Source organism: Balaenoptera ricei, chromosome X, assembly GCF_028023285.1.
Source record: "Balaenoptera ricei isolate mBalRic1 chromosome X, mBalRic1.hap2, whole genome shotgun sequence".
In the NCBI taxonomy this organism is placed as follows: domain Eukaryota; kingdom Metazoa; phylum Chordata; class Mammalia; order Artiodactyla; family Balaenopteridae; genus Balaenoptera; species Balaenoptera ricei.
The window spans coordinates 13,846,668-13,990,846 of NC_082660.1; the positions used below are offsets into that span (position 1 = coordinate 13,846,668).

The window sequence follows — 144,179 nt, forward strand, 5'->3', positions numbered from 1 at the left end:
TGCACGCGCAGCACAGTGGATACTCTTCCCCCATTTCAGAACGCCGCATTACGCTCCAACCCTGATCCGGGTCTGCGAGCCGAGGCCGCGCGGCCTGCTGGGACTTGTAGTCCACTCCAGAGTACCTTTCCTCGTTCGCGCAGGCTCGCGCGGCCTCTGTTCGCCCTTCGGCCCTGCAGTAGCCCAGCCCCGGCTTCAATGCTCCCCACCCCCATTCCGCTCCGTCCCCTCGGTGGCCAACCTCCTCCGGTCACGTGGGGAGCCTTGCATGCGGCAATTGGCTGGGGGATTCAGGGGCGGGGCGCGAGGCCCTGCGAGGTTCCGTGCCCCTTGTCGGGCTGCTTGTTTGGCTGCTGCCGTCACCTCATGGCGACGCGGGTAGAGGAGGCTTCGCGGGGAAGAGGCGGAGGCGCCGAGGAGGCAGTTGAGGCCGGACGGGGTGGACGGCGACGCAGCCCGCGGCAGAAGGTCAGTCTGGGGGGTACCTGCGTTGTTGCTGGGCCTGAGGAATGCTGGGGCTAGCTGTTTCGGGGTGCACCTCTTCACTCTCCCGGGTTACCTATAGTCACGGGACGACCATCCGGCCCTCTTCGCTCCCAGGGTGACGACAGTGGGAGCAGGTGAGGGGAGTGGAACCGGGGTGGATGGGGTGGGAGGGGGTGATGGTTGGGGATTGAGGCGGGGGCGGGAGGGAGGGCAGGGGGCACAGCCTGGTGGGAGGGGGAAGGGGTGCTTGGCGGGGGCGCGCCAGGTGTCACAGCCACGTGCGGCCGGCGCCGCGGGGCCCCGGGCGCCAGGTGTTCCCTCTCTCAGCCCCCGCCCTCCGCGTGCTTCCCGTGCTGCTAGCGCTGGGCGCGCCGTCTGGGGGCTGCCAGGGGTCACGGGCTCGCCCTCCTTGCGCCGGGCAGGTGTGCGGGGCGCGCTGCTGGGTGCGCCCCGGCGGCGCGGGCGAGGCTGTTGCGCAGTAAGATAACCGCGCGGGAGCCGGGGCTGCGCTGCGCCCCCTTTCCCCCGCCCCCCTGCGCTCCCCGCCACTGCGCGGGCTGGCGAGCCGGGCCTCTCGGCCCCCGGGACCCAGGCCCTGGGGCTGCTCTGTGGGCGCCACGGGCTTGGCTGCACGTGGGGGGAAAATGCTGGAGGACCTGGGTCCCTCAGAGTTGGGAGCAGCATCGCGGATAACCGGTCTTCCCAATCCAGCCCTCCCTTCTTCCCCTTCTCGCTCTTTATTTCTGCCCCTTTTCTTTCTTTCTTCCCCCCCGCCCCTTGGTGAGCGGAAACTTGAGCGCCTCCCCTAGCTTGGCCTTTGGTCTCTCTTAATCTGGGAGTCGGGCTGGACTGTTCCCCTTGCCTTATTTGACTCACGTCAAGGAGTTTTCAGTGTCTCCCTTCCTTTCTGGAGGGAAATCCCGACCTTCAGAATGAGAGAATTCCACTTGTTCTGGAGTCAGTGGGTGGAGTTCGAAAAAGATTGCACAACAAACGGGATACAGGACTTTCAGGGCCCAGGAAGAGAGAAGTGCGGGGAAAAGGACTGGAAAGGTGGAAACCTGTCTCGTTCCTTGCGGTTGAACAGATTGAAACGTTCAAGTTGTTGGACGTCGTGCTTGATCACTCGGGGCAGTTTAATGTCACTTAATTATGCATTTGAATACTCTTAAAGATCACTCCTGTTGGAAATTACGAAATAATATTTTTCTAATGCGACTCGTGAACTTGAAAAAAAGAACAAAGGTTCGCTTTACCTCTGCACAGAGTGTCAAGAATTAGCTTCTGGGGGCCTGTTTCTAAGGTCAGGTGTTTTCACGTCTGTCTTCATGAGGGTGTTACTGCTTCTCAATTACCTGTCTTTCTCTCCCTCTCTTTGTACTCTAAAAGAAAGATCCAGTACTTGAAGGACTGAAAAAGAAGCTGTGGACCGAACGGAACTCTAGGGATTCAACACTGTCGCTTTGGACACCTCACTTATTCCCTGAGGGTGGGGAGCCAATCTCAGGGTTTGGTTTCATAGGTCCCCCAGGGGAGGACTCCGATAAAAAACCACTGCAGTTGAGGATATGAGTTCCTTTTTATGCCCCTAGCATAAGGATAAAAGGTCTGAACTAGGAACTGAGGTTTAATCAACTAGCATTTTAAACGACGAAGAGGTAATGACCCTTTGACGCAGTTCTCTGGTTAACAGCTGGATAAGAATAGTCAGGTGTGTCTGTACTGTCTCAGTTTTGTTTACTTACTCAGGCACCTTTCTTCTTTGCTCAGGCTTTTCTGGGCATCTTTTTTCCTTTTGATTTACAATTGACTATGACATGGAATTGAAATACATGGTTAAATATTAGTTTCTGAATTTTCGTTTTAAAAAATTGGGTGAATATCTTGTGTTTGCAGAAGTCACTTTTTAAGTTATTTCCTTCGGACCCCTTGTTTTTTATTTCCTCTGGGCCACTAGCTTGAAAACATATTCGTAATTCTAACTTGACCTCTGCCCTATTTTTCAGGAAGCAAAAATGGTGTTTAACTAATTGGGTTGTTTTGAAAATATTGAAGGAATTCAAGGAACAGTGACCGTTTTGTCACTTTTGGGTTACATTATGAGACTTAAAAGTGAGAAAAAATTGGAGATGGGCTTTGTTGCTTCCTGTTTGTCTTAGCCATCTAGTCACTCTTGACCTCAGGTAATTGTGGCATTGTTTCATAACTACTACCATTTGGATGGTCTCTTAAGGTGACTTTTCTTTTAATATTACAGTACATTTCTAAGAGTCTCTTGAATTGTCTAAAACTGCTGTCTGATGTGATAGCCACTAGGCGCCTGTGGCTATTTAAGTGTTAATTAAAATTAAGTAAAATTAAAAATTCCCTTCCTCAGTATACTAGCCACATTGCAAGTGTTCAATAGCCAACGTGACTAGTGGCTACTGTGTTAGAGCAGATCTAGAATATTTCCATCATTGCACATTGCATAAAGTTCTATTGGACAACACTGGTCCAAAAAGATGGGATATTACTTTGTCAAGTATTCCAGGCATTTTTTAGAACACCAAGCTCATTCATAGTACTTCCTAAATCCTTGTGTAGAATTTGTGGGGTTTTTTTGTTTGTTTGTTTGTATTTTTACTAGAATTTGTTTTATAAGGTTGAGTTTTCAAAAAATTAATAGACTATTTTTTGAGCAGTTTTAGGTTTACCAAAAAACTGAACATAAATTGCAGAGTTCCCATTTATCCCCTCACACCACACCCCTTTCCCCTATTATTTATATCTTGCAGTATTGTGGTACATTTGTTACAATTGGTGAGCCAATATTGGTACATTCTTATTAACTAAAGTCCATAGTTTACATTAGGGTTCATTCTTGGTGCTGTATATTCTAAGAGTTTTAACAAATGTATAGTGACATGTGTCCACCATTACGATATCATACAGAACAGTTTCACTGCCCTAAAAACCTCCATCCCTTCCTCTCTTCCCCCAAACCACTGGCCACCACTGATCTTTTTACTGTCTCTATAGTTTTTGCCTTTTCCAGAATGTCTAAGGTTGATTTTTTTCCCCCTAGATTTTTGCTTGGGAGTGTTAAAAATTATTTAACTACTCTTAAAAACTTACTTTTAGGTCAAATAGGAAGGATAAAGATATATGGAATCTATGCTCAAATTAATGAAATGTTACATTTACATGTTGCCCTATAGTTTTTATAGCATATTTTTGCACATATATTAAGTCTTTCAGCATCACTCAGGTGCTGTGGAGAAGGCTGGGCAACTGTCATTGTCCTCATTTATAGATGGCAAATTGCTCAGCAAGGTCAAGTGATTTGCCCAAGGGGAGAAGCCGAGTGTGGAAAGTACCCTTTCATCTACACTACAGTAATAAGTAGGGTGGTAGTGGGCAAATAGTATGGATTTGGAGTCAAGACTCATGGCTCTTGCCACTTATTAGCTGTGCAGCCTTGGGCAGGTTTCGCAATCTTTCTAAGCCTCAATTGCATCATCTGTAAAGTGGCGATGATGCTAATCCCTACCGCATAGGACTCTTGTGAAGTATGAGAGTTGAGGGCTTCCCTGGTGGCGCAGTGGTTGAGAATCTGCCTGCCAATGCAGGGGACACGGGTTCGAGCCCTGGTCTGGGAAGATCCCACATGCCCCAGAGCAACTAGGCCCGTGAGCCACAACTACTGAGCCCACGTGCCTAGAGCCTGTGCTCCGCAACAAGAGAAGCCACTGCAATGAGAAGCCTGCGCACCTCAACGAAGACCCAACACAGCCGAAGATACATAAGTAAAAATTAAAAAAAAAAAAAAGAAGTTGATGTGACACGTTCAGCACAGTGCTGGGCATGTAGAATTTTACTTGCTGGGGAGGGGAGCATATATGAAAGATCCGTTTCTCTTGCTTTTAGGGTGTTATTCTGTAAATCTATCTTCCAGCCTTTGTGTTCGTCACTCTTCCCAGAATGTCTCTGTGATAGACTTAATGAGGAGAAATCACGTCATGGTGGGGCGAGAGTATGGGGTAGGAAGAAACCATTTCGTTATCTTGTTTTTCTCCCCACTTGCGGACTTGATGATGAATTTCCACTCTTCTAGCACAGAGATTAGGTAATAAGAATCGAAGTGATCTTCTCTTTACGACATCGTCATCTAATTCTATCAGCAAACTTTGGTAAATTTTATTTTCATGGAGAACCAAACGGGCAAAGCAGTAATGAGAGCAGACCAGATACAGCACATCCCTTTAGCAATACCACGTTCATAGATCATAATATGCCACAGTTATTTACTACATTACTGGAAGGTGTTGTATATGTTATTTTGTGTCATTTATATTGGTCTTGACTAGAGAAGTTTTATTTAGGAGTGTATATGCCAAATCCAGATTCCATAAAACAGGGCACGTGTGATTTGCCTTTGTGTGGGATTCTTCACAGAAGGAGTCACTATAATAGTTTTCCTTTCAATAGATATGCTGTTCAGCTTTTACACTTTGCAGAGAGTTGTGTTTCAAAGGAAAGGAATTTGAGTTCTCACTGTTTCCTTCATTGTGCTAGGCACTTAAAATGTGCTTGCATTCTGATATCTTCCTTACCTCTGCAGGATAGGTGGTATCCCTAGGCATGTAGATAAGGCATCTGAAGCTCAGTCAAAACAGCAACAGCACACCTTGCTCAAATTAAATAACACAGCTCAGAGTTGGTGAACTTGGCCGAGAGCTGGTATATAATTGTGTAATTGATAACACAACTGATGTACCCTACTGCACGGACAGTTTCTGCTTTTTTAACCTGATATCCCAAAGAAATCCCTTTGCCTCTTCCCGCCCCCACCCCCTTTCTTCCCAATTACTTTTTGTTTGGTTCTAACACGATTATCAGTAACTTTTAGTTAATGTAATGGATGTGACAGTATTTAAAGTGTGTAAAGTGGTATAAAAGTTTAATATAGTATTCATCAACATTGAGAATTAGCTATGTTTAAAATTTTCCCAAGTGGGGCATTTCTAGAAGAGGATAAAATAGGTTAGGTGACCCTTTAAGGGTTTGAACCTTGAGTATGTTTTTATGATTCAATTTATTTCCTAGTTGAAATTCTCTTGGTACTTATAACTACTTAAATTTTATTACTTGAAGGAAAAGATATATAAAATGGCCATTGTTGTCCTGTTGTGCTGGCAACATAATTTTATTAACATTTATTGCTCAGGGTGCTGATTTGCATTCTGTGTTACATTTCCAAAATGTCCCCAGGACGACCCCCATTACCCCCACTTCCTACTCTGTAGTCTGCCACGAGTAATATTGCTAAACTACCACTTGTTCATTTTTCTTCTTTCCCTACTGAGGTCAAAGTAGAATGGTTTGTTGAGGAAGATGTGCCAGTAGCTTAGAAGCACGTTTCGTTAAGGATGTTTCATTTTTTTAAACTTATTTATTTATTTATGCTGCGCTGGGTCTTAGTTGTGGCATGTGGACTCTAAATTGCGGCATGCATTAAAAATAAATAAATAAATAAATAAAATAAATTGCGGCATGCATGCGGGATCTAGTTCCCCAACCAGGGATCGGACCCGGGCCCCCAGCATTGGGAGTGCGGAGTCTTACCCACTGGACCACCAGGGAAGTCCCAAGGATGTTTTAGATTGACATGTGGGTCATATTTAAAAGTGAGAATGGAGGCATTTTGCATAATTTGCAAATGCATCCTTATTCAGATGTTATTATAAACAGTTCTGCTGCATGGTAGCAATATATATTCATTATAGCTAATCTTACTACTCTAGAAGGAAGGTACTGTGCATCTCTAGTTTACAGATCAGGAAACTGAGAGGTTGACCTCCCTATGGCAACACAGGAGGTAGTAAGTGGTATATTCAAAGGCCGGGGTCTCTGGGCTCCAAAGCCATTAGCCATATTCCATGTGTCTTGTGCTCTCTAAACACATTTCTTGAGGATGGTAAATAAAAATGTGCTCTTCGTTGAATATGAGTAAAACTTGGTGATAGGTAAAATGAGTAATAGTTTTTGCTAAATGAAAACAAATTACGAAGGGTGGGGTTAGGTCATTGGGGGTATAGGAAAGCTGTTGTAATCCAGGAACCCAGGGAGTTTTGAGCCTTATAGCTTTTGTTTCATTGCCTTAGGCCCCAGGTTGACCTTAAGATATTTGATTTAGGGGGTGTGCTTTTGACTCCCTGCAAAGGCACCTCCAAGTGTAGTTTGGATGAATTAAAAGGTAGAGAGTTTAGAGAGAGACCCTTTTTTTAACCTCTCAAAGTCTACACAACAGTGTTAACAAAGAGCTGAAGTGGTTGGGTTAGGTAGGACAAGAAAAAGAGAAGATTTGATGTTTCAAAGGTGCATCATGATTGGTCCATGTGGAGCTGGTGAAGGATGACTTCATAAAACTGGAACAGGGGTGTTGCATTTACGTAACCTGTAAAAGTAGAGGACCATTTTACATCTCAGGAGTCTGTGGCTTGAAGATGCTAAATGTGTGGCCCGGCCCCTGCCCTTCTGCAAAATAGATCAGGCCCAAGCACATTTCAGTAGCTTTGGGAATTAACATCTTATTTTCTGATCCTTTTGCCACCTAGATAGGTGTTTAGGCTAATACAGGTATCTCTCAGATTGCTGCTCATCACTGAATTACAGTTTTAGAGCTAGAAGTGATTTTGCAAATTATGGAGTCCAGCACCCTTCCTTTTAATAAAAGAAATGGCCATAGAAGTTAAATGTGAAAGCGAGTGCCATCATCCTTGGATTAAAAGGCAAACGATGTGCACAGTCTAAGATAGATGTTAGCACCGACCGCTAGAGATAGTAGCACAAACTCCTGCTGAAGAGAGCGTGCAGGCAGAGAAGCTGCATTCTGACAGGGCCTTTTCCAGACCTGTGGGGTCCTTCTTTTTTTTTTTTAATTTTTAAATTTAATTTAATTTAATTTATTTTTTTATATAGCAGGTTCTTATCAGTCATCAGTTTTATACACATCGGTGTATCCATGTCAATCCCAATTGCCCAGTTCATCACACCACCATGCCCACCACCCCGCCGCTTTCCCCCCTTGGTGTCCATACGTTTGTTCTCTACATCTGTGTCTCAATTTCTGCCCTGCAAACCGGTTCATCTATACCATTTTTCTAGGTTCCACATATATGCGTTAATATACGATATTTGTTTTCTTTTTCTGACTTCACTCTGTATGACAGTCTCTAGATCCATCCACGTCTCAACAAATGACCCAATTTCGTTCCTTTTTATGGTTAATATTCCATTGTATATATGTACCACATCTTCTTTATCCATTCATCTGTCGATGAGCATTTGGGTTGCTTCCATGACCTGACTATCGTAAATAGTGCTGCAGTGAACATTGGGGTGCATGTGTCTTTTTGAATTATGGGTTTCTCTGGGTATATGCCCAGTAGTGGGATTGCTGGATCATATGGTAATTCTGTTTTTAGTTTTTTAAGGAACCTCCATACTGTTCTCCATAGTGGCTGTATCAATTTACATTCGCACCAACAGTGCAAGAGGGTTCCCTTTTCTCCACACCCTCTCCAGCATTTGTTGTTTGTAGATTTTCTGATGCTGCCCATTCTAACTGGTGTGAGGTGATACCTCATTGTAGTTTTGATTTGCATTTCTCTAATAATTAGTGATGTTGAGTAGCTTTTCATATGCTTCTTGGCCATCTGTATGTCTTCTTTGGAGAAATGTCTCTTTAGGTCTTCTGCCCATTTTTGGATTGGGTTGTTTGTTTTTTTAATATTGAGCTGCATGAGCTGTTTATATATTTTGGAGATTAATCCTTTGTCCGTTGAATCGTTTGCAAATATTTTCTCCCATTTTGAGGGTTGTCTTTTCATCTTGTTTATGGTTTCCTTTGCTGTGCAAAAGCTTTTAAGTTTCATTAGGTCCCACTTGTTTTTTTTGTTTTTATTTCCATTTCTCTAGGGGGTGGGTCAAAAAGGATCTTGCTGTGATTTATGTCATAGAGTGTTCTGCCTATATTTTCCTCTAAGAGTTTTATAGTGCCTGGCCTTACATTTAGGTCTTTAATCCATTTTGAGTTTATTTTTCTGTACAGTGTTAGGGAGTGTTCTAATATCATTCTTTTACATGTAGCTGTCCAGTTTTCCCAGCACCACTTATTGAAGAGACTGTCTTTTCTCCATTGTATATCCTTGCCTCCTTTGTCATAGATTAGTTGACCATAGGTGCATGGGTTTACCTCTGGGCTTTCTGTCTTGTTCCATTGATCTATGTTTCTCTTTTTGTGCCAGTACCATACTGTCTTGATTACTGTAGCTTTGTAGTATAGTCTGAAGTCAGGGAGTCTGAATCCTCCAGCTCCGTTTTTTTCCCTCAAGACTGCTTTGGCTGTTCGGGGTCTTTTGGGTCTCCATACAAATTTTAAGATTTTTTGTTCTAGTTCCGTAAAAAATGCCATTAGTAATTTGATAGGGATTGCATTGAATCTGTAGATTGCTTTGGGTAGTATAGTCATTTTCACAATATTGATTCTTCCAATCCAAGAACATGGTATATCTCTCCATCTGTTGGTATCATCATTAATTTCTTTCATCAGTGTGTTATAGTTTTCTGCGTACAGGTCTTTTGTCTCCCTAGGTAAGTTTATTCCTAGGTATTTTATTCTTTTTGTTGCAGTGGTAAATGGGAGTGTTTCCTTAATTTCTCTTTCAGATTTTTCATCATTAGTGTATAGGAATGCAAGAGATTTCTGTGCATTAATTTTGTATCCTGCAACTTTACCAAATTCATTGATTAGCTCTAGTAGTTTTCTGGTGGCATCTTTAGGGTTCTCTATGTATAGTATCATGTCATCTGCAAACAGTGACAGTTTTACTTCTTCTTTTCCAATTTGGATTCCTTTTATTTCTTTTTCTTCTCTGATTGCTGTGGCTAGGACTTCCTAAACTCTGTTGAATAATAGTGGTGAGAGTGGACATCCTTGTCTTGTTCCTGGTCTTAGAGGAAATGCTTTCAGTTTTTCACCATTGAGAATGATTTTTTTTTTTTTTAAGAGGTAATGGATATTTTACTGCCTTAATTGTGGTGATGGTTTCACAGGTGTATGCATATCTCCAAAATCAGCAAATTGTATACATTAAATATGTCCAGTTTTTTTTGTGTATCAATTATATCCCAATAAAGCTGTTTAAAAAATTTTAAAAATACAAAAAAAATGTTCTTTTTGTAAAGATGTTCAAGTCTTTTGCCTCTTTTTCTATGGGACTGTCTTTTTTATATTGATTCTAAGCAGTTTTTATTCTAAATATTACTCCTCTTTTTCTATTCTCTAAGTTTGTATAGTATTGTAGAGTTGTTTCTTGAAGATTTTGTAAAATTTCTGGTAAAGTTATCTGGACCTTAAATGCTCTTTGTAGGATGGCTTTTTATTTCTTCTTGAGTCAGTTTTTGGAAGTTATATTTTTCTAGAAATTCATTTATATTTTTAAATGCATTAGCTTAAAGTTTTCTGAAATATAAATTTAGGGCCAAAAATTCTCCTCTGTGTACAGTTTTGGTTGCACCCCATCAGTTTTTATACATAGTATCTTTTCTTAGGTGTGATTCTAAATATTTTCTAATTTCTATTATGATTTATTCTTTGACCCATGGGTTATTTAGAACCTTGTTTCTTAATTTTAATATATATTTATTTTTTTCTACTTATCTTTTCTTTAGTGATTTTTAACCTAATTGCATTTGTGGTCAGAAAACATGTTGTGTATGATTTTACTATTTCAAATTTGTTTAGACTTCCATTATGGCACAGGATACATCAATTTTTATAAATGATCCATCTGTTCTTAAAAAGAAATGTATTCTTCACTTCTTGGATGTAATATATGTGACCATTAGATCAAATTTGTTAATATGTTGCTCACAATTTTCTCTCTCCTTATTGATTCTGTTGTTAACTAGTCCTGTTAGTTACCTAGTTCTGTTGTTAACTACTTCTGTTACATCTCCCACTATGACTATAAAGTTATTTCTCTTCACAATTCTGTTGATTTTGCTTTATACATTTGAAACTGTATTATTTGAAGCATACAACTTTAATACTGCTACATCATTCAAAGGCACTGAGCATGTTATCTTTATCTCTAGTGATGCTCTTTTGCCTTAAAAGTCTATTTTTTAATAAATTAATACAGCTGTTTCTTGGGTGAGAATTTGCCTGATTTATCTTTTTACATCCTTTTAATTCCAATCTCTTTATCATCTTCATTGCTTTTTATTTTATTTATTTATTTTTAAACATCTTTATTGGAGTATAATTGCTTTATAATGGTGTGTTAGTTTCTGCTTTATAACAAAGTGAATCAGTTATACATATATATATGTTCCCATATCTCTTCCCTCTTGCATCTCCCTCCCTCCCACCCTCCCTATCCCACCCCTCTATGTGGTCACAAAGCACCGAGCTGATCTCCCTGTGCTATGTGGCTGCTTCCCACTAGCTATCTATTTTACATTTGGTAGTGTATATATGTCCATGACACTCTCTCACCCTGTCACATCTCACCCCTCCCCCTCCCCATATCCTCAAGTCCATTCTCTAGTAGGTCTGTGTCTTTATTCCTGTCTTGCCAGTAGGTTCTTCATGACCTTTTTTTTTTTTCCCCTTAGATTCCATATATATGTGTTAGCATACTGTATTTGTTTTTCTCTTTCTGACTTACTTCACTCTGTATGACAGACTCTAACTCCATCCACCTCATTACAAATACCTCCATTTCATTTCTTTTTATGGCTGAGTAATATTCCATTGTATATATGTGCCACATCTTCTTTATCCATTCATCCGATGATGGACACTTAGGTTGCTTCCATGTCCTGGCTGTTGTAAATAGAGCTGCAGTGAACATTTTGGTACATGACTCTTTTTGAATTATGGTTTTCTCAGGGTATATGCCCAGTATTGGGATTGCTGGGTCATATGGTAGTTCTATTTTTATTTTCTTAAGGAACCTCCATACTGTTCTCCATAGTGGCTGTATCAATTTACATTCCCACCAACAGTGCAAGAGGGTTCCCTTTTCTCCACACCCTCTCCAGCATTTATTGTTTCTAGATTTTTTGACGATGGCCATTCTGACCGGTGTGAGATGATATTGTAGTTTTGATTTGCATTTCTCTAATGATTAATGATGTTGAGCATTCTTTCATGTGTCTGTTGGCCATCTGTATATCTTCTTTGGAGAAATGTCTATTTAGGTCTTCTGCCCATTTTTGGATTGGGTTGTTTGTTTTTTTGTTATTGAGCTGCATGAGCTGCTTGTAGATCTTGGAGATTAATCCTTTGTCAGTTGCTTCATTTGCAAATATTTTCTCCCATTCTGATGGTTGTCTTTTGGTCTTGTTTATGGTTTCCTTTGCTGTGAAAAAGCTTTTAAGTTTCATTAGGTCCCATTTGTGTGTTTATTTCCATTTCTCTAGGGGCTGGGTCAAAAAGGATCTTGCTGTGATTTATGTCATAGAGTGTTCTGCCTATGTTTTCCTCTAAGAGTTTGATAGTGTCTGGCCTTACACTTAGGTCTTTAATCCGTTTTGAGTTTATTTTTGTGTATGGTGTCAGGGAGTGTTCTAATTTCATACTTTTACATGTACCTGTCCAATTTTCCCAGCACCACTTATTGAAGAGGCTGTCTTTTCTCCACTGTATATGCTTGCCTCCTTTATCGAAGATAAGGTGACCATATGTGCGTGGGTTTATCTCTGGGCTTTCTATCCTGTTCCATTGATCTATATTTCTGTTTTTGTGCCAGTACCAAACTGTCTTGATTACTGTAGCTTTGTAATATAGTCTGAAGTCAGGGAGCCTGATTCCTCCAGCTCCATTTTTCGTTCTCAAGATTGCTTTGGCTATTCGGGGTCTTTTGTGTCTCCATACAAATTGTGAAATTTTTTGTTCTAGTTCTGTGAAAAATGCCAGTGGTAGTTTGATAATGTCCTATAATTTTCTGCATACAGGTCTTTTGTCTCCTTAGGTAGGTTTATTCCTAGATATTTTATTCTTTTTGTTGCAATGGTAAACGGGAGTGTTTTCTTAATTTCACTTTCAGATTTTTCATCATTAGTACATTGGAATGCAAGAGATTTCTGTACATTAATTTTGTATCCTGCTACTTTACCAAATTCATTGATTAGCGCTAGTAGTTTTCTGGTAGCATCTTTAGGATTCTCTATGTATAATATCATGTCCTCTTCAAACAGTGACAGCTTTACTTCTTCTTTTCCGATTTGGATCCCTTTTATTTCTTTTTCTTCTCTGATTGCTGTGGCTAACACTTCCAAAACTTTGTTGAATAATAGTGGTGAGAGTAGACATCCTTGTCTTGTTCCTGGTCTTAGAGGAAATGCTTTCAGTTTTTCACCATTGAGAATGATGTTTGCTGTGGGTTTGTCATATATGGCCTTTATTATGTTGAGGTAGGTTCCCTCTCTGCCCACTTTCTGGAGAGTTTTTATCATAAATGGGTGTTGAATTTTGTCAAAAGCTTTTTCTGCGTTTATTGAGATGATCATATGGTTTTTATTCTTCAACTTGTTAATATGGTGTATCACATTGATTGGTTTACGTATACTGAAGAATCCTTGCATCCCTGGGATAAATCCCACTTGATCATGGTGTATGATCCTTTTAATTAGTTGTTGGATTCTGTTTGCTAGTATTTTGTTGAGGATTTTTGCATCTGTATTCATCAGTGATATTGGTCTGTAATTTTCTTTTTTTGTAGTATGTCTGGTTTTGGTATCAGGGTGATGGTGGCCTTATAGAATGAGTTGGGGAGTGTTCCTTCCTCTGCAGTTTTTTGGAAGAGTTTGAAAAGGATGGGTGTTAGCTCTTCTCTAAATGTTTGCTAGAATTCACCTGTGAAGCCATCTGGTCCTGGACTTTTGTTTGTTGGAAGATTTTTAATCACAGTTTCAATTTCATTACTTGTGATTGGTTTGTTCATATTTTCTATTTCTTTCTTGTTCAGTCTTGGGAGGTTATACCTTTCTAAGAATTTGTCCATTTCTTCCAGGTTGTCCATTTTATTGGCATAGAGTTGTTTGTAGTAGTTTCTTAGGATGCTTTGTATTTCTGTGGTGTCTGTTGTAACTTCTCGGTTTTCATTTCTAGTTTTATTGATTTGAGTCCTCTCCCTCTTTTTCTTGATGAGTCTGGCTAATGGTTTATCAATTTTGTTTATCTTGTCAAAGAACCAGCTTTTAGTTTTATTGATCTTTGCTATTTTCTTTGTTTCTATTTCATTTATTTCTGCTGTGATTTCTATGATTTCTTTCCTTCTGCTAACTTTGGGTTTTGTTTTTTCTTCTTTCTCTAGCTCCTTTAGGTGTAAGGTTTGATTGTTTATTTGAGATTTTTCTTGTTTCTTGAGGTAGGCTTGTATAGCTATAAACTTCCCTCTTAGAACTGCTTTTGCTGCATCCCATAGGTTTTGGATCATCGTGTTTTCATTGTCATTTGTCTCTAGGTATTTTTTGATTTCCTGTTTGATTTCTTCAGTGATCTCGGTTATTTAGCAATGTATTGTTTAGTCTCCATGTGTTTGTGGTTTTTACGTTTTTTTCCCTGTAATTCATTTCTAATCTCATAGCATTGTGGTCAGAAAAGATGCTTGATATGATTTCAATTTTCTTAGATTTACTGAGGCTTGATTTGTGACCCAAGGTGTGATCTGTCCTGGAGAATGTTCCGTGTGCACTTGAGAAGAAAGTGTAATCTGCTGTTTTTGGATGGAATGTCCTATAAATATCAATTAAATCTATCTGGCCTCTTGTGTCATTTAAAGTTTCTGTTTCCTTATTAATTTTCTGTCCGGATGATCTGTCCATTGGTGTAAGTGAGGTGTTAAAGTCCCCCACTATTATTGTGTTACTGTCGATTTTCTCCTTTAGAGCTGTTAGCAGTTGCTTTCTGTATTGAGGTGCTCCTATGTTTGGTGCATATATATTTATAATTGTTGTATCTTTTTCTTGGATTGATCCCTTGATCATTATGTAGTGTCCTTCCTTGTCTCTTGTAAGATTCTTTATTTTAAAGTCTATTTTATTTGATTTGAGTATTGTTACTCCAGCTTTTTTTTGATTTCCATTTGCATGGAATATCTTTTTCCATCCCCTCACTTTTAGTCTGTATGTGTCCCTAGGTCTGAAGTGTGTCTCTTGTAGACAGCATATATATGGGTCTTGTTTTTGTATCCATTCAGCAAGCCTGTGTCTTTTGGTTGGAGCATTTAATCCATTCACGTTTAAGGTATTATTGATATGTATGTTCCTGTGACCATTTTCTTATTTGTTTTGGGTTTGTTTTTGTAGGTCCTTTTCGTATCTTGTGTTTCCCACTTAGAGAAGTTCCTTTAGCATTTGTTGTAGGGCTGGTTTGGTGGTGCTGAATTCTCTTAGCTTTTTCTTGTCTTTAAAGCTTTTGATTTCTCCATCGAATCTGAATGAAATCCTTGCCGGGTAGAGTAATCTTGGTTGTAGGTTCTTTCCTTTCATCACTTTAAGTAAATCATTCCAGTCCCTTCTGGCTTGTAGAGTTTCTGCTGAGAAATCAGCTGTTAACCTTATGAGAGTTCTTTGTATGTTATTTGTCGTTTTTCCCTTGCTGCTTTCCATAATTTTTCTGTGTCTTTAATTTTTGCCAATTTGATTAGTATGTGTCTTGGCCTGTTTCTCCTTGGGTTTATCCTGTATGGGACTCTCTGCACTTCCTTGACTTGGGTGGCTATTTCCTTTACCATGTTAGGGAGGTTTTCGACTATAATCTGTTCAAATATTTTTTCTGGTCCTTTCACTCTCTCTTGTCCTTCTGGGACCCCTGTAATGCGAATGTTGTTGCGTTTAATGTTGTCCCAGAGGTCTCTTAGGCTGTCTTAATTTCTTTTCATTCTTTTTTCTTTATTCTTTTCTGCTGCAGTGAATTTCACCGTTCTGTCTTCCAGGTCACTTATCCGTTCTTCTGCCTCAGTTATTCTGCTATTGATTCCTTCTAGTGTAGTTTTCTTTTCAGTTATTGTATTGTTCATGTCTGTTTGTTCTTTAATTTTTTAGGTCTTTGTTAAACATTTCTTGCATCTTCTCGATATTTGCCTCCATTTTTTTTCTGAGGTCCTGGATCATCTTCACTATCATTATTCTGAATTCTTTTTTGGAAGGTTGTCTATCTCCGCTTCATTTAGTTGTTTTTCTGGGGTTTTATGTTGTTCCTTCATCTGGTACAGAGCCCTCTGCCTTTTCATCTTGTCTATCTTTCTGTGAATGGTTTTTGTTCCACAGCCTGCAGGATTGTAGTTCTTCTTGCTTCTCTTGGCTCCTTCTTGTCTTCTTCACCAGTGGGAGAAATCAGTTGCCTTTGCCCTAACTTCAGCACTGGTTTGCCCCTCTTTTCTTCTCATTTAACTAATTAATGTCTCTGTGTGCTCCCTTGTCCTCTACATGCTGTGACACATCACTCTGGAGCCTTTTGCTGCCTAAAGTTAGAAGCTGGGACACTCCTTGGGACTTCCCTGGTGGTCCAGTGGTTAGGACTCGGCACTCTCGCTGCCAGGGCCCTGTGTTCAATCCCTGGTTGGGGAACTAATATCCCACAAACTGCACAGTGAAAAACAAAACAAAAAGTTGGGACGACTCCTAAACTTACCTTGCCTCCAATTTGTGTCCCTCCTCAGAACTCCGTCATTGCTCGTGTTCATTCATTTTTTGTTTAACGGTTTTATTGAGGTATAATTCATATGCCATACAATTCATCCACTTAAAGTGTACAATTTGATGGTGTTTAGTATATTCAGAGTTTTGTGGCCATCACCACACTTGTTTATTTTTAACATTCTTTGGAAGAACATACTCTTTGGAATATTATAGAGAAAGAAGAGAATTCAGTCTCTGCTTTCCAAGTCCTAGGTCCATGACTGGACAAATTACTTAAGATTACCTGATCACTGAGGCTGTTGTTCATCATTCCTGCCTTTAAGACAATTCTGAGGATTCAGTGAGGAAGTATATCAAGTACTGTTGGAGAGGCTTTTGAATGAACCAGAGCAACAAAGAAAGGCCAAGGGAAAATGGCTTATACCAATTCTCCCTCACCACCCATGTGGATTATAGTGATTGGTACTGTAGTGACTTAACCAAAAGGGAAAGAGGCTGATTTGTTAGGTGTGGTTGAACAGGAAGGAAAGGACACTCTTCTCTCTGTCCTCCCACCCCATCCCAGGGTGTGTTCCCTAGAGATGGATCTGCTTGATTCGGGAGCCCTCTCAGACCATGCTTTCACTGAGCTGGCCTCTCGTCTTCCTCTGTTCCTCCTCTACCGCAGCCAGGCAGCAGTTCTCAAACTTTTTGGTTTCAGGGTCTTTTTGCATACCTAAAAATTATTGATTACCCCAAGGAGCTTTTGTTAATGTGGGTTATATCTAATAATGTTTCCCAAATTTTAGAAATTAAAACAATTTAAAAGTATTATTCATTTTAAAAATCAACTGACGTTGTGTAGTTACTTATTGCTGTATAACATATTGTTTCAAAACTTAGCACTTGAAACAGCATTTACGATCTCAGGTGTCTGGGAGTGGCTTAGCTGGTCCTCTGCTTCAGGGTCTCATGGGCTGCAGTCATCCGAAGGCTTGACTGGGAAGGATGCACTTCCAAGCTCACGCTCATGTGGTTGTTGGCAGGATCCAGTGCCTTGCAGGTTGTTGAACTGGGGCCTCAGTTCCTCATGAGCTGTTGGCTGGAGGTCTTCCTTGGTTCCTTGCCACTGGGGCCTTTCCATAGGCATCTCACAACATGGCTGCTGGCTTCATCAGAATGAGCAAGAGAGAGTGCCAGCACAAGAGAGAAGGAGGCTGCAGTCTTTGTCACGTAAAGAAGTGACGTCCTCTCACTTTTGCCAAATTCTCGTTTCATTAGAAGCCAGGTTCTAGGTCCAGCTCACACTCAAGGGGAGAAGATTATACAAGGTCGTGAATACTAGGAGGATCATTGGGGGCCGTGTCAGAAGCTGCATACTACACATTAATGTAAATAATGTTGTTTTTAAAATTAAAAATAGCTGATTTTCCAGAATAAAAGTTGAAAAGAGTGGCATTGTTTTACGTTTTTACAGATTTCTTTAATGATTGGCTTAGTAGAAGATAGCTGAATTCTTCTAACTGCTTCTGCATTCTATCTGTGGTAATATGCCATTTTAGTTGAAGTATGTGAAGACAATCTAGCCGCACACACATACGTAATTGGAACAGGGAGGAGTATTTTAATAGCCTTTTTAGATAATTGTGGAAATTCTTTGATACTACACCAAAACTCAGCAAGTAGTAGTTCTTGAAGGTTAGTTGCCAGTGTGGGATCTGAAACTCTTTGTAACTTTTCGTATTGTTTTAAAACTGTGGGTCTGTTTTTCACTTTGAATGGATGTTTTTGCTCATGCATCATTTTGTAACATCATCAATTAGTCATTTGGAAAATATTGGTTTACTGAATTGTGTTAATATTCCAAATGTTACCGTGTTTTTTTTACAGTATCAAAACCACATTAGTTAATATCACCACTGATCTCATCAGAAAAGTCTTTATGTATTGGGAAGCTCATAGTGGCAGATAGTTTTCAAAAATTCTAAATTTTGCTTGAAAACTCACATTTTATCTTTGGCAACAAATACTGTCAGTTGTTTGCCTTGAAGTGACAGGCTCACTTCATATATATTGGAGAAAATGTCTGCCAAATACCCAAATCTGAGTAAACAGCCATGGATTGTCTTTAAGAGAAAAGAAACAAGAACAAGAACAAGGTGATCCATGAAAAAGTTGATGGTTGGGCTTATGATTCCAGCAGCTGCGTTAGTGCTTTTCGTCAGAATCTCTACCACACTTTGTTGTGTAGCCGAAGTGCTTTCTGTGTAGTTTCTGTATCTTCACACAGAATAAAAAAGGATAATGTATTCAAGGGCTGAGATTTAATAAAAATTAATAATTTTTAATTGCTTTCTCAGGGGCATTGTTAAGTAAAAGAGCCCCCCTACTGCCTCGAGTACGTGATGTAGTGACAGAATCCATGACTCCTAGTATAGTTTGGTGCCGCTGCCTTGATTTATTCTAAGGAACCAGCAGTGTTACTCATTATTGCTTTTGTACCATCAGTGCAGATGTCAACACCAAAAAAGACGAATGCCATCTCAGTGTTTTTATTTTTTTTAATTAATTAATTAATTTATTTATTTTTGGCTGTGTTGGGCCTTCATTGCTTTGCGCAGGCTTTCTCTAGTTGTGGGGAGCAGGGGCTACTCTTCGTTGTAGTGCGCGGGCTTCTCATTGCGGTGGCTTCTCTTGTTGTGGAGCTCGGGCTCTAGGCGCACGGGCTTCAGTAGTTGTGGCTCGCAGGCTCTAGAGCGCAGGCTCAGTAGTTGTGGCGCACAGGCTTAGTTGCTCCAGGGCATGTGGCATCTTCCCATAGCAGGGCACAGACCTGTGTCCCTTGCGCTGGCAGGTGCATTCTGAAGCACTGCGCCCCCAGGGAAGTCCGTCAGGCTCTTACAATTTTTGACCAGCTGGTAGGTATGAAATCCATCGTTTAAAGCGTTGGCATTGAATTGCACTGTGTGGATGAGCCATCACTTGTTCAAATCAAGATTCTGGTGCAGGGCATGTAGATAGTCTCCAATTTTTCTATTTTATAATCAAAGCAGTGATTGTCCAATTACTTCCTTAGAATAAATTCCAGGAGTGGAAATGCTGGACTGAATGTTCCACACATTAAAATTTTTGATCCATATTACCCAGCTGCCATTCGGAAAGCTTGTACAACTTTATATTCCCAACTACAGTGCTTGCATGCCTTTTCTCCCACACCCATTTCAAAAGCAGCTTTAAAAAAAAAAAATCTAAGTGATGTATTTACCTAATTTTAAAGGTCAAATGACACAAGGCGTTCAGAAGAGCAAAACCCTGAACTGCTTTTCCCCATCCCAATTCCCACTTCCCAGAAACCACCCTTTTATATCCTGAGCAGTTTCGTCTGTTTGCTTCTGTATCTCAGAATACGCTTATACTGCTCTTTCTTCATTTTGTTTTAAACTGTGGCAGACCCTGCTAGTTGCCCACTTGATACCAGTTTTTTCCTCAGTCTTCAGAGGTAGCTCAGAATTCCTGAGCCTTTCCAGGGTTCTGAAGCATTAAAATGTCCTGGTCACCACCTGGCTGCTGTTAGCTGCTCTCCTGTTTTTGATTTTTTTTTTTTTGTAATAAGTTTTGTTTATCTATCTATTTATTTATTTATTTTTGGCTGCATTGGGTCTTCGTTGCTGTGCGCGGGCTTCTTCGTTGCGGTGAGCGGGGGCTACTCTTGGTTGCAGCCCACGGGCTTCTCATTGCAGTGGCTTCTCTTGTTGCATGCAGAGCACAGGCTCTAGGCGTGTGGGCTTCAGTAGTTGTGGCACACGGGCTCAGGAGTTGTAGCTTGCAGACTCTGTAGTTGTGGCTTGCGGACTCTGGAGTGCAGGCTCAGTAGTTGTGGCGCACGGGCTTAGTTGCTCTGTGGCATGTGGGATCTTCCCGGACCAGGGCTCGAACCCGTGTCCCCTGCATTGGCAGGTGGATTCTTAACCACTGTGCCACCAGGGAAGCCCTGCACTCTGGTTTTATCAGAAGTGGGGACTGCTCTTTCTTTTTTTTTTTTTTAATAATTTTAAAGGCTTTTGTCCCTTCCAAACACACACTTTTCTTTTTTTCTTTTTTTAACTTTTCGGTTTATTTATTTATTTATGGCTGTGTTGGGTCTTTGTTTCTGTGCGAGGGCTTTCTCTAGTTGCGGGAAGTGGGAGCCACTCCTCATCGCGGTGCATGGGCCTCTCACTGTCGCGGCCTCTCTTGTTGCGGAGCACAGGCTCCAGACGTGCAGGCTCAGTAGTTGTGGCTCACGGGCCTAGTTGCTCCGCGGCATGTGGGATCCTCCCAGACCAGGGCTCGAACCCATGTCCCCCGCTTTGGCAGGCAGACTCTCAACCACTGCGCCACCAGGGAAGCCCCGGGACTGCTCTTTCTTGTTTCATCTTTCCCAAGATTATTCTGTATTCTGTCAGAAGAGAATAGGCTTATTTTTCATAGGCCTTTTCTTAAGACTTGTTCTGAGGAACGTGGCATCCCAATTATTACTGACTCAACTGCTTTATCTTGCTAATGGAGCAATTCAGTAATCCTAGCAGCTGGAATATTTTTGCATTAATTCCTGATGACCAGTATAAAGTTAGATTTTATTTGCTAAAGTCTTGAATATTTTTTTTTAATTTATTTATTATTATTATTTTTGGGGGGTGCTGTGTTCGGTCTTTGTTTCTGTGCGAGGGCTTTCTCTAGTTTCGGCGAGTGGGGGCCACTCTTCATCGTGGTGCGCGGGCCTCTCACTGTCGCGGCCTCTCTTGTTGCGGAGCACAGACTCCAGATGCGCGGGCTCAGTAGTTGTCGCTCATGGGCCCAGTTGCTCCACCGCATGTGGGATCTTCCCAAACCAGGGCTCGAACCCGTGTCCCCTGCATTGGCAGGCAGATTCTCAACCACTGCGCCACCAGGGAAGCCCAAGAGTTGAATATTTGAAATCGTGATTCATCATGATTTTGTGTGGGGGGGGGGCGGGGGTAAAATATACATAACATACAATTTACCATTTTAACCATTTTTAGGCGTACAGTTCATTGGCATTAAGAGATTAACAGTGTTGTGCAAGCTACACCACCATGCATCTCCAGAACCTTTTCATCTTCCCAAACTGAACCTCTGTACTCCATTCCCCCTGCCCTGCCCGTGGCAAGCAACCACCATTCTGTTTTCTTTCTCTATGAATTTGGCTACTCCAGGTATTTCATATAAGTGGAATCATACTGTATTCTTTTGTGTCTGACTTTTTTCATTTAACATAATGTCTTCTTCAAGGTTCATCCATGTTGTAGCATGTGTCAGAATTTTCTTCCTTTTTAAGGTTGAATAATATCCTAATGTACGTATATACAGGTGCACCTTGGAGATATTGCAGGTTCAGTTCCAGACCACCACAGCAAAGCAAATAACATAATAAAGTGAGTCAGACAAATTTTTTGGTTTTTTAGTGCATATAAAGTTGTTTACACTATAGTGTAGTCTATTAAGTGTGCAGTAGTGTTATGTCTAAAAAAACAATGTACATACCTTAATTAAGTAATACGTTATTGCTAAAAAGTGCTAATCATCATCTGACCATGCAGAGTTGCCACAAACCTTCAGTTTGTAAAAAACGCAATATCTGTGAAGCACAATAAAACCAGGTGTGCCTTTACCATATTTTATTTATCAATTCATCCATCAGTGGGCATTTGGGTAGTCTTCACGTTTCTTAACTTTAGATGTGATTCTTTAGGACATTCCTCATAGAAACACTACCTTCATACCAGGCTCAGTACATGTAGATCTCAAATCATGGCTTTTTTTCCCTCACTCATTTCCTACTTTGTTCCCTAGTTTATCTGTATAATGAAGGAATATTCTCACTGTCTTAGAATTGTAAGGCTAAACTAAATAAAGTATTTTAAATGTCTACCACATAGCAATTAGTAAATGTTAGGTCTTTTTCCTTTCTCCCTTCAGTCAGAACTTAGCCTTATATACAGTATGTTAACCCTCTTTTGTGTATTCCATACATAGGCTTAGCTGTTGACTGTCTGATTCTACTTGGGAAGAGTTAACTATCCATGATTGAACCTATTTTTTCTTTTAAACTGGTAAAATGATTTGGTAGATGTCCTAGCCGTAGTTATAGATTGAGGCCAAGTTTAAATGAGATATTTCAATTTTCAGAATTGTTTTAAGAAGGAGATATATCAGAACGGCTACAAAAATTCATGCTTAGTAGGTCGTGTTACTACTGTAATCTAGTAGAAGGTGTAGTGTAAAGATTTGGGGGGACAGACCCAGAGGTCTGTTGAGCAGGGTGAAGGGAGAAGATGACATGAAATGACTCAAAAGAAACTCCTGCATCTCTTCAGACTCTGAGGCTGGGGTGTGGTGGAATAGTGAAAAAATATAATACTGCTTCTTATAATACTGGTCATGGTGAACAGTTTGGGGGATATCTTTATAGAAAAGTTTTCTCTATTTACTGGCTTCTGTATGAATACATTTTTGTTTATACTAACATGTTCATCCAGGGTCAAATGTTTCTTTTTCCTTACTTAATTATACCTTGGAGATCTGTTCACATTGACATGGCTCTACCTTACTCTTTTGAATAGCTGCCTCCTTTAACTTGTGTGGATGACCATTCTTTATTTAACCAGTTCTTTTTTAAATTTTATTTAAAATTTTTTTTTATTTTAATTTTTTGGCCACACTGCGCGGCATGTGGGATCTTAGTTCTCTGACCAGGGATTGAACCCGCACCCCCTGCAGAGGAAGCGCAGAGTCTTAACCACTGAACCACCAGGGAAGTCCCTTTAATCAGTTCACTATCAGTAGTTGTTCTGGTTCTGTGTGTAGTAACAAGCGGTGGTGTGCTGAATAGCCTTTGCCCTTGAGTGAGAATATCTGTGGAATAAACTATGGTGGACTCACTGGTGAAAGTGAATGTGCATTCAGATGTTGAGAGATACTGCTAAATACCTCTGCAAAACCAATATGCTACCAATGTAGGCTTCTCCGGACTGTACTGGGGGACCTGTTTGCCCACATGAAGGTTTGTTTTGTTTTTTTAAAAAATTGTTTTTAAAAATTTGGTCAGTATTGCTTTGATTTGCATTTTTATTTGTACTTCTTTAATTATGAATGAGGTCGAACTTTTTTTTTTTTTTGGCTGCATTGTGCAGCATGCGGGATCTTAGTTCCCCAACCAGGGATGGAACCTGTGCCCCCTGCATTGGGAGCGTGGAGTCTTAGCCACTGGACCATCAGGGAAGTCCAGTTTGAACATGTTTTTGTATGTTGGGCATTTTTAGTTCTTTAACTGTGATCTCCTTGTTCAGAAATCCTTGAAAGTTGGGTCTCTGACCCATTTGAAGCCCTTATGAACGTGGTCTTTTGGCTAGTCTGAAGTTTTCAATTAATATTTAGTAAATTGATTTTCCTTTTTTTAAAAAAATAGAATAGCTTCTGAGTTCTTTGATTTCCTTAGAAAGGCCAAAGTTTCACTTAGAACTTCTAGTTCTTTGTGGTTTTCATTTTTCACGTTTCAATCTTGATATATCTGGAGGGGTGAGATGGGTTATCACTTTTTCCCCCCATATGACTTGGGAGATATCTCAAATCGTTTATTTCCTTTACCAGTTTGAAATGACACCATTTTAAAAATTTTTAGGGACTTCCCTGGTGGCGCAGTGGTTGAGAATCCACCTGCCAGTGCAGGGGACACGGGTTCGATCCCTGGTCCGGGAAGATCCCACATGCCGCGGTGCAACTAATCCCGTGCGCCACAACTACTGAGCCTGCGCTCTAGAGCCTGCGCGCCGCAACTACTGAGCCCAGGCGCCACAACTACTGAAGCCCGTGTATCTAGAGCCCGTGCTCCGCAACAAAAGAGAAGCCACTGCAATGAGAAGCCCGCGCACTGCAACGAAGAGTAGCCCCCACTTGCCGCAACTAGAGAAAGCCCGCACGCAGCAACAAAGACCCAACGCAGCCAAAAAAAAAAGTGATTGTTATACAAATATATATTCTTCTTCAGATTCTTTTCCCGTGTAGGTTATTACAAAATACTGAGTGTAGGTCCCTGTGCTATATAGGGTAGGTCCTTTTTTCTATTTTATATATAGTGGGGTGTATATGTTACTCCCAAGTTCCTAATTTATCCCTCTCCCCCCTCTTTCCCCTTTGGTAACTATAAGTTTGTTTTCTATGTCAGTGAGTCTGTTTCTGTGTTGTAGATAGGTTCATTTGTATCATCTTTTTAGATTCCACATATAAGTGATATCATATGATATTTGTCTTTCTCTGACTTCACTTAATGTGATAATCTCTAGGTCCATCTGTGTTGCTGCCAATGGCATTATTTCATTCTTTTTTTATGGCTGAGTAGTATATCATTGTGTGTGTGTGTGTGTGTGTGTGTGTGTGTGTGTATCACATCTTTATCCATTCATCTGTCGATGGACATTTAGGTTGCTTCTGTGTCTTGGCTATTGTAAATAGTGCTGCAATGAACATTGGGGTGCATGTATCTTTTCAAATTATGGTTTTCTCAGGGTATATGCCCAGTAGTGGGATTGCTGGGTCATACGATAGTTCTATTTTTAGTTTTTTAAGCAACCTCCATACTGTTCTCCACAGTGGCTGTACCAACTTACATTCCCACCAAGGGTGCAAGAGGGTTCCCTTTTCTCCACACCCTCTCCAGCATTTATTGTTTGTAGACTTTTTGATGATGGCCATTCTGACTGGTGTGAGGTAATACCTCATTGTAGTTTTGATTTGCGTTTCTCTAATAATTAGCGATGTTGAGTATCTTTTCATGTGCCTTTTGGGTCTTTGGAGAAATGTCTGTTTAGATCTTCTGCCACTTTTCTAATTTAAAAAGCCCACGAACCTACCAACCCCAACCACCTATTTTAAAAAATAACAAATAAAAAAGCATATGAAAATGTAAGTTTTATGGGTAGGTTTGTTTGTAAAATTTGTATTTGGAAATGTAAAAGCCCCTCAAAATACTGGAAACGTTTACAAAAGAGGTTCATATTTTCAAAACCAAATAAGGCTGGTCGTGGCCATGCTGAGAGCGGGAAGCGCCTGGTGTCTGAGGCCAGGCAGGCGTGCGCTCTGTGTCTTCACGTTCTTGCTTCGTAGTTGATGACTCTTAGAGGAAATTAGAAACATAGGGTTGAAGGGATTTTTAGAGATAATTTAGTTTAATCCTAAGACACAAAAAGTTTTTTTTGAAAAAAAGCTTCAATGTCTTAAATATAATCACTTAAAGTTATTTAAAGATGTCTCTACTCCCAAGTTAGTGTTGTCTCGCCTCCCTAAATCCCAGAGTTAATTACTGCTAAAAACTCTCCAGCTCTTTCCCAATGTTTTCCTAAATTCATGCTGGTATATCTAGCATGGTATGTATTTTTAGACATTTAATGTCTCAGATTTCTTTGTTTGACTTTGAACTTCCATTTTCCAAGGCCGATGTGTGAAGGGAAAGGAGTGGTGTAATGGAGAGAACATAGGCTCTTGAATTTGACAGACCTGGTTTTGAGTTTTACTGGCCCATTTTGCTGACTTGAATATGATCTTGGGCAAGTTACTTCACGTCACTGAGTCTCATTTTCCTAAGACCCACCTCTCAGTGGCGTGGAGAAGGTTAAATGGGGTAATGGGGCTTGTAGGTTCTGAAGGTTTACCTTTACCTACTTGATAAGTTTCTCGAGACTCTTTGGGAACCATAGGCTAGCTCAGGACCTCTGCCGGGGATGGGGAAATGCATCTGTGTACACAGCCTTTTCCCCCTGCCCCTCCTGTGGCCGCCCAGCCCTCCACAGGGAGTGTCTGCGCTCAGCACGTGCCTGGCACTGGTCAAAGGCATTCAAGCTGGTTTAAGCAGATGGTAGTTGAAATAATTTGGAAGTGGATGTGGTTGTTGGCTTTTTTGTTTTTTTTCTTTAGACCAGTCTTAGTAAAAGAACAACCATCACTAAAAACATTTAGGCTTGTTTAAACAAAATAAGTCAAAGAATGATGGTTCTTTAGCTTCAACAATATTTGAAGGAGCATAAGTGAAAGTTTTTGAACTTTTTTTTTTTGGCCACGTGACTTGTAGGATCTTGGTTCCCCGACCATAGATTGAACCCAGGCAGTGAAAGCGCAGAGTCCTAACCATTGAGCCGCCAGGGAATTCCCAGATTCATCTGTTTCTAGATGTATTTCCTCCCAATACTTTCTGTGTGTCTGTGTATATATACATAATACATGGTGCATACTATTTTGTAATTTCTTTCTATATATAATACTTTGGGAGCATCTCTCCCCATTATCAAATAGACTTCTGTAAGACGGCCCGGTCAGGACAAGGGTGTTTGTACAGTAGACAAAGGTGAGCCATGAAGCAGTACATCGTTGTGGTTAAGAGAGTGGGCTCGGAAATTAGTTGGCCGGGGTTCAGATCTTTGCCCTGCAATTTACTGGCTGTGACCTTCAGCTAGGTACTTAACTTTACCACACCACCGTTTGCTCATAGGTAAAATAGAGATAATAATGGTAACTGTCTCTTGACATTATTGTGAGGATTAAATTAGTGAGTATAGGAAAGTGCTTACAGTAGTGCCTGGCTGTAGTATTCGCTGTATAAGTGTTAGCTGTTGCTGCTGTTTATCCAAGAGAGTGTACCCAAGCAAAGGCATCCAGAATGGGTGTCACAGAGGGGCAGAGTAGGAAGTTTTATTGGCCATATGATAGAGAATTCTCTACTTAAGGAGTTGAAGGCTGGGAAATCATTTACAATTTAAATAAAGTTGTTGGCCCTAAGAATTTGCTTCATATCAAATGGTCCAGTGCGGAACCTCAAGTGGGGAAAATTGGGGCCTACTATATCAAGAGTATTTGTAGACTAGGGTTGGAATCAAGCCCAGCTGTAACTGGGCTTATTCATAAACAAAAAGATTTTGTAGAGCCGGAGTAAGTCTTTCATTAGCAAATGTGAAGAATAAATCAAACTTAACTGTACAGGAGAGAAGGGAAATGTAATACTGTCCTGCTTCTAATGATATAATAATAGTGGTGTTTTTCCTCAATAGATACTTCCCATGGCTTGTTTTAAGCAGCCATTTTGGCCCCTCTTGTTTTCCACTCAGTTGGCACTTGAGCACCTTTTATGCATAAGCTGTCGCTATCTAGGAGGATGTACATACCAAATAAGTGATAATGTAATATATGTGGCAGGAATTTCGAGGAGAAAGGAGTGTCTGGAAAGACAAAAAAGAAGTAGTGTTAGCTGAAGATAGAGAATGATGAAATAAAATTAGAAGGATAACGTTAGATATGATGGTTGTGTACTATACAGATTAATTTAACATCCTTATTTATGCTCAGTGCCACCGGCTATTTTTTTTTTTTTTTTTTTTTTTAAAGATGTTTTCTGGCTTTATTTATTTATTTATTTTTGGCTGTGTTGGGTCTTCGTTTCTGTGCGAGGGCTTTCTCCAGTTGCGGCGAGCGGGGGCCACTCCTCATCGTGGTGCGCGGGCCTCTCACTATCGCGGCCTCTCGTTGTGGAGCGCAGGCTCTAGAGCGCAGGCTCAGTAGTTGTGGCTCACAGGCCTAGTTGCTCCGCAGCACGTGGGATCTTCCCAGACCAGGGCTCGAACCCGTGTCCCCTGCATTAGCAGGCAGATTCTCAACCACTGCGCCACCAGGGAAGCCCGCCACCGGCTATTTTTAAATTTATCTTATTTATTCATTTTTGGCTGCATTGGGTCTTCATTGCTGTGCGCGGGCTTTCTCTAGTTGCGGCGAGCAGGGGCTACTCTTCATTGCGGTGCGCGGGCTTCTCATTGTGGTGGCTTCTCTTGTTGCGGAGCCTGGGCTCTAGGCACGTGGGCTTCAGTAGTTGTGGTACACAGGTTCAGTAGTTGTGGCTCACAGGCTCTAGAGCGCAGGCTCAGTAGTTGTGGCGCATGGGCTTCGTCGCTCCACGGCATGTGGTATCTTCCCGGACTAGGGCTCGAACCCGAGTCCCCTGCATTGGCAGGCGGATTCTTAACCACTGTGCCACCAGGGAAGCCTGCCACCAGCTATTATTTTGAGTTAGGTGAACATTTTGGCCTTTCTAAGTTGTCTTTTTTCTGTCTCTGGTAGTTGTAATTGACCTATATGCCTTTAATCTGAAAGCCAGCATAACTTGCAGTTAAACTCCTATGGCATTTTGAAATAGGTGAATAAATATACTGTGAGTTTTCTCCAAAATTGGGAGAATGAAGGACAGTAATAGAAAATATTTGCAAATCATACCTCTGATAAAGGACTTGTATCTAGTGTCTGTAAAGAACTCTTAAAACTCAATAATAAAATAACAAATAACCCAAATTTAAAAATGGGCAAAGCATCTGGATAAACATTTCTCCAGAGGAGGTATACAAATGGTCAATAAGCACATGAAAAGGTTCTCAGCATCACTGGTCATTAGGTTTGATACTTTCACACCAACTATGATGGCTATAATGAAAAGGACAGACAATAACAAGTGTTGATGAAGATGTGGAGAAATTGGAACCCTCACCCACTGCTGGTGGGAATGTAAAATGGTGCAATCGCTTAGAAAAAGTGTGGCAGGTTCTCAAAGGGTTATACATAAAGTGACCATATGACCCAACAGTTCCACTCCTAGGTATATACCCTGGAGAAGTGTAAACAGATGTCCCCGCGAAGATTTGTACATTAATGTTCATAGCAAAATTATTTATAATAGCCAAAGTTGAAAATAATCTAAATGTCCATCTACTGATGAATGGATAAACAAAATATGGTCTATCCATACAGTGGAATATTATTTGGTAATAAAAAGAAATTAAGTACTGATACATGCTACCATGTGGAGGAACCTTGAAATCATTATGCTGTGTGAAAGAAGCCAGACACAAAAGGTCACATATTGTATGATTCCATTTATATGAAATGTTCAGAATAACCATATCTGTAGAGACAGAAAGCACATTAATTGCCTAGGGCTGGGAGTTTTGGGCGGATTAGGGGTTTATAGCTGAAAAGGGTACTGAGTTTCATTTTGAGGTGACCAAAGTATCCTAAAATAGATTGTGGTGATAGTTGCACAACTTTGCGAATACACTAAAAACCAGTGAATTGGATGGTATGTGAATTACATCTCAATAAAAGTGTTACGAAAAATCACTAATTGAACTGGGAAACTAGAAATAACCAATTCTAATCCTCAGGTAGGCTTCTCAATAAAATTGATCTTAGGAGAGGCCTTGGGTTTTCCTTGGTGAAAATTATTTATGCTCCCGCTTCTTGCAACAAATTGCTTGCTCGTTATATTTTTGATATTGCTTGACACCATGTTTTCTGGTATTATGTGAGTTTTATCATCATTATGCTTCTGAGAAATTCTGTGTTAGAGATAAGCAATCTTCCATTTTAATTATCTTTTAACAGACTTTCATCAATGTTTAAAGCCAGCATTGTGGTTTTGTAGCCTTATTCTTAATATTGGGCTAATGGTTTTCAGGGAATCAGTTTAAAAATTATTTTTTAAAAATTGGGGCGACTTCCCTGGTGGCGCAGTGGTTAAGAATCCACCTGCCAATGCAGGGGATGTGGGTTCGAGCCCTGGTCCGGGAAGATCCCACATGCCGCGGACCAACTAAGCCCGTGCGCCACAACTACTGAGCCTGCGCTCTAGAGCCCGGGAGCCACGACTACTGAAGCCCGCGCGCCTAGAGCCCGTGCTTCGCAACAAGAGAAGCCACCACAATGAGAAGCCCGTGCACCGCAACGAAGAGTAGCCCCCGCTCGCCGCAACTAGAGAAAGCCCATGCGCAGCAACGAAGACCCAACGCAGTCAAAAATAAAAATTAATTAATTCATTAGTTTTTAAAAAGTTGGGGAAGATGGTATTAATAGCACTGGGTTGTTTTTTTTTTTTTCTTCTTCTCAGTATTGCTTTTGCATAAAGAGTCTCTGTTAACATTATCCATCTGCCCAACTAGTATATGACAGTTTAATATTTGGTATAAAATAGAGGTGGAACTAGTAGTTCTGTGTATAATGTAGCATTAAAATGATCACTTGGCAGGAATTCCCTGGTGGTCCAGTGGTTAGGACTCTGCACTTTCACTGCCGAGGGCCCGGGTTCAATCCCTGGTCGGGGAACTAAGATTCTGTAAGCCGCATGGTGCAGCCAAAAAAAAAAAAAAAGATCACTTTGCATTTGGTTTGATATTAATACTTCTGTATGTTATTTGGGCCTATCAAGGACTTCAGGAAGTTTCTGCAGTAATGAAATTTAACAAAAGACATTTCCTAAATCCTTGGTAATTTTTTTGTAGACCTAATATCTCTGGATTACATTTGAGAAATACTGCTTTATGGACTGCATTACGTATGGAAGAGAATTTTTAAATTTTTTGGAAAGAATTTGAGTGTAGCATCAAACCATAACTCTAAATAACGCATTTCCCCTTAATGCATTAATTTTTTTAAGAAAAAGTATTACAGGCACATTTTTTAAAAAGTAGTATCAGAAAAGCAATGCATCTCTAATCTCTCTCCCCAGAGGAAAATATTTCTGTTTTGGTTCTTCATAATGCTTGAATAATATATAAATTGCAACTTCTAAAATAAACCTTATTGAAGTAAAACATACATTCAGAAAAGTATACAAATCATGAAGGTTTAGGCTTAATGAATTTTCACAAAATGAACATCTACGTTACCCCACCTAGATCAAGAAACAGACTATTACCGAGCACCCCAGAAGGCCCTACCCCCAGCGGTAAACACACTCTTGATTTCTAGCACCATTGATTAGTTTTGCCTGTTTCTGAACTTTATATGTAAATGGTTTCCTGTAGTATGTTTTCTTCTGGCACCTTCCTCACAAAATTCTATGAGACTCATCCCTGTTGCTGCATCTAGCAGTACTTCGTTCTCGCTGCTGGATCGTGTGAACGCACTACAATGCATCCATTCTTCTGTTGATAGAAATTTGGGTTGATTTCATTCGGGGGCAATTACAAATAGTGTGGTTTTAAACATTCTTGGCCTTTGGCTGCACATCTGTACATACTAGGGTAAAATCCTAGGGGTAGAATTAACTGGATTGGAAGGCAGCCATATTGTGAAAGAGATTTTAAAAGTGGCTGCACCAGTTTGTTCTTGCAAAAGCACAGTACTTGATTTATCAACGTTGGACTATAAAAGATGAGGATTTAGTTCCCTTAACCTCTCCATTCCCTGCTACTTTGATACTTTAAATTATATTCATTTCTTCAGCTGGATACTGTCGTAACTTGAAAAAATAAATCTCTTTTCCTATTAACTTTGTAGAGTAGCTTTTGTCCACTTGTGATAAGAGATAGGTATTAGCCACCTCCCCATCAGTTATGTTATTCAAAAAAGGAAGAGGCCCTCTTTCATGCAGAGAGGAAATATACAGAATTTAAATTTGTGCCCCATCATATGACCAAGTAGTGTCAACCAGGGGAAAAACACCCCCCCTCCATAAGTAAATGGGTTAACAGTATGATAGAAGAGAGGAGAAGTTTAAAGTACTGATGGAGAATAAAATACTAGAATGAAGCCATCTCTCCCATGCCTGCTGTCTGTATTTGTTAGGGCAGGGGTAGCTGTTTAAAACCTAATTCTCACAATGTCTGTGGCTTTATAAGAGAGAAAGGTATTCTCTTTCTCATCTGATAGTCCAGTGTGGGTGTTCTTAGTAAGACGGATGGCTTTCCTTGTATAGATATGTGAGCTTCAGGGGTGCAGGCTGCTTTCATCCTGTGGCTCTGCCATCTCTTGGGGTCTTGGAGACCTCTGTGTCCAGCCAGAGTGGGAAAGAGATGGGGGAGAAAGAACGTGTGCTTCTAAGAAAAGTTTTGTTGCAGAAGGAAAAGTCATCCCTTGGGCTCACATTTTATTGGTGGGAGCTTTGCATGGGAGTCCCGGCCAGATGAAAGGGGCTGGGAAGCGTCGGCAGGTCTGAGCGCTTGGCCACCAGTCCCGGCTCCACAGGATTGTGGAGGAGCCTGGGTTTCTGCTGGACAGCCAGTGAGCCATCTCTGCTGTACTGTGTCCTAGAGGCTAAGAGCAGAATAATTAACATTCGTTAACTTGGGATAATTTCATGTCTTTTAAGATGCTAATTATCTCAAGTGGTGAATTTTTATAAGGAAATAAGTTTATTTTTTATTGGCTAGGGCACTAACACAACTTGATACTTTTTTTTTTGAAATAAGTTTAGATGTACAAATAAATGGCATTTCTTGCTTCCTTTGGTACCACTGAGTTCTGTGATTTGTTTTAACTTTAATTTTCTTTTTTTAATTTTTATTTTTATTGGAGTATAGTTGATTTACAATGTTGTGTTAGTTTCAGGTGTACGGGAAAGTGAATCAGTTACACATATATGTATATCCACTGTTTTTTAGATTCTTTTCCCATATAGGCCATTACAGAGTATTGAGTAAAGTTCCCTGTGCTATACAGCAGGTCCTTATTAGTTATCTACTTTTATATATAGTAGTGTGTATCTGTCAATCCCAACCTCCCAGTTTATCCCTCCCCCACCTTCCCCCATGGTAACCGTAAGTTTTCTACATCTGTGAGTCTATTTCTGTTTTGTAAATAAGTTCATTTGTACCATTTTTTTTAGATTCTACATATAAATGATATCATATGATATTTGTCTTTCTCTTTCTGACTTACTTTACTCAGTATGATAATCTCTTGGTCCATCCATGTTGCTGCAAATGGCATTTCATTCTTTTTTATGGCCGAGTAGTATTCCATTGTATATATGTACCACATCTTCTTTTATCCATTCCTCCGTTGATGGACATTTAGGTTGCTTCCATGTCCTGGCTATTGTCAATAGTGCTGCAGTGCATGTATCTTTTTGAATTATGGTTTTCTCAGGGTATATGCCCAGTAGTGGGATTGCTGGGTCGTATGGTAGTTCTATTTTTAGTTTTTTAAGTGACCTCCATACTATTCTCCATAGTGGCTGTATCAATTTACATTCCCACCAACAGTGCAAGAGGGTTCCCTTTTCTCCACACCCTCTCCAGCATTTATTGTTTGTAGATTTTTTGATGATGGCCATTCTGACTGGTGTGAGGTAATACCTGATTGTAGTTTTGATTTGCATTTCTCTAATAATTAGTGATATTAAGCATCTTTTCATTTGTTTTTTGGCCATCTTAACTTTAATTTTCTTATTTACAGTGAGGTCACCTCTCAGTGAAACTTAGAAACTACCGTGTTTACATCGGTTTTACAAACGACTAAGAAAGAAAAAAGCTGTCAACCTGTGGTGTGTGATGGATTGTAAACATTGATTACATTTAATTTAACCCCCCTTCCCATCTTTTTTTCTCCTCTCCCCTTCCCTCTAGTTTGTGATTGGCACAATGGAAGAAGCTGGAATGTGCGGGCTAGGGGTGAAAACGGATATGTTGCATAACTCTCAGTCCAATGATATTCTTCAGCATCAAGGCTCACACTGTGGTGGCACAAGTAACAAGCATTCCTTGGAAGAGGATGCACACAGTGACTTTATTACGAAGGGCAGGAGTTTGGTGAGCCCAGCGTACTGCACACAAGAGTCAAGGGAGGAAATTCCTGGGCGAGAGGCTCGAACAGATCCCCCTGATGGTCAGCAAGATTCAGAGTGCGACAGGAACAAAGACAAAACCTTAGGTAACAACCTCAGCTTGGGGGTTGCATGTTTCACACGTTGCTCCTTTGACTTGTATTGTCCGCAGCACAGGTGGTGATGAACATGGCCAGCGTCGGGGGGCGATGTTGCTCAGCTGACCCATCTGTTGTCTTCAGTGGGGCAGGCGGCCTGTCTGCTGCAGTGACGTGCCGGGGGCCCGAGACAGCAGAGGAGGAGGTTACTTCTCTCTCAGTAGTCAAGAATGGGCTTTCGTGAAAAAAATCTGGGGCCAATTTGACAGGAGTAGTCCCCACCACCAGCTTCACCACGAGCCTTGCAGGATCTTAGTTCCCTGACCAGGGGTTGAACCCGCGCCCTTGGCGGTGAAAGCGCTGAGTCCTAACTACTGGACCACCAGGGAAGTCCCAGACAGAAGTAGTATTTGACTTGCCTTGTTTGCATCTTTAATATAGTCTGACCAAAATTTACTGTGAAAATTGTATATTTATGTGGTCATTTTATTTTAAACCTAGTCACAAAACTTTAGAGACGATATAACGTTAGGTGAAGCTCAAGAAGTGGGTTAAGACTGGTTTTCAAGGGTATGTTTTCTTTCTTCTGCTGTGTTTGAGATTCAGGACAAAGAATGTGGTACGGTAAATCTCATTAGGAAATCTGAATTCCCCTTTTATTTTAAGCTTACTGGTTGCCCCTAAGTTTTTTATACTTATTCTACCTGAGATTAACAGTGTTTAAATTTGTTTGGTTTTCTATATGCTGAGTTGGAGTGATCCTTCGTATTATACCCATTTTCTGTTAACTTGGCAAACTTACAACTATTTTTCATATTTCTATAAATTTTTAATTCCTTACGAACAAGACAAATTTCTTCAATATTAGAAGCCCCAGTTAAATGTGTAAAAGCAGAAGGAGTCTTAAAAAGTTACACATAATGTTACCATGCGACCGTGCAGTTCTACATCTAGTTATATTCCCAAGAGGGTTGAAAACGTGTCCACACAAAAACGTGTGAAGGAGTGCTCGAGGCGGCATTATTCATGATAGCTGAAAAGTCCAAACAACACAGTTACCCATCAGCTGATGAGTGGATAAACAAAATGTGGTCTGTCTGTACATGGAATATTATTCAGTGGTAGAAAGGAATGAAGTCTTGATACATTGTGGGTGAACCTTGAAACTGTTATGCTAAGTGAAAGAAACCAGACACAAAAGGCCACAAATTAAATGATTCCACTTAATATGAAATGTCTAGAATTGGCAAATCCGTGGAAACAGGAAGTAGAGTAGTGGCTGCCAGGGGCCTGGAGGAGGGAGCCTGGGGAGTGGCCACTCATGGACATGGGCTTTCTGAAATTAGACAGTGGTGATAGTTGTACGACTTAGTGATTATACTCAACTGTACACTTTAAAAGGGTGAATTTTATGGTATGTGAGTTGTATCTCAGAAAAAACCAGGTAGAGTGTGAGTTTAAAAATCTTCATAAAAATTGCAAGTTACCTTACTGTTACTTCTAATCATATTCAATAATCATATTTTGTCATCTCTTTTAAAATTCTTATTGGTCTTGGGCCAAACGAGAGAGGATTTGTTGCTAAAATTTTCTGTGGATGGAAAAGGATTCTGTTTTGAAGTTAGCCTGCTTGTTTTCCTCATAGCAATCTGTACACCGTATACCAAAGTCAAAGTCATTTTCACTTTTTTTTTTTTTTTCCGCCATGCTGCACAGCATGTGGGATCTTAGTTCCCTAATCAGGGATTGAACCCGTGCCCCCTGCAGTGGAAGCGTGGAGTCTTAACCACTGGACCACCAGGAAATTGCCATCACATATGTATTTTTAATGAAATACCCTTCGTGAAGAGTGAATGTTTAAAAAAATAAAAATGGTACCTACCACCCAGCTGAAGAAATAAAACTTATCACTTATTTTAAAACACCATTTGTTCCATCCTGTCTCAGTCACCTGCTTCTCCCTGCCAGAGTCCTTAAAATACTGTTCAGCTCTTTTTCCCAAAGGAAGTCCCATCTTGACATCCTTCTTCTTCTTTTTTTTTTTACACTAAATTTGGTTAACACACAGAATATGCTTACTAAGTCATCAGAAGTTATTTAAATTGCTCAAAGGAAAAGATCTGTGTCACCAGTGATAATGAGCGTCTTAGATAGGCAGAGAGTACCACCCGAAATTGCCTTTGAACTTCCTTCTATATTTGTACTTGGTTAGGAGGAAGCATATAAAAATATTCTGCCCTTTGTAACTTGCCCTTTTTCTTAACTTGGATATCAGTGGTTAAGCAAGGAAATTTTTAAGCCTTCAGCAAGAGTTCTTTTCACAAATAGCTCGCAGTGTTAGTGAGTGAAGAAATTTGGGGTGGAGATGGGGAGGAAGGGGTGCCTGCTGATCCAGATTTTAAAAATAGCTTTCTTAATTTAGCTAGTAAATCTCTTATTTCTAGTTATAGGCATAAATTATTTTACTCTGGATGTCAGAACATAGGAAGTGTTATTTAGAGTTTACAGGTTGATCTCATTCTTCTTCTGGGACTTATTTCTTATCTTGTTAATCATCAGGAAAAGAAGTCTTATTATTGATGCAAGCCCTAAACACCCTTTCAACTCCAGAAGAAAAGCTGGCAGCTCTCTGTAAGAAATATGCCGATCTTGTGAGTATTAAATCAAGGGAGTGAGGTCCATATAAAGTATAGCAAAATGTGTATGTGCTTGATAAGCTTTTAAAAATATGATGTAGCTTTAAATGTAAAATTATACTTTACTCCAGAATTGAAGAGGAGAATCTGATTTCTTGGGGCTTTTTGTTGCTTGTATGACTTCATTTTGTAAGGTGTTACATATATAGAGCATTATAATGCTAAAGATACAGCATAGATTTTCTAAAACTCAGTCTTGTGTTGTGGTGCTTTAAATGCCAGTCAGTTGGAGTGTAGTGGTTCCTGTAGTTAACTTTTCCCAAGGGAATTCTAGAGATAAAGGCTCTAACCATTGTGACTGAAATTGTGAGTTAGGTGAAATAGTCTGCTAAAACAATACTGTGTCTCAGGAAGTATTTATTTAGTATCTACTATGTGCCAGGCATTCCTTTTTCCATCTTCCAAAGAAATTAACCTCATTTGTTCTGTGCCTGAGTTATTTCAAGTAGCATTAATTCTCTTTGTCAAATTATGAAAGCAGTCTCAATATGGAAACACTGCTGTCCTCTTTAAGTTGAAGAATGGGGAAGCCATTGAACCCTTTGAAATAAGGGTTGTGGGAAGCTTTTAGAATGAATGATTCTAATATGCTAAATTAATGTCCTTTGTGAAATACTTAGGTGAATTATCATGGACAATGTTTATGCATTTTCATCTGTTGATAAAGCAGTTATTCCATGTCGTAAATGCTACTTTTTGTCAGTGACCAGCTTTGATAATGAATTATTACTCAATTACAGTTATATTTTCCTTCAGTTTACAAAGGGGTCCATGAATACCCCCGCTTAGCTGGCGTTCAGCAGTCTGGCACCTTCTGTTCAGAGCAGCAGGAAACCCCGGGCATCAATGAAAATGGCCTAGAACAGTCACAAATGCAAAGATGGCAGAAAACACAACAAGGTCAGATTGTTGGCTTCAGGAAAGGAACACTTCCATTGGCTGTGGAAGACAGTCCCTATTGGTTCCATCCACATGAAGAGAATCACGTGAGAAGTGGTAGAAAAAGAAGACAAAAACAAAAAAGGGAAAAGAAAAAAATTGGAGAAAAGAGTAAAAGAAAAAAAAGCAGTGTAGCAGGTTAGCTACTTGACCCAGTGTTGTTGGGACAACAGCAGACAGTCACACGTGGATTAGGAGAAGAAAGGGCAGATAGTGGCTTAGAGCAGTCCTTCTTAGACTCACGCAGATGCTGGGACTTTTGTTGTTCAAAGGCACATTGTGATTCACTGGGTCTGGGGCCTGAGAGTCTGCATTTTAACAAGTTCCCAGGTGAGGTTGATGATGATACTCTTAGCCCTTGGATCACACTTTTTAAGCAGCAAGGGTCTAGGGTGTTTTGTTTGTGGCATTTGTTTTGTGTGTCGGGGGGGGAGGGGAGGGTATGGTTAATTCTTTTAAAGCACCAGTAATCATCGCTACATTCATTTTAGGATGTGACACGTTGAAGACTTAAGGCTTAGTGAGCAACCTCTCTTTGATTTAGACTTGTGCTGAGCATATGAAGGACTAAACGTGTACTGTTTTCAGAAAATGTTATAAAGCTTTGTTTCTTGAAACAACACTCATTTCTTTTAAAAGGTAGAGCATGTAGGTTATGTAGCAGTGAGACTATCAAGGGAGTAGGCTTTTCCCGAGGATTATTCCAAAAACTTCCCTTTTGCCATCACTGTCCTCTGTCCTTTTGGTGACAGCATCGTCTGACATCACTGGTGCTTGTGGCTCAGACAGGAAAGTCCTGTAGAGCAGCTGGAGGGGTGCCTGCTCTGTGATGGGGATTGTCCTCTGGGGAGATCTTGTGGCTGCCACGTTCTCCAGATAACATGGGTTTATGAAATTGTCACATTTCACTTGCTAAGTGTGGATCCCATTAGGCCTGTAACATGGTCCTTAAGTACGTAGTGGTGCTGTTCTTTCCCATTCCTTAGTTTGTGTAAATTATTATAGTGTAATAATAAATCTTGATTGTCTGGTTGGGTAGGTGTATCTTCTCTTCATCAGAAGTACCTTGGCTGTTCTTGACTCTCTACTCGCTATAAAATTTTAGATTCAACTTATTAGTTCCATGGGAAGAAAACACCCCTTGGGGATTTTGAGGAGCATTTTATGGAATCTATAGTTGCATTTAGGGGAGAATTATACCATCCTTAAGAAATTAACGGAGCTTAAAAAGTGGATATCCTTATGGGGGAAAAAATGAATTTAGATCCTTGAACACCATATACAGTGATTAAGGACTTAAATGAAAATTTTAGATATCATTTAGGTTTATTTAAATATATTAATAGGTTAATATTTTTCCAAACTTGGATTAAGAGAAGGATTTCTTATGACACAAAAAGCACTACCAGAGAAAAGATTTCAGAAATTGGCTATATTGAAATTAAGACTTTCTGTTCATCAAACGACATTTTAAAAGAAAGTGAGAAGACACATTACAAACTGGGGAGAACATATTTCCAACAAATAATAACCAGTATAAGATTCAATGTGAGGAATATCTAAGGAACACCTACAAATGAATACGAAAAGGACAATTAACCCAATGGAAAACTGGGCAAGAGGATGTGTAAGAGGCATTTCATAGAAGTGGAGAAACATCAAGATTCAAAGATATCTTAACATAAAGGTACATAAACATACAAGGGATGTTCGATCTTATGAATAATCAGGGAAATGCAAATCAAGACCATAGCAACATGTTTTTTTATGTCCAGTGTAAGTGGCATAAATGAAGAATTGTGATCGTATGAAGTTTTGGAGAAGTGCATCTACATGATTTCTTATAAATTGCTGGTGGGAGAGTAAATGTGCCGGCCACTCTGGAAAACAGTGTGCCATTGTCATGTGCAACAGAACATTTAGAAATCACTTCCCCACAACCCCAGTTCTAGGTTTGCACTCAGGCTAAATTCTTGCATGGTGTATACCAGGAAGCCCATGTGTGAGAATATGCGAATTGTTGTGAGTACCTGGAAACAACTCAATTGCCTATTGACAAGAGACTGGGTCAACAAAGTGTGTTGTGTGCTGCATGTTTTTATTTTATTTTATAAAATATTTATTTATTTATTGGCTGCGTCAAGTCTTAGTTGTGGCCTGTGGGATCTTTCGTTGTGGCACGTGGGCGCTCTAGTTGCGGCACACGGGCTCATTTTAGCTGTGGCACGTAGGCTTAGTTGCCCCGCAGCATGTGGGATCTTATTTCCCCGACCAGGGATCGAACCCGCGTCGCCTGCATTGGAAGGCAGATTCTTAACCACTGGACCACCAGGGAAGTCCCTGCATAGTTTTAAAAAAGTGAAATAGCATACAACCTGAGGGCCAAAGCCAGCAAGGCCTGTTTTTGTACTGCCCGCAAGCTAAGAATGGTTTTACTTAAGTGTTGTTTAAAAGACAGTGACGACACAACCGACATGTTGTGGCCTGCAAAGCCTAAAATATTTCCTTTCTGGCCATTTACAGAGTAGGTTTGCTGGTCCCTGCTCTGTAGCTACATGCAAACAATCTGAATGAGTCCTAGCAGTGTAATCTTCAGCTGTGCTGTCCAGAATGGTAGCCACTAGTCACATGTGGCCATTTAATCTTGAATTCATTTATTTATTTATTTTATTTTTTAATTTTTAAAGACTTATTTATTATTTACTTATTTATTTTTGGCTGCATTGGGTCTTAGCAGCACGCGGGCTCTTCCGTTGGGGCGCGCGGGTTCTTCGTTGTAGTGTGCGGGACTTCTCTCTAGTTGTGGCGTGCGGGTTTTCTCTTCTTTAGTTGTGACGCGCAGGTTCCAGGGCGCGAGGGCTCTGTAGTTGTGGCACGTGGGCTTAGTTGCCCTGTGGCATGTGGGATCTTAGTTCCCTGACCAGGGATCGAACCCGTGTCCCCTGCACTGTAAAGCGGATTCCTTACCACTGGACCACCAGGGAAGTCCCTTGAGTTCATTTAAATTAAAGAAAATTTTAAATTTTGGTTTCTCAGTTGCAGTAGCCACAATAAAGTCAGAACAACTAAAATCAAAACGATTTCTTTTAGGACCACACACGGATGACATAAAATACGGAGGAGAGCAAAGGAATAGTGACCCCAGGATTCAGGGTTGTGGTTACCTTGAATCCGGGGAGGGCAGGGGCAGTTCCAGACCTCGGTGGAGTTACTGATAGTGTGTGCAGATCCTGCAGCCCACGGTCCTGAGTAAGGTTACTTTACGAGAGTATTTTACAAAAACAAAATTATTTTCTGGGGGGAATTTCCGTAAAGGTGTTTTTAATGGCTATAAGCATCTTGCCTGTAAGGATGCGTGGTATGTTTTGAGAGGCCACAAGGTGTCGCTCTTGCTCTTGAAATAGTGACTCAGCATCCTTTCCTTCTCCAGTTAACAGGTCAGTAAGGCTGCCATCTTATCTGTTAGTGTTGGTGTAACCTTGAAACAGACGCATTTGCTCCAAACCTCCAGTTGCAGTGCTCCCCCTCTCGCTTGCAAAGAACTGAGTGCTGCTTATTGAGTTCTAATTTGGAGGATTGTTTCAATAAAGTAGCTTGAGCGTGTTTTTCAAGAAAGTAAAACTTTATGGTGTTGATTCCTAAAAAGTTGTCCAAAACATCATTTTTTGTTGTTTTTAATAAATAAATAAAGAGATTAAGATTGTTTTTTTCCTACCCTAAATCATTTGCTTACTTTCCTATCACAATGGGAAAAGAGAAGGTTGGCAGGGTAGCATGGCATGAAACAGTTTAAATAAAATATTGCACTACAATACTGTGGGTTTTTGGAAATGTATTCCTTAGCTCTTATTGTAATTCTTCCAGCCATAACTCAAAGGTTTTCGCTGTATTTCCTAAATGTAAAGTGCTTATTACTTTTAGCTGGAGGAGAGCAGGAACGTTCAGAAGCAAATGAAGATTCTGCAGAAGAAGCAAGCCCAGATCGTGAAAGAGAAAGTTCATTTGCAGAGTGAACACAGCAAGGCTATCTTGGCAAGAAGCAAACTTGAGTCTCTTTGCAGGGAACTTCAGCGTCACAATAAGACGTTAAAGGTGAGTTGGTTCCTTTTTTTTTCTTTCTTTTTTTTTTTTTTTTAATTTTTTAAAATTTATTTTTGGCTGTGTTGGGTCTTTGTTGCTGTGCGCGGGCTTTCTCTAGTTGCGGCGAGCAGGGGCTACTCTTTGTTGCAGTGCACGGGCTTCTCTTGTTGCGGAGCACGGGCTCTAGGCGTGCGGGCTTCAGTAGTTGTGGCTCATGGCCTCAGTGGTTGTGGCTCAAGGGCCCTAGAGCTCAGGCTCAGTAGTTGTGGCACACGGGCTTAATTGCTCTGCGGCATGTGGAATCTTCCTGGACCAGGGATCGAACCCTCTTCCCTGCACTGGCAGGTGGATTCTTAACCACTGCAGCACCAGGGAAGTCTGGTTCCTTTTTCTGTTTTTCAGGAGGGACTGACTTAGCTTGACTTATAGTCACTGTGTACCTATTTGAACTAAATCCTTGTCTCTCCTTGGAGACAGGGATGCCACCGTTCTATTTTGCTTGGCCTTGTGCTTCTTAACGTACCTCGTACTTGCTCATACTTGCTCGTGGGGAATCTAGATGAGATTGATGTTTAGACCACAGCTTTCCCACTAGGAGCCATGGCTTAGGAAGCTCAAATTTGCAGTTTCCTGCTGAGCACTGAGGTCGTTCATTAGCATGTGTGAAAAGTGGACGTGAAATGAGAAGCCGAGTAGGAGCAGACTTGAGGGACGGGAAAGGCCCCACTGAGCTCCTCAAGGGCTGTTCGTTGGTTACATCACCGGCCACCCTTGTCCATCCCAGTTCCCCATTGCCAAGTACTTTTATAAATTTATTTATTTATTTTTGGCTGTGTTGGGTCTTCATTTCTGTGCGAGGGCTTTCTCTAGTTGTGGCAAGCGGGGGCCACTCTTCATCGCGGTGCGTGGGCCTCTCACTATCGTGGCCTCTCTTGTTGCGGAGCACAGGCTCCAGACGCGCAGGCTCAGCAGTTGTGGCTCACGGGCTTAGTTGCTCCGCGGCATGTGGGATCTTCCCGGACCAGGGCTCGAACCCGTGCCCCCTGCATTGGCAGGCAGATTCTCAACCACTGCGCCACCAGGGAAGCCCCCCAAGTACTTTTAGAAGAGCGCTTATTCCTCGGCTGATTAAAAGACAAAGCAGCGGGTACCCAAAAGTTAGTTGGTACCAACAGAGGAAGAAGGGAAGAAGGCAGAGACACAGGGGTGGGCCTGTCCTCATGTGCAGTTGTGGTATGATTTTGACTGAGCCGGATTGCTCATGAGACTCCCCCACCATGGCAGGCACCCAAGGCCCTAGAACATAGGAGCCCTCAGGAAATGGACCTTTACCTGATGTGGGAGCCGTCAGGTTTTCTTTGCTTTTGAATCCTTGGATTTCGGTGTTCATGAAACTGAGTTGTATTTTTTCCCCATAGCAAGTCCACACTTTGATTGAACTGGTAACGCTTTAGACACTAGACACGTAAAGGTCTCTTAGCACTTGGATCTGAGCAAGAGTTGGGACTAAGCTTTTGAGATGCAGATTCCTTTTGTCCCTTGCCATCTAGGGGAGTAGAAGCTGTGACCCAGAAAGTAAGGGGCAGGAAGGGACCTCCCTCTTCAGGCTGATTTCAGATGCTGCCCTGCAGGACTAGCAAGGGGGAGGGTATTTGGGAAGCCCGCGTGGAGGGAGCTGGCTGCGTGGTGAGACTCCTTCCTGTCTCTCAGCGTGGCGAGCTTTAGTTGGCCACAGAGCACTTACTGTAGAGCACGGCAGTCGGCGCCTCTCTGATTATCTACCTAGGAGAAGCTGCTTGCTTTCCAACGAGAGAGCCTTCCGGTCCTAAATAAAGGGAAGGAATTCTAGTTCAGAAGCACCACTTCAGTGCAGCAAGCAGTGAACCCACATGGCAGCAGTGTCTTTTGTGGGCGTCTGTGCCATTTGTAGGTCTGTACGATTAACAGAAATTGTTTTGGATAATAAGGAAGAAAATATGCAACAGGCACGAGAGGAGGAAGAAAGACGGAAAGAGGCCACTGCGCACTTCCAAATCACTTTGAATGAAATCCAGGCACAGCTGGAGCAACACGACATACACAACGCCAAGCTCCGCCAGGAGAACGTCGAGCTGGGCGAAAAGCTGAAGAAGCTCATCGAGCAGTACGCACTGAGGGAGGAGGTAGGGCAACTGGTGTGTCCCCTCACTACGAACCAAAAGCATTCCCTAAAACTCTTCCTTCAGGGTGTTTTAGAACCTTCTTCCTCCAGGGTGTTTTAGAACCTTTGTGTATGCATGGTGGAAGTCTGGCCTTCCCTCACAGGATTCTTGGGGACCATACTCAATGGCCCAGAAGTCAGTGGATTTGGGTGCGTGAGGCAATTTCTTGGAGACAGTGTTAAGCACTACTCGTCTTCCGTGTGATTCTGGAAGATTGTAATTTTAGCATAGATTTTCCGCTTATCTAGACTAAAAGTGAGTAAGTACCTGGCCCCAAAATATGCTGTATTTTAGACGTCTATGATAATCTGTATGGTCTACACTATCATTCCGTTATGCCTGTGTTTCAGATATTTTTTTTTAGTGGCAGTTTTATAGTATTTGGGAGAAAAAACGAACCTATTTCTAAACCCTTATACACCCAATTGAAGGAAAAAGTTTACTGGAAGGATCTGTGGCACCTCATCTTGGTCACTGGCCTCCAACTAAGAGTTCTACAAGCTAGTTGGGAAGTCTGGGCGGGGTGTCTAGATTAAACGCAAATAGGCGATCATGTGCTTTTTTTAAAGTTCCTCCCTTTTAGAGGTCAAATGGGCAGGAACAAAGGGTTAGGTTCTTTAAATGACACATCCCTTGCCTTTTTTTTTTAAAATTAATTAATTAATTATTTATGGCTGTGTTGGGTCTTCGTTTTTTGTTTTTTTTGTTTTTTTAATTTTACTTTATTTTATTTATTTATTTATGGCTGTGCTGGGTCTTCATTTCTGTGCGAGGGTTTTCTCTAGTTGCGGCAAGTGGGGGACCACTCTTCATCGCGGTGCACGGGCCTCTCACTATTGCGGCCTCTCTTGTTGCGGAGCACAGGCTCCAGACGCGCAGGCTCAGTAATTGTGGCTCACGGGCCTAGTTGCTCCGCGGCATGTGGGATCTTCCCAGAACAGGGCTCGAACCCGTGTCCCCTGCATTGGCAGGCAGATTCTCAACCACTGCGCCACCAGGGAAGCCCGGGTCTTCGTTTCTGTGCGAGGGCTTTCTCTAGTTGTGGCAAGCGGGGGCCGCTCTTCATCGCGGTGCGCGGGCCTCTCACTATCGCGGCCTCTCTTGTTGTGGAGCACAGGCTCCAGACGCGCAAGCTTAGTAATTGTGGCTCACGGGGCCCAGCTGCTCCACGGCATGTGGGATCCCCCCAGACCAGGGCCCGAACCCTTGTCCCCCGCATTGGCAGGCAGACTCTCAACCACTGCGCCACCAGGGAAGCCCATTCCCTTGCCTTTTAAGTTAGTAAAATGTTCTCTTATGTGTGTTGTATCCCTTATAGAGATAGATTAAAATAGCTGATTTTAAAAAAAAAAGATTGTGGCATCTCTGTGGGTTATTTTATCCAGTTCAAGGCAAACTTTAGATTATATTAATTTAGAGTTTTCCATATAGCCCTTCAAAAACTGTTAGTTTTTTAAAAGATTTTCTTTTTATCACTCTCAATGCTTTTTGCTTACCTTTTTTTTTTCCTTATTATTATGGAAAATTATAAACGAAGAAAAGTAGAGACTGTATCACCTGGCTTTAGCAGATGAAACCATAGTTTCAACTATATTCCCATCACTTTCCCCTGGGTTATTTTGAAGCAAATCCAAGGTATCAGTCCATTCATATATATTTGAGGGTGTACCTCAAAAAGACTAAGGAGTCGTTTTTAGGTGTGACCACAATACCATTTAAACACACCTAAAATATTAGCAGTAATTATTTAATATTAAAATCTAGTCATCATTTAAATTTTTCCGATTGTCTCCCCGTTTTTTGTTTTAAAAAGAAAAAACCTATTTGAATCATCCAAATAAAGCCCATCTGTTTCACTGGTTGATATGTGTCAAGTCTCTAACATAAAGATTTCCTTTTCTCTCTTTTTTTATTCTTACAGTGTGTTTATTGAAGAAACTTTTTTTGTCCTAGAGAATAAATTTTCTATTAGATTATAAAGCCCTCACTTTTCTTAAAATTATTGTTTTAGTTTTGTTGTTTAATATGATAGTCTGCCACATTATAGATGTAGAAAATTTGAAAGCTATGTATGTTGAAATCACATTACCTCTGAGCCTTATTCAGTTTGAGTATTATTGAATGTTCTTTCCTTGGTCGGGGAGGGATGTTCTGATGACTTTATTGTACATAAATAACCACTTAATAATTTCACTTGGAAATCATAATGACCTTTTACCAAATTTATCTGATAAGTGCCAGGCACCAAGCACCTTACATAGTATAGCCGTTGCGTTGGCCTTTACAGTTCTGCAGTGTGGGTGTGGCTACCCCCCATAGGTGAGGGGACTGAGATTCAGCAAGGGGGAGAATTCGACTGGGGCCATTCCTCCCATCACAGCATGCTGCCTCCAACTGAGAGATTTGGGAAAATTTAATGGGGAGAAAAAAATATCCAGGAATTATGTGTATGATGTATTATGGGTTTAACAGTTTGATCTCCTTAGCCGTCTTTTTCTTGATACAATTTGAGCTTCATTTTCACCTTAGGGCAGAAATAGGAGGTACGAGGCCGGCTGCTGAGGTGCTGATGGGCCATCTCCGGAGGGAGGGATGCCGACACAGGCTTCTGCCAGCACAGCACGCGGACAGGCACCCGCTGGTATTAGCCCTGGTGGTATTAGCAGGAAAAACAGCCTCATGAGTGAGGTCTTGTAACTTGTGTCGTGTTTCCTCGTCATTCTGTCCCTTTTTTCATTAAGTGACAAGAAATTTTACTTTCCCCGTAGCACATTGATAAAGTATTCAAACATAAGGAACTGCAGCAACAGCTTGTGGATGCCAAACTGCAACAGACAACACAGCTGATAAAAGAAGCTGATGAGAAACATCAAAGAGAGAGAGAGTTTGTAAGTGCAATTTCTTAAAAAGACATGATTGCCAAAATTGTAACCAAAGCCATTTAAAACATTTAAACTTATTCTACATTTAAATTAGCACTGGGTTGTGCTAATTGTTTTTTTGCTCTAGATTGTGAAGGGCACGTGTGTGTTAGAAAACATTAGCCTTTTCTTTCTATTTAACTTTATATACAGAAGATAAACTGGAGAGATTAGACCAAGTTAGTGCAAAGACCTGCACTGATTGGACTTTTCTGTGCTTAGAATATTTATTTCACTTTTTAGATAATGGCCACCAAGTTTAAGAATTATAGCAGTATTTAGCACATTAAATTTAGGGATTCGATTTAATAGCAAGCTTAGCAAACATGGGTGTCCTTCATACTGTTACAGTTTATTTCCAAACAAGTAACTTGAAACTAGGGAAACGATTTGTTTACTCTGGTATAATTTTCTGAAAAACTTTAACAGAATTCTCTACATCCTAATCACTCAGCATTATTCTCAGAATGTGTGCTCAGATTATATGGCCTGTCAATAATTGTGAATACAGTGGAATGTCATTGGGTATGTATATTCAACACATGCAAATTTAACGTTACCTGCTTAACCAAAAAACAAAAGTCAGAAGTGGTTATGATAATGAGGACTGTCCCATCCAGATTTCACTCAAGTAACCTAGGCCCCGAGGCGAGCCAGGTATGAAGACTCGGATCCTGAATGGCCCTCATGATGTGAACATGTCACTCTGAGTGCGAGTCTAGGGTTAAGAGACAGACATTTTTCACACAGCGTGGTCGTTCCATGTGAACTGACAGCGCTGTCCCGTGCATAACTGAAGAGACAGTTGTCATTTCCCAAGTTAGAATAGAAATATGATACACATATTTAAATAAATAAATACGATACATGTATTTCTGGTTGGTTTTAAGGACTTTTCAAAACCTACTGGACTAAGTGTGACATTTTACTTCAGGGACTGAATTTCACAGCTGCCTACTATGCAATTTCACTACATAATTTTCTTAAACTCAAGTATATAAATTAAAGCTCCCATCCCATCACCACCCCCCACCCCCCACCCCCAGCTTTAAAAAAAAAGTGATCAGAAACCAGGTTCCTGATTTCATTGCTTTCGCTCCATACACTGCCTCATCTTATCTTGCCTCTCGTGGCCACGCCGCATAGCATGTGGGATCTTAGTTCCCTGACCAGGGATCGAACCTGTGCCCCCTGCAGTGGAAGCGCAGAGTCTTAACCCCTGGACCGCCAGGGACGTCCCAGAGGGGCTTTCTAAATGACCCAGATAATGTCAAGATTGTCAACCGTGTTTTCTGCGCAATACTAGACTTCTAATTATTTTCATCTAAAAGACAACAATTTAACCCTGAGTTTTGTAAACCTATTATTAGGCCTCCTGGGTACTTCTTCTAAGCAATAAAAGAGTATTCCTACATTCCTAAGTGTTAACAATGGAACAGATCAAAGATACAGGTAATTAGCAATTGATGTGACAGAATGTTTCATTCATAGACTCGTGGTTCTTGCTAAAATAATGAGTGGAAGGATTAAGCCTAACTATCTGGTCGTTGGACGTTGTAGTCATATTTGTAATGACTATTAGTATTTTGCCAGAATGTTTCTGTTTTCTAGTTATTAAAAGAAGCAACGGAATCAAGACACAAATATGAACAAATGAAACAACAAGAAGTACAACTAAAACAGCAGGTAACTTGACAGCAGGGGTAGTAAAATTTGTAAGAAAAAAATCTATGGTTCATTTGATACATACCTTGAATCTCCTCTAAGATGATTTTGCTTGTTCCCAGCAGACCTGAGAGTAGATCACACGTCCCTCTTGGAGTTTTCCTCTTTGTTTAGGGTGACCACCTCATCCTGATTTGCCTAGGACTTTCCTGGTTTTAGCACTCGGTCCCAGGAACCAGGCAGATGGGACAGTTTGTCCCGCTATCTGCAGGTCCTCCTTCCAGTATCCCACGTTATTTCCTCCCTTTCTCTGTGTGTTCCCATGTGTGTCAGCTAATTTCCTACTAAAGAAAAACTGATTTCAGATTTTAGTTCTTTTGTGTGAAGTTGAACCATATGAAATTGCTGATACTTATTTGACCTACAAAATGGCATTTTCATATAGTGTAACCTAAAATCTTTAGAATTTTGTGCTATGAGCCTGTAACCTATTTTTAAAAACTGCCTATTGATCGTGCATTTCCACTCCCAGGTAGAGTACGGAGGTGGTGGCCACCTTAATGGGGGCCCCCGACTTTCCTTCCTTCCTCCCTCCCTCCCTTCCTTCCCCTGTACAATATTGTTCACTGTAGTCACCATGCTCTACATGAGATCCCTGGAACTTATTCATCTTCTGATTGAAAGTTTATACCCTTTGACCAACATCTTCCCCTTTCTCCCCGCCCTCCACCTCTGGGAACCACCATTCTACTCTGTTTCTTTGAGTTTGGCTTTTTTAGATTCTACAGGTAAGTGATATCACACAGCATTTAGTATTTGTCTTTCTGTGTCTCACTTATTTCACTTAGCATAATGCCCTCAAAGCCCATCCACGTTGTCACAAATTGTAAGATTTTCTTCTTTCTTATGGCTGAATAATATTCCATTGTGTATATACACCACATTTTCTTTATCCAGTTATATGTTGATGGACACTTAGGTTTCTTCCATATCTTGGCTATTGTGAATAATGCTGCAATGAACATGGGAGTGCTGATATCTCTTTGAGATCCTGTTTTCATTTCTTTTGGATATATACCCAGAAGTGGAATTTCTGAATCATATGGTGGTTCTATTTTTAATTTTTTGAGGAGCCTTTATACTGTTTCCCATAGTAGGCTGCACCAATTTACAGTTCCACTGACAGTGAACAAGGGTTCCCTTTTCTCCACATCCTCACCAGCATTTGTTAACAGGTGTGAGGTGATATCTTACTGTGGTTTTGATTTGTATTTCCCTGATGACTAGTGATGCTGAGCACCTTTTCATGTACTTGTTGGCCATATGTATGTCTTTGGAAAAATGTCTATTCAAGCTGGTTTTTAAATTAAAAATTAAAAAATTAAAAAAATTTTTTTTAATTTATTTTTTGCTGTTGAGTTGTATGAGTTCCTTATATATTTTGGATATTAACCCTTTATCAGATATATATCGTTTGCAGATATTCTCTCCCATTCCGTAGATTGCCTTTTCATTTTGTTGATTGTTTTTTGTCCAGAAGCTTTTTAGTTTGATGTAGTCCCACGTGTTGATTTTTGCTTTTGTTGTCATATCCAAAAATTCATTGCCAAGACCACTGTCAAGGAGCTTTTTAACCTATGTTTTCTTCTAGGAGTTTTACAGTTTCATATCTCCTGTTTAAGTCCTTAACCTATTTCAAGTTAATTTTTGTGACTGGTATAAGATAGCAGTCCAGTTTCATTCCTCTGCATGTGGTTATCCAGTTTTCCCAACACCTTTTATTGAAGATACTTTCCTTTCCCCATTGAGTATTCTTGGCTCCCTTGTGAAATATTATTGACCATATTTGTGTGGGTTTATTTTTGTTTTGTTTTGTTTAAAATTTATTTATTTATTTTTGGCTGCGTTGGGTCTTCGTTGCTGCGCTCGGGCTTTCTCTACTTGTGGCGAGCAGGGGCTACTCTTCGTTGTGGTGTGCAGGCCTCTCATTGCGGTGGCTTCTCGTTGCAGAGCACGGGCTCTAGGCGCGCGGGCTTCAGTAGTTGTGGCTCGTGGGCTCAGTAGTTGTGGCTCGCGGGCTCTAGAGTGCAGGCTCAGTAGTTGTGGCACACGGGCTTAGTTGCTCTGGGGCATGTGGGATCTTCCCAGACCAGGGCTCGAACCCCTGTCCCCTGCATTGGCAGGCGGATTCTTAAGCACTGCGCCACCAGGGAAGCCCCTGTGTGGGTTTTTTTTGGGGCTCTCAATTCTGTCCCGTTGGTCTATGTCTCTGCTTTTATGCCCGTAGTAAATTGTTTTGGTTACTATAGCTTTGTAATAAAGCTTAATATCAGGGAGTGTAATACCTCCACTCCAGCTTTGTTTTCTCAAGATTGCTTTGGCTATTTTGTTTTGTTTGTTTGTTTTTTGTGGTTCCATACAGATTCTAGGATTATTTGTTCTATTTCTGTGGAAAATGCCGTTGGAATTTTGATAGGGCTTTGGCTAGTATGGACATTTTTAACAATATTGACTCTTCTGACCCATGAAAGGGTATCTTTCCACTTTTTTGTCTTCTTTAATTTCTTTCATCAACGTCTTACAGTTTTCAGTGTACAGTTTCTTACATTTTTCATTTCCTTGGTTAAATGTATTCCTAAGTATTTTTTTTAATGCTATAGAAAATAGGATTATTTTATTTATTTCTGTTTATTCCATTTTCAGATATTTTGTTGTTAGTGTATAGAAACATAACTGATTTCTGTATGTTGATTTTGTATCCCGAAACCTTACTGAATTTATTCTACCAATTTTTTGGTGGGGTCTTCAGGATTTTCTGTATATAAGATCATGTCATCAGCAAACAGACAGTTTTGCTTATTCCTTTCTGATTTGGATGCTGTTTATTTCTTGTTTAATTGCTCAGGCTAGGAATTTCACTATTGTGTTGAATAGAAGTGGTGAGAGTGGGCATCCTGTCTTGTTCCTGATCTTAGAGGGAAAGCTTTCAGCCTTTAAGTGACTCTTGAGTATCATGTTAGCTGTGGCTCTGTCATATATGGCCTTTATTATATTAAGTATGTTCCTTCCTTGTACCCAGTTTGTTGAGCTTTTTTTTGTTTGTTTTGTTTTGTTTCGTTTTGGCTGCACTACATGGCTTGTGGGATCTTAGTTCCCTGACCAGGGATTGAACCCGCGCCCTTGGCAGTGAAAGCGCAGATTCCTAACCACTGGACCACCAGGGAATTCCCTGTCAAGCATTTTTATCATGAATGTATGTTGAATTTTACCAAATGCATTTTCTGCATCTATTAGATCATACGATTTTTGTCTTTCATTCTATTGTATAAATGTGGTGTGTCGCATTTAATGATTTGCCTGTGTTGAACCATCCTTGTAGTTTTCTTATCTGGCCTGTACTGTCTTATCTGGCTTTGGTATCAGGGCAGTGCTGGCCTTGTACAATGAGTTCAGGAGTATTCCCTTCTCTTCACTTTTTGGGAAGAGTTTGATAAGAATTGGTGTTTGTTCTTCTTTCAGTGTTTGGTAGAATTCACCCATGAAGCTGTCTAGGCCTAGGCTTTTCTTTGTTGCCTCCCTGCTTTTCAGTCCAGACCCCTTAGGTTTGTTCTAATTCAGTCTTTCTCTGTGGTGCCTTGTGTGGAGTAAGGGTAGCAGGTGCCTCCCCACTCAAAGAAGAGGTACAGGAAGGACTTCACGGACAGGTGAAATTAGGCATTTGTACCTACAATTCACCCTTTCTCAGAAAAGTAGATTACATTTTGATGAAAAATGTATTACTCATTTTGAAAGTTTATTATGTAACAAGTTTTTAAAATGTAAGGACTCTAAATTAGTTCTAAAATGCAGACTGGCCTGAATCTTTATGAACACATTTTTTGAGTGCTGTTTGTCTTTGGGCACGTTTTACAGTGTGGTGGCACTCATTTCCTATAAAGCTAACCTAACTTAGAGTGAACATTGAAGAAGTCTTTTGAACTTTCCACCATAAGTTATTGTGCTAGAATGCTTCTAGGAATCTTTGAACCCCTTACTAGCCCTATAAATTCAGTTGTCCATATAAATGGAGAAGAGAATCAATGTGGAAAAGGTATAAAAAGTCTATAGATGGCTTTGGAAGATGGACTTTAATGCAGGGCCCCAGAGGGCCCTTCTACCGAGTTCACAGGCAGCTCCAGTTCTGTTGTACTGTTAGCAGTGCAGCTTCTCTTGTCTGTGATCGGTGTTGCCCTGAGTCATGTTATGTGATCATGAGTTTGTTTCCTTTGCTGCCACCTCTTCCTTTTCCTGCTCCCTAAATGTGCTGTTCTTCCCAGGAGTCCATCTCATTCTCTGCTCTTGCTCGCCATGTCCGTTTCCAGGCTTTGTTGATGATCTTAGTCTTATTGGTGTGTTTTGACCAATTTTGTAATCTACGCCCGTAAGTCCAAGATGGTAGTTGCCACTTACTCATTACCCAGAGGGGGCCAGCGTTGAACTCTGACGGGACAGTCCACCTGGATGTTCTCTCTTTGATAAAAACAGACCATGCTAAGACTGCCATAACTTCTAATCTCCCTCAAGTGCCAGAACTGCTCCATCAGTCCGCCTGAGCCTCACCACTGTTCCGACCCCGGGCCAGCGGCCCTGGAGGCTCTGTCACCATGTGCCCCTCGACGGACTGCTCTGCTTGGAAATCCTCTGCGCTATTCTCTTCACCCTGGAATTTCTGTTCATCCCGGCCCTCAGCCTCCCCCTCCTGGGGGGGGGGCGTGCTTTGGCTGTCTTATCGTCGCCTGGCCTGGCCTGTTGCCATGGGTAGCGTCGCTTTTGGTCCGCGTCTCCTTCCCACACCGCAGAGCTGGCCTCCTGCCTTTCCACCGGCTGCTCCGCTCCCTCCCAGGGCATCTCCCCTCCCGCCCTGGTCTTGGCTTCTCCTTATGCTCCGCACACAGCACTGCTGAAGGTGGAAAGGCATCGCTGATGCTGTTTCTTGGCCTCTGGTGATCTTTTCTTCTCCGCTTTTTTTATATGTGCTGTGTGATCTTGAGCAAAGCCCTTTATTCCTCCAGACCTGTTTCCTCATCCTGAAATAATGCAGTTACATTAGGTGGGCCCTCAGGGTTCCTGCCTTGTCTGAAATGAAATAATTCTGCCTGCCCTTGAGACCTAGCTTGGGCCTCGGCCACAAGGAGCTTCCCTAACTATTCTGACCCCTACTGCGCTGCCCCCCACCCCTGGCTTCTATGAATTCCTGTCCTGGGGGAGAAGAAGGTGACTCTGTGTTCTAAATTCTGCTTGCCTTATTGGTTAGTGCCTTATTTTCCCAGCTAGAATAAAAATTCCTTAAGGGTGAGAGTTAAAAGAAAAATTGGTGTTTCTACCTCTTTCAGCTTTTTTCTCTTAACTATACTCCCGCTGAATTCTTTCTCCCCTAACCACACCAATCCTTTGGCTTCTGTTTCATTTTCCTGCCTACATTAAGAAAAGAGTTATCCCTGATTTCAAGCTAGGAACTGTGCAGGTGGTATTCTAAAAGAATGATCTTTTTCCAAGGACAATTTTTCAAATATAAGGAGAGGAGGTAGTTCATAAAGGATTAATTGTATGAAATTTATAGCTATTCCACATACTTCAGTTTTTATTATAATTGGCGGAATGGAGCTAATAAATATTTGTACATTTTAAACAGTTACATCTAAAGATGGTGAGGTCAACATAACTTCCTAAGTTTCAGTGCATTTCAGTAGGTTCTTAGAACTGCAGCCATTGATGTCTGGGGTCGAGGATTGGGTGTGCGTTTGTTCTTATTTCTGTCGCTTATAACAGGTAACGTTTAACCATATTATGTTCTTTTTGAAAGTGTTTGGGATTTTAAATCATTTACCTAGAGCTCTGAATTTTTCATACTTGTTTTCTGTAGCTTTCTCTTTATATGGATAAGTTTGAAGAATTCCAGACTACCATGGCAAAAAGCAATGAACTGTTTACAACCTTCCGGCAGGAAATGGAAAAGGTATTTGCCTATTTTTAGTGGAGTATTGCCTAAAAGGGAATTTATATAAGAAGCTATTTTAAGCATGATTGCTACTTGGATGAGTTCATGTTTTTACTGTACTGTCTTCATTTCATCTCTTCTCATCCTCCAGTGGCATCATGTTTAGTCACTTTGCCCTCAGTAGTACCCCATGTAGCTAGTGATCTCTAGGCCCTCACAGTTGTCTTCATTAAACTTAACTCCTCTATTAAATACAATTTGTTGTTAGCAGTAAAGCGGTGTCTTTTTTATTTGCTTCAGGTGATACCTCCCAGACCCACCCCACACCCTTTTCACAAAGCTCGGTGTCCTTGGAGATCAAATTATTTAAAGACAACCAAGCCCAGAACAGTAACTACGTATTTTGGTTGGTCGATACAGATCGGTGTTTCTACCTTTTTAGCTTTTTTCTTCTTCTTCTTCGTTTATACTCCCACTGAATTCTTTCTCCCTCAAGCAAACCAATTTTGTGGTGTCTGGTTCTTTTTCCTGCCTGTGATGAGGAAGGCGGTATCCTCGATATTAAACTAAGAACCGGTATGCCCACGTAGCCACGCGTTCATCCTTATGCCGGGGGCTTTAGGGATGGGCAGCAGGGGAGGCGGTGGCGGCTGGCCCTGGGGGCAGGGTCCGCCTCGTGGCGCTGTGTGACCACGGGCGAGTTGTTACCCTTTCTGTGCCTTCTTGTTACAAATAACAAAAACGCCTGCCCTTCATAGAGTAGAGTATTTCAGGCAGCGCTTGGCCGTGGGAAGTGCTCCGGTGAATCCCTTCAGGTATCGGGAGCCCTCGGTGGGGACCCGGAGGCGCCCCTGGGCCGGGGAGCGGGCGCCCACGGCACACAGGACCCGAGAACCGGCCTCGTAGGCACCGGAACGAAACCTTCTCAATTTCTGAAAACTGGGTTCTGGCAGCGTCGGTTAAGAACGTTCCCCCGATTTTTGGACCCGTTTTATTTTTAGCAGAATCTGAAGTGGAACGGTCATGTGAGTCGTGAGGATAAGGGAAGCTGAGGGTTAATGACTTTCCCCTGGTCCCCGGCCCCTCACCTGCCCTCCGCTGCCGCTGCTTCCCAGACGGCTGCAGCCTCGGAGGTCGGGGCAGAGCGCCAGCTCTCCATCTTGGGGAGGAGGGGGGGAACCTTGATCCTTCCAGAACTCACGTGAAGTAGTTAATGCACAGAAAATTCAGGAACAGAGATTTTTTTTGGTACGACTTGGGAAGGAGGAGGGCTGGCCTCGGCCTGAAGCGAGCGCTCAGAGCCTGCCGGCGGGCAGCTTCCTCTAGATGTTGCTGCCTCTGAAACTGAGGAGATGAGATGCGGTTTTCTCATCGTATGAACCCCCACTTTGGTCCTGCCCCCGCCATCCGGGGAGCTTGTGAGATGAGCTGTGCCCTGGGCACCGTGATGGGGGCGGGAAGGACCGGTCAGGGGGTGGGGTGGGCTGTAGAGATAAGAAACGGAACCTTGAATTTAAATTTGCAATTGTGTCGATTCGCAGATGACAAAGAAAATTAAAAAACTGGAAAAAGAAACAATAATATGGCGGACCAAATGGGAAAACAATAACAAAGCACTTCTGCAAATGGCCGAAGAGGTGAGGTGGTTTCCCGCGACTAAGGTGTGATCTTAGTCCTGGGGCCTCATGACGTTCAGGTAGCTGACAGAGCAGGGGGACGTGCCTTGTGACACTGCCGTCATAGCCGAGGGCTCTGGCCAGAGCTGGGGGTGGGAGGGCTGCTGAGTGGGATCTGCCCCGGCAGGAGTCGTAGGTAGGGTCCCGGGTGAGGTGTGGGGTTTCCCACTGCTCAGCCAGCGAGGAGCCCTGGCTTGTAAGACCTGGCTTGTCCAGCTCCAGCCGGAGTTTGATTGACTGGGTCTGGGGCTGAGGGTTGGGGAATCTGCCTTCCGACTAGGCGCCCACCTGGCCGAGCCTGGGCCAGGTTCCCTGGTGCCAGCACAGGCCACTGACTCAGGTGCCTCTCTCCCCGCCTCGACTTACTCTCTCCCCGCCTCGACTTACTCTTTCCGAAAAGGTAGCATAGTACTTTTTGCCAGTCTTACGAAGCTGAGGTGTACTGTTTGCAAACACTAAATATCACACCTTAATAAATCCTGTTCTCGTCTGAGGATTGGTAAAAACAAGAGAAATCTAGGTGGAAATAAGATGAGTCCTTCTCTTTTTAAGCAGGCCCTTCATTTTTTATCTGCTAGTCTTTGGTGGAGAGCATCTTCAATTTCCTTAGTAATTCATCAATACAAAATGCTTTTAAAAGTGGGCTTTGGTTCTTTTTAAGAAACATGACAGAGGGAATTTCATTTTTGTCACCCCAGAACCACGTTAATTGGTGTCTGTAGCTATGTGTGCAGAAGGCAGGTGGTGGGACGTTGGGAGGTGTTGAAGAAACTGAACATGTTCAAGAGGTGATCCAACAAGTGGCCCAAAAGACTTAAATTTGTTGTATCCGGTAACCTAATTCATATTCAGTTGGGTTACATAAATCCTGTTTTTTCCTCTTTGCAGAAAACTGTGCGAGATAAAGAGTACAAAGCCTTTCACATAAAACTGGAACGGCTGGAGAAGCTGTGCCGGGCCCTGCAGACGGAGAGGAACGAGCTCAGTGAGAAGGTGGAGGTGCTGAAGGAGCAGGTCTCGGGGAGGGCGGCGGGCGGGGGCCCAGCGCCGCCCGGGGCCCAGCCCTGCGCTGCCCTGGCTTCTGCCGAGGAGCCCAGCGCCGCCTGGCAAAGCACTGCCCGTGTCAGCCTGGAGGCCGAGTCCCCGGGTGCCGGGCCCAGCATCGAGTCAGTTGACTGAGATCAAGTACGATCACTGTATCGAGAGCTCTATTTTGTGTATAACTTTCTCTGTTAGTAGTAACTTGGTTTTGTGGTGAAAATTTTCTTACTTTTTCTACCATATCTGTATTTTCTTAGCACTACTGGACTTATGTGGTACAGGAGGCTGCTTGGCAGGTTTGAATAGTTTTACTCTCTACATTTTCCTCAGCTGTGTTGCACATCTGCCTCTTTCCCCTTCATCGGAATGCATGTGCTCATTGCCTTTCTCCCTCTCCCCTGCTGCTTGCACAGAATTGTCCAAATTAAAATGTCACTCACCAGGGCTGACCATTACAAGGGAACTTTGTTCTGATAACGGTTCCCCCCCCACCCCCCCACCCCGCACCCCACCCCGCGGCTTGTGGGATCTTCGTTCCCTGACAAGGGATTGAACCCAGGCCTCGGCAGTGAGAGCACCGAGTCCTAACCACTGGACTGCCAGGGAAGTCCCTGATAATGGTTCCTGATGTGAAAACAATACTCGTTTAAACATCCTGCCCCCCCCCCAATTAATATTACTCAAAGAAAAATATCAAGATGATTACATATTTGTCTAATAGCCCATTTTAAATGCCAAGTAAAAATAAAACTCTAGGCTTGGGTCAGAAACAAGCATAGTATATTTGATTCAAATTAGCTTTTTGATACTTATATCACTTGACAAATTGAGATGCCCGCAAGCCTAGACTTCGTTTTGGCAGAATATGTACATAAAGGTGTAACTTTTAAACAAAGTAGTATATACAGGCAAATCACTGGAGAGACAGGGCTAATGTTTATGTGATTAAAAACAGTCCCATCGCTCTGTTTTCAGGATAGAAGCAGTATCTGAATTTGGACCACCTGGATGCCCGCTGTGTGGGGAGCCTGGTGGTTTGTTCGCTTTTCACTCGGGAGTTGGGTGCGCATCCTCCACTCCCCACGGAGAGCTGCCACTGACAGTCCTTTGTCAGTCAGTGTAAGGCGATGAGGGTAAAATCATGTGTGGCTTTCCTTGAGCGGAAGTCCCTCCACTACCTTCTGGCTGCTTGAAAGTTGGTGTCCAACTGTTCCGACAGTCCAAACAGCACCCGTTCTCCAGGGTTTTTTAAAGGGAATTTTAATTATGATCATGCTAACTGAAACTGATTCCATTTCTAAAACAGAAAGACTGGAACCAGCATTTTTAACTTTGAGGAAACTTGGCAGAGAGTTAAGTAGCCAGGATCTATTTCTTACTTATGCTTTCAGTCTGTTTCTGCCCCTTTTCTTAGTGGTTTTTTGGGGTTTTTTTTTTTTTTAGTAAAAACCAGTATTACCAAGGTGTCTACACTTGGAATGGGGGACTTTGGAAATGCAGCACATCACTTTTGGATTTGCTCTCTAACTTCCTTTGTTCTTCACAGTGTCACATGTGGTCGAGCTTATACACATCATTAACCAGGCTGCACTGATGAGAGTTCTGACTTTGTCCCTGGTATAATTTGCATTGAAATACTTTATGAAATAAAAAGGCTCTATTAGAACTGATGTTAGCACATTCCACTGAGCAAAACTATCAAACTGACACTTCTTATATTGCTTACTGGACCGAATAAACTCTCTTCTGTCCAGTTAAAAGGGTTTTTCTCTTTGTTAAAAGTTTTATTTGTCCTGTCACGTTCATGGTCTAAACTGGGTTGAAGAATTGAAAATTGTCCAGTAGATAGGCAACAGCGCCTGGAGTGGCGGATTATATCTAAGCTTCCGCCATCAGTCATGTTAATCAAAGGGCCAGACAGTGAAGGAAAAGAAACCCACAAAGTTGCTTATCGAATTACTGTCAAAATGAGTCGGAAGCAAAAACAAACACATCCTCCTCCAACAGCCTTTTATAGATATCCCCTTCGGTTTCTAAATGAAATACTGGATTCATTTCCCTGAGAGGAAATGGAGGTATACATCAGAAATACACTCTACTGTAAAATTAGTACTAATGATCCCATATCACAAGCGCTCTGCTGGATGTACAGCTCTTACTGTCTTAAGCCATTTGTGTAGCCCGCCACGTTTCTTTGTGGTGCTTGTCCTGTGTGGAAGATTGTAACGGACCTGTTGCATATTTTCAAGGGCTTTATAAAGCGACGTGATTTACAGTACTTGGCCTGCTGCTTTTGGCTTACTGTGTATTTTTAGCTAGATGCTCTCATGGTGTTTAAAGGACATGGATTCTCTCTGGGGTGCATTTGGTATCCTTTCAGAATCTCTCCTCCCATTACCCTGTGAATAAATACAAAGGGGACCCTCTGAGAAGGACATGCTCCTAAAGCAATCACCTCGCCAGCCCAGTGTTGTGGCTTTGTAGCACACCCTGTTTCTACCACATTCTAGAACACTGTAATGCTACTAAGGCTGGCCCAGGAAAGATTGAAATGTCAAATTTGCTTCAACTGCATTTGTTGCACCATCATGGAATCTTGATGTATATTATTTATAGTGGCAGGAGACTCCAAGGAGAAGAGAAAACTTGGGTCTTGGATAATGGACCATTTCATCCTCAGACTTGTAGGAGTACATTTCTTGGTCTTGAGACCAGTATTTTTTAGTTATGTATGCAACTGCCTTTATTACACCTGGTTGTCAATTCAATTCTCAGGTGTTGCAGAAAAATCTACCTCTTTCAGACTGTAGATGGAAATAACTGTGAAAAAATGATGCAGATATCTTCTAGTTTGTGCTAATAAACACACTGCTTTATTTTTACAGCCCGCGTCTTTCATGAGGATACGAATTGTTAAGAGGCAGTCTTGTTTTGCTTTTCAAAGACATTTTGTAGAGATTTTTCACTAATGTGAATCTGATTTTATCTACTCAATTCTGTATAGATTAAGTAAATATGTATGATAAATTTAACAGCTTCTGTGTATTCTTTTGTTGCCCATGTGACCTTAATGCCTATCAAGTGCAAAGACAGTTGTAGATACTGTTCCTTGTGCCTTAAAAAATAGTTTCATTATTGTATGATTTAAGAAAGAAGGGATGGGGCACCAGCCACTCAGACTGGGTGACAGAAGACGAGTTTTATGTAGCCAGACCCTTGTTTTAACCTCTAAAATAGAGGACTAGGAAAACTCTACAGTGTAGTTGCTGTCAAAGCTTTAAAAATCTACAAGGACTGGATTTCTTCAGTTTGGGCGCTCTTAGCACATTCCAGGGTGTACCTATCTATCTATCTATCTCAACAGCAGAAGGGTAGGTATGTACACAGGGGCACATAGGAAAAACCTTATTTGATGGTGAGCAAAAAGTATTTAAGCACGTATAGTCAAATATAAGAAGGAGTTGCCAAACTTTTCCTGTAAGTCAGTCAGTCAGGTAGAATAAGTATTTTAGGATTAGTGTGGTTGTCAAACAACCTTTAAAAAATCAATGTAGAGAATTCCCTGGCTGGCCAGTGGTTAGGACTCTACGCTTTCACTGCCTGGTCAGGGAATGTGCAGTGCAACTGACTGACTGACTCAATAAAATTCTTAAAAAAATTTATTTAAAAAAATCAATGCGAAAACCATCCCTAGCTGGCAGGCCTCACAGGAGAGGTCGAGGGCCAAGCTGCAGGCCAGTTTGTCCCCTTTGCTCACCTGCCACACAAGCTTCTGTTCTTTCTTGGGGAGAAATCTCGTGTTTGTTTAAAGCCGCCCAAGTTAAGGCAGAAATAGCATATGGGTCAAATGACATGTAAGTTAGGTAGTTCTAGATTCACCAATCAAGCACAAAATACAGACACCTAACTAACTTCTCCCCACGTCTGCATAGGATACCATCACGTACCTTGGAAAGAAATTCAGGAAGTTCTCAGCATGTATACCCTGACAGCCTCCTCATAAAAAAGGGACATACATAGATACATCCGTACACACACACACCCCCGCTAACCCAGGTTCTAAAAGAATAAAACAAAGTTTATTTTAAAACTTTATTTCTGCAAAGCCAATCAAGAAGTGTTGGAGGGAAAAAGTGTAAAAGTTATTCTTGCATATTTAGGAACAGCAAGCACTTAGTTTGAGAAAACAAGGACTTAAAATAGTTGAATCAAAGGCAGTAAGTACCCTGCTACTGTATTTTAAAACAATGGCTGATGATCTTTCTTAAGCAACATTCCTTTCTTCCCTAAAAGCTACAATATGATACAGTACGCAATAGCTCACCTGAAAGTGCTAGGATCAGAAGGTAAAGAACGCCATATGCCACCCCACTTAGACTTCCTACTATACAATGCCATTTGGGCGCTTGATAAATCAAGCATTTGTGTAGCATTACATTCAATAGAAATGTTTCTTGTACTTTGGGTTTAAGATCCTTGCCCCTCCAGTTCCGATGTTGTGACATCTGACTCTTCATCATTGTAAATATTTTCAGCCTGGAGATAACAACCAAATAAAATCAGAGGTAAAACTCCCCACAGATTTTACAGGACTATCTAAAAACAGCATTCACTAGTTCTATCCAGATTTTAGCTGTCACTGGTCAGCGTGATTTAGTGCTGGAAATTAAATGTGGACACATTTTAGAGTAAACTTAGTTTCCTTTTTGTTTTACCCTCAAAGACTAATAAATTTCATGAGGAAAAGGCAGGCCAGTGTTCTCAAAAATTATTTGCCAGCACGTAACTCCACACATACACCTAGCTGCCCGTGCGCCACTCCTGATTTCAGTTATCCATAAAAGGTGTTTTCCGAAAGCATTTCAGACACTTCGACGGAGCGATAGCCCTGAAGTGCTTAGTGCGCATCACCACAGAACTCAGTATCTCAGTGTGAACGCACTGACGTTTCCTCCCGTATCCTTCATGCCTACGACACATCAGACACTCGACATGGAGCAGTGATGCCAAGAGCCCAGCTGAGAAAGGGCGTAACGATCATGAAAATCGGAGCAGGTTGCTATGTCTACGTCAACATGTGCACAGATTTCTCCCAACCCAACAGGTGCATATTGAACTAAAGACTGCTGTTAAAATGGAAAAAGGTCTCTTAAGACTTTCTATAAATATTTGATATAATGTGTACCTAAATGTTTGATATATGTCTATTACATTATATCATTAGTAAAATCTCTCCAAGATAGTCACTGAGGAAAAATAAATACTTTAGCTCACCATTTGCCATATCTGCATGATGTTATCCTCAGACACCGAGCAAATGACCCAAGGCTCATTGGGGTTCCAACTAAAATCTGATATCTTGGCAGTGTGTCCTCCATGAATAAACTGTTAATAAGAAGAAAAAAAGCCTTGGTTTCATATCTCATGTTAGAAGTTTTTAGAGCATCAGTCTTGTAACGGGTCACTGAACTGCAGTTTGGAGGGAGGGTGGTACAGGCTTAGTAAGCCAGCCCTCCACCACTCTTGATTCTGCCAACTTCCAAACCCTCCAAAAAGGTGATAGGATAGTACAACGAACGCCTGGATAACCTTCACCTAGGTTCCCCAAATACTATTTTGTTAACACACCACCTGCTGAGCCACCACAAAGTTGCAGACAGCACACCTAACCCCTAAATACTTCAGCCTGCATCACCGAAAACAAAGGACATTTTCCTTCATGACCACAGTGCCGTTTCCATAGCTAATATAATTAACACTAAAATTCTGCCTCATTAGCAAATATATAGTTAGATACAAATATTCAAGGTAATACATTTCCAGGATGTCTTATGTTACATACTCTTTCCTAAAACTGGCCCGCCTGGAGTCTCCTGGTTCTTCTGTGGCCCCCTGAAGGATCCCTCCTTCTCCCCCTTACTAATGGAAAGGCATATTTCTCAGCCATCCTTCAATCTCTCCAAGGCACACTGCCCCAAGGCTGGGGGAAAAAAAGAATTCTCGGGACTCCAGAAAGTCCCCCATAAGGGCTAAACCGAGGTGTTTGCTAAGAAATGCTGAAGCGGGCAGTCTTACTTCCTGCACTGGGCCTTATTTATCTTAGAATTAAGATTCGGAAGAAACAATTCTTGGGACTTCCTTGGCAGTCCAGTGGTTAAGACTCCGTGCTTCCACTGTAGGGGGTGCAGGTTCGATCCCTGGTCAGGGAACTAAGATCCCACATGCCACGCAGCGCGGCCAAAAAAAAAAAAAAAAAAGGACTTCCCTGGTGGCACAGTGGTTACGAATCCGCCTGCCAATGCAGGGGACACAGGTTCGAGCCCTGGCCTGGGAAGATCCCACATGCCGCGGAGCAACTAAACCCGTGCGCCACAACTACTGAGCCTGTGCTCTAGAGCCCATGCTCTGCAACAAGAGAAGCCCGCACATCGTAACAAAGAGTAGCCCCTGCTCACTGCAACTAGAGAAAAAGCCTGCGCACAGCAACCAAGACCCAGTGTAGCTAAAAAAATTAAAAATCAAAAAAAAGAAGAAACAATTTTCACATGGACAATATGAATACTTCGTTATGAACTGGTAAGTCACCCTTCCTGACAAAGTCAGATTTGACTCTAGTTTGACAATGAGGTCTACCTCCACCAATTAGGTTATATGCAGTGTTAACTATTTTACCTAGTAATTTAGTTTAAAAATTAAGATGGGATAAACAGCTTTTAAAAATAGTCGTAAAGGGGACATAAGTGAAAATACTTTCAGACCACAGGCTTGGAATATATACAGGAGTCATTAAATCAAGACATTGTTATATTTAAATTCTTGTTAGTATCCAGTTTACTACACTTAAATGTCCCTTGATTTCAGACTCTCATGAAAAAAGAAGCAAAATACTAGTGGATTTTGTCAAGGCCCATGAAACTGTCACAGAGACATTATATACAAATACACTGTCCTCTCCCTGCAATATCAAAAAATAGCAGGAAACCTTGAAAACATTATACACTAAGTGCAAGAATCAGTCACAAAAGACCACATACTGTATGATTCCTCTCATATGAAACGTCTAGAACAGGCAAATCTAGAGAGACAGAAAGTAGATTAGTGGTAGCCAGGGGCTCACAAAAGAAGACTGGGAAGTGATGGTTAAAGGGTACAATTTCTTTTTGAGGTGACAAAAATATTCTGAAATTGACTTGTGGTGATGGTTGTGCAACTCTATGAACATACTAAAAATCACTGAAGTGTATACTTCAGTGAACTGTATGATCTGTAAAATATCTCAGTAAGTGTTAACAACGTAAAAAAAAGAAAAAAATAAAAATGGTTGGTAGCAACACCTTAGCTTAAAAAAGACTTAAAAAATTTACGAGGCCCTGCATCACAAAACAGACTTCTCGGATGAAGACACGCAATACAGAATACAGCATTTAGATGCTGTCATGTGTCTATGGTAGCACTTCACTGAGAAATACTATAAGCAGCAGCAGTATTAACACTGAACATGCTAGTGTATCTTTGCCACAGGCCAGCACTGTCAGACATGGTAACACACAGGACAAGGAGTAAGGGGGTCTCGGATGTCCATACTATGTGGGATCTAGTGAACATCTGTGTGCAGGGCTCATCCTCAGTGGCCTTCTTTACCTTTTAAAAGCGGTGGGCAAAGCCCAAGCATTCCAAAAATTAGTACTGGCCTAAGAGCTAAATATACGTTACAGAGGAACGAGTGATTATCTGCCAAGTGACTGGTGGAGACAAATGTTGAATTCAGAGTGAGGACAAAGAACCATTACCAAGTCTGGCAATGATTCATAGAAAAGTGACCTGAAGTGTACAATGAAGGACTCAGAGTCAGGAAGGATGAGGACAGATACCACCATGCAAACCTTCAAAGGGCCAAGGAGATGCCAAGATAATTTAATTAGGAATGGAAGGAAGATGGTGGGCACTGTTGGCATCAACAAGATCGAGGAAGCATTCATTTTTCTGGGCAGGGAACTTCATCAGGTCATTAAGTTTTTCCATACTGTTAAAAAGTGTTAAGTATTGCTAACTGAATATCAATGCCCCTCACCCCTAAACCCTCAGAAACATCATAATTGAGAGAATCAGTGAGAAATTATTATACACTATTTTCCAGGAGCCTAAATTATTCTTAGTGAAACACTGGTAAAACCTGCTGGGCTCTATTTACTATTTTCAATAAATGTCAAAACTCTATCACAATAACCTCCAAAGCCTCCAATTTGAAATCATCTTCAAGAGCTAGAATTTGAAGTTCTTGACTCATTTTCCAGATACATGAAACAATGACAAACAGTCCAATCTGCATATGACATTTCATCTTGCATTAAGAAAAGCCAATATATACCAGGAGCTCTGGAGGCCCATCTTCTGCATCTTCTGCTGATTGTTCTTCTCCAATTTTGCTATTGAGAAAGAACATAATGCCTTCATTACTGAAATTCTTCTAGCATCAATGTTTGCAAAGCCAGCATCAGCCCAGAAATCCCATCCTAAAACACACACTCTAAAAGCAACTTATTTCTCTAGTGTTATCAGTTAGAGTTTTTGTATTAATTATTTGGTGGGATGGTGGGGTGTTTACTTTCTGGAAATGGTAATAAGAGCCGTTCATAGCTGAAGCTGAAGAATAGAAATTATTGTTAATAAATATTAACTTAAAATTGATTCAATATTTTAACTGAGGTGTTTCCTGCATTAGGATTAAAAGGTGAAAAGAATATAAAATATCTACAGAAGAACTGATGCCCAGTCCCTACACTTCACTCTTAAAGCCTTTTTCATCCCAGGAGTGAAATACAATTACACATCAGTACTGCAGATGTGTCTAAAGATATGACAACAAAACAACTTTAACTATGGAATGTATAAGCCAAGGAAAGGTTAAGTTTTAATTTTTTCTTATCTTAAAAACTTCAATTTGTAGAATTTGCTGCCAGCAGTTCCAACAGTGAAATCACTCGTTACACACCAATCATCAGCCCTGATACCTAGGTACACAGGGGGACTTTGCTAGTAATAGCTGCTAAAAAAATATATATATATACAGCCAAAATACACAACTTTCTATGTGCTAGACTTTTTCTTTCCAATAAAGCTAATCAAACAAACCAAACACATGGGACTGCTAGACAATTATGTTTCTCCTCCCACTGTCAGGAGTACAATCGCTAACATCGACCATTTTAATCCATAATTTTATCTAATGTATTCTTTTAATAGCAAGCAAGACACGAATTAACTTTAAGAAGAAATTATACAATGCCTGCAAATTTATTTACAGCACCCCTAAGGACAATCCAGTTCCCAGGACATCAGACTTTCAAACCTTGCTGCACCAATTCATACAACACTATAGTTTTTGTTTAAGGTTTCTAATTTTACTACTAAAATTGTTTTCAAGTAAAAAAAAAAATCACTCAAATGTCTGTTTTCAAGATTCTCTACATTTTCAAGCATCTATCACAGCCAGAGTTGGTTCCATAAGAACACAGAACATTAGATGTTTAGCAGTCTTACAACACAAGCATTTTATTCTGCAGTGTCTCTATTCCATACACTGAAAACTGGGTCTACTGTCTCTGTAAGTAAGGCAGCCTTGACTAAAAACTTAGGCCACTTCAAAGCAATACAGGTAGGAAAGAAGTTATTTTCAGGAATTTAATGATTTAAATTTGAGATAAGGACATCTTACAGAGATGTATGTAACGGAACATTATTAATGGCTCTAAAGGCTCAAAAAAAGCAAAGGAGTCTGAAATTCTTGCAATAGCAACTCTGCAGTCAAGGAACTTTAAGAATTGGGAGCAACTCTTTACACAATGAGCGCCCAGAAGAACTTAAGATCTCTGACAGCACGGGCTGTGCTTATCCTGTTCCCAAGTCTACCCCAGCAGTTACACAACCCACAGCGGGAGCTCATACCTGCGAAAAGAACCAATGAAAGCACAGAAGAGCAAATGGTAAAAAAAACTGAGAAAGACTAGTCCTGCAGGTGTATGTGCGACCCAAGGAGACATGAACAACTAATGTCTTTACCCCCTTCTACAGCAGAAGTGTTTTCAATGCCATCATTTAGACGTTCAAACACACATGCACCCCCGCCCCCTGACTTCAGTCCTAATTATCAATAGAAAAACAAAACCCACATTTGCATAAATTTACTTTACAGTGCATTTGCTGATTCACTTCTATTTTAGGGAACAAAGACTCTTCAGGAAGGTACTTAAAATTAATATTAGACTTATTAAACTGGGGTTAGCAAACTGCTCTTCTAGTTTATGAATTACTACATAATCTGCCAGATTAGCATATTTATGCAATTTCTTGTCACCAGATACCAAGTTACCTTAAATCCCACACGTTCAGGCGGCGATCAGTACCACTTGAAGCCAGAATAGTTTCGTTATGTGGAGACCAGTGGACCTAGCAATACATTTTTGAAAATGTAAAGAATCATCCGTTCCTAGGTTTGTGGATATTGTTCTAATCCTTGACATTTTGCCATTTCGTGTTCTATACCCTCTCCTTGGCCTACAAGCCCTCACCCTCTTTGTCCTGTCCCTTCAAGTTCTCTTAAATGGACCATCTCCTCAGCTTGCCCCCAGGAAGGTCATACTCCCCAACACAGGGGAACTCAGCTAGGGGTCCAAATAAACTTATTCAGCCCCAAAACCGTCCCAGAAGCTTTTAACATTTTCAATGAAGTGTATTTTAGCCTATGCAAATCTCTACTTTAAACCACATACAAGGTATTTTTCACTAGAGGACCCACCATGCTGATATACCTTAAGGGAAGAATCCTTGGATTTCACTTTTTAAAATTTTATTTACTTATTTTATTGATTGATTGCCGTGCCACACGGCTTGCGTGATCTCAGTTCCCCGACCAGGGACTGAACCCAGGCCATAGTAGTGACAGTGCCGAATCCTAACCACTAGACCACCAGGGAACTCCCTTCACTTTTTAAACTGATCCTATTTTGCAAGGTTTTTTCCTTCTACTTCTGAACTAATAGTTTCTAAAAAGCTCCAAGTTATTTCTCACTAGTTAACTTACACAGGAGAAGAGGAGCTTTCAAAAATAAAAAACAGGGACTCCCCTGGCAGTCCAGTGGTTAGGACTCTGCAATTTCACTGCCGAGGGCGTGGGTTCAATCCCTGGTCAGGGAACTAAGATCCTGCAAGTCACGACGTGTGGACAAAAAAAAAAACAAAACAACAACAAAAAACAATGCCCACTGCCCATGATATAAAAGAAAAAAAATTTTTTGATTTCCCTCTACCGAAACGTTACTAAAATCTGACAGAGACATCAGAAAACTGTCACATACCTGGAAAATTTCATCTTTATGAGATTCAAAGGTATGGAGTTTCAATTTTAAATTACGCAGATCCCATAAAGCTACAGTCTGAAGAAAAATAAATGAAAAGGAATTCATTTCTGCACTTTACATAAGAATTTTAAAATATTGCAGTAACAAGACCACTGGGTTTGTTAACACCAAGTATGCAAAAACTTAAAAACCTTATCCGCAGAGCCAGTTGCGAGAATGAACTCGCTGTAGGGATTGAACGACAGGCAATTGACCTCGGCGGTGTGCGCATCAACCAGGTGGCTCGGCTTGGAGGTGGTGTTGGACCTGGTGTCCCATCTAAAACACAAAGGTACGAGGCACACAGCACACGAGCAGGCCGCTCAACCCGACCCAGCCTCTCTCCCCAACGGTCGGCGCCCGCGCCAGCACCCCTCCACGCCACTGTTCTCTCGCTAACGTGCCCCTTCAGGGGCACCAACCACGCAGAGCTGGACTTCCAACCACTAAGTGATATGTGCTAAACCTGCGCAAAACAAACTAGGGCTATTTCTGCTTTCTTGTTCCTTAGGTTCCTGTCTGGATTACCAGCTATTTCAAGCATACACAAAATACTACATAAAGAAAAATGTAACAATTTGATACCTACAACCTAGCCTTGTCAAATTTCCATGTTTTGCTTTGTTTGCCTCAGATATTAGTTTATGAGATAAAAAGCATTCCAGGCAGTTGAATGCAGCCCCGTGGCCATGCCTTGACACAATCACTGTCTCCCTCAACTTCAATGCAAACCACCCTGATCCCAATTTTGATACATACCACTGCCCTAAGCATGTTTCTTTGTGTGTACATACCTGTTTTCCTTTCTTTTTCTAAATAAAAAGTTGTGTTCAATCATACAGCACAGTAACTTTTATGTAAAAAGGCCATACCTACTTGCAGTTTATTATGTCAATTATACCTCACTAAAGCTATTTTTTTTTTTTTGAAGGCCAAGACGTAATTAAAAAAAAAAAAAGAAATCAAACCACAGGCCACCACAATCACTGATGGTCATTCAGGACACCCATATAATGAGACCCCACAGAATTTTCCACCTTACATCATAAGTTTCTGATCATCAGCAACAGATCCAAACAATGACTCATGCAGCAGGTGCCAGGCCACATCCTCTACAACAGCCGAGTGGCCAGTAAAAATCGCTTTAGCATCCACAATTTTGCCTTCCTTTGGTCCTGCATTAATATCCCACAGACAGACAGTCTGAAGAAGGAACAAAACAAGTTATAAGATACTGAATTTAAATGCTAACACCTTATTTAAAACACCTTTATTAAAAACAAAACTACTTAACTATATAAAAGTTACAAATAAACACGAGGAGGAAATATAAACAAAAGTGAAGCTTCATAAACAGAAGAGTGTATTGGTACAGCTTCCATAATCTGAGATGCAGAGGGCAAGGAAGGTACAGTGTAATGGGGACAGGAAGACAGCATGGTGGCAGGCAAGAAATTCAAGTTAGAGTTTCCACCTACATACATTCAGTCAAGTATCTAAAATACACCCAGATTACACAACACAACACTGAGAGCCTGGTGTTCGGTATCTACTGAACAGAAATGCACATCTTAAAACTTAACGCTGGGTTGGGAGACTGGGAATTAAAACTAAAATATGCCTCTTAAAAAGCAAAAGCCTTTGGACAAGTCTCACTTCATGGCAGAAACCACTACACACATCAGGAAGTGCAAAAGGTGAATGACCTAGGAACCCCTACGAGGCTACTGGAAGACGCCACAGGGCCTGCCCAGACCTCAAAGATCACAGATCAGCAGGCTCTGGGAGTTGAGTCTCTTCTTAACATCTCATCATAAAAATAGTTGAGAAAAGTCTTAAGTTTCTATGAAAAAATACTGCAAGCTATAGTGCAATGATTCTTATCTCAATGGTTTAAAACAAGAGGTAATTCCATTAAGCTATATTCGACCTAATTCCACTGACACTAGTATCAGCTTCATCTCTTTATAAATCACTTTTTTTACTTGAAAGGGTTTCTGTTACATAATACACATGGCCCTTAGTCTCTGTTGATATTTACACACTCGGATGCACAATTTACATGCAAGGAAGAGATGGAACGTGTGGAACTCTTGCCATCACCTGATCCTCACCTCAGAAGGATCCTGGGAACATTAGCAAGATGCCTGGCATATGTGGAGCCCTTGGGAAACGTCAGCTATTAATTATGACTAGCAACTCCCAGCCTGGTGTCTTCAAAAAGTACTAGCAGTTAAGTTCCTGAGTATAACCCATCCTCCCTGTTGGGAGGATGTTCACTTTGAGGGAAACAAAGGAAAGCTTCCTTCCAGAGAACTGAGGTAGACCCTTGCTTCCCAGCCTCCCTTGGAGCATGGTTGCAAGAACATGACATGGGCTCAATCATCTGACCAGGTCTTCGAATTGTGAACAGCAACAAAGGAGAATCTGTTCTGATGATTGGGGGGTGGGGGGGTTACATCCACTTTCCAAGGGTGGCAAGAGTGACATCCTCACTGGCCTAATTTGGGTCAACGACCCGGCCTCTCCTCTTTTCCAGGCCATTTTCTAGCCGCCACAGCACTTCTGTGAGCTACCCTACCCAATGCCCTTCCAATCAATTCCTTTTCTGTTTAAATCAGCCAGCACCATCTTTGCAGCCACCAAGGAAAATAGTTATGGAAGTTCTCAAAAGAGTAAAAATGGAACTACCACATGATCCAGCAATCCCACTTGGGTATTTATGCAAAGAAAACAAAAACACTAACTCGAAAAGATATATGCACCCCCATGTTCACTGTGGCATTATTTACAATAGCCAAGACAAGGAAACAACCTAAGTATCCATCAATGCATGAATGGATAAAGATGTGCTATATATACACAATGGAATACTACTCAGCCATAAAAAAGAGGAAACCTTGTCATCTGTGACAACATGAACTTTGAGGGCAGTATGCTAAGCGAAATAAGTTAGAGAAAGGCAAATACCACATGATCTCTCTTATATATGGAAACTTAAAAACAACAACAAAAAACAAGCTCATAGACACAAAGAACAGATTGGTGGTTGCCAGGGGTGGAGTGGGAGAAATAGGTGAAGGGGGTATACATTTATTTTTTAAAAACAAATTAAAAGAGATATTTTTTTAAAATATCACTCAGAAAATGCACCTGAAGAATATCCTTAAAAACAAAAAATAAAAATAGTAAAAAATTTAAATTTACAAAAAGGTAGAGAAAAATTATAGAAAACAAAACAAAACCATCAGCCAGAGTTGGTTTTGGTTGCTTGTAACTAAACAATCTTGACTGGGCCAATTGCCTACTTTCAATATTTCAAAAAGCTGAACAGAAATTGCAATTAACAGACAGACATATAAAGAAGGTCTGCGATGTGACAGGCCCTGTTCTAGGTATGGGGATATACTAAGGAAGAAGGCAAGGAACCTTCTCTCACAAAGCTGACATAAAACGCTAACTGTGGCCAAGTTACATGAGCTTTCAAAAGCTCCAGAAGTCTACTCTCGGCTTGTACTTGGAGTCATACCAGACACTTTAGGCTTACAGCATGGGAACCATGAAAGAAAATATGGGGCTGTTAGTGGCAAGAATGCTACAAACGTTGATCTATAATAAATTAACAAGATCACTTTGCATTTGCGTGGTACTCTTCATTGTTAATTAAAACACTTTATATTAAAAGATGCCAAGGCAACTCAACAGGGAAAGACTGGCTGGGAAAGCTAGACAGCCACACGCAGAGAATGAAGTTGGACCCCTACACCTCACACCATATCAAAATGGATCAAAGACCTAAATATAAGAGCTAAAACTGTAAAATTCTTAGAAAAAACATAGGTGTAAATTTTTGTGATGCTGGATTATGTAATGGTTTCTTAGATATGATATCAAAAGCAAAAGTGACATAAAATATATAAACTGAACTCAAAATTTAAAACTTCTGGGCTTCAGAGGAAATCATCAAAAAAGTGAAAAGACAACCCAAAGAATGGGAGAAATTTTTTAAAAATCATATATCTGATAAAGGACTTGAATCTAGAATATATAAAGCACTCTTACAACTCAACAATGAAAAACAAAATTAAAATGGACAAAGGATTTCAATACAAATTTTTCCAAAGATGGTACAGAAATGGTCAGTAAGCACATGAAAAGATGCTCAACATCATTAGTACATATAAGTCAAAACCACAATGAAATACCACTTCACACCCACTAGAATGGCTATAATAAAGACAGACCATAACAAGTGTTGGTGAGGACATGGAGAAACTGGAACCCTCGTGCATTGTTGGTAGGAATGTGAAGTGGTGCAGCTGCTTTGGAAAACAGTTTGGCAGTTCTTCAAACAGCTAAACATAAAGTTACCACATGACTCAGTAATTCAACTCCTAGGTGACTACCCAAGAGAAATGAAAACATATCTACACAAAAACCTGTACAAAAATGTTCACAATAGCAATACTCAAAGTAGCCCCAAGGGGAAACAACCCAAATGTCTACCAACTGATAAATGAATAAATTGTGGTATATCTATATAATGGAGTATTGTTCAGCCATAAAAAGGGATGAAGTACCGACATTGCTTTCACATGGATGAACCTTGAAAACATTAATGCTAAATAAAAGCAGCCAGACAGAAAGAGCCGCATACTATATGATTCCACTTATATGAAATATCAAGAAAGGACAAATCTACAGATTGAAAGTAAACTAGTGGTTGCCAGGAGCTGGGGGAAGGAAGGAGTGAGGAGCGACTGTTGAATGGGTATGGAGTTACTTTTTGTGACACTTGATGAAAATGTTTTAGAATTAGATAGTAGTAATGGTTTCACAACTTTGTAAATATACTAAAACCCACAGAATTGTACACTTAAAAAACAGTATAAAAAAAACCAAAAAACAAAAAACTAAACTAAAATGTAATTTATATTCATCAGGCCTCACAAACACTTTAAAGAGTCTCCATTACAGAGGTCCACTTTTAAATAATGGGACACCTTTTGCCCACTTTCCTTCCACTCTAAGGCTGCTTCAAAAGAGCTTTGTGGAATTCTAGGGCTCCAAAACGGCAGTGTGATAACCATTTCTCTAAATCCTGTGGAAATGTTATCACAACAATCAGTATTATCTTAGAAAACCTTTCATCTATTAGTCTCCTTCAGTGCAGAGCTGTCCGTGACACAGTCTTTAACTCTCAGTGCATGAGTAGATTAGGAAGAATAGGTTTCTCACATGGTCGTCAGATGCACTTAAGAGATGTCCACTCAAATTAGAATTCCAAGAAAGACCATAGCCTTCCTTTTGGTGGCCTCTTAACCTAAGATCAGGATTACATTCTCCACTTGGGTCTAAAAAAACAAAAAACAAAAAAAAAAGGAAGAAAGAAAGAAAAGAAAAGAAAAAAAAAGAAAAAGAAATACATTAACTACTAAGTGATTATCTGTTTATCAGAACTGGTAAGAGCAAATTCTCACTCCTGAGTGAGCCATAACATTTATCATAATGCCTGGAAAAGCACCACACACAAACAAGGACTTGGTTTCACCCACGACCACCCTGAAAAGCTGTTCTCTGTGCTTCATTTCAAATACTCAATGCAAACCAGGCCTCATGACCATAAAATAACTTGTTCCTTTGCAAAACCTAGTACTAAGCTCTAACACAAAATACTGAAAACTATACCAGCCCACAAATTTACATGGTGACAACCCACCCCAGCTCCAAGTCGAGTTTTAAAAACATTTTTGTGAGGAAATAGTTAACACAGCAGGTCTGGCTGCTCAGTCCTTGCATGTCTCCAAGGTAGCCTGCAACCATGACTGACCTAGCCAGCCCCTGGGAATGTGACCCTCACAAAATTCTTCATGTCGCCGTCTGATGAAGCTGTGTACGCCCAGAGCAGTGGGGCATGCTGTGGCAGCTTGTCGAGACCTGTAGGATTGTTGAGCAAGATTCATGATGCATCTGGCTTCACTGCTGGGGTCCTGAGTTTCCCTTACCATGGCTGGTCACAGAGCAGAACGTACCTGTGTGACCAGACCTCCTTAAAATCCCCAGACACTGAGACTCAAATGGGCTTCCCTGGGCAGAGATATTTATGCCCCTGTGGTATGTGGCCCCAGAGGAGAAGGATTCACAAGTCTATGCCTGACCTCTCTGGACTCTGCCTGATGTGTATCTTTCTCCTCCTGTTTTTGCTCTGTATCCTTTGCTATAATAAACCTTAGCCAGTTTTTATTCCCGTTTTTTGCTCTATATCCTTTGCTCTAATAAACTTTAGCCAGGAATATAATAACCTGCTGTGAGGTCCTTCTGTTAAATCACTGAACTTGAGCATGGTTTTGGGACCCCTGAAACAATTTCTAAACCTTTAAAAATTAGAGTATCCTAGTTTGAATGACGTCAAAGCAATTATCATTTTGAATCAAGAAGAAGGGTCAAGCAATGGTCTGACTTTATTACTACATACCTGGTTTAGCAGGGTGCTTTGTATAGTCAAAAACCAGCACGTCAGAAGACGGCGTTTTTGTAGCAATGATGTGAGGATTCTGCGGCATGTAACGAGCACGGTTTACTTCTCCTTCGTGGTTAATTTTAATTTCACATTCAATTTTTCCTGTTACAGAACCAAAGCCACCAAATTCTAATGTGAGAAGAAAGAAATAAACACATACACTTACGATTAAAATTCACAAGTCACTCAGTTTAATCAACCTGAGATTTTAATCTGACAGAATACAACACAAATTGACAACAGAGAGGGAGAGAGGGCGCGCGAGCACACAAAAATATAGGCTCGCTTGCCACTTGGAATTAATTTATTCTCCAAGCCCATGTAAATTGGAAAATATTGATACCTATTTTATACAGTTCAGTTCCACCTTGGACTTAAAACATTTAAAAATCGGCTTCTTTCAGTAGTGAAGATGATGTAATTATTCACGAAAATTCAAATAACCACACAATTAACACACCTCAGCCTTTTAGTTCAAATACAACTCATTTGGAAGTGCTGAAATTAGAACTGTATTCTAGGTTTCGTTAAGGCAGGTTCACCCTCAGGAGTATGAACACTCCTTGAGTGTGAAGTCAAAAACATCCTCATGTCGGAAATCCAACTAACACCCACCCAATCCCAAGACAGACAGACAGACACACACACACACACACACACACACACACGTACGCCAGTTCCATCAGAATCCTTGAACATATTCAATCCAGTTGAACATGTCGGTTCAACTGCTAGTGGAGTGCCAAAGCTAAAATGAGTGGGCTAACCTCTCTATCTGGGGTAGGAATATGACTACAATGTTACATAGTTATTAAAAAGGCCTTGGAAAAGTGAGAAAGCCACATAAAAAGTATAACTTCGGAGCAGCAGCAAGGTGATAGCAGAAAGAATATAAGGAGAGAACATCTAAGCAGATAACAGCAAACAAGAACATTTTCTTTTTTGTGCTCATAGATAAAAACCTGAATTAGTTGCTGACTTTTAAAAATTCGGAGGCTTCACATTGTAACTGTTATTTCTTCCTGACTCTTCTCCTTTGCACGTTCCTTTTTAGCTCACCCTGTGTCTCAGGTCAAGTAACACTAACTCAAATGCCTAATGAAACAACGCAGGTAACAACGAAAACAGACTGGCTGGGGCCTGGCGAAAACACACGGAAAGCAGTAAGCCATTTCTCAGTTTCAGCCAGGTCTTGCTATGTGGGAATGCTTAAGCAACACTAGCTCCTGTGCCTTACTATCAGAATTTAGTCATTCTTGGGAATTCCCTGGCGGTCCAGTGGTTAGGACGCAGTGGTTTCTCTTCGGGGCCTGGGTTTGATCCTTGGTTGGGGAACTAAGGTCCCGCAAGCCACGGGGCCAGGGTGGGGGGACAGGGGGAAGAATTTAGCCATTCTTCTCTATGGCAAACACTGCTTACTATTTCTGAGGCTCAAAGTCATATCCCATTTCACACAACCCCTCTCACACAACCATACGCAATCACCCATTTCCCTCTTAGCACTTCCCCTTCCCATCGTGGCAATGGAAGAAAATGCCTCAGCCTTTCTAAGGCACCCCTCCTGATCCTATCACCTGCCACCTCCAGAGACCCTGCTCCAAAGCTGCCGCTTTTATATTTTCAATCTCCCACCACCGTGGACCCCAAGGATTCTTTCTCACCCTTCTGCTACAAAGATACTCAAGTTTCCAAATTCCTTTAGTGAAAACAAACTCAACAGCTCTCCTTTAATAAAAACTGGGCTTCCAGGTAAGATTTACTGTGTACACAGGGCTTTGTTTTCTCAAACTCAAAAAGAAAAGCTTGAAAAATCACTATCTTAATGACAATAGTATCCATTAAAAATACCATAACTGAAAATTTAAAAAGGTGTTAACTGTGAATTATTTAGTCACTTGTTAGAATGTAATTTACTGGACAAGTTACTAATAATGATATCTCCATGTATTATGCACAAAGACTAATTCTTAAGCTGAAAGTCCAATTAAGTACATAGTTTAGGACTAACAGCCATTAAAATTTTTCTGATTACAACAATATTTACAGAAATAATACATAAGGTTGTAGGGTAATGGACTATGAATTGTGGAAGTGGTAAACTGAGTAAATCATTTTGGAAAAAGGTTTATATTATTTTAGGTTGACAATGAATATACCACACAACTCAGCAATTCCACTCCACTACATAAATTCTCCCACGTGTACGAGGAGATGGGACAAGGATGTTCACTGAAGCATTGCTCGTAACAGCAAAACACCCACATAGATACAACCCAACTGCCCCTTGATAGAAGAATAAATTCAGGTTTAAGCATAATGGAATACTATACAGTTGTTAAAAGAATGACCTAGACATTTACATAGTATACACAGACAAAACTGAATGAAAAAAGCAAACTGCAAAACAACATTATGTATGTTTACTAGTGTATGAATAATAAAAATACAAATAGTTGAAAATGGCACACTAATTTCAGGACAGTGATGAACTCTGGAGAAGAAAGCAAGGAGGAATGGAGTAGGGGTGGCAGGACCTTAGCTAAAAAGTAGAATTTTATTTTCAATAAGAAAGCTCTATTCAACCATTTGGGGCTGTGGGGAAAGCACTAACCCAGCAGGTCTGGTTGCTTAGCCCTCACAGCTCTGACGGACACTGGGCCCATGACTGACCCTTGACCAACTCCTGGGAACATGGACCTCAGAATGTTCTCGATGTCACTGATGGGTTGATTTTGTGGTGTACACCTGAAGCAAGGGACCATGCTGTACCAGTTTGTCAGGGTTGCTTTGCACAAATATCAAGATTGATGATACACACCTGATTTCATTACAGGGGTCCCGAGTTTCAGCTGTCATGGCTGGCTGCCAATATGATGGGCCTACAAAACCAACCCCCATGAAAGACAGACCCTGACCCTCGAATGGGTTTCCCTGAGCAGAGATAGTCCACACATGTCCCTGTCGTTTGCTGCCAGAGGGAAAGCACATCCTGTGTGGCCCTGGATGAGACTTGTGCTGGACCTCTGTAGATTCCCTGATGCATATCTTTTTCCTGCTGCTTTTGTTCTGTATTTTTCATTGTAACAAACTTTAGCCATGAGCATAATCTGCTGAGTCTTGTGAGTCCTCCTAGCAAAATCACCAAACTTGGGTGGTTGCAGGAATACCAAAGCAGGGGAATGTATGTTTGGATTGGGGGATGGGAGTCAACAGCTTCCATAAAAAACCCACTATTAACGTTTGGTGTAAATGCCTCCTGACTTTTTCTATGCCTACACCAACACATATTCTTACTGTTACCAAAATAGTTACTATAATCACACATACCAGTTACTCACTTTATCTTGGAAACCTTTCCATACCAGTGCATAGATTTATCTCCCTGTCTGTGTGTAAAATTCAAAGTTAGCTCATTCTTAGTAATTGCTGCACAGTATTTCAAACATACCATAATGTGTTTGACCAATTTCCTATGAACTAATAACATCTGGGTTGCTAGGTTGAGCCTAATTTTTCAATCTTGCAAATAATGCTACTGTAAAATCCTTGTGCACATGTGGGTGAGTAGTTCTGTAGGATAAAGTCCTAGAAGTTAAACAGCTGGGCCAAAAGATATTAGTACAACGTTTTAATAACATATAATTAAAGGCCTATTCCTTTAGACACCAATGCTGGAATATATGGTATACCTACCACCCTTCTCACTGTCACAGTGGGAAGCATCAAACTGTGCATCATCATTCGGAATATGGACTCGAGCAACCACGAGATGATTCTGCTCATCAGATGTGTGAGTCCCCAGCACTAGCCAATGAAGGGCATAATCCTTTCCTTCTGGTCTGTTTAGGAAAGAAAGAAAGTCATACTAATCCTTTAAGAAATCAGTTGCTAACAAATCCAGTCCATCACCCATCCCCATGTTCATAAATCATGACTTCTTGCCTAAAAAAATCTTCAATTTTAATACACTAGTTGTTTCTGGTTTCCGAGTAAGAGGCAACAAAGTAGAATGGAAAAAATAAAGTGCTGAGTCAGAAAAACTGGGTTTAAATCCTGACTCAAACTAAAATTAGTTATATGCAATTCCTTAAATCACAACTTACCTGTGGGCCTCAGTTTCTTCACCTAAACAACAGGTTATGAGTGAAAATGGCACGATGTGAAAACCCCTTGTTTATATTTATGGTGCTTAAAGTTTATAAAATAGGCATTCTCATTTTTACGGGAGAGGGGAGGTGGGTCTTTGTTACCCCATTCTATGGAAACTCACTTTGTGGCTGAAGAAATCACTGATGCCTCTTGGCACCCTGGTCCAAGAAATGATTTTGCATCTCCATCTATTAACAATGCTTAAGCAATGACTCTGCATCTGTATCTATTAACAATGCTTTACCATTTGTACTATCTAGAAGAGCAATTTTCACCTGTGTTCCATGGTCCCATCTCAGTAAGGAAGGCTGAGAAGTAAGGCTCTGGGCCCCAGCATCAGACAGCCTAGACTATTTATCTGCTTCTAAATTCCAGTTGCACAAAGGATTCAGTGGTTTAGAAAAAAGGTTTGTGGGTTACTTCTAGGCATGTAATTTATTAATAACTGGGCTTCCCTGGGAGTGCAGTGGTTAAGAATCTGACTGCCAATGCAGGGGACATGGGTTCGAGCCCTGGCCCGGGAAGATCCCACATGCCGCGGAACAACTAAGCCCGGGCGCCACAACTACTGAGCCTGTGCTCTAGAGCACGCAAGCCACAACTACTGAGCCCACGTGCCACAACTACTGAAGCCCGCGCGCCTAGACCCTGTGCTCCACAACGAGAAGCCACCGCAACGAGAAGCCCACGCACCGCAACAAAGAGCAGCCCCCGTTCACCACAACTAGAGAAAGCCCACGTGCAGCAATGAAGACCCAACGCAGCCAAAAGTGAATAAATTTATTTTTAAAAAAATCTATTAATAACTAAAAAATACAAGATGAAATTTTACCAATATTTGGCTTAGGGTAAAAAACAGCAATAAATACACAAAAACTCCAAGAACAGAATAAGGCAGCCATGGCTAAGCAACAGCAGTTTATTTGAAAAAAGACATGGGTCTGAGTCGACGTACATTCAGTGACCAAGAATACGATGTGGCTATCAAAAAAGGTAATTAATTTCATCTTAGATGAACTTATACAGGGAAGAAGGCAAAACACATGAGCATTCACTTATTTTTTTTTTCACTTACTTATTTTTAACTGGAAAAACCACACTTAGAAAATTAGGCTCTAGCAATGTACTTTAGGAGGATTTAGACAAAATGAAACCTTTACAAGGAATAGTGGCTTAAAATGAAAGGGAACCTAAACGTATCTCCCAAGAACCGTTTGAAAAGAAATAGGAATACTTGAGAGAAAGGAGGCAGCACAGAGCAATGTTAGGACTGACATAAAAGGAAGAAAGTGACTTCTTTTTAATGGCATTAAGCAGAAAAAAGTAAGACCAACAGGTAAAGTTACAGGTTAAACAGGTCAATTCATCATACGACCTTGCTAAGGAGCAGGACCACAAGATGGACTAGAGGATCTGGAAAGCTCGTTTTGACTCTAAAATTCAATTATTCTGGTTTCCCCTGACCTGATCATCATATAAGGATTTTTCTTTTTACTACAAATTCTTTCATCTCCATCATTAAAATACAAGCTTATTTTCCTGAGCCAATCAATATCTATTTTCCTCCAATACTGGATGCACCTAAGGCTGCAGAAGCACTCATTATAAAAGACCTTGTGCATTTTCAGTGCCAGAATCCTTTGACCACTTTAACTCTACTGCTAAGACATTCACCCAACAATCACAGATCACAAGGTTATTCTCAGTAGCATTGCCTGAAGCAGTGAAAGACTGAAAACAAATATCCATCAATAAGGAACTGGTGACATAAATTATAGTATATCCATAAATGGAATTTTATGGAGCCCTTAAAACAAAAGAACATATATCTAAGTATGCTGATAGAAAAGAGTCTCCAATATAAACTTCTAATTAAAAAGTCAAGTGAATTGGGAATTCCCTGGTCGTCCAGTGGTTAGGACTCCATGCTTCCACTGCAGGGGGCACGGTCAGGGAACTAAGATGCAAAGTCAAGTCAACAACTTCCTACCGGAAAAAAAGATGGAGGGACATAGCATGTACTTCTTCATGCCGGCAGGATGGATAAGAAATCGCAAACAAGGACTGCCTCCGCTCTGGGTAAGGGAACTAGGAGAATAGAGGATGTGGAAGGGGGACTTATGCAGTTTTGTATCATCTGAGTTTGAATGTATACACAGGTTTTTAGGTAGAGAGTAAGTCTTAACATGTTTAAGAAATTATCCAATTAAGAGATACAAAATAATGATCTACCAGTTTTGAAAAATAATTTCTTAGAGATACCTAAATAAAAAATTTAAAGAGCTAAATCAATTATATGGATGATCACCTAAGTGAATTTAAGGACAACAGCTTAGAAAGTGCAAGTAATCATTCGGAAGCATGTTGTATGTAGGCAGAAGGCCAGCCTGATGAGGCTGAGTAGAGCCTAGCTCTCAAAGAGCCAGGCTATAAGAGTAGCCAACATTTTTACTGTCCTACATAGTGACCCTACGTAGTGACGAAACAGAATCACAGTCCCTTCATACCCCAAACAGAACCCTGCAAAGCACCAGACAGCCATCCTCAACACCCAAGAATGCAGGCTGGCTGGCATTTTCTTGCATTCCCAGAGCCACTACACGTCCCACAACCAGATCCCACTTCTTTGCACGCAAAGAACACCATGGAATACATAATTTAGTTGAAGTATTTTCTGTTAAGTTCCTCAGTGTTAATGTAAAAGTAATATCTGGGGGGCTTCCCTGGTGGCACAGTGGTTAAGAATCCGCCTGCCAATACAGGGGACATGGGTTCGAGCCCTGGTCTGGGAAGATCCCACATGCCGTGGAGCAACTAAGCCCGTGCACCACAAGTACTGAGCCTGCGCTCTAGAGCCTGTGAGCCACAACTACTGAAGCCCACGTGCCTAGAGCCCGTGCTCCGCAACAAGAGAAGCCACCGCAATGAGAAGCCCGCACACTGCAAAGAAGAGTAGCCCCTGCTCGCCGCAACTAGACAAAGCCCGCGCACAGCAACAAAGACCCAAAGCAGCCAAAAATAAAAATAAAAAATAAATAAATAAATAAAAAGTAATACCTGGGCTGAGAACACACAGATCTATAATCTTAAAATCTTTACGCAAAACATGTTATAGGTAACATTTTAAAAAGACGTCAGTATATTACTCAGCCATAAAAAGAAATGAAATTGAATTATCTGTAGTGAGGTAGATGGACCTAGAGTCTGTCATACAGAGTGAAGTAAGTCAGAAAGAGAAAAACAAATACCGTATGCTAACACATATATATGGAATCTAAAAAAAAAAAAAAGTCATGAAGAACCTAGGGGCAGGACGGGAATAAAGACGCAGACCTACTAGAGAATGGACTTAGGGACATGGGGAGGGGGAAGGGTAAGCTGGGACAAAGTGAGAGAGTGGCATGGACATATATACACTACCAAATGTAAAATAGATAGCTAGTGGGAAGCAGCCGCATAGCACAGGGAGATCAGCTTGGTGCTTTGTGACCACCTAGAGGGGTGGGATAGGGAGGGTGGGAGGAAGGAGACGCAACAGGGAGGAGACATGGGGATATATGTATAGGTACAGCTGATTCACTTTGTTATACAGCAGAAACTAACACACCATTGTAAAGCAATTACACTCCAATAAAGATGTTAAAATAAATAAATAAATAAATAAATAAAAATAAAAAGACTTCAGTAAACAGCATTCATTGAAATACAAATGGAAAAAGAGAGATATTCCACCCTAACAAATGATTTCTGAATAGGAAAGGGTGGGAGAATTACCATCAGTCACCATTTACTGTGTACTCACTCTGCGCCAGCACTTCAACATGCATGATCTTATTTACTTCCTTAAGTGTAGGCTGTCAGAACCATCGGCACCTCCATTTAGGGACCAGACTACTCCAGGATAGAGACTGACCAACCTGCCCTAATTCACAAAGCTAAGAAGCAAGGGGCAGAATTCAAACTCATGTCTCTAACCTTAAAGCCTCGGCTCTTTTCTACGGTTAGAGTAGGTCAAAAAGATCCAAGCGAATGTAAATCATTTGCTTAACAGGAAGACACAAAGAGTCAAATGCACATGATGCTCTAAACCAGAACCTCAATACCCTTAAGCATTTGACGGTCAAAGTTATAAATGTCAAGGATTAGAAATCTCCACTATTTAGTTCTTGGCTCTTCTTCCCACATCTGCATATTTACATTGAGATTTTTGGGAGGCCCAGTGGAAGTCCCTAACTGTATGGAAGTCAATGTTCACATATGGATAATCTGGCCATATGAAGAGTTTTATATGAAGGTAATTTACTCTCATTTTTAAAAGCTGTTGAAAAATCCCCTCTCTAGATTAGAGTTTGATTAATCCTCATTAAGTTATATGCTCACAATACTCAAAATTTAATACACTTTTAAAGTACAAGGCCACGCGCACCGCAACGAAGAGTAGCCCCCACTTGCCACAACTAGAGAAAAGCCCGCGCACAGCAACGAAGACCCAACGCAGCCAAAAATAAATAAATAAATAAATTTATATTAAAAAAAATAAAGTACAAGGCCAAGTTCCTACTAGGAAAAGTGCAACTGTATGAGAAAGATAACCTAGCGCAGAGGTTGCCTCAACTCTGGGGCCACCTGGTTTGGGTTTGAAAGCCTGCTCCGCCACTTACCAGCTGTGTGATCTGGGGCATGTTACATCATATCTCAGCCCCAGTTTCCACACGATTAAAAAAAAGAATGATAAAAAGTAATTATTGTACTGTGTATTAAACCAAATAATAGGACATAAAGCTCTTCAGATGCGCCAGGCCCTATTCTAAGTGCTCAATAAATGTCAGCAATTACTACCAGAGAAATTTTACAAAGAGGTGCAAAGAACACTCTTATAAAGACCAACAGCAGCCTCAAAGTGTATCCCATACTATAAGCCAACAACACCACCTTTTCATTGGTGAACTGCTGCTAAATTCTCTTCACCTTTGCCAATTAAAACGTATTCATCTTGGGGGCTGGTTACAAGGGTGTATTCACTCTGTAAAAATTCATCAAGCCACACGCTTATGATCTGTGCACTTTTCTGTACACATGCTATTTTCCCATAAAGTTATAAAGAAATCCATTAGCCTGCGGCCCAAACAAATGCTGATCTATATTTAAGTCCAAGAAATGTCAAACATATCCAGTGCATCCTACATATATCCTTAATCTCACAACAAATTCTTTGTCCCCTTTTAACGCCACATTTATACGTCAGAAACCACCCCATAAATCACTTAAGTCTTGAAAATAACAATCACCTGCCACATCACGCAAGGTCTAAATTGATTACCTGCTTATGTTCTATGTATAAAACGCCAAAAAAAAAAACTAGGAAATTCAAGTCAATAGTTAAATTTATGCGAAATAAAAGTTGCCAGAAACCCTTACTTAGTCACTTCAGGAAGCCACTGAACGGTAAGACTCGGCCACTGAAGAGCATGGGTCATAACCAGGTCATATAGAAACGGTGTATTCTTCTTCCAGATTTTATATTCTTCATTGATGACACGCTCCTCCACAGTATCTTCAAACACTGAAATTTGGAGAAAGCCCACACGATTAAGTGGCTGAGAGGGATCGGAGTCAGAATCTCCACTGGAGGTCACCTCGAGACGGCCACACCTAATCTCCTCTTTCTCTTTACCTCTAATTTGGACACGAACAACCAACTGCTCTTCCAGAACGTGGAGAGAATATTAACACCAGGAAGCTTATTTTTTGCACGTTAAGATCAATACCGCCTGCGTATACAAAATTGGGTAATTACACAGACATCGCAATTGTTTTGCAGGTTACAGCTGTTCGCACCTGTTCCAAGATGACGACCCGTATGTAGAGGACCTCCCCGACCCACCCGGCGAGACGAATCCACGTGTAGCAGAAACCCATCAGTCCGCTCCCTCCATCCCCCACCAGGAGAGGCCTCTGATCCCACGAAACCCGCGTCGGCAGCCATAAGCCAGCGGATTCCAGAATCCCCCGGACAAGGGCCGCGACCCCGAGGCGATCGACGCGCGCGCGTGTTAGGAGGCGCCGTGCCCGCTTTCCGGCGGCAGAGGCCGCCTCCGCCCGGGGGCCTAGGGAGCGCCGCCGCCGGAGGGGGGTGGCGGGAGGGGAGGGTGGCGGGAAGGGGGCCCAACCCGCGGCCCCACGCCCGGCTCCGGAAGTGCTCGGAGCCCTCCGCGCCGCAGCCCTGTCCCGCGTAGGCCCCTCGAGGCGCGCGCTGAGCCTCGCGCCCGGCCCCGCCCCCTGCTCCTCACGCCAATTCGCGCCTTTCGCCGGCGCGTGCCGCGGCCTCGCACGCCCGCCGCCCCCCGCCGCCCGGCGCGCGCCGCCCCGCAGGGCCTCTTACTCTCTTTACTCGCCATCTTGCGTCGGCTGTTCGCCCCTCGCCGCCTCCTCGGACTCCCCTTGCTAGCCAAGAGCAGCCCAACCGCAGGCGCTCCTGCCTTTCCCAGGCACGTCACACACTTCTAGCTCTCGAAGCCTGAGCTCCGTCTTACAACCTGGGTGCTCCCCAGACGCTGCGTCCTTCTCTCTTGCCTCCTCCCCGCTTACGGATACCGAGGTCTGAGGCGCTCTTCTCTCTCTCTCCAAACTTGGAACGAGACTTTTCAACCCGCGCCTCCCAGCCCGCCCAGGCAGCTGAGCGCAGGCGCATCCGCCCTGGGAAAAGTGAGAGGCGGTGGCGAGGCGGGCCTGGGAGCCGACGGCTTCGTCGCCTCGACCAATGACGTGCGGCACGCAGGTTTCACGCGGCGTTCGGAGGCGGGCTTCTGAAGGTGGGCGGGGCGTTCCGCGGCAGGAAGTTGGCGAGGCGCAGGCGCGAGGACTCGCCCGGCGCTCCCAGGGCCGGCCGCGGGGGCGGATGGGGGCGCGCGGGGGTGGGGCGAAAGGAGGCGCGGCTTGCAAGCTGCGTGGGGGCTGCGAGCCCCGGGGCGGCGAGCCCTGAGGCCGCGGGGCGTGGCTGCTTGCAGCGGCCGTGGCCGTGGCGGTGGGGGTGGGGGACTGGGAGACTGCCGCCGCTTAGCCAAGCAAAATCTCAGAGCGAGAAAAGAAAATGGTTTCTAGTCTCGAGAGACTACTGTGCCCTCAAAGTCTCCCTGACAGTCGCGGGCATGCAATTCTCTGCACCCGAAAGTTCTCCCTCCAGCCGACTGGCCTTTTCTGGGGCCTGGTCGAGCCGAGGTGGGGTTTGTCGGAGGCAAAGGGGGCCTTTTGCAGAGGCCGCGGGCGTTTTGTGACTGCAGAAGCCGCCGGGCCTCCCTAGTAGGGTAAACCTGCGGCCTGTGCAGGCACAGGCCGCAAACGCTCCGAAGCTGATTTGAATTACATTTTTGTTCACAAATTTGAGTCCTTCAAATGATATTTGAGGCCTCTCGTACTGCGGGGGATTTTGTCCCTGCACTGGCGTTCTGGTCTCTGTCCTAGCCCCGGGCCCTGCTGAGTCATACTTGTCACCTGCGGGGGTCCCAGTGTGGCCCCACCCCAAGCTGGCGAAGCTGGAAAGAACTGGGCAGAGCTGACCTGGCACCGGCTCTCCGGAGGCTTGCTCTGCCCTGGAACTTGGTAGCCCCTGAGGAGTGCTCGGGGGTGAGGAGAAAGCAGGCTGCAAGGCCAAAAGGGAATGAAAATGAGGGCCAGGAGCAGAGGGGACGGGCTGGGGGGAGGTGGCCGAGGTGTCTAGTGCAAAGGGAGCCTCAGTCTACATCCAGACTCCGAGAGGCTCCCGCTGCAAAAGCACCCCCGCGCCGGGACACTTGCTGCCGTGATGCTTTCCAAGCACCTTCTTGCAAGTGACGATGGTGATTCTGAAACGAAATCGTGCGGTTGCTGCTCTGATGCCCACTTTTATGATCGGGAAACAAACCCAGGCATTACTCTAGTGCGTGGCAGAACCACTCGTATTACCTTATATAGAAATTTACTGTCTGGTGTCTCTGGTTTCCGATATGGTACAATTCATTATTATAACGCTCTCCCTTTCATGTCAGCCTCAGGAATGTTAGTGACTGAAGCTGGGGAAGGGGGAAGCGGCTGGAGAGGGAAGAGGGTTGGAAGGGTGTTTAAACAATACAGCCCTCTTGTTCTAGAACACTGGTTGGTAAACGTTTTTCTAAAAGAGGCCAGATAGTAAATATTTTAGGCTTTGGGGGCAACTACTCGGCAGCGTTATAGCGAGAAAGCAGCCCTAGACAATATAGATGAACCTGGCTGTATTCCAATAAAACTTTATAGACACTGAAATATGAACTTCATATAATTTTCACGTGTCAAAAAATGTTCTTTTGATTATTTTCAACCACTTGAAAATTGAAAAATCATTTTGAGCTCGTGGGCCATGCAAAATCAAGTGGCGGGTTAGATTTAGATGGAGGACTGTAGTTTGCCCACCGTGTTCTAGAATAATTGTGTCGTATAGCTCTGCTTCAATGGGAACTTCCTCATGTGCACAGTAAGAGAAGGCTTGGCAGACGATTTCCAGTCTCCCATTAATATATTTTACTTATTTTCTTATGGGTAGGCATGATTTCCAAAACCTATTAAATGTTTAAATGGTTGAAAGAAAAGAAATCTTCCCAGACGATTTGACTTTAAAATCTTTATGCTGTCCACCTCACTGAGGGTCTGAGTAGGAAATACGGAGCAGATATTTTGGGAGTTTGTGAAAATACTCAGGCACTATCATACACTTAATCCAAAAGTAACTGGTACAGCATATTTTGTTAGTTTGGGATTTTGTTGTTGTTAAATTGAATCTGTCAGTTCTGTTTCTCTAAATTTTTTTGGTCTTTTTCTGGTCAGGTACTTTTTTGCCTCAAAAATGTATTATCAGTTTTTCTCTCTTGAATTGCGAACTGTTCAGTTTGGGTTTTGCCTTTCACTCCACCTTCTTAGCTCTGGTCCTTATCTTTTCTTTCACTTTCTCTGTGGTTGTCTTTTTGTCTCTCTTGCAGTCAGCTGAGTCCACTAATTGAATAAGGCACCAACAGGTGTGCGCACAAGGTGTGGGCTCTCTTAACCGAGAGATGCCCTGTTTAGGTACCTTTCTCTTAAGACTGCTTACCTCAAGGTTGCTATAATGTTAACCACCACTTTCTCCATGCCGACCGTGTTTTACAGACTAGTATACTTGTATATAAACCAAAACAAGTTAGACCGCACAGTGCTGGCCTTTAATATGTGATGCACTCTGGTATTTTATTTCATTTTTAAAAGTATGCAAACGACCCCCTACATTGCTTTCACGATCGCGCTGAGTCACAACTTGCGGTTTGAGACTGGACACTAGTATATTTTTTGAAACCTCTAGCCAGGTCCTGACCACGTTTTACGTTTTTTTAAAATTTTATTGAAGTATAGTTGATTTACAATGCTGTGTTAATTTCTGTTGTACACCAAAGCGACTCAGTTCTACACCAAAGTGACTCAGTTATACATATATATACATATTCTTTTTCATATTCTTTTCCATTATGGTTTATCACAGGATATTGAATATAGTTCCCTGTGCTATAGTAGGACCTTGTTTATCCATCCTGTGTACAATAGTTTGCATCTGCTAATCCCAGCCTCCCAATACTTCCCTCCCCAGCCCCCCGTCTTGGCCTCCACCTTGGCAACCACAAGTCTGTTCTCTATCTGACCACCCCTTATAAAATAGCAACACACCTCCTCCACAGGTAATCACTTTCTATCCCCTTTCTTTTTTTTTTTCATAGCACTTACCACCACCTGACAAATGTTTGTTCATAGGCTTTTTCTCCTACACTAGAATGTAAATCGATGGCGGGATCTTTGTTTTAGTGTACCCCCAGCAACTGAACCAGAGCTTACCAGATGAGGAAGCTCAGGCAGACAGTGCCAAGGTCACATAGTGAGTGTTGGAGTTGGAATTTGAATTTAATCGATCTTCTATTAAGACAGCAAAAGTGTTTCGGAGAATGAATCACTTTGGACAAGAATGAATAGATGGAGAGAGACTAGTTAAGAGTTACTTGTGATAAACTAGGTGAAATAATTATGTTGTAAGGCTAATGGCACTGGGACTATAAGGAAAATACAAGAGGAGAAATCGACAAGACTTGAAGGGCGACTGGGAGGAAAGTGGCATCAAATACTTATTGACTACTTATTATATATTGGTCATTTTGAAGTTTCCAGCTGGCTGACCGGTGGAATTATTGACAAAAATATGATACCATATTCTATTAATTATAATAAATTATCTCATGATAAAAAAAAAAAGACAGCAAAAGTGATCGTATCTGATAAAATGAACTGTTTACCAAAAGTAATGAGAGAGGGAAATAATACCCGGACATAGCTGCGGGTGATTCTGTGTTCATTACCAACTCTGTCTCACTAGTTTTTGGCAAAAAATCTTAGCCATTCAAAAAAATGTTGCAGTACTCACTGTGTGCCAAGCGTTGTTCTGGGAACTGGAGACACCTGGAATGAACAAGGCATATACAGCTCTCCTGCCCTTTTATAAATCCCTTTATTGTTTGTTTTTCTTATTACAAAAGCAGAGCTCGTTACAGAAAAACCTGAAAATTACGCAAACAAAAGAAGAACATAAAGAATACCAATTTTGTTTCTAGCCAAATTGTTTTTATTCAGATCACTAGGAGTGGAAGAAAATACACGAAAACATTAATAGTCATTGGCTCTTGGTTACTGATATTATGGATGATGGTTATTTTATTCTTTATATATTGCTCTATTTAAAATTTTTCTCCAACGGACAGACATTAGTCTTATAAACAGAAAAAAAAACCCACACATTTTAGAAAAAATATAAAAAGCAATGGTAGATGAGTGATGCAGACAAATGAAAAGTTGTCTTAGTGTGATAGAATTCTAAGTAATTTCTCTTAAAATATTTAATGCAATTGTGTGAGAGGGAGTTGGAGGAAAATTATAAAATTGAAAGCACACTGTACTTGTTTGAACTTGTACTTTGTTTTCATTTACTATTGTGATATTAGGTAGAGTGAAGTAATTCTTTTATACTTATAAATGCATTAATATTTAACCCTTGTGGAGTGTCCCTCTGGATTTCTGAAAGGCCACCTTTCCCCGCTGTGCTAGCCGTTAACGTTAAGCTACACGAGCTCTGCATTGGTGGCAGTGAATAAAGGAAATGACCTAGAGCAGAATCCCTGGGGCTTAGACTTAGAATCAATGGGGCGAAGTAAATAAATATTTGTGAAATGAAAAATATTGAATAGGAAATTCCTCCTGGCCTTGGCCCAGTCCATAAGCAGAGATGAGAAGCCTTCACACATAGAACCTCCTTTTAGAAACCTTGCTCTAAGCATTCTACCCCAAGCACGTTGTTCTTTTATTCAAAGTTTTAGTGTACTGTGCACTTTAATTTACAACTGAAGACCTCTTCTGAAGTTCACTGGAATGAAAATTTGTAATTGCTGGCCATTATCCATTCTTCCTTCTCCAGAGTGAGCCCCTCTTCCTTCTTCAGACTTCTTGTAGTTTGGTAGGACTGTCCATCAGGATACTCTGCTCTCCACCAGCCAAAGTGTAGGTACTTAACCCCCGTTGGGCCCGTCAGCCATGCCCTTTCTGGAATGTGGATTCCCTAAACTCTTGCTGGTGAAGCACCCCAAGGTGCTGGCCACTGGTTCCTGCTTCCAAGATCTCTAGAATGGCTGCTTTTATTCTGTGAGCTCCACATGCCCTACCATATATTCCCTTTTTGCTGAAGGTAGCCTGAGTCCATTTGTTGCTTACAACCAAAGAATGTCTGATGTTCACCTAACCCCTTCCCCCTCCAAGTCCTGAATTCAACCATAGATTCTCCTGAATAAGGACTATGGCCCTTGTAGTTGGAGAGGAAATAGATAAGGTACTAAAAACTTTGCAAATGTGTATTTACAATTGTATGAAAGCTACAGGAAAACAGAAAGTTGTACAAAGTGTTTCCAACAGTGGATTCAATACAGCGAATTGGGTACACAGCTGAAAGAAAGGACAAGATAACCTGGATATTTGTCACTGCTTCCTGTACCCCTAGAGCTGATATTAGTAACTGCAAGAAGCAGCTGCCACACTTAGGGCTTGGGGAACAAAAGGAAAGCAGTGGGGTTACCAGAACCTGGGAGCTTGGAGGAGAGGTCCTGCGCTGGCTGGTGCATGGGCCTCTGGTGGGGGCACTCCACACAGCCCCTGCTCAGACCCCCAAGAAGGCGTGGCTGGTGGGCGCTGGTGCCTCTGTGGAGGCCTGGTATGGTGATGCTGGGAAGGCTGAAAGAAGCTGGAGGCTGGAGGTGTGGGGTGAGTGGGGGCTGTTGATGGAAGCTGGCAACCAGAGGTCCCTTGTCCCTCCTTCCAATCTCCCATCAGAACCTCCCATTGACAGAACCTCACGGGAAGGCAACCAGCTTGGGAGTTTGGGAAAAACAGTTTGTAGAGTCCCAGCCCTGGTATCACAGAGCAGAGTTAAAAAGGGTCAGCTTATGGGACTTCCCTGGTGGTCCAGCGGTTAAGACTCTGCGCTCCCAGTGCAGGGGGCCCGGGTTGGATCCCTGGTCAGGGAACTAGATCCCACAGGCATGCCACAACTAAGATCCTACATGCCACAACGAAGATCCCGTGTGCCGCACCAAAGACCCGGTGCAGCCAAATAAATAAATAAATATTAAAAAAGATAAAAAGGGTCAGCTTAGAGCTGAGGCAGGTAAGTAACCATGACAAAAGCATGCTTTACCTTTAAAAGGATCTGTAGTGGTTTTTGAAAATAGAATTCCCTGGTAAATTGGAAATTTTCAGTGTATCTGTGGCTGAATGTAAATTACATCATTATTGTACTTTATGCCGAAAGACCTAAAGGCACAAATTTCAAACCTATAACATGTTCTCTGGCCCTTAGTGATGGCATATGGATGTATCAGTTGGAAAATTTGTCTCCTAATACATATTTATGAGGTGCAGAAGTTACAGCAAGATTGCTTCATTTGATTATTACAAAGAGGAAACCAGCATTGATGTAAAGCTTTCTTAGTCATCAAGAGGTTCTGTAATTGTAAGGTAATTTACAAATTCCTTTTGAGACTTGCTTTTCAAAATATGTTAGAAGAAAAGCCAGAGAAATTCATTATATCGTTAAGAAAATACTTCATAATCTCACTTAAGGGAAATTACTTACGCTTAAAATGTATAAATCAATTAACCTAACAGATTTTACTTGGAAAGTTTGCAAAATTACCAGTCTTCTAAGATTAATGAATAGGAGAAATTATTATACTGCTAGAAAACAAAATGTTAGATGAAAAATGCATCTGTGAATGTTCATAGCAGCTTTATTTGCAATAGCCAAGAACTGAAATCAGCCCAGATGTCCTTCCACTGGTGAATAGTTAAACAAGCTGTTCCACAATTCATACCACGGAATCGTACTCAGCAATAAAAAGAAAGGAACTATTGATACACACAACTTGGATGAATCTACAGGGAATTATGTTGAGTGAAAAAAGCCAATCCCAAAAGGTTACATACCTTATGACTCCACTCATATAGCATTTTTGAAATGACAAAACTTTAGAAATCGAGGAGAGCTTAGTAGTGGCCAGAGGTTAGGGATTAGGGGTGAGGTTTAAGGAATGTGAGTGTGGTAATAAAACAGCAAAATGAGGAATCCTTGTGCTTGTGGTATTGGAATGGTTCAGTATCTTGACAGTGGTGGTGGATACATAAACCTATACAGGGATAAAATTGTGTAGCACAATGCACAAAGACACACACATACAAATGAGCACAATCTGACGATGAGTGGGTTGTATCAGTAACAATATTTTGACTGTGATAATATACTATAGTTTTGCAAGATGTTACCTTTGGAGGAAACTGGGCACAGTGTATGAAGGCTGTCTCTATAATATTTCTTACAACTGCATGTGAATTCACAATTATCTCAAAATTTCTATTTACAAATTAAAATTAAAAATGGTGTGCAGCAACAATCAAAAAACCTTAGTGGTGCTTTCAGTCTTGTTCCACTTACTGAAATAAAGATAATAGTTCCTGCACGTGTGGGGTTTTTCAAATTTTAAATTATAGACAATCTCAAACATACACAAAAGAAAATAGAATAGTGGAACGAACGCCCATGTATACACCACCTAGCTTCAATAGTGATCAGCTCATGGTCAAATGTGTTTCATCTATCCCCCCCCCACTCCTACCATCCCTCATTTATTTTGATGGATATATCACATCTCACATGATTTCATCTGTAAATATTTCTATATGCATCTCTAAAATACAAGGGCTCCTTTTTATTATTTTTTTACATTGAGGTTAACATTGGTTTATAATATATTTCATGTGTACAGCATTATATTTCTACTTCTCTACACCCTACAGCGTGCCCACCACCAAAAACTTAGTTTCCATCTGTCACCATACAGTTGACCCCCTTTACCTATTTTGTCCTTACCCCCTTCCCCTCTGGTAACCACTACTCTGTTCTCTGTATCTACGTATTTGTTTTGGTTTGGTTTGTCCATTTATTTGTGTGTGTGTGTGTGTGTGTGTTTGTTTTTTATATTCCACATATGTGTGAAATCATGGTATTTTTCTTTCTCAGTCTGACTTATTTCACTCAGCATGATACCTTCAGGGTCCATCCATGTTGTCGCAAATGGCAAGATTTCACCTTTTTTTATGGCTGATTAGTATTTCAGTGTGTGTGTGCGCACGCGTGTGTATATCTTTTTTCATTCACCCATTGATGGACACTTAGCTATTATAAATAATACTGAGATGAACATAGGGGTGCGTGTATCTTTTTGAATTAGTGTTTTCGTATTCTTTGGATAAATAGCCCGAAGTGGAATAGCTGGGGGAGTTCCCTGGTGGCCTACTGGTTAGGATTCCAGGCTTTCACTGCTGGGGCTCTGGTTCAATCCCTGGTCGGGGAATTGAGATCCCACAAGCCAAACCACACGGCCAAAAAAAAAAAAAAGTGGATTAGCTGTATCGTATCGTAGTTCTATTCTTAATTTTGGGGGTAACCTCCATGCTGTTTTCCATAGTGGCTGCACCAGTTTACATTCTTTTTTTTTTTTTGAGTTTTTTTTTAATTTTTAATTTTTAAAAAATTTTGGCTGTGTTGGGTCTTTGTTGCTGTGCGTGGGCTTTCTCTAGTTGCGGTGAGCGGGGGCTACTCTTCGTTGCAGTGCGCAGGCTTCTCATTGTGGTGGCTTCTCTTGTTGCAGAGCATGGGCTCTAGGCATGTGGGCTTCAGTAGTTGTGGCACGCGGGCTCAGCAGTTGTGGCTCGCGGGCTCTAGCGCACAGGCTCAGTAGTTGTGGCGCACGGGCTTAGTTGCTCCGCAGCATGTGGGATCTGGCATGTGGGATCTTCTCGGACCAGGACTCGAACCCGTGTCCCCTGCATTGGCAGGTGGATTCTTAACCACTGTGCCACCAGGGAAGCCCAGTTTACATTCTTATCAACAGTGTATGAAGATTCTAAGGGCTTCTTTTTCAAAAAATTCAAAATAACTGCAATACATTCTCACACGCAAAAAAATTAGTTAACAATTCCTTGATATCAGTATCCAGATAGCATTTACATTTCCTGACTTGTCTCATAATGAGGTATAGTTTATGTACCATAAACTGCACCAATTTAAAGTATACAATTCATCAAGTGTTGACAGATGTAAACACCCATAAAAGCACTACCACAATAAAAAAAAACAGAACATTTTAATTATCCCCCAAAGTTTCCCTGTGCCCCTTCCTCTGTCTCCGGCCACAGAAAAAATCATTGATCTGCTTTCTGTCACTATAGATGAGTTTACAGAGAATGTGGTTTTGAAAAAACCCAACAAACCTAAGTGGTACACGATTTTATAAAAATTAGAAAGAATTCTAGAGAATGAAGAAAAATATGTGTATATTCCTGTCTGATACATTTTTTTAAAATAAATTTATTTATTTATTTATTTTTGGGTGTGTTGGGTCTTCGTTTCTGTGCGAGGGCTTTCTGCAGTTCCGGCGAGCGGGGGCCACTCTTCATCGCGGTGCGCGGGTCTCTCACCGTCGCGGCCTCTCCATTGCGGAGCACAGGCTCCAGAGGCGCAGGCTCAGTAGTCGTGGCTCACGGGCCTAGCCGCTCTGCGGCATGTGGGATCTTCCCAGGCCAGGGCTCGAACCCGTGTCCCCTGCATAGGCAGGCAGATTCCCAACCCCTGCGCCACCAGGGAAGCCCCTGTCTGATATATTTTGATGGTGAGTCCCTGAGACAGGAAGCAAGTTAAATTTAGAATACTGAATAATAACCACTAACATTTATTGAGCAGTTAGTATGTGCCAGTTATTTTACATCTATTATCTAATTTGTCTCATGATAACCCTCCGATTATTATCAATCCTATTATTATCAAACCCATTATACAATTGAGAAGACTGAGGCTCAGAGAGGTAACTTACCCATGATCTCACAGCTTGTAATGAAGGAGCTTAGATTATAAATACTAGGTCCTTGACTCCAGTGCAATTCCCTTAAACACAGCTGTCATCAGTTTATCAGCAAAAAGAACTGACACGAGAAAACACCTGGGTGTGTTGTGAAAAAGTCTTACCCTTTCTTTGACAAAGGAGCAAAGATAATTCAATGGACAAAGGATAGTCTGTTCAACAAATGCTGTGGGAAGAACAGGACAGCCACGTGCAAAAGACTGAATGGAGACACAGACCATACATCTTTTACAAAAATTAACTCAAAATGGAGAGTAGACCTAAATGTGAAACTCTAAAATCCCTAGGGACTTCCCTGGTGGCACAGTGGTTGAGAATCCGCCTGCCATTGCAGGGGACACGAGTTCGAGCCCTGGTCCGGGAAGATCCCACATGCCGCAGAGCAACTAAGCCCGTGGGCCACAACTAATGAGCGTGCGCTCTAGAGCCCGCGAGCCACAACTACTGAGCCCACGAGCCACAACTACTGAAGCCCACGTGCCTAGAGCCCGTGCACCGCACCAAGAGTAGTCCCCGCTCACCGCAACTAGAGAAAGCCCGTGCGCAACGAAGACCCAACACAGCCATAAATAAATAAATAAATGAATAAATGAATTTATTTTAAAAAATCGCCGACTTAAAAAATATATATATATATTTAGATTGCTTAAAGTGGTGGCTTTAGAACTTTTCTTGGCTGCAATCCACAGCAACGTATACATTTCACATTATCAATCTATCATCTTTCAGTCTATCATCTTTCCATCTTTCTATGATACTAAAACAAATTTCTCACAAAGTAGTACCTATCCTCACTGTGTGTAATACACTCTGATGTGATCTATTCTATTCTGTTCTCTTTCATTTTTAAAAAATGCTGATCATGATCCTCTAATTCGTTTCACTAATGGGCCAAGACCTATAGTTCAAAAAATGTGGCTTGGAAAGCTCCAGATGAAATTTGCAGTGAATAGACCAAAGTGTCACATGTGATTATCAAAGTGCATTAAAAGAGGGCTTTTACCACTTTACTTCTGAATACATATAAAAATTTTAAATTGACATACCACAGACTGTATTTCTGGGGATTGAGATTGATAGATCAAGCCTTTTTAAAAAATATATTTATTTATTTATTTGGCTGCACTGCGTCTTAGTTGGCGGCACGTGGGATCTTCACTGCAGGATCTTTGTTGCAGCGACATGCACTCCTAGCTGCGCCATGTGGACTCCTAGTTGCAGCATGCATGTGGGATCTAGTTCCCTGACAGGAATTGAACCCGGGCCCCCTGTGTTGGGAGCGTGGCCTCTTAACCACTGGACCACCAGGGAAGTCCCTAGATCAAGCCTTTTAATTTTACTTTTCAAATTGTTTGAAAGACTAATTTTAACATGTATAACTTTTATAGTAAAAAAGAACTCTAGCGTGATGTTAGCTATTTATCCTAAGGAGCCGATGTCATGTCATACTTCTAAAAGTTATGTTTTATAAAACATAGTGGAGGGACTTCCCTGGCGGTCCAGTGTTTAAGACTCCGTGCTCCCAATGCAGGGGGCACAGGTTCGATTCCTGGTCGGGGAACTAAGATCCTGCGTGCAGCACAGCACAGCAAATAAGTAAATAAATAAAGTAAAATAAAATAAAAGTACTACTTAACAAAAAAACAATGGAAAATTGGACACAACAGGAACGTGCAATTACAGGGTATTAGTTCCATAAATTGTAGATTATCCAGGTAGTGTAGTACACAGCCATTAACAATGATGATTTAAGGTCTAGCTCAGTAGTTCTCAATCAGGGGCGATTTCGCCTCCCCGGGGACCTTTGGCAATGTCCAGAGACATTTTGGGTTGTCACACTGGGGGAGGGGAGGGCTCCTTGCATCTAGTGGGTAGAGGCCAGGGATGCTGCTAAACATCCTATGGTGCACAGGACAGTCTCCACAGCAAAGAATGATCCCCAAATAGCAATAGTGCTAAGGGTGAGAAACCCTAGTTTAGCTAAATGATTATATTGTCATGGAAGCTTTACCTCCCTCATATCTGTAAATAATTTTTTTGGAGCATTTTATCTATCTCTCTCTCATACTTGGAATACAGTTATCTATGTTCATGTCTTATTTCCCTTCCTAGGTAGAAAGCTCCTTTTTACAGATAGGATACATGCCTGATTCATCTCGGTATAACCAGCAACCAGACCACCTTGTGTCTTGTAATTGTTTAATAAATGTTTGTTGAGTTATTACATAAGAATAACAGATCATGGCACTGTAAGTATCGAAATGGAACGATGTCCACAATATACTTTACTGGAAAAAAAAGCAGATTAGAAAACAATGTGAGTGATCTATAGATTCAGTGCAGTCCTTATCACAATCCCAACTAACTTCTTTGCAGAAATTGATAAGCTGACCCTCAAATGCAGATGGAAGATCAAGGGGCCTGGAAAAGCCAAAACAGTCTTGAACAAAGATGGAGGACTCATACTGTAGAACTCTCGGAAGAAAGGATACGAGTAAATCTTTGAGACTGTGGGTTAGGCAGTGATTTCTGAGATATGACACCAAAAGAACAAGTGACCAAAAAAAAAAAACAGAAAAAAAACAAACCACCCAAAAAAAAAACCCCAATAAACTGGACTTCATCAAAATTTAAAACTTCTGGGGCTCCCCTGGTGGTGCAGTGGTTAAGAATCCACCTGCCAATGCAGGGGACATGGGTTCAAGCCCTGTTCTGGGAAGATCCCACATGCAGCAGAGCAACTAAGCCTGTGTGCCACAACTACTGAGCCTGCACTCTAGAGCCCTCAAACCACAACTACTGAGCCCGTGTGCCACAACTACTGAAGCCCATGCGCCTAAAGCCCGTGCTCCGCAACAAGAGAAGCCACCGCAATGAGAAGCCCGTGCACTGCGAAGCCCGTGCACTGCAATGAAGAGTAGCCCCCGCTCGCTGCAACTAGAGAAAGCCTGCGTGCAGCAACGAAGACCCAGTGCAGCCAAAAATAAATAAAATAAATAAATTTATTTTAAAAAGTAAATATTTATTAAAAAATAATTTAAAACTTCTATGCTGCTAATGATACATCAAGAAAGTGAAAGGACAACCCACAGAATGGGAGAAAATTTTTGGAACTCATATATCTCATAAGAGAATGTATCCAGAATGCATAAAGAACTCTTACAACTCAATAATAAAAGATAACCCAATTTTAAAATGGACAAAGGATCTGAGTAGACATTTTTCCAATGAAGATGTACAAATAGCCAATGCAGGGGAGGGAAAAAGAATTTTTCTTCTACCCTTCTAAGTTCTCAGCTTGGGCCCCTGTAACAAAAGATAGATTAACAAGAGAAAAGCATACAAATTTATTTAATATAAGTTCTATGTGACACAGGAGCTTTCATAATGAAATGAAGACCTGAAGAAGTGGTTAAACATGAATGCTTTTATGCTAGGTTTGATGAAGAGCAGAGAGTTGCAGAGAAATACAATAACACAAAAAGGATATGAGCTAAGAATAGTAAACTGGGGTATTGCGTGTCCTGAACCCTTCACCAATAAGTACATGAAGAGGGAAATGTAAGTAAAATCACAGTAAGAAGCTGCTTTACACACACAGGAATGGCTATAATGAAAAAGACAGACAATAACAAGTGTTGGTGAGGATGTGGAGAAACTGGAACTCTCACACATTGCTAGTGGGAATGTAAAATAAGGCAGCTGCTTTGGAAAACAGTTTGCAGTTCCTCCAAAAATTAAACATAGAGTCACCATATGACCCAGCAATTCTACTCCTAGATATGTACCCAAGAGAAATGAAAACATATATTAACACAAAAAGTTGTACACAAACGTTCATTGCAGCATTATTCATAGTAGTCAAAAAGTAGGACTTCCCTGGTGGCGCAGTGGTTAAGAATCCGCCTGCCAATGCAGGGGACACAGGTTTGAGCCCTGGGCCGGGAAGATCCCACATGCCGTGCACCACAACTACTGAGCGTGTGCTCTAGAGCCCGTGAGCCACAACTACTGAAGCCTGTGCTCCGCAACAAGAGAAGCCACTGCAATGAAAAGCTGGCACACCGCAATGAAGAGTAACCCCCACTCACCGCAACTAGAGAAAGCCCACGTGCAGCAACGAAGACCCAACACAGCCAAAAATAAATCAATAAAATAAATAAATTTATTTAAAAAAAAAAGAAACAACCCAAATGTCCATCAGCTGATGAATGGCTATATAAAATGTGGTATATCCATTAAAATGGGATATTATTTGGCAATAAAAAGAAATGAAGTACAGATATATCCTACACCATGGATAAACCTTGAAAATATGCTAAGTGAAAAAGCCAGGCATAAAGTGCCATATATTGTAATAGTCTGTTTAAATGAAATGTACAGAATAGGCAAATCCATTAGAGACACAAAGTAGGTTAGTGATTGCCTAGGGTTGGGAAGTTTGGGGGGAAATGGGGAGTGACTGCTAATGGGTCCAGGTTTCTTTTAGGGAGAATGGAAATGTTTTAAAAGTAGATTGTGGCAATAGTTGCACAAACCTGTAAATATACCAAAACCCAGTCATTTGTACACTTTAAATGGGTGAATTGTACAGTATGTGAATTATATCTCAATAAAGATATTTTTTTTTTAAAGTAAAAGCAACACTACGTGTATTTGCTCCCTCGAATGTAGTTTGCTAAGATAACTGTGGAATGTTAGCGGGTCAGCTTGTACCTGGTTTTCAGAAACATTCATTGTGAAACCCTTGATTGATGAGTTGCAGCTGCACTAGGAGGGAGGTGATTTGGCACTTACTCTCAGAGACAAGGCACCGAGCGTAGTGTACACGTAGGTGCTGCATTGAAGGGGTGGCGGCCCTGAGTTGAAGTACTCAGCACCGGGTTCAACCCAATGCTTGCAACTGAGCATGCTCCGTGTGGTGGAGGGACCTGGAAGCCGTGCCTGACCACCCCAGAAGGCAGCTGCTTTTTGGCCACATGCATTGCATTGCTTATTGCATATCTTTTAAAGCTGTGTAAACTAGCGTGGGAGGGCGCGTTACCTCAATGTGTAGTGCATTCTTCTAGTTAGCTATATTAGCTAGTGATTCTCTTTGGGTGACAAAATTCTGGGTGATCTTTATTTTCTTTATACTTACCTGTATTTTCTGATTTTTTTAATCTATAAGATTTTCTTTCTTTTTTAATAAAATGGTCTGAAAAACAGAAGTCTTTGCATTCGTGGACTAAGTCCTACTTGGTCATGGTGAATGATTCTGTTAACATACTATTGAATTGTTTGCTATTATACTGTTTATAGTTTTTCATCTAGTGCTTTGGTCTTCTGTTTTTTTTCAGGCTACAAGCATACCTCATTTTATTGCCCTTTACTTTATTGTGCTTCATGGATGTTGCATTTTCTACAAATTGAAGGTTTGTGGCAACCCTGCTTTGAGTAAGTCTATCGGCACCGTTTTTCCAACAACATTTGCTTACTTTGTGTGTCACATTTTGTTAATTCTGGCAATATTTTAACTTTTTCATTGCTATTGTTATATTTGTTATGGTGATCTGTGATCAGTGATCTTTTTTTTTTTAAATAAATTTATTTATTTATTTATTTTTATTTTTGGCTGCATTGGGTCTTTGTTGCTGTGCGCAGGCTTTCTCTAGTTGCAGCAAGCCGGGGCTACTCTTTGTTGCGGTGTGTGGGCTTCTCACTGCGGTGGCTTCTCTTGTTGCGGAGCATGGGCTCGAGGTGCCTGGGCTTCAGTAGTTGTGGCTCGTGGGCTCGCTCAGTAGTTGTGGCTTGCAGGCTCTAGCGCACAGGCTCAGTAGTTGTGGCGCACAGGCTTAGTTGCTCTGCAGCATGTGGGATCTTCCCCGACCGGGGCTCAAACCCGTGTCCCCTGCATTGGCAGGTGGATTCTTAACCACTGCACCACCAGGGAAGTCCCTGATCAGTGATCTTTGATTATTAGTATTACAAAAAGATTATGACTTGCTGAAGGCTCGGATGATGGTTAGCATTTTTTAGCAATAACATTTTTAAACTAAGATACGTACTTTTTTTTTTTTAGACATAATGCTGTTGCACACTTAATAGACTACAGTATAGTGTAAACATAATTTTATATGCACTGGGAAACCAAAAAAGTCGCGTGACTCTCTTTACTGCGATATTCCCTTTATTGCAGTGGTTTGGAACTGAACCTGCAATACCTCCGAGATATGCCTGTAAACTCTTCAAGATTCAATTTCAGGGTTATACTGTCCTCATAAAATGAATTAGAGAGTTTGCATGCTGTTCTATAATCTGGAGCTTGTTAGTTGAGTAGTATAGGAATAATCTGTTTTAGATTGCTGATTTATTATAGAAGGATATAACTCAGGAACAACCAGATGGAAGAGATGCATAGGGCAATGTATGGGAAGGGAATGGAGCTTCCACGCCCTCTCCAGGCACCACTGTCCCAGCACCTCCACCCAGAAGTTCTCTGATTTATTGTTGTTGTTGTTGTTAGAAATGATATAGTAATGTTGTCTTAAGAAAAAAATAAACCTTTCTGAAGAGTTTAGCTTTTTTGTTTTTTCCGTACCAGGAGTGTCAGCGGTAAGGCTGGATGCTGGGCAGAAGAGTCAGCTCCCATTCTGTGAGCATCGGCTGGGCTGGAGCGTGTGCTCGGTTAGGGGCTACTGAATTCTGGCACCAACTGATCCAGGAGAGGCCTCACCCCTCCACCCCTGGTCTCTGTTTTTATTGCGCAGGCGCGTTGAACAGCCTGGCATAGCGAGTGGAGAGGTGGGGAATAAATTTTTGGGATCAGACACCAAGCAGGCTGAGTTGAGGTGCCAGCTGCGTAGGGGAATGCCAGGAAGTGCCACGTGTCTGGCACCCAGAAACAGGAATCCCCTTCATCCAGTGGAAAGCTGGGTCTCAGGTTAGCTTCTCCACCCCCAATCCACAGTGGGGGAGTCATGGGTTCCAGCTTGGTTGTTGCCAGCTACCACTGAGAGAATTCCTGGGATCATTCATCTAATAATCCCTGCTGTCTCTCCTCACTTTTAAGCAGTTACATAGTACTATCCTTTGTTTAGACAGGGAGTGTCTATCTCACAAGCCTAGGCTCATACCTTCTCAAATAGATTTTCCTTAGTAGTGTCGAGAGAATTCAAAATGCATATACTGTTTTATGTTACATTTCTTGCTAACGGTCAGATTACTAAAGATTTCTTTTAAAATTTTTATTTTATTTTATGGCCGCGCGGCCTGTGGGATCTTAGTTCCCTAACGAGAGATTGAACCCACATGCCCTGCATTCGAAGCGCAGAGTCTTAACCACTGGACCGCCACGGAAGTCCCTAAAAATTTTTTTTAACTTGAAGTATAGTTGATTTACAATGTTCTGTTAGAGATTACTAAAGATTTCTAAACTATCCCTTTTATAAATGTGCCACTTCACCTCAGTAAAACACAGACTAGTTTCCATCTCTAGCCACAGGAGGGCGCACAAATACATCAATCAAGTGAAGTTTGGTATAAAACGTTTTGGGAAGATCCTTACTTGGGTTGAGAAAGAAAAGAAAACAAAACACAACACAACATGAGCAGTATAGTACTCTTGTTATTAGTGTAGACCAGCACTGTCCCATAGAACTTTCTGTGGTGATGTTAGAGTTCTGTATCTGTGCTGTCCAGTGGATCGACCACTAGCCACGTGTGGATATTGAACTCCTCAAATGTGGCTAATGTGACTGAGGAAATGAATTTTTAATATTAGTTAATTTAATTATAAATGTAAATAGCTACATGTGACTAGTGGCTGCTGTATTGGACCGCACAAGTCTAGAGGACTAGACTTTATAGGAATATGGTTTTTCTGAATGGCTTTATGATGTTGGCATTTAAACAACTTTGACTCTAACAGCAATAACTTAAGAGGTAAAGGACACTAACAGTGATGTTCCCGCCATTGGCCAGCTACTGTGCCAGGCACACTTACATACCCATCTCACTTGACCTTCACTAGGCACCTGAGAGATGGATATTAGTATGCCCATTTTATGAATGAAGAAGCAGACTCCAGAGGGAAGAAGTAACTGGCCCAAAGTCATCGAGATAGTCGTCAAGCCAGATATACCCATTTAATATTTTTTGAGAACCTGCAATGAGCCAATAAATATATCAGCTAGGCACTATTATAGACCCTGGGAATCTATAATAGGAACCAGTGCTTGATATGGGGGCCTTTTTAGTGAATGCTATCATTCTGTCCTGTGTAGTGTTGACTTAAAAAAATGCACAACGTGAGAGTTGCGAGTTAAGTTTTATTTGGGGCAAAATGAGGACTGTAGCCCGGGAGAGAGACAGCGTTCCAGATAGCTCTGAGAAACTGCTCCGAGGAGGTGAGGGGGGAGCCAGGATATATAGGAGTTTTGCAACAAAGTGCAGGTAGTCGGGAACGTCAAAAAATGATTGTTAGTTAAAGAAAACCGGATATCTCAAGTTAAGGAATTTAGTGCTTTTTTATGTATGGGAAGATGCAAGAGTCTGGGCTCACTGAAATCCTTCCTTTGATATGCACCTCAGCTATCTGGGGCCAGTATCCTGTGTTTTCACATCCTGAGTTTCCTCAGGGCTCACCGAGGGGAGTGGCTGCAGTCTGATGGCTGCTAGATGGCAGGTATTCTTCCCTTCCTGAGTTCCCTCAGGGCTCTCCAGCTCACCAAGGCGGCGGCTGCAATCCCTGAGGATTGTGACGTCCTTTGTTTACTGATATGGCAGGAAGTATTCCATTTATCAGTAGCATTTTCTGATTTATCTGAGGATGATTTGTACATTTTTGCACATCATGTTCCTAGAGTTGGAACACTAACCCTTAGTGCTATCTCTGATGTATGAAATTATCTCTGTGAGCTCTGATCTAGGCAGAGGGTAACTGGATTCCATTTCCAATTTTGTCACTAACTAGGCCTATGACCTTAAGTAGGTGGTTTGCCCTTCCAGAGCTAGAATGTCTTCATTCCTTTTATTTATTTATTTATTTATTTATTTATTAAATTGAAGTATGGTTGATTTACAATGTTGTGTTAATTTCTGGTGTACAGCAAAGTGACTCAGTTGTACACATATATATACATTCTTTTTTATATTCTTTTCCATTATGGTTTATCTCAGGATACTGAATATAGTTCCCTATGCTCTGCAGTAGGACCTTGTTTAAATTTCCTCATTTCTTTTTTCTTTTTTATAATAAATTTATTTATTTATATTTTTTATTTTTATTTATTTATTTATTTATTTATGACTGTGTTGGGTCTTCGTTTCTGTGTGAGGGCTTTCTCTAGTTGTGGCAAGTGGGGACCACTCTTCATCGCGGTGCGCGGGCCTCTCACCATCGCGGTCTCTCCTGTTGCGGAGCACAGGCTCCAGACGCGCAGGCTCAGTAATTGTGGCTCACGGGCCCAGTTGCTCCGTGGCATGTGGGATCTTCCCAGACCAGGGCTCGAACCCGTGTCCCCTGCATTGGCAGGCAGATTCTCAACCACTGCGCCACCAGGGAAGCCCTATATTTTTTATTTTTGACTGTGTTGGGTCTTCGTTGCTGCACACGGGCTTTCTCTAGTTGTGGCAAGCGGGGGCTACTCTTTGTTGCAGTGCCCCCGCATTGGGCTTCTCATTGAGGTGGCTTCTCATTGCGGTGGCTTCTCTTGTTGCGGAGCACAGGCTCTAGGCGTGTGGACTTCAGTAGTTGTGGCACGCAGGCTCAGTAGTTGTGGCTCACGGGCTCTAGAGCACAGGCTCAGTAGTTGTGGCGCACAGGCTTAGTTGCTCTGTGACATGTGGGATCAGGGCTTGAACCTGTGTCCCCTGCATTGGCAGGCGGATTCTTAACCACTGCTCCACCAGAGAAGCCCTATTTCGTTCCTTTTTATGACTGAGTAGTATTCCATTGTACATATGTACCACATCTTCTTTATCCATTCACCTGTCGATGGACTTTTAGGTTGTTTCCATGTGCTGGCTATTGTGAATAGTTCTGCTATGAATATAGGGATGCATGTATCTTTTTGGATTATAGTTTTGTCTGGATGTTTGCCCAGGAGTGGTATTGCTGGATAATATGGTAATTCTATTTTTTCATTAGTTTTCTAGGGAACCTCCATACTGTTTTCCATAGTGGCTGTACCAACTTACATTCCCACCAGCAGTGTAGGAGGGTTCCCTTTTCTCCACACCCTCCCCAGCATTTGTTATTTGCAGAGTTTTTAATGATGGCTATTCTGACCAGCATGAGGTGGTACCTCATTGTAGTTTTGATTTGCATTTCTCTAATAATTAGTGATGTTGAGCATCTTTTCACGCATCTGTTGGCCATTTGTATTCTTTGTAGAAATGTCTATTTAGGTCTTCTTCCCATTTTTAGATTGGGTTGTTTGTTTTTTTTGTTGTTGTTGAGTAGTATGAGCTGTTTGCATATTTTGAAAATTAAGCCCTTGTCGGTTGCATTGTTTGCAAATATTTTCTCCCATTCTGTAGGTTGTCTTTTCATTTTTTTATGGTTTCTTTTGCTGTGAAAAAGCTTGTAAGTTTGACTAGGTTCCAGTTATTTATTTTTGTTTTTATTTCTATTGCCTTGGGAGACTGACCTAAGAAAACATTGGTATGATTTATGTCAGAGAATGTTTTACCTATGATCTCTTCTAGGAGTTTTATGGTATCATGTCTTATGTTTAAGTCTTTAAGCCATTTTGAGTTTATTTTTGTGTATGGTAAGAGGGTGTGTCCTAACTGCTTTGATGTACATGGGGCTGTAATACAAACTTAATAATACAACATTAGGTACAAAAGTGAATAATTCTTTGGAATGAGAAAAGAAATCATAACAAAGTACAATTGTTAAAGAGCTGATAAATGCCAGAAACATCATAAGATCTGAAAAAAAATTACATAATATGATCGGAAGAACTTTCCACAGACTTGCTTATGGCTTTATACATTTGAAACCATGTTTCTTGTCCACAGCCCACATACTTCTGGTGCCAGGTGCCCTAAGACATGATCATATTGCCATATGCCCTCTGGCAGCAGACCGTAGGCGTGTTCCTGGGAGGCAATCCTATTAGGGGTGGCTATCAATGACTCAGCCATTCATGGAAGTGATTGTAAACCATTGTACGTATACCTCTCTGGGAGGCAATCCTATTAGGGGTGGCTATCAATGACTCAGCCATTCATGGAAGTGATTGTAAACCATTGTACGTATACCTCTCTGAATCCTCGTGAAATGTGTCCACAACTCAGCTTCCCTTTAGCTGACACCCCCAAATGCCTGTGACCACCCCAGTGCCACTGAGCCTCAGGGGAAGTGTATCAGCCAAGGGTCATCAGAGAAGCAGAACTGCCATGATTGACATAGAGTAAGGGACTCATAATAGGGTCTGATTATTATGTGGGCTGCTGCCCCTGTGTCTGCTGTTGAGCCTGAAGTCGCTGTAGGTCAGCAGGACCAGCTGTGTGGAAGAAGAAGGTCTAGCGGTGGAGTGTTACCTAGTGCCATCTAAGTGGGGATCAGATCAGTGACCTGCGTGCAAGCTGCCACACTGCCGGGCACCCTGAACTAACCTTCGGAGCTTCAAAAATCTGACTGCTGGTTCACATCTGCCTCCCACAAAATGTCTCTAGTGGCCAGTGCTAACCTGGAACCACGCGGGGAAGGGAATGTGGTTGCAGCTCAGCTAAGTTGATGCGGGACAAAGCCACTACAGGAAGTATGAGGGAGGGGGCACTGAAGTGGAGAGAGCCGCTGTTTTGAACTAACTGAACCTTAAGCATTTTACTTTTGCAAATATTAACATATGGCCGTGTAAAAACGTTGTTAGGATCTTTCCTTAAGCTTTATTAGCTTCACAATAAACCCATCCTGTTAGAGTCAAGAGCATCAGTTCCAACTTACCTCTCAACATTATTTGTGGTCCTTTCCCTCTTTCTCTCTCTCTGTTTCTCTGTCTCTGTCTCTCTCTCTCTCTCTCTCACACACACACACACACACACACACACAATTTGCTGAGCTCTTATGTACCAGGCATGTTCTAGGCACTGGGGATCCAAAAGTGAGCAAAACCGACAAAAATGCCTACCCTATCTATTCCAGTGGGGGTGGAATAGATAAAAACAAAGAAACACGTTTGTAAGTACGTGGTCCTAAGTGCTCTGGAGAAAAGTGAAGCAGAGGAGGCAGGTAGGGAGTAGGGGTGAGTGGGCAGGAACTTTGGGTTTGCTCAGAGAAGGTCTCGCTGACCAGGTTGAGCAGAAATCTGCAGGAGGGGGGACTTCCCTGGTGGTCCAGCGGGTAAGACTCCGAGCTCCCAATGCAGGGGGCCTGGGTTCCATCCCTGGTCAGGGAACTAGATCCTGCATGCACGCCGCAAGTAAGAGTTTGCATGCCGCAACTAAGACCCAGTGCAGCCAAAAATAAATAAATAACAAATAAATATTAAAAAAATAATAAAGTAAACTCTATCCTTGGTCTTTAAAAAAAAGAAAAGAAAAAAGAAAGAAAGAAAATCTGCAGGAGGGGAGGGAGGGAGCCACGTGGTGATCTGGGACACAATGTCCAGGCCCTGGAACTAGCACGGAGCCCCTGAGGCCAGAAAGGTGGAGGTGATGGCTTTGTTGTAGCAGAGCAGCTGAGCCGTGCTGGAGGCTGGGAGATGAGGTCAGAGAGATGAGTGGGGGCGGCTCCTGCTCCGCCTGGTGAGCAATTAGCCTGTCACTCCTAGAGAGGAGGATCCACACGACGGCCCTTGGAGTTTTGAAGGCACACCAGGTGTTTGTGTTAGGACAGACTCAGGGAGACCAGCCCGGGGTCCCGCACAGTAATCCTGACCCACACCCTCTGCTCCCAGCACCAGTGACGTTTTCTCAACATCCCCTTTCCCACTTGCTTTTTTTTTTTTTAATTATTTATTTATTTTTGGCTGCGTTGGGTCTTCGTTGCTGCCCGTGGGCTTTCTCTAGTTATGGCGAGTGGGGGCTACTCTTCCTTGCGGTGTGTGGCCTTCTCATTGCGGTGGCTTCTCCCGTTGCTGAGCACAGGCTCTAGGTGCGCAGGCTTCAGTAGTTGTGGCTCACAGGCTCTAGAGCACAGGCTCAGTAGTTGTGGTGCATGGGCTTAGTTGCTCCACGGCATGTGGGATCTTCCTGGACCAGGGCTCGAACCCGTGTCCCCTGCATTGGCAGGCGGATTCTTAACCACTGAGCCACCAGGGCAGTCCCTTCCCGCTTGCTTTGCTTTTGCTGTTTTTATCCCTATCCACCTGGATTCCTCTTCTCATTGAGACTAAATTTGATGTCAGAATTTGATTTCAGTTTTATTTTTCAAATTTGATATCATAATTTTAAGTTTGCAGGATTGCCTCCTGAACCTCCCAAGAGATGACAGAGGAATTGCTTATGCAATTCAAAGGTGTTTTTTTAAAATAAATTTATTTATTTATTTATTTTTGGCTGTGTTGGGTCTTCGTTGCTGTGCGCGGGCTTTCTCTAGTTGCAGCAAGCAGGGGCTACTCTTCGTTGCGGTGCGCAGGCTTCTCATTGCAGTGGCTTCTCTTGTTGCGGAGCACGGGCTATAGGCACGTGGGCTTCAGTAGTTGTGGCATGTAGGCTCAGTAGTTGTGGCTCAGGGGCTCTAGAGCACGGGCTCAGTAGTTGTGGCACACGGGCTTAGCTGCTCCATGGCATGTGGGATCTTCCCAGCCCAGGGCTCGAACCCGTGTCCCCTGCATTGGCAGGCGGATTCTTAACCACTGTGCCACCTGGGAAGTCCCTCAAAGGTGTTTTTGAAAAGCTACAGTCGGGGAATTCCCTGGTGGTCCAGTGGTTAGGACTCTGAGCTTTCACTGCAGAAAAGGGACAATTGGATCTCCCTATCAGGGGCTGGACCAGTGCTTTCATCCCCCTGAGAGCGAGTGTCTCCTTAACATTTTGTGCCCTAAGTGCCTCGCTCACCTCATCTTAGTCCCAGCCCTGCACGTCCCCCAAAATGACATTACAAGGGGAAAATTAGTAACTTGACAGTGGAGGAAACGGGCAGACACCAAGTGATCAAAGTTAACCTCACCAGTGATGGAACAAGCTGACTTCATGAGCCTCCTTATGTGGTACCCTGAGGGGGACACAGGATCTCTTACTTGGTGTCCCCACCTAAAACCACGAAACTCAGAGAGTTCCCTGGTGGCCTAGTGGTTAGTATCCTGGACTTTCACTACCGTGGCCTGGGTTCAACCCCTGATCGGGGAGCTAAGATCCCGCAAGCCTCGCAGCGTGGCCAAAAACAAAAACATGGAACTCAATTTAATCATGAGAAAACCGGACACAAACCCAGACTGAGGGATCTTCCATAATACGAGTGGCCTGTATTCTTCACAGCTGTCAATGTTAAGAAAAGCAAAGAAGGCCATGGAACTATTTCAGATGAAAGGAGACAGGAGAGACATGACAACTAAAGGCCATTTGTAATACTCTTGGATTGGGTCTTGGACCAGAAAAGAGTGCTAGAAAGGACATTTTTGAGACAGTGGGAAAAATGTGATTATGAACTGTAGATTGGATAATAGTATTATATGGACATTAAATTCCCCGATTCTTGTGATTGATCTGTGGTTTTGTAAGAGAATGTTTTCATTCTCTGGAAATACACTCTGAAGTATTTAGTGGGTAAAGGAACATGATAAATTTACTCTTATAAGCATAAAAGCTATCCATCTATATCTATCTATATCTATCTATTATCTATCTATTCATCAAATGATAAAGCACATGTGGTAAAATGTTAACAATGGATGAAATGGCATGAAGGGGATATATGGCATTTCTTTGTACTGTTTTTGCAACTTTTAGGTAAGATTGAAATTATTTCACAATAAAAGCTTTTTTTATTTCATCTTAGGGTTCACTTTAATGAAGTGAATAGTGTTGCACATTCTATGGGTTTGGACAAAAGTATAATGACATATATCCATCATTATAATGTCATACAAAGAATTTTCACTGCTCATAAAAACTTCTGTATTCTGTGTATTCATCTCCCCTCTCCCCCCAAACTCCTGGCAACCATTGATCTTTTTATTGTCTCCATAGTTTTGCTTTTCCAGAATGGCATATAGTTGGAATCTATTTTTCTTTTTTTCCTTGAAGAGAGAGGTTCAAAGCCTTTATGTCTGTAAGACCACTCATGGCCCACACATGCGTGGACCGGACAGGCTCTAGGTGGCAAACTCCGCCACTAAATACTGTAGCTTTTCTTCCAAAATTGAGCCCTGTCCCACTGGTCCTACCCAGCAGCCATGTGGAGGTACAGGGGGACATGTTGGATATTTGTTCATAGGAAGGCCACAAGTTTTGTGCCCCTTGTCACAATGAACCCAGATTCCTATTGGGTATGCCGTAAACCCAGGAGCCATTTCTTCAGGCCCCCTGCTCTGAGCACACCCCAGAAACTTTTTTAAAAAGGCAGCTACAGCCATAAAAAGAATGAAATTTGCCCTTGCAGCAACATGGATGTAACTTATATGTGGAATCTAAAAAAATACTAATGAATCTATATATAAAACAGAAAACAGACCCATAGACATAAAAAACAAGCTTATGGCTACCAAAGAGGAAAGGGGGAAGGGGAGGGATAAACTAGGAGTTTGGGATTAGCAGATACACACTACTATCTATAAAATAGATAAACAACAAGGTACTACTGTATAGCACAGGGAACTACATTCAGTATCCTGTAATAACCTATAATGGAAAATAATCTGAAAAAATATGTATATATATAACTGAATCACTTTGCTGTATACCTGAAACTAACACAATGTTGTAAATCAGCTATACTTCAATTTTTAAAAAAGGCAGCTACAATTCTAGACTTCTAGATGGAGTCTAGAATGGAGATTGGGATCATTCTTTATAGCAGGCATCTCCTTTGCTTCCAAAATAAACATGAGTGTTATCAAATAGTCATCTTTCTGCAACAACAGGGGGGAGGATAAATCATTAACTTTTTCATGGCTTTGAACTTGCAGTTCCCATTTGCATCTTAAGTTCACTAGTTCTGTTAGAGTGGGCAATTAATAAGGTACAAATAGTTATGAGTTCAAATGGCTAACCTGTTTATCTTTAATTGCTTGAATGGGCAGAAATGCACAAGGAAAAATGACGTGACGTAAGAATAGCATGTTATTAAAAAGTGAAGTGCCTCCATATACAGACATGTATTTTATGTTTTTTTTATAGCACTGCATAGAATTTGGCATAGGACTTTGGATACAGAAGTCATTTGGCAATTCTCAACCCTGGCTGCACAGTGGAATCATCTGGGGAATTTTTTTTAAATGCTGATGCTTGGGTCTCTACCCCCAAATTTGGATTTAATTGGACTGTGGTGCAGCCTGAGAGCTTTAAAAGCACCCCAGGTGATTCTAATGTGTGACCAAGGAGAAGAACTGATCTAGAGTCCTCTGTTTTTAGATAAGCATAGTAACATCTTAAGAGAAGCCACAGAGCAGAGGTGACTCAGCTTGGGAAGGTGGCAACCTAGGAAGGCAACATGATCAGTAGAAGTCATCTATCCCATAGAATTTTCCTTTCATGCCACTTAATATTTTTATATTGAATTATAGTTATTTATATTCATATTTTCTTCCTTGTTAGACTGCAGACTCCTGAAGCACAGGATTTTTTTTAACATGTTTATTGCAGTATAATTGCTTTACAATGGTGTGTTAGTTTCTACTTTATAACAAAGTGAATCAGCTATACATATACATATATATCCATATCTCTTCCCTCTTGCGACTCCCTCCCTCACACCCTCCCTATCCCACCCTCTAGGTGGTCACAAAGCACCGAGCTGATCTCCCTGTGCTATGCGGCTGCTTCCCACTAGCTACCTATTTTACATTTGGTAGTGTATATATGTCCATGCCACTCTCTCACTTCGTCCCAGCTTACCCTTCCCTCTCCCCGTGTCCTCAAGTCCATTCTCTACATCTGCGTCTTTATTTCTGTCCTGCCCCTAGGTTCTTCATGACCATTTTTTTTTTAAGATACCATATATATGTGTTAGCATACGGTATTTGTTTTTCTCTTTCTGACTTACTTCACTCTGTATGACAGACTCTAGGTCCATCCACCTCACTACAAATAACTCAATTTCGTTTCTTTTTATGGCTGGGTAATATTCCATTCTATATATGTACCACATCTTCTTTATCCATTTGTCTGTCCATGGGAATTTAGGTTGCTTCAATGACATAGCTATTGTAAATAGTGCTGCAATGAACATTGGGGTGCATGTGTCTTTTTGAATTATGGTTTTCTCTGGGTATATGCCCAATAGTGGGATTGCTGGGTCGTATGGTAGTTCTATTTCTAGTTTTTTAAGGAACCTCCGTACTGTTCTCCATAGTGGCTGTATCAATTTACATTCCCACCAACAGTGCAAGAGGGTTCCCTTTTCTCCACACCCTCTCCAGCATTTATTGTTTGTAGATTTTTTGACGATGGCCATTCTGACTGGTGTGAGATGATACCTCATTGTAGTTTTGATTTGCATTTCTCTAATGATTAATGATGTTCAGCATCCTTTCATGTGTTTGTTCGCAATCTGTATATCTTCTTTGGAGAAATGTCTATTTAGGTCTTCTGCCCATTTTTGGATTGGGCTGTTTGTTTTTTTGATACTGAGCTGCACGAGCTGCTTGTAAATTTTGGAGATTAATCCTTTGTCAGTTGCTTCATTTGCAAATATTTTCTCCCATTCTGAGGGTTGTCTTTTGGTCTTGTTTATGGTTTCCTTTGCTGTGCAAAAGCTTTTAAGTTTCATTAGGTCCCACTTGTTTTTTTTGTTTTTATTTCCATTTCTCTAGGGGGTGGGTCAAAAAGGATCTTGCTGTGATTTATGTCATAGTGTTCTGCCTATGTTTTCCTCTAAGAGTTTGATAGTGTCTGGCCTTACATTTAGGTCTTTAATCCATTTTGAGTTTATTTTTCTGTATGGTGTTAGGAAGCGTTCTAATTTCATTCTTTTACATGTAGCTGTCCAGTTTTCCCAGCACCACTTATTGAAGAGGCTGTCTTTTCTCCATTGTATATTCTTGCCTCCTTTATCAAAGATAAGGTGACCATATGTGTGTGGGTTTATCTCTGGGCTTTCTATCCTGTTCCATTGATCTATGTTTCTGTTTTTGTGCCAGTACCGTACTGTCTAGATTACTGTAGCTTTGTAGTATAGTCTGATGTCAGGGAGCCTGATTCCTCCAGCTCCGTTTTTCTTTCTCAAGATTGCTTTGGCTATTCGGGGTCTTTTATGTTTCCATACAAATTGTGAAATTTTTTGTTCTAGTTCTGTGAAAAATACCAGTGGTAGTTTGATAGGGATTGCATTGAATCTGTAGATTGCTTTGGGTAGTATAGTCATTTTCACAATATTGATTCTTCCAATCCAAGAACATGGTATATCTCTCCATCTATTTGTATCATCTTTAATTTCTTTCATCAGTGTCTTATAGTTTTCTGCATACCGGTCTTTTGTCTCCTTAGGTAGGTTTATTCCTAGGTATGTTATTCTTTTTGTTGCAATGGAAAATGGGAGTGTTTTCTTAATTTCACTTTCAGATTTTTCATCATTAGTGTATAGGAATGAAAGAGATTTCTGTGCATTAATTTTGTATCCTGCTACTTTACCAAATTCATTGATTAGCTCTAGTAGTTTTCTGGTAGCATCTTTAGAATTCTCTATGTATAGTATCATGTCATTTGCAAACAGTGACAACTTTACTTCTTCTTTTCCAATTTGGATTCCTTTTATTTCTTTTTCTTCTCTGATTGCTGTGGCTAAAACTTCCCAAACTATGTTGAATAATAGTGGTGAGAGTGGGCAACCTTGTCTTGTTCCTGATCTTAGTGGAAATGGTTTCAGTTTTTCACCATTGAGAATGAGGTTGGCTGTGGGTTTGTCATATATGGCCTTTATTATGTTGAGGTAAGTTCCCCCTATGCCTACTTTCTGGAGGGTTTTTATCATAAATGGCTGTTGAATATTGTCAAAAGCTTTCTCTGCATCTGTTGAAATGATCATATGGTTTTTCTCCTTCAATTTGTTAATACGGTGTATCACATTGATTGATTTGCGTGTATCGAAGAATCCTTGCATTCCTGGGATAAACCCAACTTGATCATGGTGTATGATCCATTTAATGTGCTGTTGCATTCTGTTTGCTAGTATTTTGTTGAGGATTTTTGCATCTATATTCATCAGTGATATTGGCCTGTAGTTTTCTTTCTTTGTGACATCTTTGTCTGGTTTTGGTATCAGGGTGATGGTGGCCTCATAGAATGAGTTTGGGAGTGTTCCTCCCTCTGCTATATTTTGGAAGAGTTTGAGAAGGATAGGTGTTAACTCTTCTCTAAATGTTTGATAGAATTTGCCTGTGAAGCCATCTGGTCCTGGACTTTTGTTTATTGGAAGATTTTTAATCACACTTTCAATTTCATTACTTGTGATTGGTCTGTTCATATTTTCTATTTCTTCCTGGTTCAGTCTTGGAAGGTTATACCTTTCTACGAATTTGTCTATTTCTTCCAGGTTGTCCATTTTATTGGCATAGAGTTGCTTGTAGTAATCTCTCATAATCCTTTGTATTTCTGCAGTGTCAGTTGTTACTTCCCCTTTTTAATATCTAATTTTACTGATTTGAGTCTTCTCCCTTTTATTCTTGATGAGTCTGGCTAATGGTTTATCTATTTTGTTTATCTTCTCAAAGAACCAGCTTTTAGTTTTACTGATCTTTGCTATCGTTTCCTTCATTTCTTTTTCATTTATTTCTGATCTGATCTTTATGATTTCTTTCCTTCTGCTAACTTTGGGGTTTTTTGTTCTTCTTTCTCTAATTGTTTTAGGTGTAAGGTTATGTTGTTTATTTGAGATGTTTCTTGTTTCTTAAGGTAGGATTGTACTGCTATAAACTTCCCTCTTAGAACTGCTTTTGCTGCATCCCATAGGATGGGGGTTCATTGTCATTTGTTTTCATTGTCATTTGTTTCTAGGTATTTTTTGATTTCCTCTTTGATTTCTTCAGTGATCTCTTGGTTATTAAGTAGTGTATTGTTTAGCCTCCATGTGTTAGTATTTTTTACAGATTTTTTTCCTGTAATTGACATCTAGTCTCATGGCGTAGTGGTTGGAAAAGATACTTGATACGATTTCAGTTTTCTTAAATTTACCAAGGCTTGATTTGTGACCCAAGATATGATCTCTCCCGGAGAATGTTCCATGAGCACTTGAGAAGAAAGTGTATTCTGTTGTTTTTGGATGGAATGTGCTATATATATCAATTAAGTCCATCTTATTTAAAGTATCATTTAAAGCTTGTGTTTCCTTATTTATTTTCATTTTGCATGATTGTCCATTGGTGAAAGTGGGATGCTAAGCTCCCCTATGATTGTGTTACTGTCTATTTCCCCTTTTATGGCTGTTAGTATTTGCCTTATGTATTGAGGTGCTCCTCTGTTGGTTGCATAAATATTTACAGTTGTTATATCTTCTTCTTGGATTGATCCCTTGATCATTATGTAGTGTCCTTCTTTGTCTCTTGTAATAGTCTTTGTTTTAAAGTCTATTTTGTCTGATATGAGAATTGCTACTCCAGCTTTCTTTTGATTTCCATTTGCATGGAATATCTTTTTCCATCCCCTCACTTTCAGTCTGTATGTGTTCCTTTGTCTGAAGTGTGTCTCTTGTAGACAGCATATATACGGGTCTCATTTCTGTATCCATTCAGCCAGTCTATGTCTTTTGGTTGGAGCAATTAATCCATTTACATTTAAGGTAATTATCGATATGTATGTTCCTATTACCATTTTCTTAATTGTTTTGGGTATGTTATTGTAAGTGTTTTCCTTCTGTTGTGTTTCCTGCCTAGAGAAGTTCCTTTAGCATTTGTGGTAAAGCTGGTTTGGTGGTGCTGAATTCTCTTAGCTTTCGCTTGTCTGTAAAGGTTTTAATTTGTCCATGGAATCTGAATGAGATCCTTGCTGGGTCGAGTAATCTTGGTTGTAGGTTTTTCCCTTTCATCACTTTACATATGTCCTGCCACTCCCTTCTGGCTTGCAGAGTTTCTGCTGAAAGATCAGCTGTTAACCTTATGGGGATTCCCTTGTATGTTATTTGTTGTTTTTCCCTTGCTGCTTTTAATATTTGTTCTTTGTATTTAATTTTTGATAGTTTGATTAATATGTGTCTTGGCATGTTTCTCCTTGGATTTATCCTGTGTGGGACTCTCTCTGCTTCCTGGACTTGATTAACTATTCCCTTTCCCATATTGGGTAGTTTTCAACTATAATCTCTTCAAATATTTTCTCAGTCCCTTTCTTTTTCTTTTCTTCTTCTGGGACCCCTATAATTTGAATGTTGGTGCATTTAATGTTGTCCCAGAGGTCTCTGAGACAGTCCTCAATTCTTTTCATTCTTTTTTCTTTATTCTGCTCTGCAGTAGTTATTTCCACTATTTTATCTTCCAGGTCACTTCTCCATTCTTCTGCCTCAGTTATTCTGCTACTGATCCCTTCTAGAGAATTTTTAATTTCATTTATTGTGTTGTTCATCATTGTTTGTTTGCTCTTTAGTTCTTCTACGTTCTTGTTAAAAGTTTCTTGTATTTTCTCCATTCTACTTCCAAGATTTTGGATCATCTTTACTATCATTATTCTGAATTATTTTTCAGGTAGACTGCCTATTTCCTCTTCATTTGTTAGGTCTGGTGGGTTTTTACCTTGCTCCTTCATCTACTGTGTGTTTCAGTGTCTTCTCATTTTGCTTAACTTACTGTGTTTAGGGTCCCCTTTTCACAGGCTGCAGGTTCGTAGTTCCCGTTGTTTTTGGTGTCTGACCCAAGTGGCTAAGGTTGGTTCAGTGGGTCATGTAGGCTTTCTGGTGGAGGGTACTGGTGCCTGTGTTCTGGTAGCTGGGGCTGGATCTTGTCTTTCTAGTGGGCAGGTCCAAGTCTGGTGGTGTGTTTTGGGGTGTCTGTGACCTTATTATGATTTTAGGCAGCCACTCTGCTAATGGGTGGGGTTGTGTTCCTGTCTTGCTAGTTGCTTGGCATAGGGTGTCCAGCACTGTAGCTTGCTGGTCGTTGAGTGGAGCTGGGTCTTGGCATTGAGATGGAGATCTCTGGGAGATTTTTGGCATTTGATATTACGTGGAGCTGGGAGGTCTCTGGTGGACCAGTGTCCTGAAGTTGGCTCTCCCACCTCAGAGGCACAGCCCTGACGCCTGGCCAGAGCACCAAGAGCCTGTTATCCACACGGCTCAGAATAAAAGTGAGAAGGAAAGAAAGAAAGAAAGAAAGAAAAAGATAAAATGAAATGAATTGAAATGAAATGAAATTAAAAAGTTATTAAAATAAAAAATAAAAAATAATTATTAAAAAAATTTTTTAAAATAAAAAAAAGAAAGAAAGAAGAGAGCAACCAAACCAAAAAACAAATCCACGAATGATAACAAGTGCTAAAAACTATACTAAAAAAAAGAAAAAAACAAAACAAAACGGACAGACAGAACCCTAGGACAAATGGTAAAAGCAAAGCTATACAGACAAAATCACACACAGAAGCATATGCATACACACTCACAAAAAGAGAAAAAGGGGAAAAAATATATATATATCTTTGCTCCCAAAGTCCACCTCCTCAATTTGGGATGATTCGTTGTCTATTCAGGTATTCCACAGATGCAGGGTACATCAAGTTGATTGTGGAGATTTAATCCGCTGCTCCTGAGGCTGCTGGGAGAGATTTCCCTTTCTCTTCTTTGTTCGCACAGCTCCCGGGGTTCAGCTTTGGATGTGGCCCCACCTCTGTGTGTAGGTCGCCTAAGGGCGTCTGTTCTTCGCTCAGACAGGACGAGGTTAAAGGAGCAGCTGCTTCGGGGGCTCTGGCTCACTCAGGCCGGGGGGAGGGAGGGGTATGGATGTGGGGTGAGCCTGCGGCGGCAGAGGCCAGCGTGACATTGCAGCAGCCTGAGGCGTGCTGTGCGTTTTCCCGGGGAAGTTGTCCCTGGATCACAGGACCTGGCAGTGGTGGGCTGCACAGGCTCCCGGGCGGGGCGGTGTGGAGAGTGACCTGTGCTCGCACACAGGCTTCTTGGTGGTGGCAGCAGCAGCCTTAGCGTCTCATGCCCGTCTCTGGGGTCCACGCTGATAGCCGCGGCTCGCGTCCGTCTCTGGAGCTCCTTTAAGCAGCGCTCTGAATCCCCTCTCCTTGCGCACCAGGAAACAAAGAGGCAAGAAAAAGTCTCTTGCCTCTTCGGCAGCTGCAGAATTTTTCCCGGACTCCCTCCCGGCTAGCCGTGGCGCACTAGCCCCTTCAGGCTGTGTTTATGCCGCCAACCCCAGTCCTCTCCCTGCGATCCGACCTCCGAAGCCCGAGCCTCAGCTCCCAGCCCCGCCCGCCCCGGCGGGTGAGCAGACAAGCCTCTCGGGCTGGTGAGTGCTGGTCGGCACCGATCCTCTATGCGGGAGTCTCTCCGCTTTGCCCTCCGCACCCCTGTTGCTGCGCTCTCCTCTGTGGCTCTGAAGCTCCCCGCCTCCGCCACCCACCGTCTCTGCCCGCGAAGGGCCTTCCTAGTGTGTGGAAACCTTTCCTCCTTCAGGGCTCCCTCCCACTGGTGCAGGTCCCATCCCTATTCTTTTGTCTCTGTTTTTTCTTTTTTCTTTTGCCCTGCCCAGGTACATGGGGAGTATCTTGCCTTTTGGGAGGTCTCAGGTCTTCTGCCAGCGTTCAGTAGGTGTTCTGTAGGGGTTGTTCCACATGTAGATGTATTTCTGATGTATTTGTGGGGAGGAAGGTGATCTCCACGTCTTACTCTTCTGCCATCTTGAAGCCTTTGAAGCACAGGATTGATGGGATAATGACTGTGTACAGTTGTCAAGTTAAGATAACAGGACTACTGCATTGAGCTCTTGGAAGGCCAGAGACTGGCCTTTAGCCCTTTCCCTATTGCTCACTAGCAATGGCAGTGTTCACATTTGTGCTGAAGGAATGCTGAAATATTTGGAATCTAGTACATTCTCACCCAATAAAACTATCAATATATGCATAGAAATAAGACCAGAAGGAAACAAACCAAAATGTCAACAGAGGTTCATATGGTTATGAATGACTTTGATATATGCATATATGCATATGCATGCAAATGATTAGGGATGACTTTTTTCTGTATTTACATGAATATGTATCAATTTGAAAATATTAAGAATAGAGGGACTTCCTTGGTGGTCCAGTGGTTAAGACTCTACACTTCCACTGCAGGGGGTGCCAGTTCGATCCCTGGTTGGGGAACTAAGATCTCGCATGCCACATGGTATGGCCAAAACAAAAAAAAATTAAGAATAGAAACTAAACACTTCAAATATTCATCAATCAATAAGCTCATCACAATTACTTGAAAGAAAAAGCAACACAAAAATTCATTGGTCATCTTTGGTGAACGTTAGAAAATCAAATGATTATTTTTAAGGCTGGTAAATAAAGGGAAAGAACCAATCATTTATCCAGCTTTCTTCAGTGAACTGTACCTCAGAATACTGCATTTTGTCTCTTCATTCACCAGTTGGTGGACATTTGGTTTGTTTCCATATTGGGCCTATTATGAATAATGCTGCTATGAACATTTGAATACAAGTCTGGGTATAGACGTGTCTTAATTCTTTCAGGTACACACCAAGGAGTGGAATTGCTGGGTCATATGGTAAATTTATGTTTAACTTTAAATAAACTGCCAAACTATTTTCCAAAGTGGCTGCACCACTTTACATCCCCACCAGCAATCTATGAGGCAACCAGCTTCTCCATATTCTCACCAACACTTGTCATTATCTATCTTTCTTTTCTCTTTTTTTTAAAAAAGTATGTGTTTATTCATTTATCCTGGCTGCCCCGGGTCTCAGCCACGGAACGTGGGATCCTTCTTGCGGCATGCAGGATCTTTAGTTGTGGCATGCGAACTCTTAGTCCCAGCATGCATGCAGGATCCAGTTCCCTGACCAGGGATCAAATCCAGGCCCCCTGCATTGGGAGCATGGCGTCCCACCCACTGGACCAGTAGGGAAGTCCCTCTATCTTTCTGATTATAGCCATTCTGATGGGTATGAAGTGGCATGTCCTTGTGGTTTTAATTTGTGTTTCCCTAATGATGTTGAGCATCTTTTCATGTGTTTATTGGCCCTTCATTTATCTCCTTTGATGAGATGTCTATTCAAATCTTCTGCCCATTTTTAAATTGGGTTATCTGACTTCTTATTGAGCTGTAAGAGTTATTTATGTATTCTAGATACAAATTCCTTATCTGATATCTGATTTGCAAATGTCTTCTCCCAGTCTTGTGGCCTGTTCCTGATTTCATCTTGGATGTATAGGCAGTGCTCCATAAGAATATAGTATTAAATGAATGATTTAGCTAATTAGGCCTGCTCCGCCATGCTGATCCATTCCATGGCCGCAGGCTGTGCCTCTAACAGTTTTGTTTCTGAGTTTACTAAAATTTTATTTAGGATTTAGTATCTGTATTCATAAGTGACATTGGCTGGTAATTTTCATCTTTCAGGCCTGTATCAACCAGGGGCAGTTAGGAAACAAAAATCACACCAGTTATTGAAACAGAAGACAGATACTGCATGATCTCAGTTGTATGTGGGATCTAAAGTAGTCAAATATGCAGAAGCAGAGAGTAGAATGGTGGTTGCCAGGAATTAGGGGGAAGGGGAAATGGGGAGGTTTTGGTCAAGGGGTACAAAGTTTCAGTTATGCAAAATAAATAAATTCTGGAGGGAAAAAAAGGTCACCTGGGAGAGGGCTCTCCCTATGTATGGAATCCAAATTGAGTTGCATTATATCAGTTGGGCAAAAGAAAGTTTTTATACAAAAAATATTCTTGAAAAATTGCAATTATCCCTTTAGCTTTAAGCCAACTTAGGAAGATCACTGTTAAAGGGACATCCTATAACTTTGTATTCACTACTAAAATAAAAGGTTATAAGAGGTTATGATTTTTAAAATGAATGTAATATAAAGAATTGTTAACTATGAAAGGATAAAAAGAGAACTCTGAGGTGTCATGGCTGAGTGAACAAAATGAAGAGGTTGGAATTACTGAAACTGAGAAACTTAGAGAAGGGGACTGGGACCCAGGCCTCAGGGGAGAGGGGCATCACCAACTGGGGCTGCTCTTTTGGGAATTGAGGTGCAGCGACAATGAAGCTGGTTCTGCAAATGTTGAAAAAGCAGCAAACTGGATTCAGATGCTGCTGTGGGAAGGAGCTTCTGCTACCAAGGTGTAGGGAGCAGATAGGGAGAGCAAGTCTCCTCCTCCTTGTTAATTTACAGTCTGTCTAGCTCCCCCTACTGGTAGAGAAGTGGTTTGCAGCATTCCAAGCCCCTGGCATCATCAGCCATGATATGTATAGGACAGACAGGTTTGGAGCTGGGGAAAAATACTCTCTGACACAAGGTCATAGAATAATAAGGTAATCTTTTCCTATATTTACCATAAATTATTGCAATTTACATCATCCTAACTCTTACCGTTATTAGCTGTGTAGTTTGGATGAGTTTTTTTTTTTTTTTTGGCTGTGTTGGGTCTTTATTGCTGCGCGTGGGCTTTCTCTGGTTGCGGCGAGTGGGGGCTACTCTTCGTTGCGGTGCGTGGTCTTCTCATTGCAGTGGCTTCTCTTGTTGCGGAGCACGGGCTCTAGGTATGTGGGCTTCAGTAGTTGTGGCTCGCAGGCTCTAGAGTGCTGGCTCAGTAGTTGTGGCGCACGGGCTTCGTTGCTCCGCGGCATGTGGAATCTTCCTGGACCAGGGATCGAACCCATGTCCCCTGCGTTGGCAGGCAGATTCTTAACCACTGCGCCACTAGGGAAGCCCTGGATGAGTTTTTTAAACTTTCCATTCCTCTTGTTTACTCATCTATAAGAGAGCAATAATCCTGTACCTACCTCATAATGTTATTAGTTACAAGTTTCAAATAAATTCTCTAAGAATCACAGCCGTTCTGGGTGCTTTCATTTTTGGAAAGCCTTACACAAATTTCCCTCTGTTATTAGATCACAGTTTGTTGTTGTGTCAATTTAAGACACATTTATTTTCATCAAGAACCATCTTGTGTTTACCTTATCCAGAGTCAAGAAGACTAAGCCCATCTCCAACTTATGTCCAGAACTGAACTTTTAATCCCTCTGTACAACTTTACCTCATGCCCTGCTCAGTTGTCCTTATCTCATTCAAAGTCAATACCAACCAACTGACTGTTCAACCAGAAACCTTGGAGCCATTCTTGATTCTACTTTCTTCATCTACTCCATCAGCAATTTCTTTTAAAAAACGTTTTTAAATGATTAAACACTTTGTGAGTCATCAGTCATCCAATTATGTGCCTGACTATAACTTTTTTTTCTGTTTCAGATGAATTAAAATCATGTGTTTTTCCAAATCTGGTGGCACTTATACATACAAAGGTTCAAATGTTTTTTAAAATATCATATTTTATCTAAGTACCTTCAGAATAATTTATTTAAATTTAAATCACAAATCACAAATATAACTTTTCTTTCTAGAATACTTTTTTTTTAAATAAATTTATTTATTTTATTTTATTTTATTTTTGGTTGTGTTGGGTCTTCATTGCTGCACGCGGGCTTTCTCTGGTTGCGGCGAGCGGAGGCTACTCTTCGTTGTGGTGTGCAGGCTTCTCATTGCAGTGGCTTCTCTTGTTGGGAGCATGGGCTCTGGGTGCACAGGCTTCAGTAGTTGTGGCACACGGGCTCAGTAGTTGTGGTTCACGGGCTCTAGAGCGCAGGCTCAGTAGTTGTGGCTCATGGACTTAGTTGCTCCAAGGCATGTAGGATCTTCCCAGACCAGGGCTCGAACCTATGTCCCCTGCATTGGCAGGCGGATTCTTAATCACTGTGCCACCAGGGAAGCCCTAGAATACTCTTTACATTTGTTTTTTGCCATTTTGGTCTAAGGATATTTAATTTTTTTATTTTTAACAAAACAAATGAGTCTATTGCTATTTGATAAAAGTGGATTTTTTAAAGCAATTTCCTGTTATTCTTTCTCTACAATGTATCCTTAGATCCATCTTTCACGGCCACCAGCCCAGTCTCAGCCACCATTATCTCTCATCTGACCCAAGCCACAGCCTCCTACTTGGTCTTCCACTGTCATCCTTAACCATTCCAATCTATTTCCCACAAACTATTAAGAAATATTTGATTATTTCTCTTCCCTACTTAACTCTTCAATATCTTCCCATTGTACCTGGAATAAAATCCAGACTCCTTACCGTAGTCTCTAAGGCCTTATCTAACTGGACTCCTGATAATCTCTCAAGCACATTTCATGCTCACTGTGCACCAAGAACATTCTGGTCTTCCTTCAGTCTATTGAACTTGCCAATTCTTTGTTCCGCCTTAGAGCCTTTGAACTTTTTGTTCCCTTTCTGTCTCTTCACGCCCGAACCCCACCCTGCCTTTGGTCTCAACTTAAATGTCATTTTCCCAGGGAGACTTTTGCCAACCACCCAATCTAAGTCGGCCCCCTCCCTACTATTCTCTATTCTAACACCCTGTCTTCTTCCTAGTGCTTATCATGCTGTGTGAACTTTCTCTGTATTTGTTTATTGACTTGGTTTGCCAGTATCCCTCCTTAGAATGTAAGCTCCAAAATACTGGGACCATATGTGTCTGGTTCACCATCCTGTCCCTGGGAAATAGCATGGCACCTGTTCCATAGCAGATACTCAAGATGGGATGAAAACGGAAATACAGCTTTTTTTCCCTCCATCTGACAGACTGGGAACTGAGCAAAGGGGAGTGAGGGAGACTATCTAAGGTGGCTGAGACAATGTCAGGATGCCTTGCCCATCCAGGCATGGGCAAGGCCCAGGGCCTACAGGTGGGGAACAGGTCAGCTTGGGCTCATGTACTTTTAGTTCTTTTTTCCCTTGTGTGCTTGGGGATGGGGTGAGGGCGCTGGACTAATGGGTTGTGAGAGGAGGTTGACCAGAATTATCTACCGGTTCCCTTGTCTGCCAGATGAATCAAAGGAGCATGAAGATTGCTAAAATATTTGGGAGACATGTGGAATGTGGACTGTGGAGGAGCGTGGGTGGGGTCAGGGGACTGTGGTCGTCCCGCTGAGTAGCACTGTGGTTTGGACTGGGGTGGCAGTGGTAGAGATGTGAGAAGTGGTTGTATTTGAGATTTACAAGAAAGCTCTTGTAGTGATGTAGTACCCTTCTTGCTACTTCATTTGATTTTTCTTCTATGAACTAAGGAACCCCATCCACACTGCCCTGATATTCTATTTCCATTCTCTGATGTTTGCATATCCATGGGACTCTAGAGCAAGTTTCTTAAAATCCCCGAGTCTTGGGATACTCATCTGTAAATTGGAACAATATTATGTGAATTCCCTGTTTATGGTGATGAAGATTCTTTGCTTGACCAAACTTTCGTCAGGCTCCTGAACCTTCTCCTAGGCCCATCTGTGCACTTGCTGGAAATTCCAATTTTAGCAGAAACCCTGCTTTGTTAGTTTAACCAGAACCCCTCATCCTCTGTGTCTGGTCCCCCTTGATATCTGATCGGTTCTGCATCCCCCACCATCCCTCAGGTAATGTCTGATTATGCAGGCTTGTCTTCAGCAAAGAATCCTGTTAGGTGGGTTTAGCTAGAATTTCCCTTACCCCTGCTGTTTCCTCTTAGTCATTTTCTATCCACTGGCCCCCAGACTGCTCCTTGGCTATAGATTCCCAGTTGCCCATGCTGTATTCAGAATTAACCCCATTCTATACTGAGGTCTCTTTTCTCTATTGCAGTAGTCTATTTTTTTAATATAAATTTTATTTATTTATTTATTTATTTATTTATTTATTTATTTATTTATGGCTGTGTTGGGTCTTTGTTGCTGCACACGGGCTTTCTCTAGTTGCGGCGAGCGGGGTTTACTCTTCATTGTGGTGACTTCTCTTGTTGCAGAGCATGGGCCCTATGCTCGCGGGCTTCAGTAGTTGTGGCATGTGGGCTCAGTAGTTGTGGCTCGCGGGCTCTAGAGCACAGGCTCAGTAGTTGTGGTGCATGGGCTTAGTTGCTCTGCAGCCTGTGGGATCTTCCTGGACCAGGGCTCGAACCCATGTCCCCTGCATTGGCAGGTGGATTCTTAACCACTGCACCACCAGGGAAGTCCCCACTTACAGATTTCTAATTTTGCACCCATATAACTTTAGTATTCATTTGTTAACTTGCCTATTTCTCTTTTTGTAGACTCTTAAGATACCCAAATATAGAGACTATATCTTTCCTTTCTTTTCTTTTTCTTTTTTTTTTCTATTAAAGTACTGTTGATTTACAATGTCGTGTTAGTTTCAGGTGTACAGCACAGTGATTAGTTTTATATATATATATATGTACACATATATTCTTTTTCAGATTCTTTTCCCTTATAGGTTATTACAAAATATTGAGTAGAGTTCCTGTGCTATACAGTAGGTCCTTGTTGGTTATCTATTTTATAGAGACTATATCTTTCTTGTATTTATATCTCTAGAGTCTCTTAGCCAGCAATTATTGGATGGTGAATGTTTGGATAAGTTTTTTTAATGTACATTTTTAGAAGACATACAAGTAGATGAAAAGGTGCTCAACATCATTAATCATCTGGGAAATGCAAAGCGAAACCACTATGAGTTGTCACCTCACACCTGTTAGAATGGCTGTCATCAAAAAGACAAGAGATAACAAATGCTGGTGAGGAGGGACTTCCCTGGTGGCGCAGTGGTTAAGAATCCACCTGCCAATGCAGGGGACACGGGTTTGAGCCCCGGTCCAGGAAGATCCCCTGTGCCGCGGAGCAACTAACCCTGTGTGCCACAACTACTAAACCTGCACTCTAGAGCTTGTGAGCCACAACTACTGAGCCTGCATGCCACAGCTACTGAAGCCCGCGTGCCTAGTGCCCGTGCTCCGCAACAACAGAAGCCACTGCAATGAGAAGCCTGCGCACAGCAATGAAGAGCAGCCTCCTCTTGCCGCAACTAAAGAAAGCCCACGCACAGCAACGAAGGCCCAATGCAGCCAAAAATTAATTAATTAATTAATTAAAAAAAAATGCTGGTGAGGACATGGAGAAAAGCGAACCCTTGTACACTGTTGGTGGGAATGGAAATTGGTGCAGCCACTATGGAAAACAATATGGAGGAGGTTCCTCAAGAAATTAAAAATAGAACTACCATGTGATCCAGCAATTCCACTCCTGAGTATATATCCAAAGAAAATGAAAACAGGTTATCAAAGAGATGTCTGCATTCCCATGTTCATTGCAGCATTGTTCACAATAGTCAAGATGGAAACAACTTAAGTTTCTGTCAATGAATGAATGAATAAAGAAGATGTGGTATATATACATAATGGAATAGTATTAAGCCATGAGAAAGAAGAAATTCTGCCATTTGTGACAACATGGATGGATCTTGAGAGCGTTTTGCTAATGAAATGAGACAGAGAAAGACAAATACTGCATGGTAGCACATATGTGCAATCTAAAAAAAAGGTCAAACTCATAGAAACAGAGAGTAGAAAAGCAGTTGCCAGGGGCTAGGGGGTGAGGGAAATAGAGGTTGGTAAAAGGGTACAAAAAGAACAAAATGTACCTCTTAAAATCACTCGTAAAATAGGGCATTTTTTTCATATATATAATTTACTACTTGCACATTTTTCTCATGTTATAATTTAATTACTAGCAAAATTAAGCATTTTTCATATATATATTTGCATTTTTTTCTCATGGGATAAAAGTTTATTTCAGTGAGTTATACACAATCATAGAATTCTGTGTATTGAGACTAACTCAGGCTTCCCTGGTGGCTCAATGGGTAAGAATCTGCCTGCCAGTGCAGGGGACACGGGTTCGAGCCCTGGTCCGGGAAGATCCCACATGCCGCGGAGCAACTGAGCCCATACGCCTCGGCTGCTGAGGCCCGCATGCCTGGAGTCCGTGCTCTGCAGCGGGAGAAGCCACCGCGGTGAGGGGCCCCCGCTCGCTGCAGCTAGGGAGGGCCCGTGCACAGCAACGAAGACCCAATGCAACCACAAGTAAATAAATAAAATAAATAAATTTATAAAAAAATAAAGAGAGACTAACTCAAACATGTTTTCAAATTGTATATATTTCGTTTTATTTACTTCGTAAAATAACAAACTTGAAATTCTGAAAAGTTCATAGCAAACTTTGTGGGGAAAAACCTGCTATTACTTATACTGAAAGCAGAAGTATATAGCTTTGTAGCCCTAACAGAGACAAAACTCAGCTTGATGTGACATATTAAATGTAAAAATAATTAGGTGGAAAACTTAAAACTTTGTCAACTTCCTTTAGAGTGGGTACCCACTAAGACTTATAACATCACTTAAATTCGGAAAATCAGTTATCTCAAAAGATTTTAACAGCTTAAATATTTTTCATACTTGTGTTCCTGAAAGAATGGAAATGAAAAGCCCAGGAAACAGTGTGATATTATTATTGGTTATAATTTCTATTTTTAGCACTCTAAATTGCTTAGTTCTCATTATTTTTTGCATTTCAGCTTGTGGTTGGCTTTGCAAGGCTAACATTTTCTTTGGTGACAGCCTTTAAAACAAACTAGAATTTGGTCACTAACTTCCTTATCCCATAGAACATTGAAGAACATTTTTAAAAAGTCTTAAATTCAACTAAGGAGTTAAAGCAATGCGATGTTTTGGTAGGAGGTTGTGTTTTATTTTGTTATGTTGTTTCTTTGTTTATTTTTAACTTCTAGAGCTACCCTAATGTTTTCCAGGATCCCCCCCAGCCCACACACCACACACACACACGTGATGGTGGCTTTTTTTTTTTTTGGCCACACAGCTTATGGGATCCCAGTTCCCTGACTAGGGATTGAACCCGGGCCACAGCAGTGAAAGCGCCAAATCCTAACCACTAGACCACCAGGGAACTCCCAAAGGTGGCTTTTTTAACCATCCTTTTGTAACTGAGCAATTTATTGACACATTAATTAATTAATTAAAATTTAATTTTTATTTTATATTGAAGTATAGTTGATTTACAATGTTGTGTTAGTTTCAGGTGTATAGCTAAGTGATTCAGTTATACATATACATATATCCGTTCTTTTTCAGACTCTTTTCCCATATAGGTTATTACAGAATATTGAGTACAGTTCCCTGTGCTATCAGTGGGTCCTTGTTGATTATCTATATTATATATAGTAGGGTGTATATGTTAATCCCAAACTCCCAATTTATCCCCCCTCCACGTTTCCCCTTTAGTAACCGTAAGTTTGTTTGCGAAGTCTGTGAGTCTGTTTCTGTTTTGTAAATAAGTTCATTTGTATCATTTTTTTTTTTTAGATTCCACATATAAGTGATATATGATACTTGTCTTTCTCTGACTGACTTACTTCACTTAGTATGATAATCTCTAGGTCTATCCGTGTTGCTGCAAATGGCATTATTTCATTGTTTTTTTTTTTTTTTTTTTTTTTTTTTTTAAATTTTTATTTATTTATTTATTTATTATTTATGGCTGTGTTGGGTCTTCGTTTCTGTGCGAGGGCTTTCTCTACTTGCAGCAAGTGGGGGCCACTCTTCATCGCGGTGCGCGGGCCTCTCACTGTTGCGGCCTCTCTTGTTGCGGAGCACAGGCTCCAGACGCGCAGGCTCAGCAGTTGTGGCTCACGGGCCCAGTTGCTCCGCGGCATGTGGGATCTTCCCAGACCAGGGCTCGAACCCGTGTCCTCTGCATTGGCAGGCAGACTCTCAACCACTGCGCCACCAGGGAAGCCCTATTTCATTGTTTTTTATCCATTCATCTGTTGATGGACATTTAGGCTGCTTCCATGTCTTGGTTATTGTAAATAGTGTTGCAATGAACTTTGGGGTGCACGTATCTTTTCAAATTATGGTTTTCTCCGGATATATGCCCAGGAGTGGGATTGCTGGATCATATGGTAGTTGACACATTAATTTATGTACTGCTTTGTATCTTATCTGATTTTTATGTTGTGGACTTATTAGAAAGATAACTGAACTGCTAAGACAACATTCTTCTTGCTTCTATTAAATCCAGCCAGGTTCTGTGTTCTGTGTTCTGAGTTCCAGTCTCTAGGCCCCAAAGAGAGGTGCGGGCTTCTGTGTTTCATTCATTCAGAACCTTTTGCTCTACTCCAGACCTACTCGGTCAGAATCTGCATTTTAAAAAGACCTCCAGATAATTCCTATGCACATGAAGGTTTGAGAAGCATTGGTCTAGGTGACTCAGTATAATATGACAAAACTACTCAAGATAAAGCAAGTTGCTTTTGTGAAATAGGAACACATTGGCATCAGTACTCATAAGCACAGAAAATGACAAGCCCAAATGTAAGAGTAGCAGGCAAAAATCAGAAATCTTTGAAAGGTTGTAACGTGAGCATAGTGCAATAGATAGATAGGAAGAAAAGAGATTATTTTGGGGGTCAGGTTTAAGTGAGATGAGACATAACTGATGACCATTGTACCACACGCTACCATCACATTTATGATTACAGTTAGTAATATTAAGTTCCTTACAGCACATAAAAGTACCAGTTAATGAGCCTTCATTGGCAAAGACGGAATAATCAAGCATTCAAACTGATTAAGCCTTAAGATGAATATGGCGTTGCTAGTGATATCTAACATTAGATAAGTTAGATAAATTGGTGTGAACCTACCTCAGAAATCCAAAATTTCCTTTCTGTAAGATTTTGATCTTTATTGAAACACTTTGTAGTGGGTGAAAATAAAATTTGCTGTTCATCCTGTAATGAGAACCTACAGTTTATTTTATGCCAACCATTCTAAAGCCTTTTTAAGACTCACTGATTTTGTATATATATATATATATATATTGCCTCAACCTCATTCTGAGGGAATAGAAATACTTATGATTTACAATGTTCACCCAGCCAGAGTTATTTAAAAGCAAATAGATAGGTTTTTAAAAGCATAATTTATTTATAATAGGCCATGGCCTCCAGTTTTCGTGCTTGTGGTGGAACTGTTTATTTAGAGTACATACATAAACCCCAGAGTTGGAAATAAAATACTAGAGCCAGCATTTTACTTTGGGGAAGTCATACCGATTTATTATTTGAGCAAGGGTATTTGCTTTTTAGCAGTGAAATTGGACCAGTATAAAAAGCTATATTGGTGGGCTTCCCTGGTGGTGCAGTGGTTAAGAATCAGCCTGCCAATTCAGGGGACACGGGTTTGAGCCCTGGTCCGCGAAGATCCCACATGCCACAGAGCAACTAAGCCCGTGCGCCACAACTACTGAGCCCGTGAGCCACAACTACTGAAGCCCGCGCTCCTAGAGCCTGAGCTCCGCAACAAGAGAAGCCACTGCAATGAGAAGCCCGCGCACCACAACGAAGAGTAGCCCCCGCTCACCGCAACTAGAGAAAACCCGCGCGCAGCAACAAAGACCCAATGCAGCCAAAAATAAATAAATAAAATAAATAAATTTATTTTAAAAAAAGCTATATTGGCTAAATCTACTGCTTGAATTGATCTGTTTCATCACAGAACTCTTTCAGGCAGCAAACTGGATAACTGCTTCTTATTTAGGAAGGATAAAGCAGGCTGTAAAAAAGGCAGATCAAAGGCACTAAAAACAGACACTTCACAAAAGAAGACATAGGAATGTCCAATAAGCACATGAAAAGGTGCTTAACATCATTAGTCATCATGGAAATGGAATTTAAACCCAACTGAGATATCACTACAGTGTCTAAAATAAAAAAGACTGACGGCACCAACTATTGGCAAGGATGTGGAGCAACTGGAATTTTCTTGAACTGCTGGTAGGAGTGTCAAATGGTACGACAACTTTGGAGAACTTTTTGTCAGTTCCTTATAAAGTTAAACATACATCTACTCTAGGACCCAAGAATCCCACTCTTAGGTATTTTCTCAAGATTGTTCAAAAAACTGTACAAAAATGTTCATAGCAAATTTATTTCTAGAGCCCCAAACTGGAAACAACTCAAATATCCATCAGCAGTAGAATGGATTATCAACTAACAGTATATTTATACAATGGCATACTACTGAGTAATAAAAAGGAAATAAATAAATAGGACACTTGCAACAACATGGACAGATCTCAAAACCATGTTGAATGAGGGGAATTCCCTGGCGATCCAGTGGTTAGGACTCGGCACTTTAACTGCCGGGCCCGGGTTCAATTCCCTAGTCAGGGAACTAAGATCCCTGAAGCTGCGCAGCGTGGCAAAAAAAAAAAAAAAAAAAAGTTGAATGAAAGAAGTTGTTCTATTGGATTCCATGTAAATAAAATTCTAGAACAAGCAAAACTAACTTAGGGTGATAAAAATTAGAAGGTGGTTGGAGGGGGATTAGGGATTGAATGGGGATTGACTAGAAAGAGGCACAAGGAAACTTTCTGGGATGAAGGATATAGTCCATGTCTTCATTTGAGTGGTGGCTACATGGGTATGTAATTATCAAGACCCATTGAACTGTATACTTAAGATTGATATGTTTGGGAATTCCCTGGCAGTCCAGTGGTTAGGACACCATGCTTTCACTGCCAAGGGCCCAGGTTTGACCCCTGGTTGGGGAACTAAGATCCCACAAGCCGTGGGGTGCAGCTAAAAAAAAAGATTGATATGTTTTATTTTATGTCAATTAAATTTCATTATGCTTCAATTTAAAACATAAAAGCCCTTCTCACTCTCATCCCATCCAAGAAAATGTCTGCCCAGACAACTTACAGTGCAAAAGTTTCTCCTTCAGGCTAAGTCCTTCTAGGTGGTACTTCACCAGCCCACACTGCAGCTCTAACTTGATCCCTCTACGTGGACTGATTACCTATCTGACCCTGATGATCCTGTAATTTAATTCCAATCTCACTTTGATATTTCAGTAAAGGCTGTCCTTCTTGCCTCAACTTTTATTTTTATTTCCTGTCTAAGCTTTTCCTTGATCCTTTGACTGTAAGCACTTGTTGGTAAGGCACAATATATGTGAAAAAAAAATTGGTGTCTCTTTTGAGTCTTATTTCTTCTCTAATTGTTTTTTTAAGACAGCACAATGGTGTGTTTGGCTTTTCTAACTACCAAATCTGATGCAATGTAATTACTTAATTAGATCAGATTATCGTTTATATTAAACTCAAAAATCTCCTGACAAGAGCTCACAGATGAAATAAGCTGAAATCAACCAGTGCTTGTCTTAACTCATCCTTTGTGTATCCAGCCTCAGTCACCAAGGCTGAGCTGACAGAGGAATGGCCCCTGTTAATGGAATAATCTAGGTCCCAGTTAAGCCCGAATATGAAGCCAAACATGAACAGCGGCACTTCCAAATCTCTCTTTCAACAATGCCATATGGCAGGAACACAGGTAGTGTCCTTAAGAGGTCTCTCTCAGTATACAACCCCCCTCCAGCTCCAGAGTCCAAAGCCTCTCCAAATGACAGGACTTTTCTTTTTTTTTTTTGGCCGCACCACACGGCTTATGAGATCTTAGTTCCCTGATGAGGGATTGAACCCAGGCCCTCGGCAGTGAGAGCGCGGTGTCCTAACCACTGGACCACCAGGGAATTCCCCAAATGATAGGACTTTTTAAAAACACTTTTTAAATTGAGGTATAACACATACACAGTTGTGTGATAACTAGTCTCATGCTCCTTTCCCAGTCAATACCACTCCCCAACCCAGAGGTAACCACTCTAGTGAGTTCTATAACCATCAGTTAGTTTTGCACATTCTTGAACTTCATTTAAATGGAATTAAACAGTATGTACTCCTCAGCATCTGGCTTCTTTCACTTATCATATTGTCTGTGAGATTTTGGTACATCAGGGACATTTAAGTAAGAGACCCCCTGCTTACTTCCCTTTCCCCCCCCACTTGACTTAAATCTCCGTGGCAGCATGAATCGTGTCTATTGCCTTCATGTAGTATAGTGTCCACTGTAATAGGGATATAGTACCTATTTGTTGAAAAAAAAAAGAATAAATAAGATGTCACAGTTTAACACTGAGAAACATACCCTTAAGAGTGGATTTTAGGTATTGGGTTGGCCAAAAATCTCGTTCGGTTTACCGTAACAGCTTATGGAAAAACCCTAATGAACTTTTTGGCCAACCCAATACTGTGGTGAATCAGTGGAAGAGAAAAAGACTAATTTTTTTCTGAAACTCCCCAAAGCATTATTTATAATCACTTGACTACAGCCATGCGGATAGAGATTTCGTAAACTTTCTACTAGATTTTCAGTATTGTGTAGATAAACTCAGAGTAAAATGATAGAAGTCCTTACAGTAGGGCTCTTTAATCTGGGAGTTGTGGATGGGTTTTGTGAGGGCCTGAAACTGAGGAGAAAATTTTGTGTGCCATTAGATATATCACTCAGCACCCTTGGTTGCAAGTGACAGGAGCCCAAGTAGGACTCACTTAAATAACAAAGGGGGTTTGGTGGCAGGGTCTTGGTTTGCCTCATGGAGTCCAAGAGAGACATGCACAGCCATGCTCCAGAAGGGCACAACCAGGGAAGCTCAGGGTCTGGGGCCACCATCCATGCCAGTACAGAGATGCTTCATGCCCTCCTGGGTTGAAGGCATCTGATTGGCAGAACCCAAAGCACATCTGAAAGTCTAGCTTCAGGGGAATCTAGAAAATGTAGTTTTTAGCTTTTCAATTTCTACAGACCATTCCAATTCTACAGAACCCTAAAAGAATGTTGTAATAGATCATAGCATTTTTTTTCTTTAAGACCCCAGGCATGGCCTCAAAATTCTTCTCAACCTAGCACTGTGCTGCCAATGGCACTGAGTTGGATCTACAGGTTGTCATCCATGTACGATAACATGTTGCTCCCAGACCTCTAATGCATAGCTCTTACTTCTGTTAAGGAAAAAATATGCAAAACTTAGGAATAGGCAAATCAATGGCTGCATGTCTTTTTAATGTTATATTGGAACACTGTTTATAGCATAATTTCCTATAATGGATAACATAACTTTCTGTCCCAGAAAGGCAAACCACAAACTTGCAACAAAAACTGCTTAAGCTCAAAGTGTTTTAACATCAACCCATTCAGATCCATGTGTTCCAAGGTTCAGCAACCTGTGTGGTTTACAAATTCTGACACATGTTTATTCCCTGCCCAGACCAGCCTTAGAACCATCTGAGCCCAGCCCCAAAGCTCTGTATGTATGTAGCTTCTCTAACTTCCTTCTTCTAAGTCACTACTGAGACTGTGAACTTGGGGCTCTCCCTTACTCAGCAAGTTTAATAAACTTGCTTCCTCTGATCAAGGGGTGGCTCTAGTGGTCTTTGTGGGAGCTTTGACAAAGTCTGTACATGTCATATTGCTGTACAGTGTCAATGACAAAGATAACACAATTTAGTAACAAGTTTGATGTCCTTTATTTATGGGAAAACAATCCCTGGATTGGGGGAGTACAGCGCCTCATGAGCAGTGGGCACTGTTCCCAAGGGATTTGGGGCAAGAGCGGTTTTTATACAACATTAGAAGTAGCAACGCAGAAACGGGGCATGGTTGGCTAGGAGGTCAGGGATTTCCTAATAAGGTTACCACGTCCTGTTTTCTAGGATAAGATGAACTAGCTAAAGCTGAATTGGAGGATTGTGATTAGCGTATGTTAGGTTTCCTAGACAGTGAAGTGTTTTCCTCAAGTGCGGGCTGACTTAGGTCTAGATTTGTGATGTGAGCTGGGCCACCAGGGCAGCCTCCATTATGTGGGCCCTGATTCACATTTCCTTTATCAATAGAAAGCGAAGAGTGGGAGAAAAAGACAAAACAAGAACATCCTCAAATACAACTTGAAGGTTCCAGTTAGCATAGACTTTGTGAAAATTAATAAAGGGAAACCTCACTTAAATGGAGTCAGGAGGCCAGAAGCAGGAGCTCTCATGCATGTATCAGTCGATATCAATACAGATGCCAACAGGAAGAGACATACTTTGCATCTCCAGCAAGAAGTGACAGTACTTTACTACTATGAGTAGGAGGAAGAAAGATTTTCTCCTTGCCTGGCAACAGCTCAGCCAATGAGAGACTGTCACAACTCAGTCAATTAAAACCCACTATACTTCAAACTCCCAGTTTCCTTTAATGGACTTGTTTATAACAACCCCTCCCAATTTCCCCTTCCCTATAAAAGAGTTTTTTCTCCTTTGCTTTACCAGGCTTGCATGTGGTTCGCCATATTTGCGTGTCCCAGACTGCAATTCTTTGCTGTTTCCAAATAAACCTAGTAAAATAACTGGCTGTTTTATTGTTTTAGTTTAATAACTTCTTGGAATTAGTAATAAGTCAACAGGAGTATACACCATCCTTGATTTGGGAACAGTCCTCTGCTTACATTGGCAGTAGATCCAAACCATGGTTGGATGGTGGAAACTGCTATAGAAGGAAAACACTGGGGAAATGTTGAATGCAATGTCTCTCCAAACAAACTGCCCTGTACCTGCCAAAAAGCATGGGGTGATTTTTCTGGTCCTATCTCTCTGCAGTATTTGATAATGTTGATCATTCCCTCCTTAAAATTCCTCTGTAGACTTCCATGACACTATACTTTCTCAATTATCTTTCATCGTTTCTGATAATTCTTTCTCAGTCCTTGATGGGCAGGAAGATCAAGCAAGATAAGGACTAAGAAGTGACCATTGAGTTAGTAGTTATGATGTCATCCATAATTTTAACAAAAGCAGTGGAGTGGAGGAAACAAGACAGATTGCCAGGGACAGAGGAAAGAGAGTGACTCTGGGTCTCCATTTCAAAAAGCTTGGAGGTTTTGTTACTGCTTTTGTTTGCTTATTGTTTTTGTTTGTTTGCTTGCTTTTTGCTCTCTCTTTTCTACTTTATTAATGCAGCTCTCTAAGCAGTTAGTGTACATCTGCCATGCACAGGAGCTATTCCCAGAGCTGCTGAAATGCAGTGTTGGCAAGAACCCTCCCTGTCTGCCAGGAGCAGGTAGCTAAGCTTGATGAGAAGCGGAGCACAGTGGAAATCACAGAAACTGTTTAATGCCCCAGGCATCCCTGGGTTACCTGGAGAGATTTGTTTTTAAAAATTTAAGAGGCTTGAACATATTTACATAGGAAGATAAAAGCTAGAGATATGTTAATGTACTTTCAAGTTGGTACTTTATAAAACTGAACCTTACCACATTAAGCCAGAGGCATCCATTGTCTAGAAGAGTTTAAAAATTATTACAGCAGGAATGCAAAGAGAAACTCACCTAACTTTTAATCACCAAAATAGGCTCTGAAACCCAATTCAGAGATTGTGGTTCAGAATGAAACTGCGTATTCCTATACAGTTTACTACCTATATTAACATGCCTTTACTATTCCAATGTCTTCATCAGCATGACTTAACTACCCCAGGAACTTCTGCCTAGGAAGATAAAAATGTAAATACCTTAATTGTTCTATTCAGTAAAGGAAGTCAGACTAATCAACATCTCAATACATAGCATCAAACAACTCTGTTTTCTAAGACTTGATTGAAATACCTCATTGTGTCCATCAATCCTAAAACTACTTTATCATACCATACCAAGTTCTGATCCTTAATCCTCATCAAGCCCCCTGAACAAAACAGCAGCCTTAAACCAGAACTGCCAAAAAAACCTTGTAAATATCCCAATTTTCCTTTCGTCCTTTGGAGATGCTATAAGACTGTCAAGGTAGTGATCTCCATGAATTCAGTAACCAATAAGCTCAGTTTTGCTCATCAACAGTTTATTTTGGTGGTGTTTGGGGAGAGCTGGTACTGGACACAGTGTAAAAGCCAATGCTTGTGATTTGCATGAGTGAAGGTTTTTGAGGAAAGATAAGGTGTTTGTAAATCAAAGGGTAGAACCCTTAAAGGAGTGAGTAATAAGGTTTATTCATAAACAGTGACTTTATTTGTTTATTTTTTAAAAAAATTTGTATTGGAGTGTAGTTGATTAGCAATGTTGTGTTAGTTTCAGGTGCACAGCAAAGTGAATCAGTTACACATACACATATAGCCACTCTTTTTTAGATTCTTTTCCCATATAGGCAATTACAGAGTATTGAGTAGAGTTCCCTGTGCTCTACAGTAGGTCCTTATTAGTTACCTGTTTTATATCTAGTAGTGTGTATATGCCAATCCCAGTCTCCCAGTTTATCCCTCCCCCCCTTACCCCCTGGTAACCATAAGTTTGTTTTCTACATCTGTGACTCTACTTCTGTTTTGTAGATAAGTTCATTTATACCCTTTTTTCAGATTTCACATATAAGCGATATATAAACAGTGACTTTAAAAGAGAGAGGAGAAAGACATGAATGACCCCATATGAGGGTGGAATTAGGATTGCCCTGGTTTGGGAGATGGGCAGGCTGAGAGGTTTGACGAAGGAGAAAAAGGAAAGCCACAGTCTGAAGGGCCACTGTAGGCAGAGCCAAGGAACCTCAGGGGCACGCACGGTGGTTGTCTTGTTTGAGCGCCTTGACCCTGCCACAGCAGTGGCAAAACCCATCTCTACTTTGTAACTGTCCACCTATTACATTTATGTACTAAGGCATGTTTTTGCACAACGTGGTCAGAATTTCTGATGGGCCTGAATCTGCCTTTTTAAAAAGGAAACACTCCAGGTTCTGTTTTACACATTTAGTTTTAAAAACCAGTGCCCTGGGACTTCCTTGGTGGCGCAGTGGTTAAGAATCCGCCTGCCAATGAAGGGGACATGGGTTCGAGCCCTGGTCCGGGAAGATTCCACATGCCGCAGAGCAGCTAAGCCTGTGCGCTACAACTACTGATCCTGTGCTCTAGAGCCCGCGAGCCACGACTACTGAGCCTGCGTGGCACAACTACTGAAGCCCGAGCACCTAGAGCCCGAGCTCCGCAACAAGAAAAGCCACCTCAATGAGAAGCCCCCGCGCACCGCAACAAAGAGTAGCCCCCGCTCGCCGCAACTAGAGAAAGCCTGCGCGCAGAAACAAAGACCCAATGCAGCCAATAAATAAATAAATGAATAAAAATTAAAAACAAAAAAACAAAAAAATCCCAGTGCCCTAAGGGAAAGGAGCTAGTACAGCGGAAAACGTTAAATACACACGTGAGATAATATTATTCATACTATTGTAATATGAAGAATGCTTGTAAGTATTCAAATTATGGCTTTTCAAAGAGATGTTTATTGCCTTATAAGAAAAATTGCTGTAAACTTAACATGTTAACTTTTTGTTCAGTAGAGATGTCCAGTAGAAATGAGAACCCCAAAGGTTATTGGTTTTATCGTCCTGTAGGATATTAATAGTTTTGTGGCTAAATAAACTTATTTCAGCATGTGTTTCCTGCTTGAGTATATAGATTTCAGTTTCTCAAATGATCTTTGAACCTGCTTTGCTATGCTGCAGGTTCCTTCATTAATAAATTAAGCAAATTTTTTACGCACATTTACTCTATATTTGGGAATGTGCAGGCATAGAATGACGATTTGGGCTCTGGCTGTTCCCCTGAAAGAATTTTCAGGATAAACAACAAGGTCCTACCGTATAGCACAGGGAACTATATTCAGTATCCTGTGATAAACCATAATGGAAAAGAATATGAAAAAGAATATACAATATGTATATGTCTAACTGAATCACTTTGCTCTACAGCAGAAATTAACACAACATTGTAAATCAACTCTACTTCAATAAAATAAATTAAAAAAAAAATAAATTTCACCCATTCTGTTTTCGGCTCCACCCTGCATCCTACCTTGAGAAGGCCCTCACCCTCTAGTTCCTTAGCTTTACTGGGGATTCTGTGACATGGATAGTCATGCTTTTTACTCGTTTCCCACTTTGCAGGCACTTAGCTTTTTCTGCTTGATGATGTCATATGCCACTTGGCCATCCACTTTCCAGTTTTCAAAATTTTGTTGTCATATCTTGTCTGCTGTCATCTTCTCTAGGGCTGTCTGTTTCTTTTCAAGCTTGTGCCTTCAAAAATTTCCTTTCAGTGTTTCTGGTGGGGTTTCAAGAGAGACCCAAGATATATGTATGAGGTCAATTTGCCTTGTTTAACTGGAAGTGCATGCGATTCTAAAATATATCCCGTTTTAAAGAAAAAAAAATCTCTGAAGATTTGAGATACAAAAAAGAATGGTGCCTGTTTAAAAAATAAAATGTTATTTACCTAGCATTAAAAAAAATAATAAAAAAAATATATATATCCCAAAATACAGCAGTGATTTCTCCATTGTGGTGCTCCAAGGAAAATGGTGCTTCAAGGACAAAGGATGACCCTGCCAGAAAAAGTTTCAGCGTTACACCCCCTACTCTTAATCCCCCTCCCTACCGTGTTGCGATGGTTACGAAATTCCTGAGCCCACCTGGGCGACTCCCACCTGGGCAACGGGCCCTGTCCCAAATAAGGAAAGGCATATACCCTGTCCCACTCCCACCCTATAGAAGGAAGGTATATGTGGCTCGACCAATCAGTAAACGAAATTTTCACCTCGGACCATTCCTTTGTTTTCTGGCTATGAAAACTGATCAATAGCACATGTTCGAGCTCGACTCTCCCAGACTACTAGGAAGTCGGCCCGCTGTTCTGGCAGCGACCCTTCCCTCTAATAAATTCTATCTTCTTTACATTCTGCCTTGTGTCTGGAAATTAGCATATGTTCGGGCTTCTCCCAGACTACTAGGAAGTCGGCCCACTGTTCTGGCAGCGACCCTTCCCTCTAATAAATTCTATCTTCTTTACGTTCTGCCTTGTGTCTGGAAATTCTTTTCCAACCCGCTTTCGGACTACAACATCCATCAAATGAAGAAACTCATCAAAGGTGGAGAGAGGGTGAAAGTCCTGGTGATTGAGCCATTTGTGCCTTAGTCTGATGTTTAAAAAGTCCAAAATTTTATGCTGAACATTAGAAATCACAATATTTTGGATCTCGAGCGATAAGTTCAGACTATCCAATGTATTAAATGCATCACTGAATCGTGCTCTGGAAAGCAGCAAGCACTGGAATATTCAGAAATGTTATTTACTGGCATTATCCATTTCACGCTTATACGAGCACCTTTTTCTGGATAGTTAACGCACTCTGGTATGAAAAAGTCATCTTATACATGTCACCTCTTACTTTTCAGAGCACACTGAAAAAAACATGCCCTGAGTGGGAGCAGTTTAATTGGATTACTTCCACACTGAGTCAAGAGGCATATTGCTGACGTCCGACTGTCCTGAGTGAATAAAGGAGCGTGAAAAAACTGTCATTTTATTCACACACTATAATTGGCGTCTATTATCACCTCCTTCCCCATCATCTAGTCAACCTTTTCTTGGTCTAAGTCCCTGATTTTCCTTTGGAAGATCAGCCCTTCTGGCATCTCAGACTCTATGACTTGGTGAGAGTCGAATTCATCCCCAGTTCCAGAGATGAATGGTGACTCAAGTGTGGCCAATGAAAGCATTGCATTCCTTTGACCAAAGACTGATTCATGGATGGGTATGCGACTCAGTTAGACCTAGTGAGATTCAAGTTGACGTTAGTTGGGGCTATTGGAAGAGTGGCAACTTGAGACACTCTGTGGAGCCTGAGAATGAAGCTAATGGAGCAGAAGCCAGAGTGGAGAGATGGAGACAAAACAGCTTGTGATGATATCACTTGAGTGCCTGAATTAAGTTGTGTGAGTCATTAAATGCTCTCTGGTTTAAGGCACTTTTTTTCTTTCTTTTTCTTTTTTCTTTTTTCTTAGCCTGCACTCTTGGCAGTGAAAGCATGGAGTCCCAACCACTGAACCGCCAGGGAATTCCCTTAAGGCACTTTCAATTCTTTTTCTGTCACTTGCCACCAATCTGATTCACCTACCAAAGCCCTGTATTGCTACTTGCATAGCTGATGCTACCCCAGCACTGGTTCTCGCACTCATTTTTACCTAAATGAAGAATGGTTTTTATAACATGGGTATTCAGAAATAAACAAAAGAATATACTGAGCACTTCTCACTCATCTATGCTTGTTACATAGGCCAAGAGCAAGTTTATTGCAGCTGTAATGAGAAATATCTATTCACCTAAACATCATCATAAGTGCTTGATACAGAATGCGGTTGAAGGACTTCCCTGGTGGCGCAGTGGTTAAGAATCCGCCTGCCATTGCAGGGGACACGGGTTCAAGCCCTGGTCTGGGAAGATCCCACATGCCGAGGAGCAACTAAGCCCATGCACCGCAACTACTGAGCCTGCTCTCTAGAACCCGTGAGCCACAACTACTGAGCCCGCATGCCGCAACTATGAAGCCCGCGTTCTCTAGAGCTCGTGCTCTGCAACAAAAGAAGCCACCACAGTGAGAAGCCTGTGCCCCCGCAATGAAGAGTAGCCCCCGTACTAGTTTCTCTAGTAGCCGCAACTAGAGAAAGCCTGCGTGCAGCAAAGAAGACCCAACACAGCCAAAAATAAATAAATAACAAATAAATAAATTTATTAACAACAACAAAAAAAGAATGCCACTGATATTAGGGGATACACAGCACCATCATTTGAACAGAGAATTTTGCCAAGAGGCCATTCCTTTTTGCTTCCTAACATAACATTTCCATTAACATTGTGAGTGGTTTTACAAACTTCTTGGCAGTAGTACAACTTGAACCTTTAGCATCCTGGAAAGCACAATTTTTAGCTTATTCTGGAAAATCTCAGTTGGTTTACCAGAGAGGTCATTGTGCTCTGTTTATGAAAAGTATTCAAGGCTCTGGTGGCTTCCTGTCACTATTTGACAGTTTCAGAACAGGCAAAGTACAGGGATCCAGAGTCAAAACTTAATTTTCATAAAATTATTCTATTTATTATTACTGTTCTTGTCCTGTATGCCCATCACACTTAGAGACACTCTTGCCTCAGCAATACAGAGTCAGCTCTATATTGACAATTTCTTATGCACTATTTGCATTTACGAAGTTATTCTGCACTTCAGTATTTAGATAACTTTTTCTTAACTGCTTTTATGTTTCAATAGACCGCTGATCAATTTTTCCAAATTGGGAATAAGATGAAGTACTACTGTTAAAACGAGACATGCAAATTGGACAAATGAAAGTAAGAATACGCAAGTGACATAAAAATCATCGTGTCTAAGATCAAATGCACCCTTAGCAGATGAATGTTAGCTGATTGATTGCATGTTTATGGTGAATGCACAAACTTTAGGATTGTAATCATAATTGAAATTTCTGTGAAAATCGTATTTTATTTAAATTCAAATTTCTTAAATGTATGTGGACACAGTTGTTTTTATTTTTCCTCTGACTCTTGAACTGTGTGTGGATCCCTTTTGTGGACTCCAGGCATTACCAATAATCTGAGCACTGCGCTCAGCCGACACTTCTCAGAGGATGCTTGTTAGAGGGTGACCAAGGAGGTGGTTGAGGACAGGAATGTCTTGACAATAGGAGGGAGAACGATTAGCATCAACAGTATGATTTACCAAAGTATCAGCAGTCCACAGGTTGGGACTTTTAAGACCTACTCTCTTAGCAACTTTCAGGTACACAATACAGTATTGTTTTTTGGTTTTTGGTTTTTTTAAAAAATTAATTTATTTGGCTGCACCCGTCTTAGTTGCGGCATGCAGGATCTTTGTTGCCACGTGTGGGATCTTTTAGTTGCGGCATGCAGGCTCTAGTTCCCTGACCAAGGATCAAACCCAGTTCCCCTACATTGGGAGCGCAGAGTCTTACCCACTGGATTGCTAGGGAAGTCCCCTTTTTTTTGTTTTTTGTTTTGTTTTTTTCAGTATTGTTAACTCTAGTCACCATGCTGTACATTACATCCCCAGAACTTATTCATCTGATAACTGAAAGCTTATCCTTTGACCAACATCTCTCCATTCCCCCCTCCCCTCAGCCCCTGGCAACCACCATTCTACTTTCTGTTTCTATGTAGTTCAATGTTTTTACATTCCATATATAAGTGAGATCATACAGTAATTGCCTTTCTCTGTCTGACTTATTTTATGGATGTCCTCAAGGTCCATCCATTTTGTAGTATATGTCAGGATTTCCTTCCTTTTTATGGCGAAATAATTTTCCATTATATGCGTATACCACATTTTATTTATCCATTCATCTGGTGGTGGAAATTTGGGTAAGATAATTACAGGCATACCTTGTTTTATTGTGCCTTGCAGATATTATGTTTTTTACAAATTGAAGGTGTGTGGCAGCCCTGCGTGGAGCAAGTCTATTGGCTCCATTGTCCAACAGCATTTGCTCACTTCGTGTCCCTGTGTCACATTTTGGTAATTCTGGCAATATTTTAAACTTTTTCATTATTATTATTGTATTTGTTATGGTGATCTGTGATCAGTGATCTTT

At 41.4% G+C, this 144,179-nt stretch overlaps 2 protein-coding genes and 2 non-coding genes across 7 annotated transcripts; 2 read left to right on the forward strand and 2 right to left on the reverse strand.

The window, feature by feature from the left end:
• Positions 1-321: 321 nt before the first annotated feature.
• Positions 322-60,119, forward strand: TXLNG (taxilin gamma). 3 transcript variants are annotated; one of them, XM_059910575.1, is made up of 12 exons: positions 322-468; positions 33,597-33,900; positions 36,451-36,542; positions 41,448-41,618; positions 43,574-43,768; positions 46,576-46,695; positions 48,340-48,414; positions 54,296-54,388; positions 55,912-56,007; positions 56,935-57,231; positions 57,345-57,383; positions 59,973-60,119. In XM_059910575.1, exons 1-10 carry the CDS (start codon positions 367-369, stop codon positions 57,223-57,225), a joined length of 1,539 nt encoding a protein of 512 aa, XP_059766558.1. In that variant the 5' UTR covers positions 322-366; the 3' UTR covers positions 57,226-57,231; positions 57,345-57,383; positions 59,973-60,119. The 3 variants fall into 3 exon arrangements, with proteins under 3 accessions (XP_059766558.1, XP_059766557.1, XP_059766556.1); XM_059910574.1 differs by having other exon boundaries at positions 57,345-60,119; XM_059910573.1 differs by having other exon boundaries at positions 56,935-60,119.
• On the forward strand, positions 30,279-30,351 carry TRNAE-UUC (transfer RNA glutamic acid (anticodon UUC)). The gene has a single exon. It is a non-coding gene; the product is annotated as a tRNA-Glu (tRNA).
• A 1,046-nt stretch (positions 60,120-61,165) lies between the features above and the next one.
• RBBP7 (RB binding protein 7, chromatin remodeling factor) lies at positions 61,166-85,862 on the reverse strand. Of its 2 annotated transcripts, none has more exons than XM_059910957.1 (12): positions 85,535-85,862; positions 84,571-84,715; positions 78,697-78,842; positions 74,959-75,105; positions 73,722-73,837; positions 69,526-69,686; positions 68,636-68,762; positions 68,442-68,519; positions 67,457-67,533; positions 65,456-65,513; positions 62,362-62,472; positions 61,166-61,623 (listed from the first exon to the last, which is right to left on the reverse strand). In XM_059910957.1, the coding sequence occupies exons 1-12, from the start codon at positions 85,548-85,550 to the stop codon at positions 61,555-61,557; spliced, it is 1,251 nt and encodes a 416-aa protein (XP_059766940.1). In that variant the 5' UTR covers positions 85,551-85,862; the 3' UTR covers positions 61,166-61,554. The 2 variants fall into 2 exon arrangements, with proteins under 2 accessions (XP_059766940.1, XP_059766939.1); XM_059910956.1 differs by having other exon boundaries at positions 74,959-75,132; positions 85,535-85,861.
• Positions 85,863-111,037: 25,175 nt separating this feature from the next.
• LOC132358067 (small nucleolar RNA SNORA11) lies at positions 111,038-111,167 on the reverse strand. Its single transcript, XR_009500422.1, has one exon. It is a non-coding gene; the product is annotated as a small nucleolar RNA SNORA11 (small nucleolar RNA).
• Positions 111,168-144,179: the final 33,012 nt, after the last annotated feature.

Excerpts from the sequence above, each read along its gene's own strand:
- TXLNG (XM_059910573.1), top strand. The coding sequence starts at position 367 with ATGGCGACGCGGGTAGAGGAGGCTTCGCGGGGAAGAGGCGGAGGCGCC. Across the intron at positions 469-33,596 it reads GACGCAGCCCGCGGCAGAAG|TTTGTGATTGGCACAATGGA; the intron begins GTCAGTCTGGGG and ends CCTTCCCTCTAG. Across the intron at positions 54,389-55,911 it reads TCCGGCAGGAAATGGAAAAG|ATGACAAAGAAAATTAAAAA; the intron begins GTATTTGCCTAT and ends GTCGATTCGCAG.
- RBBP7 (XM_059910956.1), bottom strand. Across the intron at positions 69,687-73,721 it reads TAAGTGCATCTGACGACCAT|ACTGTCTGTCTGTGGGATAT; the intron begins GTGAGAAACCTA and ends TTCCTTCTTCAG. Across the intron at positions 68,520-68,635 it reads CAACTGGCTCTGCGGATAAG|ACTGTAGCTTTATGGGATCT; the intron begins GTTTTTAAGTTT and ends ATTTTTCTTCAG.